The sequence below is a fragment of the Melanostigma gelatinosum genome (assembly GCF_949748355.1).
Source record: "Melanostigma gelatinosum genome assembly, chromosome: 24".
NCBI lineage: Eukaryota > Metazoa > Chordata > Actinopteri > Perciformes > Zoarcidae > Melanostigma > Melanostigma gelatinosum.
In genome coordinates this window covers 8,098,828-8,218,184 of record NC_136657.1, presented here as the reverse complement: position 1 = coordinate 8,218,184, position 119,357 = coordinate 8,098,828, and the positions used below count along the sequence as shown (strand labels likewise).

The 119,357-nt window shown below is 47.0% G+C and overlaps 3 protein-coding genes across 9 annotated transcripts; 2 read left to right on the top strand and 1 right to left on the bottom strand.

Annotated features, from left to right (window-relative positions):
* Positions 1–28,269: 28,269 nt before the first annotated feature.
* On the top strand, positions 28,270–47,809 carry LOC306796983 (sodium channel protein type 2 subunit alpha-like; the record flags this gene model as incomplete). 5 transcript variants are annotated; one of them, XM_079296102.1, is made up of 26 exons in its annotated part: positions 28,270–28,536; positions 29,102–29,221; positions 29,489–29,577; positions 29,909–30,037; positions 30,985–31,076; positions 32,164–32,472; positions 33,092–33,155; positions 33,649–33,790; positions 33,940–34,146; positions 35,014–35,292; positions 35,685–35,975; positions 36,125–36,257; positions 36,374–36,612; positions 36,715–36,888; positions 37,017–37,373; positions 37,511–38,032; positions 41,483–41,624; positions 42,080–42,234; positions 42,398–42,571; positions 43,231–43,353; positions 44,206–44,481; positions 44,662–44,715; positions 44,883–45,020; positions 45,967–46,071; positions 46,156–46,426; positions 46,519–47,809. In XM_079296102.1, the coding sequence occupies 26 exons, from the start codon at positions 28,270–28,272 to the stop codon at positions 47,685–47,687; spliced, it is 6,021 nt and encodes a 2,006-aa protein (XP_079152228.1). In that variant the 3' UTR covers positions 47,688–47,809. The 5 variants fall into 5 exon arrangements, with proteins under 5 accessions (XP_079152228.1, XP_079152227.1, XP_079152225.1 ...); XM_079296101.1 differs by having other exon boundaries at positions 35,685–36,005; XM_079296099.1 differs by having other exon boundaries at positions 35,685–36,026.
* Positions 47,810–53,182: 5,373 nt separating this feature from the next.
* On the bottom strand, positions 53,183–57,397 carry LOC306797483 (uncharacterized protein; the record flags this gene model as incomplete). Its single annotated transcript, XM_079296848.1, has 5 exons — positions 57,258–57,397; positions 55,907–56,077; positions 55,389–55,645; positions 54,909–55,220; positions 53,183–54,169 (listed from the first exon to the last, which is right to left on the bottom strand). The coding sequence occupies exons 2-5, from the start codon at positions 56,052–56,054 to the stop codon at positions 53,183–53,185; spliced, it is 1,704 nt and encodes a 567-aa protein (XP_079152974.1). The 5' UTR covers positions 56,055–56,077; positions 57,258–57,397.
* Positions 57,398–66,651: 9,254 nt separating this feature from the next.
* On the top strand, positions 66,652–101,307 carry xirp2a (xin actin binding repeat containing 2a). 3 transcript variants are annotated; one of them, XM_079296361.1, is made up of 10 exons: positions 66,652–66,882; positions 77,964–78,060; positions 84,567–84,724; positions 87,946–88,083; positions 88,741–88,824; positions 89,791–89,860; positions 90,203–90,306; positions 90,840–99,924; positions 100,946–101,079; positions 101,168–101,307. In XM_079296361.1, exons 1-9 carry the CDS (start codon positions 66,670–66,672, stop codon positions 101,038–101,040), a joined length of 10,044 nt encoding a protein of 3,347 aa, XP_079152487.1. In that variant the 5' UTR covers positions 66,652–66,669; the 3' UTR covers positions 101,041–101,079; positions 101,168–101,307. The 3 variants fall into 3 exon arrangements, with proteins under 3 accessions (XP_079152487.1, XP_079152489.1, XP_079152488.1); XM_079296363.1 differs by lacking the exons at positions 66,652–66,882; positions 77,964–78,060 and adding an exon at positions 81,427–81,605 and having other exon boundaries at positions 84,573–84,724; XM_079296362.1 differs by lacking the exons at positions 66,652–66,882; positions 77,964–78,060 and adding an exon at positions 81,427–81,605.
* Positions 101,308–119,357: the final 18,050 nt, after the last annotated feature.

Sequence of the window (119,357 nt, the reverse complement as noted above, 5' to 3'; positions counted from 1 at the left end):
TATTATTATTTCTGTTTGGGTTGGTGAACACAAAAGGCGTGCATCAAATTCTTGAACGCGAGTCAGACCTTCAGATTGCCTGAACAAATTGGCTTTGCATAGAATATTTGTGCCGTCCACCAGCAACCGCTTGCATCAACCTTAAGATGATAATAGCAGGCATCTGGAAAAGCACGTCTTTAACGTTCCACGATAACTTCTTCATGAAATACAGAATGAGTTCAATATTTGGATGATTATGGTGCTTTGCTTACTTGCAGAGAACGTCCTTGCACACCTACCTTGTTTGGTTTGGACTTTCAGACTTTCTAGTTTGATCCGGACCAAAATTCCAGGTGTGAAACCTTCTGAACAAGCCTCTCTATCTGCGATAGCCGCTTAGCTTGTTGGCAGAACATGTACCCAGCAGCAGAACTGCTTGGACTACATTGCAAAAAGTTCTCTATTTAGTAAATGAAAGTACATCAAAAAATACCGTATCCTCAGTTGTCCCTAATGGAGGGTTATCTTTTCAGGAGCTCTGATAGAAGCTCAGCCTCTTTCCTGGAGGTGATGTCAATCCACTGAGAGGACCACGCAAGGCTTCAATCTGCGGCCGTGCCTCATCTAAAGCCCAACCCATCCACACACCATTGTGTCCATTTTCTAAAAGAGTGAGGGAGTTAGAGCAGCATGGGGGTAGCGAGTGTATGTGTGTGTGTGGAGAGAGTGTGCCTGTCCAGGAGGTTGCCAACTGGCATTAGGGGAATGTGAATCAGCGTAGGGACCACCACGGTGGTATCCAGTGGTGTTGTGGGTGTGCCCCCCACCCCTGTGTTCTCTTTCACAACACCCCCCCCCCCCTACCCAATCCTTGTCCCTTATTTCTGCCTCCAGCTTTAGCACTTCCTAGTTTTGTTCTGCCTGAGCGCAGCCCTGCTCTCTCTCCAATTTAGTGAGTGGCAGGGAAGATGCAGTCTGACACCATACTGATTCAGTGAAGTGTGTGTGTGTGTGTGTGTGTGTGTGTGTGTGTGTGTGTGTGAGCCACTATGTGTGGGTTAATGGTAGAGGGAACAAACTGCAAAGCGCGAGAGAGAGGAATGAAATGAAGATGTAAATAAGGTGTACGCGTGTGAGGGAGAATAGGGCGCATTAGCAGCTGAACAATATCTTGATTTCCCCTCTGTAGTCTTATTAAAATGATCGGCAACTGTTGCCACATAACCTGCGCGTGTCTCTCCTAATTAATAACCCATTCATGCGAGAGAAAAGAAGACAAAAAGGGCCTTTAAAAAAAAAAAGGATCAAATCGTAGCTTTTATCTACTGCGATGCCATGTCTCTAAATCCTATCTTTTCATCGTGAAGACTTGTGTTTGCACAAGGGCTGCTTCCATGTGAAGCCTGTATGAGTAGAAAGCTATAGTGCTCTGTAAGAAGGCCAGCTCCCAGTCTTCAGGGTGCCATCCTGTGGCAACATCAGAAGAAATGTCAAAGATTTTGAAGGCTTGGTTAAATACAACTGGATTTCTTTGCCTTAAACCTTCAATGACATTTTTGGCTGTCGGAAAGGTCAGCGTGCAGCTCCTGTGAAATGCTAGCTCTTTTGGGGTGAACTTCAATACAGGATGATAAATCCCTCTCTCTATTTTTTCCCCTCCATACTTCCAGCCCTGGCCTTCCCACAATAGCCCGTCAACAAGTAAAATATACATGGCTTGATGGATATTTCTGTGATAAATTCCTTCTACCTGAAGCAATTACGATGTTTTTTTTTGATGAACTCCACCACACAACTATACAACTGAGATATTGATGTCTACAAAGTGATTAAAAATAATAGTTAAAGCCAAGTTTTTCAATGAATTGCATTTATCTTCAGAATAATGAATGTTTCTCATCTGTGACGGTCAGGGCAGTGTCTATTCATCAAAGTTGTTCCTTCATTGGTTATGAAACCAGCTTGAGCTGTGCCAAAAAAGATCTACAAATAAGATTCTTTTAAAGTTAATTTACAGGTGAATTCTGAAGGATTTCAGCATTAACATTTCACCCCAATTTCAGTTTGGTATCCTCTTAACAATCATGTTGAAGAATGTGTCACAATTGACTGGAGGCTCGGGGCAGGATCCTTTTTCTATGCACTTTGGATGAAAATCATACCGAGGTATGTGCAAATATGGTCCTTTGATGAAAAATAAAAACTGTTTACGAAACCACATGTCATGGGCTTCCTCAGCAGATTAGTTGCTCAGTTGTCATGGTGGATGGTTGTGGAAAACAACCACCAGGTCAGGCAGTAACCTTTTACTACAATTTAAAAAATTCAGTAATTACAATAAGTAATACCTTTTGCTGGAGGTGAGCAGTGACGAGTATGGTCTCTAGTGACGTTAAAGCTGTCTTATTTTGCTGTGCCATCCCAACTGGCTGACTTAACGTTAGCAAACTGGCTAAACGTTAGCAAACTGGCTAAACGTTAGCAAACTGGTTTAACGGCACAAACCGGTTTTAATTGGAGCGAGCTGGTTGAACGTTAAGCTGATTATACATTAGAAAGCCCGCCCTCCTGTAATTAAAGTTGCCTTTCAACATGTCACAGAATGGAAAGCACAAGTGCAAATAAAGGCCTCTTGAATAAGTCAGGCCCCTTGTTTTGTGCCTACTAGCTTACTGCCATGCTGTGTTGGCTTACTGGGACACTTGAATAGGCTAACAAAGTCAACATTCATGTTCTTTGTAACACCTGTGTTTTTTCCTACAGTGGCTGCTGTCAAAAAGTAACCTATTATGTTGTGTCTTCTGAGCAGACTTGCTAACGATAGCAAGCTAACTTACCAGGTTTGATTAGCAGATTTAGCTAATTGTTGGAGGGCGCACGCAGCTTTACTGTGTCTTAATAGCTGTGTGCTAATCACCAGGACTAAGCTAGCTCGAAATTCATCATTACGTTTACAATAAATTTGTATTTTTCAAGTAACTTGCCCCACACTGCTGTTACATGGCCAGAATTCCATGAGTAATGTGATAACATCTAGAGACCATCTCCATTATAGGAGAGCAAACTTCGCACACTGAGGAAGGCCATGAAATGCGGTTAAAAGCTTCGGACAGTAAGTTTGACATTGTGTTGAGCACATGAACAAGAAAACTAGTCCGTCTGGGGTAAAAAAAAGTCTACCGTATTGGAGTAACACCAGTACAAGAGGAACTCTAACTTATTTACCTTCCACTTCTGCGTGAATAAACACATTATTGGTGAAAGAGCAGCATTGTGGTGCTTTCCGCAAAGATGTAATTCAAATATTGATCATACAGCCAGGCATTGGTTTACAGTCACTTTTCATTAGTTGCAGTTGTTTTCACTGCTGTGACCGCAGTCCCTGAGTCACTTACACTGAAAAAGAACATTACCCCAGTATTGTAAACGACAACCTGCTCTCACAGAAATGACCACAACCTGTTAGCAGCCCATTAAGTGGTGGTGGCACGTAATTTGTTAAAATTACAAGTCAGCAACACAAAAGCAATGCCAATGGATTGTCAATTAGGGTCCTTGGTCGTGGTAGACAAAATGAAATGCGTCCACGTGAATCTCCCAATGGCCAGAGTTAGTACAGCAGTATCAACAGTGAGAAAGACTACTCACAGTGGGGCAGGATGGGAGGCGGACATGTCAAACAAATACAGGACTTTCAACCAAGTATACCAGTGTCCGAGTCGGGAGTTCAGTCCCTAAATGCTATTAAATTACTATGAAATTACGTTATTGACGTAAACCTTACTGATTAGTTTTGTTACCTAAACTTAAGTATACATATTTATTGAAGTTTTTCTAACCCTACCCCGTTATTTGTTGCCTAAACCGAATTTTACGTACCTAATTTAAGTCCAATGATGACGTTTTTCCTAAACCTGAGTGTTTTTGTTGCGTAAACCTAAATATATGAATTTATTTTAAGCCCAACCATGATGTTTTTCCGAAACCCAATGGAGTGGCTTTGTCGCCTAAACCAACTGTACATTTTGTCGCCTATTGACCTAACGTTCGCTTTGTTGCCTGTACCGTTAAATTGATTCCATGGTGCCGTCGAGTAACTTTAACACAATTCGTGCCACCACGTAAAGCTGCCGTGGTCCTTTCACATGTTTCTGTGAGATCGTGTTGGTAAACAGTCAGCACAGGGCAAACCAGAAGCAGGGTATTACATTGAAACATAATGATGTTACAGTGCTTGAGGATGTTGCATTTGTTGTGCAGTAAGAGGTAAATGTGCCACAGATACAAGTAATCAAGCCACAACTTCAGTCATATTTTGTAGCTCAACTGTCCGGCTGTAATTCTACCCCTGGCTTTACCAGAGGATGTTGCACTCCACCATCCACAGTGATGCACAATTACTCCTTCAATATGATGCCACACAAAGACGATTTGGAGAGATGGAGAATCTGATGAAAGGCATTGAACAGGAATTAAATCATGTTTTCCACACCATAGGTTTAGAAAATGGTGCTTGAGACACTGCAGAGCCCAGCGGTGGATTCCAATCTGTGGGCTGAAATTGGAAATGAACAGCGGCGCCGTCTCCATTCTGACAGCCTCGTGTCAATAAAAGTCAGTTTCCCTCCATTGCTTCTCATCGCTGACCACAAAGGGACTTTTGTCAGCTACAGTCAGAGCGCCGGACGGCTAATATTGTGCTAACGTGCAGCAAATGGTGATTGCATTTACGGCCCTCGTACGATTTTAACGATTAATCCGAACACACATGTAGACAGCAAGCGGCACAAAGAGGAAAACAACGTCTTTAAAAACCTCCACCTGTGCCCGTTACTGCCATATTATACAGCAGTGAATTGGTCGTTCTCTGCAGTCAGAGTGAACAGCACCCACCAGCTCCCTGCACGAGGGGAGATCATATAACGTGATTTATGGTTCTGGAGTGAATTATGGAAACACTGACCTTCCCTTTACATCCCATCAAACAGATAACTGGCCAGTAAGTTGCTGTTATGATAGGAGGAGGGAGAAGAACACTGTCATGCCTGTTCACATGTTCTGATGTAGGCGAACGGCAAATAGGTACAAGATTCATATCAGACGCTTCCTTTGATGTATGAATAAAAGTCAAAGATGTGGCTATGGTGAAACTGTTTTACTTTTATCATGAGCAAACATTTGCAGCAACGCCGCCAGCTCCGGCCTTGGTCTTACACAATGCCATTAAAGGTGGTATATCACATTTTTTTTCTTTTCCAACAGAATGTCATGACAATACCATCTCTGCGATTTTATTTTTTATTTTGAAAAAAGAAAAAAGAAACCTTCATGTTCCCCACCTTTGTTTGCACTACCCATTTGCATATCAAAGAAATCCCATCGGGACCTGCTTTGCATATTTACATCTGATTAGTAACTTTAAATGAACATGTCAAAAATGGTCGAGTTTTCTTTTTTGAATGTGCGAGGACTACCTGGCTTGTATAATTAGTGCCAGCACATGTAACATAGCCAGGAAACAAAACAAGCTGATTTCAAACAGCACAAGAGGCACCTTTTATATTGCCTTTCATTAGGCGTACTCAAATATTCCTGTCTCACCTTGGACCTCAAAGCTTGCTAAATGATAACTCCCTTCGAATGATAAAGACAAAAATATGTACTGTATGTTTGTGGTAATATTTCTTTGCAATGACATTAGGTCTTGTAAATCCTATCAGTTCGCTTCTGATGGGAATATTTTTAGATGTACGGAGGAAGAGTTTGAAAAGAGAACGCTCGGGTTCAGGGTCAGTTAGTTCTGTGACAAAAACAATCTGTCTGCTTACCGTCATATAGTTCAAAGTCACAATCGGGTAAAGTGATATTCTGTCCTCCTACCTGACAGCAGAGTATGTCTCAATGCTGACATGTTATTTTCTCTCATTCTAGAGACCAAGAAGTGAGATCTGAAACCAAATTTAAACATTTTATTTTGCCTGTGTTTTGTCACATGCGGGTGGGATAGGGGGGGACAGACTCAAGGGCCCGTGCGTTCTTATTTCCACCAAGTTGACATGTTTGACGCCTTGCATGTGTGTGTGTGTGTGTGTTGCGGCGTGTCGAGAAAATTAAAACCTAACTTTTTCCGTGCTGAAACTTCTGGAAGGATGAGCTCTCCTGCAGGCCACAGCGTGCACACAGGGAGCCTTTTTAAAGAACGAACTAACTACGTGATTATTAATTGGATTCTATTTTGATTCAGTATTCCACGCTGCATATCGTCACGGGTCCTCGGTGGGATTGTGCCTGCGTAGCGGTGTGTTGGGGGGGGCGGCAGTCAGCGCGGCTCGCTACCCCGCACATCGGCATACCAATGAGTGGGGTGAAGAAGGCACGGCTCCTCGCGGAGACACCGTTCCTTCGGCAGACCCCGATCCGCCGAGTCTCCACGGACCTATTTCCAAAAGCTGCTCCTAATGTGGGCCTGTGTCAATCACCCCCACAGACAGCCCCCCCCCCCCTCTCCTGTCCATATGAAATAGTCAGACATTAGGAACCAGGGGAGAGCACCTCTCTGTCTAGGAGTCCTCATGTATTCTCATGCAATTCAAAAGCTATGGGTAGTTAAAGTGAGAGTTTCTGGTCGTTGCGGCCGCTCGCTGGAAGCGCTTCCGTCTCTTTTCGGCTTTCAAAGAGTCCAATTTTTTCCGACATGTGAGCATTTCGGCTGTCTTTTGTCTCCGTTTGTTTGTTTATGAAGAGTCCTACTGTGCCGGGGAAGGAGAGGATTTAACAGAGGAAGCGCCCGTTCTGTCAGCGAGTGGACGGGGGCTCGATATCGGATGTCGCCGTGACATGTTTTACGTGACAACATCATTTGACAGCTCTGACACTCCATAGACAAACACCTTCAAAAGAGTCGACAGTATACCCGCTCCAGAAATATAGGGATGCCTTTCTGCTGCCAAATGTACACCCAGTTGATGGGCTGACGTTTTTTTTTTATGAAACAGAGTTAGGGCTTGGGGTGTGTTTCAAACATCGGGGTTACATTGAGCAGATACGTCTTCAACACACGACTTAATGAGGCTTGACTGACAAGCACAATCTTGGTTGTAGTTGATAAAAAACGTAAAAGGTGTTGGAAAGGAATGGAGACAATTACTTTTCCTGTTTTTCATCCTTATCGAGTGTTACAATTTTGTTGCAAATTTAAAAGTTGATGCAGGCATTTTTTGTCTTGTATCGGGTTAGGGTTAGGGTTAGCTAACTGATGATGAGCTAACATTACAACAATGACAACCTCAGGGTGTGGTTTGATCACAATTTGATTGACGGGGCTACTTAAGCAAACAACCCGACAACCGCCACAACGTTATTGATTCAAAAACATTTTTAAAAATCCTGATTCGTGGGCAGTAACGTGTGACGTCGCCTTTTTCTGAGCCCCGTCCGTTTAAAATCGTTGAGCAGACAAACAAAAAAATGCATCAAACCTTAGCAAAGCTGTTCTAATTTTGGCACAAAACAAAACTGTGTTCATGTGGTATTCCATCACTTATAACAAGAAGTTGATTGAAAAAATTTTTAAATTCGGGACCTTCAAACGAGTTGTACCAATTCATCAAGTGGAGGGTCCATTGAATATTTTAGTGAAGCTATTATTGTGTGAAACTTCCCACACTCCCCACATCAAACCATTTTCGTACAGTCACTAAATATCTAAAAACGTGATTGAAATGTATTGTGTTATGCTATTGTCAGCTCAGGATTCATGGGGCCGCTGGCTAAAACGGGAACGCGTGATGGTTAAATCTACTAAAGTGAAGAGGACCATCCATTCTTTATTCTAATGACTCCTGATTTATTGCAGCCTGGGATCTTATCGGTCCTCAACTAACACATTATCCCACCGGCAGGAGTCGGACTGCGGTGCCACGGAGGCAGCCGCCGCTAAGTTCCCCCCGCGACCGAGGATCCAATCTCCTCTGGGGTCAGAGTACATCGGGCTTTCCGCGGCCCGGTCCAATAGCGCCATGCTTGGCTGAGTGCAGCCCACGCTGGGCCGGAGGTACAGTGGAAAGTCCACGGGACGTGAGGTAGGATGAGTAAACCACAGGGATCTGAGTGGATTTACTCTCCTGCCAGCATCCTTTTTGGTTGGTAGTGGACCTATTGTGCTGCCTCAATACGTTAGAAGCAACACAGACATAAAGAGGGACTCTGGGAGCGACAGCAAATAAAGGCAGGCAGAGGATGGAGCTTCGAGATGGAACGTAACAAGCACACTTTTATTCATTCATTTATTTATTGAAAATGGTCTCTCCATCATTTCATTATAAAATTAAGCCCGGGTAGAAAAACAAGAGCTGAAGGCCATCAGCCTATAAAATGATCACTTAAGATAGTTTTTGGTTCATGTTTACTGAATACAACTTGTCTCTGCAGTTCATTTGAAAACCATTTGATAACCCAATTAATTGTGAAGAAGTCCTCAAATACAGAGAATGTGGGTTTCTTTTAAATAGATGAATTCAAGATAAATATTAAAGGTTATACCTTGAAGGACATCACTCTGCTCACGTCTAAAACTTAATTGGTGTGTTGATGTTAACTGTTCTGACCTGAAATGAAGTGCTTAAACAATGAAATAAAGCATCGCATTAGCGCTAGGAGACAAACCGTATGGAATTTTTGTTGGAATAAAAAAAGACGGGTCACGGGGAAGGTTAGAAAATGTTCTCTTTGAAGAAATCAGTTTGCAAAGTTGTTGCTTTGTGGTGCCAAAACCTTAAATACCCACAGAGTGAGAGGAGCTGTGCAGCAGCAGCAGCAATGAACAATCCAGGCGGTTGTTTGTGCCTGTGTGCTATGATTTACAGAGCAGCGTCTGACTTACTCCACCTGTTATCTTGACCTGTATCGTCTCATTCAGAGTTACGCAATTCCTGTTCAATTGGGTGAGCTAGCTGAGACGCGGTGTCCTTCCTCTGTGACATAAAATAGTAAAGACTCTGCGTGTACTTCATGAACCAGTTAAAGTTGGTATACAACGCACTGCTCTGTTAGTAGGTCTGAAAGTATGATCTCTTGTATTGTAGCCATTAACAAAACATGAAAACATCGCTGGTTTGTAAGTTAAAATAAGGGACTGTACAAAAATGATGAGGGGGTCATTACTGTGTGAAGACTGATGGTATGTGTGCTTTTAAAATTAATGATGGAAGCACTCTGACTTTTAGTCCATCTAAAATTTTCATTAAATTTCATTATTCAGCTGTCTCTGTGGCCCTGAATTAATAAACTCCAGGTATCACACCATGAATTCATATTACATTTGAGACGGATAGAGCCAGGTATGCAGCCCATTTTTTTCTCCTTTACAATATCCTAAAAACATACAATTAAAAGGTGTATTCGAAGCACCTTCTTCCATGCGGAACTTTGGTTATTGCCTTGAAAATAGATTGTGAGGGCGAGTAAAGGCTGCCGCCTTGTAAGAGTGCTTCTTATAAACACACACACACACACACACACACACGTGCAGGTGCTATTTTTACAGATTCTCAAATCAATGGTTCTAACATATATCACTCAATTGGCTGGGAAAACATCTCTATTCCCTGACACTGACAAATGAAGAGCACACGGTAAAGATTTTCCTTCAGCGGCTGAAAACCTGAAATTTCTTGGCGGCTACCAGCAAACACTTATTCTCTTTTTTACCTGACTTTATTGTATATTTTCCCCGAGTACGCAGATGAGGTAGATGGAGGCGAGTAGAAAGAAAAGGTTGAAGCGCCTTAAACTAACACAGCTTAGGCAGGAGTCAGACAAATTAATTCAAGATTTAACGTGTGCCAAATTGTTTCTGGCAGACATCTGGGGCCACTTTGTGAAGGAAAAGACTTGCTGTTTACTGCTTACTGCTTTTATACATAAGACATCCGTATCATTACAAGGTTTTTTCCGACGTTTCCTTTCATTTCGTCGCGCATTGTGCATAAAAAGCTGCCAGAATTCTAAAAGCATTGCACGGACAAAGTCTGTATGTCTTGTCTGCGCAATCACGATTCCCCACACGCAAAAAGCAGATTCTGAATAGCGGATTCCTGCTGTGTGTAGGGTTCATGTTTGTTTACCCTAAGTGAGACGGCACGGAGGTTAAAGCTACCTTTAGGCTCAATAAAGAGCTAAAGCTGGAAGGTGGCGTGAACACCTGTTAATAGCGCGGCCCTGACGGGGGTTTTTTCTTCTACAAACTCATGAAAATGGTATTTGAAAGCGGCAGCGCATCACTCTTCCTCTGAACCTTTCACCTTAAACTCAGAGCAGAGCAGGATGTAAAGTGTGCAGCATCACAATGCAGACGACAAGAAAGAATGTTGTGAAGCATATGCTGCTGAGAGAGAAGGTTCTGTTTCTGTGAGGAGGAGGGATGGAGCACCAGGCTCAGGTTGGGTCTGGGCCGTCACTGCATTGTGAGTCGTGCAGGCACCAGGTTTCGACAAGGAAGAAGAAAGTGTGGAATACAAAAAGAGCTCAGCATCGATATTCTTTTTCATACCGTCTATCGTGAGTCTAACAATGTCACCGGAGTGCAATTATGAATTATTTTAACTTTGCCTAACTTTAGGCACAGCCCATCCCACCCCAATGAATGTTGCTGCAGTTGAAATAGAAAGAGATATTTTCAGAGCTGCCAGGAAGATAATAAGTCAATTGTTCATTGTGTTCTTTTTCAATAAAGAAAAGCCTGAAAATGAACCACTGGATTGTATGTGCCACAATCAGTGTTAAATTGGCTACTTCCTCTAATCTGGGAACTAAAGAAATAAATATCAAAATGTTCTTGATGAGGCCCATGTATGTTACAGAGGAGACAAATGGGACTAATTGTGATATAACCTTAAATTGGGGGCATGGAAGTGTCTGAATAATGGCAGCTAATTTGCCTGGTATTGTGCTTTCTTGATGGGCTTAAATTGAATGAGTCAGGATCCTTTCTGGCGTGATGTGAAAGCTGGGGCACTGGTTCACACCATAGACATCCAAGGTCTAGCTACTCCACATGAAGGGGTGACAGGGGGAGTGGGGAGATTTAAAGTAAGGCAGCCGAGTCAATGGACGGCCGGGGTGCCGATTTGGCACCGTATTCATGTTACCTTGAATTACTGTTTCCTTTTTTTCTGCATTGAGAGCTTTTTCTACGAGCCCGTCTGAAAAATATATCCTTTTTTTTTGTCACCCGCATTAATGGCACAATCAGTCAGAGAGAAAAAAAATTTGCAGTCACGAATTATTCATTGTAATCCTCCATTTGAGGACCCTAATGCCTCTAATTGGGCTTTTATGACTTACAAACTGTATCTTCCTCTGTCTCTCTCTCTCTTTTTCCCTCTGGCGTTTGTTTTCCTCCCTTCCCGCCATGCTGCGGAGTGACATTGAGCCTCTCCCTGTCGGGGTGCTCTCTTGTCTCACTCCAGTGCACATTTTCGCTGTCCCCTCTCCTCCTCCCCTAGACAATGAGCTTTTGACTGAATACATCATCTGAGCTGTTGTTCTGTTTGTTGTTGTTTTAGCATCCAAGACAAGAGATGAATTATTAATGATGACAGACAAAAAAGAAAGGGGAGAATAAAAAAAACAAAAAAAAACTAGTATTTTTAGGACTGCTGCTGCGGCTCCATCAAGAGGCTCGCATACGAGACTGAAATAGCACTTAATGATACCGCTCATGACTTACAGCGCCATTTGGATCAGGTACCAATAAAATACTCACTGGTTCCTACTGGCACTCAATAAAGAAAATGTTTAAAATAATGTTCTCAATACTCAAGGAAACAAAACAGAAGTTTGGGGAAAATGGTCATCTTTTTGTTAAATTGTGTAATTAAAGCCTGTACACCTGGTTCTGATTGTGTAATTACAACCAGTAAACCTTGTTCTTATTACATAATTACAGCCAGCAAAACCTGTTCTTACTGTGTAATTATAATCTGAACACTTTGTTCTCATTGTGTAATTGATAACACATTTTATTGTACAACACACACCTTGTTGTATATCGTTCCACCTACATTTATTGTATCATTACTTTATTAGATTAGTTTTTCCTAACTAGTTTTTCACTAGTCCCCGTTGTTGATTGGCCCCGTATACTTTGGGGAACGTAACCCATTCCACTGTGCCTACATGTGAGTACCTGTAGGAACCGGGAAGTATTTTATTGGTACCCGATTGATCCAATGAATTACACTGTGAATCACAGGCTCTTTTGTCGTGTGTTACCACAGTAAATTACAGTTTAGTTGGACCAAGTAGGGGAGAAATTGGGGTGCAGTGCCGCACCACATCGCTCTTAAAATAAAGCTTCTTCACCAAGTTAAAAAAAATGAATGTATCATAACACAAGTGTAAAAACGTAATCTGCAATAACTAACAATCCTGGTCCCGGGCTTATATCTCAATACCCCCAATCAAGGCGGATGCATTTCTCAGGCCCCGCTTAGCGTCACTGATCTGAAGCAGGGATTACTGTGCCCCCTCTTGGTGATGAATCAGCACTGCACCGTCATCCAAAGCTTCATTACAGCCAAAGTTCTCTCGGCGACATTAAGGCCGCGATCACGAGAGTGATTAGAAGTCAGAGATATATCCGCGAGGGTGGGAGGGATCAGACGGAGAGACCAATGCATTGTTTTGCATTAAAGTGCTCGTTTCTTTCATTGTATAGCGTCAGAGGGCAGAGGGGGGCGTTAGTTTTGATCAAAGCGACGCCCCCCCTCACCCCCCACGTGATAAATTAACCGCGCCGATTGTGTCAGTTTGTTGCCGCGTTGAATCGGGAGACGTCGACCATTCATCACCCCGCCCCACACCCCCTCCTCTCGGGATCCGGCCGATAAGGGATGAATGAAGAGAAATGACACAGAGACGGGGCTCGTCCACTATCTATCAGCAGAGCGACCGGGGGGCTCGTCCCTTCAAAAGCGTCCAAAAAACATCAAACGCCGCCTCTGCTTCTGCGTCGCGTCATGAATCAAACCGACTTGATTTGCGCGTTGTCAACAAAAAACAACGTTTCGCCCTTTAACGCGTACAAGCAGCTGATTTAACAGCTTCAGCTGCAGTAGAGAGCCTTGAAACCAGATTGATTTAAACTCCGTTATGGACGTCCATTTCTTTTTTCCCCCCGCGCTGTTTGTATTTATAGCGCCTCTTTAAGCCCTTCTTCCCTCAACCAGGGGAATGAGGAGAGAAAAGGGGGCCTGCCTGTTTGGAGTTTACAGGATCAAAGAAGAGGTAAATATCATTTCCATAACATTTGAACCAGTTAACCAGCAGCACAATGCAGATAAACACGACTGTAAGCGCCTGACAGCGCCAATGAGGCCGGAACTCTGTGATTTGCCGCTCCGGCAAAGAAGAGGGAGGTGAGCGCGAACATGGAGGTGGTGAGGTGAGGGGGGGGGGGGTCAACTGTGCTCTCCCTGCATCACTTTCCAAGCAGCCCCCTCCCTCCCTTCCCCTCCCTCCCTCGAGCGGTGGTGGTGTTTCAGGCAACCGTTGCCTCACTTTCGGGTTGGAGGGAAGGAGGGGAGGGCCCGATGGATGCCGTCCCCAAGGTGAATGGAAAAGAATAGCTGCACCACACTGCCCGGGGGGGTGAGCTGCACCGCTTTGGGTGATTCATATGTTGCTTCTTTCTCTACACCGAGCACGGAGGTGCACATGTAAACACATATATTAGCCGACCTCGCAGTGCACATGTGCGCCCCCGACGCGCAGCATGCAGACGCGGTGGAGCCGGCCCCGCGGCCTGCTCTCTCGCTGGGTTGTTTCTGTAATAATCACATTCCCGACTTCCACCAGCTCGCGGGCAATCTCCCTGCTCCAGATGCACGTGATGGACGGCTAAACTAGAGATGAGTGAGGAGATGACGGAATACATAAATGATGAAATGCGTATTAGCGCCGTTTGTGTGGGACAGCGATTGTGTTATTGATTGGTTTTTAGTGCAAACTAACAGTAAGCGGGCCAATCACGTTGTTATTCTTGTGCTGTACAACACGCGTGGGATTTTTTTATTTTTCCTCATGGATGACGAGAGGAAGAAGAACTTTTGTGTTCGTCTGAGATAGGCCTTTGCAAAAAACTTCACCCTCTGAACTTCTCTACGAGCCTGTCAGTTTAGAGCTTTTGTTAAAAGCTCTATTTACCCAGAATTCATTAGGAATGAGTCCTACTTTAGATGGTCAGCAGCCAGACAGCCTCGTGCAACAGATGAGTTCCGAGCGGAGCCGCAGATCCCGGTTCCTTTCCTCTTCTGTTGGAATCACGTTGCAGCCACATTGGTGATCTCATGACCTCGACTGTTTGCAGTGAGATGATAAAAAAAACAAAAAAAAACATGCTCACAAAATAATACATTTCAAATGCTTGCATCATTTTATTTTCACATATGCTACTTCATTTAGAAACACCTTGTTGCCCCAAAAACTATTACAATTGATTGTCAACCAAACAACTAACTTACCTTTTTTTATTTTTAAATTTTAGTATTTATGTTTTTTAAGAAATGTGATGAATTGGGTACAAAGCTGTGAAATTATACTTTTTTTTAAATATAACACAAACAATACTGTTTTGTTGTCATTCATGATCTATCTACTTATTCATGTTATTTTTTGTAATCCCTTTATGTTATTGTATATTTCATGTCGAGGTCAGAGGTGTGAGCGGTGGAAAGTGATTATAAAAAACGAGGACACACAAAACACTCTGTTCATAAATACATATATCGACGCACGACGTGCGCTTGAAAGGAACACGATCCGCGTTTTAACGGCGTGTGATGTGGCGTTCAAAGCCGCGGCCTCATCTCCTGAACCAGGAACTGTCCTCCACCAATTTCTCTCTCCTGAGACAACGCGCGTCAAAAACGGGTTTTTCTGTTTTTCCCCACTTCGAAGGAAAGGTTCATCGCTGATCGCATCTTCGCGGCGCGCGGCAGATCGCAGACGCACACGACAGGAGGCGCATTTCATGTTGCGCTGCATTCAGGCGTCCGGCTTTCCTTCTTGTCGGCATGATGGTGAACATCGGCGCTCGGGGTTGCAATCCAACCTTTCACTGCTGAAACAGGAGAATGCCAGCGTTGTCACTTACAGTGGAGATCATTGCTCCAGGCAGGAAAGAGAGCTCCTCTCCGCCCCGTGTTTCTTTCTCCACAGACTTTAACAAAAAACCGGGAGACGTGGCTCTCTCCCTTTGGGGCGGTAATGGCATTCTCCATGACAACGGCAGTGTGACACGGCTGTGCCCTTGAGGGCCGGGGAGGGGGGGGGGGGGTAGCGCCACGGAAACACGACAGGGTCAACGGTCACCTCCCATCATCCAGCAACCCGTCCTCTCCCTCTCTCCTCAGGTGGAGCGAGGAATGTTGAGAGACTTGAAGCCCACTCAGTCCACGCCTGGCAAACGTGGAGCTTTAGCCGCGGGCGGTTCTGGCGAGGTCTCTCCCTCGCACAGCTCCTCGCAGCTCCTCCAAGGCCAGGGCCGGATCGATACGCAGAGCAGTGCGGATTCTTCTTGGCACCATAGCGGCGCAGTGTTGCCCCGGGGTGCGGGTCCGTTGGAGACGCGCAGTGCGCATGCGGGCAGAGCGGACTGAGTTTATTCAGGAAGGCGTCGAGATGCTCGCCGTTAAACTGATGCTCCCAACATCAGTTGCTGTGGTCGGGTATGCAGGAAACGCACGTGGCCCCGTTAAACATTTGATTTTATTCTGGGGGAAATGACAGCCTTCAGAAGACTTAAATATTAGAATAATGTTTCATTTCAACTCATTCATACTCCGCAGTTGTTAGAAAACAATATTTGCTGTTATTTCTCTTAAAACGATGCATAATGTGATGCATCCACCAGAACTCATGATGAACCTCACAGATATATATATATATATATATATTTATATATTTATATTTATTGTTAGAAACAATGCTCTCCTGCCACCTGGTGGCTTACAAAGAAAAATAGTTTTACTGCATACTTCATGTCTTTAAGCATAAACTACACACCCTGAGGGAGAAACCCAACACAGAATAAACCTTTTAGAATGAGAGTACATTGCTTCTGTTGTTTCACACAAACAACAACTTAAAAAAGCTCCAACCTCGGCACGTCTTCAGAGAAAGAGTCAAAAAAGGAAGTAAAGAAGAAAACAGGACCTCGTCCCGTCAACAACCCGTGTCCTGCACGTTTGGCTTATTTAACAACGGAAAATGTTCAACCTGTGAAACTGGACAACAAGGTGTCTTTCACAAAAACAGAAAGAATGAAAAACAATCATAGAAACAGTCAGATTGCTTGTTGTCATAAAACGGACGCAGTCCGTCTCCTTTTTTCTCTCCAAATGATCCGGCCGACCTTTTGTTTAAGTTATCTGGAAGTCACACGGTGTCCTCGCTCCTGTTCCTCGACCTAAACAAAGACGTGCGAGGAAGCCGGGCAGGCACCTGCAAGCAGAGACATCCAGAACATGAGACATGTTCACGTCTTTCCTCTACAGGCAGGACCCACAAAGAGCCCCAAGGCAAACAGACAGACATCAAACGTCCACAAATATACTTTATGCTTTCAGGGTGTCACGCTGAGAAAGCCTAAAACATGTATATTCCGAAAGCGAATATACTTTGGCAGAAGAGTGTGCGTTGGTGTCGGACCCGGCAGGTCGTCAACAACTATTTTCAGATGATCTCGTTCTCTCGGGAGGCGTTGCTTCAGTGTTGGTGGACTCCGGTTTGTTTGCGTCACATCAAAGTACTGAACTCTAGAGTAGGGCTGCACCCTCCTGGACAAAACACACTTTGGGATATTTGATTTTTCTGGGATATATATTATGAAAAAATGCGTCGCAAAAATACATTTTCACCAGAAGTACGAGTACAAAGTACCTGCTTTTGGTTAAAAACAAACCGGTGACGATGCTGAACCGTTAGCGGTACTCTAGAGCTACACGAGTAATAACCAGTGGTCAGTGGTACTCACCGTATTGGTATGTGGACCTGGGTGGTGAGGGAGGTGGACCGCTGGGGGCTTGGGGGCCCAAACCTTTCCCGCCGCTCCGGAGAAGGGACCTCTGCACGCCCAACGCCACCGCCTGTGCAAATCTGGATGGGGCCGCACTCATCTTGTCCAGAGGTTTCGGTGCCGCTGCGGCTGAAGGGCGCTGACGGTCTGCGCTGAATGCACGAGTCTGCCCGTTGGAGGTAGGACTTGGTGGCTGAGAAGATGGCAGAGAGGCAGCCGTCGTATCTTCTCTCTCTTCATCATCAAAGATAGGTGGAGGAGGGAAGCAGTCCTCTCCTTGTACCGCTTCCTCCTCAGCTTCCGTCTCCTCAGCGGATGGACCACAACGGTCCATGTCTGTACTTGCAGACTGTCCGCTGGGACTTTGGCACTCACTGGTAAGTTCTCCGTCACTGCAGTCGGCTGGTGTCACCTCAGATGGGACTTCAGGTTCACCCTCTTCCGTCTGCTTTTCAACGGTGACCTCAGGCACAGGCGAGCCTGGACTCCCCTGGTTGTGTAAGTCATGCAGTGGTGGAGGAGAAGACGGAGTCACCTGAGAAGGTGTTTGAGTCTCCGATTCGTCAGGAGAACGTGGATCCTCCTCAGCCTCGGGTGGATTTCTCTCGGCCTCAAGAGAAGCTTCACTCTCAGGGTCGTCTTCTTCCGATATCTGGTCCGGAGTGGGTTCTGGATCGCGGGACGTCTGTGTCTTCAAGGGATCCACTTTGAACGTGGTCATTACCTTCCTCTGCACGGGATCCTCCCACTCGTGCTCGGTGGGGAGGTTGGACGTCCGGACGGGTTCAAGTTCGGCACAGAAGAGCCCGTTATCTGAACACCTCTGGGTCACAAAGGAGGAGCCGTTGGAGAACTTTGGGAAGGAGGCAGAGTTCCTCAAACGCTTGACCAGGGTTCCTTTGGAAACAGAGGACGTCAGGACTTTGGCGAGAGCAGAGCGGGCGTCCGACAGGTCCATCCCTCGAAACGAAGGCAGGGTCACTTCACGGTGATGAGCGAATGACGGACGCGAGGAGGACCAAGGATGTGATGGATGGGGCGACGATGAAGATGAGGGTAGTGATAGGTTTACGGAGTCTAGAGTCCCGGGAGAAACAGGAGAGGCTTAATTATTCACATTAAGGGGCATAATTAAAGGAAAGTAAACTTTAAGGAATGTCCCTTTAAAGAAAAGACTATTTCAAATGGAAGTTCTGCACAGTAAACAGGAATATGTATCATTTAAATATGAAACAGATGAAGTAACACACGGAATAGAGAGCTGAAAAGGACTAGTGACTTTTTTTAAATTAGTTGTTCCCATTTTTATTGTAAAAATAGAAATACCAACTAGATAATGAATAAAACAGGCAGATGAAATTGTAAAACGTTACATTGTTCCGTAAAATGTCTAAATGAGTCAGAAGAATAAAGAATCATAAATATATGTAAAACATAAATAGGTAGAAGGGAGTTAGCAGAGACAGAAATTTACATGAGACATAAAAACATGATTTGGGGAGAGAACATGTCTCATAATAATAGTAGTATATAAAAATATATAATAGTATTAATAAAAATAATAATAGCTTCTAGATGTACCACAAGAGTGGATTCATTTAACAAATATTAATATTGTTCTAAAGGCACAGCAATTACAAAATGTAACCCATTGAAAGGAAATCGCACAAAGAAAAGAACTAAAACTTAAGACAAAAGATGAAAGTCACAGAATTTCCACAAATAAAAGAAAAGCAGAAAAAGCAGACAAAATAAAAAACAGGACAAATAAATAGCATTGAAGTGCAGCGGGGAACAGCGACAGACATCCGTAAAAAGCCACGAAGATGGAAAGGAGGAAGAAGAGGCCGATGCAGGAGGAGGACGGAGAGGAGGAATAGGGATGGTGGAAGGAAAGGAGACAGCAGCCGCCCTCAATCACCCCGTTCAGGTAACAGAGTCTGTGAGCAGGGAGGAGAGGAAGCTTTAGGGAACAGACCGAAGCCGGCGTGTTCCACCAACGAGGCTCTCCGGGTCACTTTAATTGCCCTGAACGGAGGTTAAATTGTTCCGACTGATAAAAGCGGGCGTTTTCGTGGCGGATTTAACTGCTAAATCGTCCTGTTCGATGGTATTCGCTTTGACATTTTAATCTTGATTTAACTTGACCCCGCGAGGCACCGGCTGAAGCCGTGCGGATTTGGCAGATACAAGAATTCACCCCACTCTAAAGCCATTTGATTTCCACTGGAATGCTGGAAAAGGTCAATTGGGATTACGCCAGCAGCATATTTCAAACCGTCTGCTGTTTCAATGATGCTGCCTTTGCGGTCACCGCTACACAGCAAAATAAACAGCGAGCTCACGAGTGGGATCAAAGCACAGACTATTATGTGATGGCACTGACCTTACGTTTATATTATATTTATGGAAGTGAGAAATAAATCTGGTGATCCATGTATAAATCTGATCCTCTTAATTGTTTCTCTCCTATTTGTGACTTAAGAACAGGTGAAAAAATGTGTTTCGTGAGAATCAAGTGTTTGTAGTTGTAATACTAATTTCGGCCACAAGAGGCCACTGCCCCCAGTTCTAAAATCACTAAAATCATTCATTTTTTCTTCCAGGTGATTTTTTATTTCTCCATGCGCTCTAAACACAAGGGCCATGTATTGTGTGTAAACAAGTTATGTAAATTATGACTCACCTGAAAGAAAACGTGAAAAAATGATCCAGATGTTTTAGAGTGAATTTTTTACCTTTAACCTCCATGTCTGCCTTCAGCTTCTGGTGGGTGTTTGCAGTGGGAGGGGGCGGGGCCCTCCTCTTGGTACTCCTTAAGGTGGATTCTGCAGACCTCTACGGAGAGACAGTGACATTAAATTACATCCTATTTACGTCAGTGTTTCTTCACTGGTTGGAACTACGCGAACGAGAAAAAGACCAAGAAGGAGCAGAAGAAGAAGACTTTCCTGCCCACCACCGGACCCACCTGCGATCCTCCGACATGACAGGTGCCGAGGTTGTTTGGGACGCTCTGGGAGGCGCCCATGGGCGGCTGAGGGGCTCGTCTCTTCTTGGGCATGTCTGCCGGCAGGGTGTTAGAAGAGGAAGCCCCGACTCCCGCCTGTGCGTCGCGGCCAGGAGAAGCTGGGACGCTCCCTGCTCCGCTCTACGAAGGGAGGGAGATGCAAATGTTTGGTCACAAACGCTGACAAGACGAGATTCACTTGTCTCCCACAAGCCGACGACGCACTGTACCGTTTCGCCATTTTTCTTCCTTCTCCTGAATAAGCTGAGGAATCCTGTGTCGTCCTTCTGTTTCTTCTCCTTCTTTGGCAGGTCTATATAACAAAGACAAAGATCAGTGACGGGTGTGTTAGCAGAGAGAGGGTGGGTAACACTGTTTCAGAAAGAAAGAAAAAGAAAATCAGGTGAGATTGTAGGCAGGAAACGGAGGCTGTTTCGCATGAGGCCCACTTTTGATGTGATGTCAATAAATGTTCGAGGACCACCTTCCTAAATATAGTAAATATAAATATATAACTCCACTTTCTAGTACCAGCCCACCGTACCTGCTTCAGGTGTCCTGGGGTCAGCCGTGTCTTTGGCAAACACCTCCCTCAGTCCGAGGTCATTCAGGCTCTGGGTCAGGTCCAGCGGCTCTCCGGACTGAGAGTCCCTCAGTAAGATGGTTGTTGCTTCTTGAAACTCGCACTTGTCGCACACCACTGGCAGCAGCGTCTCAAGGGGCACTCTGGGATTCACTCGCACCACGGCCTTATGGAACTTGTTGTAGTTGATCAACAGACGTACAGACGCCTGCAGAGAGAGGTTCGGTTTTCAACTCTGGAAATGAAAGTCGACTTAAAACACGCCAAGATAAATGTCGATCCGCTGTCTTGGTGCTCTCTACCTCGGGCATGTACGGCCTCCTGATCTTTTCCTCCATCCCTTTGGGCTTCAGCACAATGGTGTCGGCTTCTAGCGAGCCGATGGGAGAGTTGGGTTTGTAGCCGATGTTGTTCTTGTTGGGCGAGAGAACCTCGACGGTGTAGTCGGACGGATTCAGGTGGTAGCTTGCGCAGAGGGTCACCAGTAAGTCCATCACCGGTTTGCTATCAAGAGGAGGAAATGAAAAGAAAACAAGCAGCAATCAATACCTTTTACATTTAATGTGTGGAATTCACATAAAGACAAAGCGTGTTAATGTGGCCCACCTTCCATGCACTGTGGTGTTCTTCTCCAGCCCCCCTGGCAGAACCACAGACAGGGAGTGGTCCCTCTCCAACGGGTTCTCCTGTTCATCCATCTCGAATAAAGACCTCCCCCAGATCTGATGCTGTGGTCCGTGTCAGGTCGACCTCCTGAAAGGTGAGAGAAACATCATACGACTCCTGGAGAGGGGCAGCAGCACCATTACAGTCTGTGGCCCGACTGTTGGTGTCCGTGTGAAATGTCTTACAGCGGCTCTAGAAAGACCTGAAGGCCCGACACACATGTTTAAATTAAAATATAGATTAATCACAGAAGGAACGCAACCATTACTCTCATGAACCTGTTAATCATTTTATTTGATCATTTTATAGATTCATTCCTTGGTTAAGGAAACATCAGAAAGTAGTGCAAAAAATGTTTTAGTTTATTATAAAAGAAGAAAATCTTCTTTGTTTTAAAGCTTTAAAGACAATGCAATGACAACACTTGTGTCAAATATCAACTTCACTAAAAAGCCTCTTACTCAAACGTGACACGTGACGGTCCAAATCCGCCACTAGTTCCACCTGAAAACGTATTTTAAGTGTCGCTGAAACCCGAATCACAGCCGCGACTGTAAACGTTTGCAACTTCGTTTTTTCCTAAAATGTTACGGAGTAACTTCCTCCGCCTCGCGACTCTCTCTCTGTCTTCACCTTTGACCCCTGTGTGGTTCTTCATCAACAGATTGATTAAAGCCGACGCCCTCGGTGTTATTTTAAACTACAGCTGTTCACCGGAGCGTGCCAACGAACACAGCTGTGCGCGTGTCTGCTCATCAAGGCGCGCGTGAACACTGGTTCCCTCCAGCGCGCGGGCGCTCGCACGAGAGGCGGCTGAGTTCCAGCTGCACAAAACTCCACGTAACGTTACATATTACAACGTAGCCGCGTGTTAAGCAGTGTGATCACAATATTTACATTTGTGATATGTGCGACATGTGTCAGGCGTATAGTAAATGCACAGAAGTGGAATAATTCATTGAGAAATGTATTAAGTTAATTGTTTATGTATTTATACTGAAGCATAACCTGTTTTATTTAAATGTATGCACCACATTACGACTAGTATACTAAGCTAAATAAATACATTATTTCTTCCAAAAGTACACGACACAAATACTCGGATCATTGGTTCCAATGGTAGAAGAGACACTAGTGCTATTTTCCTGATGAACTGAGCCTGTTCTCTCGTTTACATACATTAGAATCATTGTATAATAAATCCATAAAAGTCCTCTTCATTGACAAACTATCTTAACACAAACAGGACTCGACCATGCAGCCCCCGTCTGTCCTCCGCCATGTCAGAAGTAATGCTGAGTTCTAAATAAGATGACACTGTTTCTCCAGTAAGAGGGATGAGTGCTTCTTTAAAAGCCTCCATGCTCTGTTCAGAAACACTTCACTGATTACATGTGCACTTACCTGTGTCCACAGAGTCTTCCCATTCTCTATTCGCTGTCTCTTCTGTGTTGTTAAGTGGTTAGAGGAGGCAGGGTTGAGGAACAGAGCGGTTCTGGACCCCCCCACATGTGATCCCTGAGCTACCACACCTACAGGCCCTGCCCATGTCATGTGACATCACTTTGCATGTCTGTGTGTGTGGACTTAAGGTCTTCTGGGAAATGTAGTAAATCACTTATTGAGCGGAAGTATTTGAGGGAGTGATGTGGACCCAAAAATAACTCCTTGAGTGCATTAAACCAGTGGTTCCCAACCTGGGGTTCGGGGCCCTCACAAGTGGTCACAATGTAAACGTAATGAGCTGATTTAACATTTACAGGCCCCCGAATGTATTCAAATGAAACTGCCTGAGACTCCGGACTCCGGACTCATCTGCATACAGTACGTGAGCAGCGGCAGGCAGTGAAGTGGGAGTCTTTAATGAAAAGAAGCACAGAGAACACATGTTCACACCCACTGGAGCGTAATCTCATTGTGAAGTCTATCAGTGGAGATTCTACTGGCTGCAGTAAACAGATCACTGTGTGACTGTCGAGGCTGATCGACTTCTTTTGATGAACAGAGAGCCCCGTTAGTCACACCGTCCAGTCTTATCATGTTGTGAAATTGGAAAGGAGGAGGCCCGGACAACCGCTCGGGGGCCAGAGATGGATTTAGCCGAGGCCTACAGCATGATGTTCCACCCCGGACCAGCTGCGTGTGACGGCGTGACACCGGGCGAGCTGTATGTTTCCTGTCAAAGGAAATCAAAAATGGCAACAATGTGAATTCATTTCCCCGTGTTGCCCTCTGCTCAGCATCAAAACTCTATTCTTGACCAGATCCGTGAGAACTCAGGAAGTTTTTAAGCCGGCAGTGTACAGAATGTGTACCGCTCCTATCTATGTTCGCTCTGGACACAAACTCTATCTGCAGAATGTCGTTTTGCTGTTTTCCAGCTTTACCGTGACACGCGGGGCAAAATTAGGGCGTCAAATGCCGAACGGAAGCCTCATTCTGACGTCCCACTGTTTGAACGAGTCCTCCACATTCGTCACGTTGCCTCTAATGGAACACACGGCAAAGTCACACAGAGCTGCCAAGAATTTCTGAACTTTGGAAATATTGTTCACACTGGTGGAATATAACCAGGAAACGCTATATAATATATATATATATATAAATATGGCAGCTCTCCATGTGTTTCTTAGCCGTGTTTCATTCACAGACGCATCAAACCGGGGAAAAAGCACCGGAGGCCTCTCACAAAGCTCAATATTGACACGGAAAAAGGTGACTCAGATCACTTTGATCAGCTTTTCTCTCCTCCCGTCTGCGTTTGTGCAGCTCTGATGGACAGACGGCTGTTTTGACAGGTTTTAACGAGGAAATCCACCTGAAACTGTAAAAATTGGGGAGAGTAAAACTGGAATTTGGCGGCATATCCTCCGAGTCCCTGTGGAAATGACCCCACTGGCTGTAGGAAAATACAAGACATAAGATAAGATAACCAATGAACTCACTGTGGATGAGCAACACAGGAAGTGTAACGTGTGTTTACAGGAGCTGTGGGTAATGTTCACATGGTGAAGTGAAACTGTGAGAGTGTCATGCTACGCTGAGCTGGCGGGTGTGTCCACCTCTGCTGACCGCCACCCTGTGACGAATGGAGTTCACCCTCTTTTTAAACCCACCTAATTTGAATCATACATAATGCAATAAATTCATAAAACATATAAATAGTTGTCTATATTGCTGGCTGTGTTCCCCATCATGGAGGTCACGCTTTGTCCACCTTTGTGGTTCCTATAAACTACTGTGATTACAATGGTTTCACAACTTTATTCTCCTATGTGGACGTTAGGTTGCCATGTGTGGGTGTAATTCTGCCGACCGGCCAGCAGGTGGCGGGCGTTTACAAGGAGAATGCAGAAGAACTGTCCACTGATGTCTGAACCCTCCCAGTGACGCGCACATGCCAGCTTCGTGTGAGCCAAAATCAGTTTGGTCTTTAAAGTTGACTTTTTATTGTGTTGCCAGTACAACACATGATATAAATTAAATAATACGTTTTGTTTCTACGTAGGCTAAAAAAAACACAAACACAAAAAGTAGTGAAACAACTGCATCTATTTAACCGTAGGCCACTAAATAACAATAGTAATGTTATGGTCAATAAGTTGGATAATAAACTTAAAGAAGTGATGATTTTATGACATCAGCTGCCAAAATATAACAAGTATGAACTATGAATTAATGCAATTCATTATGAAGTATTCAACTGTCCAAAAATAATAATAACACGAAGGGTTTCATGTAATTGATGATTGTCACGTAAGAAGTACCAACAGGTCGCTGTTTCCGTCCCTCGCGCGCGTGCCTTTGATATTTTCGGGACCATCTTGTGACAGCCACAGCTTTAAGGATATTCACTCCCAGCCTGCGACGCCTAACCAACCGGAAGCGCGGATTGATTTCTCCATGGCACGCGAGGACGGCGAAAAAAAAAGAGAAGAAAATCAAAGGCGCGCTTATTAAGTGATACATCAAGGATTTCACAAACAGGGGGACGAGGGTTTGAAATCTGAAAGTGGCAGAGAGGATTATTCTTTCGGATATGGGCTCTACCTTCAGGGTCCCCACCTGCTGGGCACCGTAATGGTGGTGAGTATCCAGATCTTTGGGGAAGGGTCTGTAAGACCCGATGATGTAATATGTCATCTTCATTGACACACACCAACAGTTGGGTGGCGATATGTAGGTTAATAGTTCATATATTGTTGTGGTTTTAATGCGAATTGAGTGCAAAGCGAACGACGTTTAATTAGGGGGTTAAATCGTACGTCTTGTCGAGGTGATCTTTGATGTTTCTCCGCTAATTGCGCGCGTGACAGACTCACACAGCAGCTGTGTGTCAGGTATATTTAAGAGGTTTTTCCTCTATTAAACATCCAAATCACCCCCCAAAAAATGTAGTATTTACTTTACAGAGGCGACAATCTCGCTGGTGGTGTTTTTAATTGGCTAATTATGGACTGCAAATGTCCCTTCATTTTCCAAACGAAAGAAAATGGAACGACAAATAACCTCCACGACGTGACAAACAAAATGGGCTTCAAATGTACGTGCTGGATGAAGGGAACAGCTCCAGGCCCATGTCTCCTATATTCATAACACGCGAAGCACAAAGGGACATCATTCACAAAGGTTTTACATATTCAACCACCGAGCCAGGTGTAGAATATTTCTATTTTTAGAAAAACCAGTTGCTCTCGATAGAGTACAAGCAATGGAGCATCTGGCGAGGACACGCCCAGACTCATTCAGACCCATTCAAGGGTTCACGGTGGGACTTGTTGAAGCCCGATGCATTTCTAGTTATTATTATGTTATTATATATTATTATAACATGGTTGACCCTAGAGGCGCTCACGTTGCTTCAGTAGGCCTGTCTGATTGTGTTAAAGTATATGAAATATGGGAAAGTAGTTCAAAGTGCTCTTGGTGTTTGATAGGTGCAATTTCAACCACAGTCAAGGACCCAAAATGTGGCCCCCGGACCTCAGTTTGGGCAGCGGGGGTTGATGGGTAGCATCGACAGCCTCAACCTCGGTCGCTCGCGCTCACCGGTGTCTGTGGAGTTTGTTTGTTCCGCTCCTGGGTGTCGTGGTGCTGCCGGTGCGGTGTGTGTGTGTGTGTGTGTCTGTCTGTGTGTGTGTGTGTGTGTGTGTGTGTGTGGGGGGGGGGGGGGGGGGGAAGAGGAAGACATGACGGCCGCTTCTTAACTCACTTTTGTGGTAAAAAAAAAACAAGTGTCGTTCTTTTCCGGAGCCACCAGCAACATGGCGACGGTCTCCTCGGCTCGTTCTGAAACCAAGATAATTGAGGTAACGTCCGACACCTGTCGACTCTTTATCCCCGATTTATTCATTTTGAATGAGTATTATAAGCTCCTTGGCTACACACTGTCACGTCGGCCTCTAAATGTAGCCGTTCATTGTTCAGAACACAGCAGCGTTACAAATGTTTGCTACATTTTAGCTCAATGCACCGGCGATGAAAGAAAAGGAAGAAACGAAAATGCATATTAAATACATATCGTGGTTAAACACATTCAGAATGTCTCATGGGAATATCGGGTAGGTTTCCATTCGTCTGCCCCCCCCCCCCCCCCCCCTCTTCATCTTCTTCTCAGCACCATGGAGAGCAGCGCCCTTTTGACACCATGTCAGCAACAATAGTAGCAGTTCGGTTGAAATGTGGCCAACTCCGGTAGATTTAGAGAGCGGAGAGCGACCGTCTATGTAGCCGGAGAGCACTCCGGAGAGACCGTGTTTGTTGTTGTTGCCCTTTGACCACGCTCACCGAGCTCAGAGACACGTGTGTGGATGTTGGGCCTACGGGCTCCATCAGGACTCGCAACCCCCCTCCACCACCACCACCACCACCGCCACCCAGCCGCAGACAAGCTGTCAGGCCACCCATCATAACACTGGGTCCCGGGGCAGTCGTTGAGACACAAGCAGATGTGTTTCCTGAGATGCCCCAATGGGAGAAGCTGCAATTAATTCACAGTTCACGCCTGATGAATTCTTAGAAACACACAAGATTTGCCGGCTACGATGGCTTTCTAATGAGCCTCCACTCCGGTTTGAATGGATTCTATGATTGGCTGAGTTTATGAGCCATGTCACACATTTATTGTCTTTTCTCATCAGGGAATTGTTCAAATCAGATGTTCTATCTTGTGTGTTATGGCTGAAAAATACATGGTTGTTTTGAGGAGGAAAAGGCTTGTGATCGTGTTTACAGTTTGTTTGCTTTTTAAAAATGGAAAGAAAAACAGGTTGCAGGGCGCTCTCTGTTCCTCCATTTCCCTTTGGTGAAGGGAATACTCTCGGAGACGTCACTTTAGGGACTCTGCCAGAGAGGCAGGCTCCAGGTTTCTGGGCCAGGACAGCGGCCCCGCGAGGAACAAGACCCGCCTTGGAGGCTGATAACGGCTCACGTCTCCAGAGATCTTTTGGGGGAAAGATCTTGTTTGTGTGCCTTCCCACTAGTCCCCTCTGGACCGTGATGGGCCTCTGGGCATGAAGGGTGATAGATGGTTTACAGGGGGAAATCAATAAATCCTGTAAACTACATTTGTTTCTATTGTGAAAACAGTTCATTGTTTTCTAATTTGATGGCATCAATTAAATAATTCCGCCATTAAAGGACAGACAGACTCCCATGAAACCACTTTCTCTATGAAGTGAAGTGCGGCAATAAGTCGGTTTAGATAAACAAATTGGGCACAGTACCAACATGTACGTTCCCTTGAGAGTCTTTTGCCTTTGCTTTTTTTCTCCTGCTGTCCATATCTGTGTCCCTGTGAATCAGCCCAGCTAGAGCCCTTTTTCAGGCAGGAATATGTTGCATTACCGGCTACATCCAGCCCCAGTTTGTTACATCCTCGTCTCCTCTCTCGCTGCAGCCCCCTGCCCCAGCCGAGCCCCTCGCTGCCCTCTGAAGGAGCAGGATGACAAGATGGCACAGCTGCTTGTACCGCCCGGACCTGACAGCTTCTGCCCCTTCGGCCCCGAGTCGCTGGCCGCCATCGAGAGGCGCATCGCCGAGGAGGAGGCCCGGAGACCGCGGGCGGAGCGCCGCGTCGACAGCGACGACGAAAATGGGCCGCGGCCCAACAGCGACCTGGAGGCGGGGAAGTCCCTCCCCTTCATCTACGGGGACACCCCTCCCAGCCTGGTGTCCACCCCTCTGGAGGACCTGGACACCTTCTACAGCAATCAGAAGGTCTGTCACTGACTCACTAAAGTAATCATTTCAAGTCCATCTCGCGGATGAGTAACTTTAACATGTTTTTGACTGTTCTGGCTTTGAAGCGTCACCATTATGGCCACTGATTGAGCTTTCAATCAGAGTGTGACTCAAGCAGTGAATGTGGAACATTACAGGTCTGTACTTTTTAGCCCGTAAATCGCCCGATGCTCTTAACAAACTATTTTAAGGAAACTAGGGCAGATGTAGCAATTTTCCCCAGCCTAATTATTCAAGCGAATTGGCAACGTATTTTAACTATTTCAGCAGGCGAGAGTCAAAACACCGGTCCAGCAGTAACGTGCTCAGAGCGGCGGTTCAGAGGCGCTAAACGCGAACCCGAGCTGCTGCGTCAGTGCCAACATGGACTCATCCATCTCCATTATAATAACAGCCAGCGTAGTCCTCTGTGCTCTTATGACTCATCACACATGGCACACGCACTCGGAACTCATGCAGGTTGACGGGAGCTGCTTCTCTCATATGGTGGGCTTTGTGTGATGCAGATTTTAACACGTCTTTTGTTCTGCCTCTCTTTCAGACCTTCATAGTATTGAATCGCGGGAAGACAATCTTCCGTTTCAACGCCACTCCTGCCGTGTACATCCTAAGCCCCTTCAACCCTCTAAGGAGGGTCGCCATTAGAGTTTTAGTCCACTCATATCCTTTCAGAGTATACGGACACAGCTCGATTTGGATTTAAGGGCTGGTCTGACAAAGCGGGGGTTTTAGTGATGAAGAGCATTAAATGTCGTGATTGGTTTAGGTTCTCTATGCAGACACACATCAGGCTTTTTTTACAAGACGTTTTAGATCACGGACGTGTTCTGTAATTATTCTTACTGTAGCCGTAAGTGTTAGCGCTGACTTTAATTCACAGCATGCAGAAGGTTAGTGCTCCATTGTGCTCCTTGACTTTGTCTCCACGATGTTCAGCATATTGATCATGTTCACCATCCTGACCAACTGTGCTTTCATGACCCTCAGTAACCCCCCGGAGTGGGCCAAGAACGTAGAGTAAGTGTGCATTTTCTCTTATTATGCTGTGGTTTTACGATGAAATATGCATTTATTTCCCCTTTCAGTCTGATTCAGAAACAGCTGGAGGGATCCTTAACATATCCTTGATATAATATTCAGACTATGGCGTGAAATTGAGTTCGTAGCGCGTTCCAGCTGCATAGTATGAGGAGACGTGAGCTTAAACATAAGAATAATAATGTGATGACCAAGAAATAATGTGATGACCAAGAAAATGACCAAGAAAATGACCAAGAAAATGGTTGACTCATGAGATTAGAATCCAGTACACGGAGACGTTAACCTGCGTGGTCATTCCTCTCACCAGGTACACATTCACAGGGATTTACACCTTCGAGTCCCTGATAAAGATCCTGGCCAGGGGCTTCTGCGTGGGCAAGTTCACGTTCCTGCGGGACCCGTGGAACTGGCTGGATTTCAGCGTTATCCTCATGGCGTAAGTATCGTGACAAGCGTCGTTAGCGTCAGCTTAACGTGATCCGGCGCAGATTCAGTCTCGCGGAACGAAGAGGGGCCTGCTGATCTGCAGCTCAGTTAGGAAATCACGGAGAGAGATCTCTACTGAACTGTGTCGTGATGGATGTGAGTCCGTATTTGTCCCTCGCCTCGATGACGACATCTGCTTGTCTTGAAACTGCTAAATAAAGCCTTCAGCATTAGGCTGCTCTCTGATTGTATTGTATGATTTTATGCTTCGGTCAAGGTTTTGGGCTATACAGAGGCGTTTATATCATTCATAGCCTGATTTAAACAACATTGTATTATTTCAAAAAACATGTTGCAAATTGCTTTTTTTATGCCTCTTGACAATATTTAGTCATTTATGGAGTGATAAAAAGAGATGTCTTGAATTCCCTCTGTAACAATCTCTGACTACAAACTGAAACAAGAGTTTTGAAGCTGGCTTTATCCAACGCTTCCATATCTGTCCTGGCAATGTCTACAAAACTAGCCCCATATTTAATGAGGCACCATTTGAAACGTCTCAGAGAGCTTCAGGAAGTTGACCTCCTGTGTGTCGCTGTGTTGTAACTGTGCATTTGATCCTGCAGGTATGTAACAGAGTTTGTACACCTAGGCAATGTTTCAGCTCTGCGCACGTTCAGAGTATTGCGAGCTTTGAAAACTATCTCAGTGATACCAGGTAAGGCTGCCCCGCATGCCTCCAGCACTGCTGCCTTTTGTCTTCTGTGCGTGACCGTTTGCCGTCCCCCCCCCCCTTACCCCTCCTCCCTCCCCACGACCCACCTTTTGTCTTTGTCACGCCATGTGTGTGTGTGTGTGTGTGGTGCCTGGTTTGTGTGTGTGCGCGTGTCCCACACCTTTTCCCGAATTGCCCCCCCCCCTCTCCCTGACTCCCCCCCTCCCCCCCTTCCCTTCCAGATATGTCACAGAGTTTGTGGACCTGGGCAATGTCTCAGCGCTGCGAACCTTCAGGGTTCTGCGAGCCTTGAAAACTATATCAGTCATCCCAGGTGAGAGCCATCACGGCCCTGTAGGGTTAATGAAATGCTAACGGCTAACTGGCGTTTCGCTAACATCCAAGCACTCACCTCACCCCCCCCCCCCCTCAGCTCATCTCACTGTAGCTAAGCCTGACGACGCCCGTCGCCGTCCCTCATGCTGCCTTCGTCCCAAGGCCAGTAAAAGCTGGAATCCGGATCCAATCTGCAAAGATTGACAGGATTCTGAGCTTTTAGATACTTCCTTTAAGGCGGAATTCCTTTTGGTTGAAATCTATTCTTGCCTTGGGAGACTTACGAGTAGATTTTGTGCACTATTTGCTTGGTTTCTTTTTCCTATTTTTGCATGAGACATTGCAAAAGCCGATCTTCTGGTGGCAAGCACTCCCGTGCGCGCAGGGTTCCTCCTTACCTCGTTTCTTCCCCGTGCATGTCCTGTTCAGTGTTGTGTGTTCTTGGGGAAATTGTGACATGATGAATGGTGGTTTGGGTATTCTAAACACGAACACTATTCACATCACAAACTAACAAGAAGGGGTCATATGTAAACCTCGTCATTGGCCCTCGGTATGATGTCGACCCTCTCACTCCACAACATACGCTACATATTCTAGCTTCAAACATTTTTGGGCTCTGTTTATGTGGCGGTGCAAAGCGGTGCTAGCACATGTTGCTGTTTGTTTTATGAGGAGCTTTTGAGGTTCCAAAGCAGCAATGTGACTAGTTGAGAGGCTTATGACTCATCACTTCACTCAACCCTCTTGTACACACTCTCAGGGGCATTTTAACCAGATAGCACAAATGTATATCATACTACAACACATTGTTTATTAAGGATCACTCTCACATCGAGCTGCAGAGGGAATGAGAAACGTAACTTTCTCTCGTGGTTGATCCTCGATCAGCAGTGATCCGTGTCAGCCTGGTTCCTGTATGACAGCAAGCACTTCATACAGGAACCGCCACTGCAGATCCCTCTGGCTGCTTGCTGCTGTGAGCTCCTATTAGCAGCTCCTTCTCTACACAAGCCTGTGGTTGTAATTATCACTCTGCCATGTCCCCCTCTCCTCCCGCCCCCCCGCCCTCTCTCCCCGTCCAGGCTTGAAGACCATCGTCGGCGCGCTGATCCAGTCGGTGAAGAAGCTGTCGGACGTCATGATCCTCACCGTCTTCTGCCTCAGCGTCTTCGCCCTCATCGGCCTGCAGCTCTTCATGGGCAACCTGAGGCAGAAGTGCGTGCGCATGCCGTTCGCCGTCAACGCCACCAACAGCAGCGGCAACGGCACCGCCGACGACGCCGGTGCCGACGCCGCGCTCTTCAACGGCAGCCTGCTGGACCTCAGCGGCGCCTTCGCGCAGAACGTCACGGAGAGCCCCTTCAACTGGACGGAGTACATCAACGACGACAGTAAGCCGAGTGAGGCGGGGTTAACCCGGGTCAACTTAGTGTCCGCCCCCCAGACGGCCAGAGTCAGATACGGGCTGCTTCCTGTGCAGACGGGTCCGGGTGGGGGAGGTCAGGCACCGTGATGAGGAGTGACAGCAATGGCTGGTGGGAGAATGCAGCAATAAAAAAAACAAAAAACTCGACTTTCACCCCCTCGCTACCTTCCGTCATTCTCCCATAACCCATCTGTGTGGCACGAGCGGCCTAAAGCGCCGGAGGAGGGTGAGTCACTGACTGCCAGCTGGAGATATAGAGGAGACCGACCAGCTGAATCCAAGAGCGAGAGACGACGGAGATTATTATCGTCGCGTGGACGTTTATTGCGTCAGTGATGTTTGCCTCTAAAACAGGCTGATGTGATTTAGAGACAGTTGAGGAACGACACACAGAAAACCAACATGACGAATATGTTTGGGTGTTAGAACCACCTTCGTCTCCCGGCCGGTGTACATCATCACACCACCCACAGGCTGCACAGTGTCTTTCTGTGTCTGTTTCCTCACGTCCTCTGCTTCACCCCCGTGTCCTGGCTCTGACTGACCCGTCCCTCTGTCCCCCCCCCCCCCCCTCTCTCCTCTAGGAAATTACTATGTCCTCCCGGGCCGTCGGGACGCTCTGCTCTGTGGGAACGGCAGCGGCGCTGGGTAAGACCTCCGCCTGTTTAATTCATACGGCCCATTAGACGCAGCGCAGACGAGCGGGAATCCACACTGCTGGTTAATAACTGTGGGTGCATTTCATTCCATGTGTTTTGGCAAATGTTGAAAGTCCATCCTCTGCGCTTATGTTGCTGAGAGAAGCTTTCTTTCAAACCCCTGATTAAGGAAGGTTCGCGTCCTAAATGCTCCTTTAAGAAGCAGGACGTCCCAGGATTTCATTTGATCAATTATTCACTATTTGTCTCGTCGGTCTGATTCAACAGGAAGTTTCATAAGAGATGTCTGAGTGTGTTACACAATGTTAAATGTTCTTATATGGCATTGTGTCAAGAGGAACCAGCAGTGTTTTCTATGAACATTTAAGAAACGATCTGATCTGTTCCACACAAACATAAATGCAAAGAACACATGAAGAGGAAGTGAATATGAGTCTTCTGATTGTTAAAATACTCCTCAATGCAACGTGCTGTCCTGACAGGCTCTGTCCAGAGGGCTTCTCGTGTATCAAAGCCGGCCGCAATCCAGACTACGACTACACCAGCTTCGACTCGTTCAGCTGGGCGTTCCTCTCCCTGTTCCGACTCATGACCCAGGACTTCTGGGAGAACCTCTACCAGCAGGTCAGAGGAAGTCGTTTCTCATCATGATAGAGACCAGAATTCGTTGTTTGGTTTATTCAGTGTGAGAAAACAATCTCGACAACGGGACGACTGAAAGAAACGGAACACCGTACGGTCCGTTGTTTTTAAAATAAATCTCTGTCCGTCAGACTTTGCGCGCGGCAGGGAAGCCCTACATGATCTTCTTCGTGCTGGTGATCTTCCTGGGCTCCTTCTACCTGGTCAACCTGATCCTGGCCGTGGTGGCCATGGCTTACGACGAGCAGAACCAGGCGACAATCGAGGAGGCTCAGCAGAAGGAGGAGGAGTTCCAGGCCATGCTGGAGCAGCTGAAGAGACAGCAGGAGGAGGCGCAGGTAGGACATTCGTTCTTAGTCTGTGAGGAACCCTAAAAAGGTCCGGGACCACTGGTGCTTCCCCACCTCCTACAAAGGCCTGTCAGCCAGCTTTAAAAGCATCTTATCGGGCTTGTGCACATTCACATGTTGTTGGTTGTGCTGTAGTCGCCGTGAGTCCTCGTGCTGCAGGGATGAGTCCTAGAATCAGGCATTCAGTCAGCATTAGTGCACTTCCGGTTCCCTCGTCGCAAAGTCAATGTTTACTTTCATTATAAAAGGGATGTTCTTCACAAAGGCATTTCATTCATATCGCTTTCACCTTTTTTATTTCCATCTTGCTGAACTTGTGTTTTGCCACAGAGAGCTTTTCTTCTGCAGTAATTCGGCTTTTGTCGAGGGAACAGTTCTGATGCTAATTCAGGGTTGGCCTTCAAAAGCACCAGATTTAACCTGCTAACGTCCCCAAACATAGCCCCCCAACAGCATTTTATGAAGACAACACAACACATGAGAGCAGTGCACACGGTAGTCAATCATATGAGGAAAGATGCACAATCTGTGCCTCATGTTGTTTCCCTCAGCAGCGATTTCAACAATGCTGCTTGGCTGCTAAGAGAAGAATTTCCTACTTGTTTTATAACACTTAAAGGCTGGAACCTGACCCAGCATCCACACAGTGGTTCTCTTCCTCTGTGGTTATTATAAATACAGGAACTCTGTTTTGGTTTTGCATTAAAAACATTCAAGCGTCCATTTTTAGAAGGTGTCTGAGGCTTATTGGGCTCCACATGCTGCTGCTGCGCGCGAGAGCCTTTGAGACAGGCCTTTGAGACAGGCCGGGGCCGGCGCCATGACAACTGTGCTTGCGCTCTGATTGGCTGGCAGGTTGCCGTGGCAGCAGCCACGGAGAGCGGGGAGTACAGCGGGAGAGGGGGCCCCACCTCCGAGTCGTCCTCGGGGACGTCGAAGCTCAGCTCCAAAAGTGCCAAGGAGCGACGCAACAGGCGGAAGAAGAGGAGGCAGAGGGAGGAGGAGGAGGAGAGGGGGGGCCGCGACAAGTTCCACAAGTCTGAGTCTGATGACAGCATCAAGAGGACCAGCTTCCGCTTCTCCATCGATGCCAACAGGCTCTCTTATGAGAAGAGATGCTCCTCGCCCAACCAGGTAAATACTGACCAATAAGAGTGCTTCCTGGTCAATGACACACGGCACCTGATATCAATGAAAAGGTTAAAGGTTGGGCTGCACCAAGAGGATCGATTTGATCTAAGATCAGTTCTAAGCAGAGCAAGGTTTAAAATACGTAAATCCAGGTTTAGAATTCAGCAGTGCTCTGTATTCTCTAACAAAACATCATATTGTTTGCTAGTCAGTTAGCCTAATGTTACCCAGGATGAAGCCCTAATTTCTCCTCCTTTGAGAAAAACTTTTTGGCCAAAGTGTTGCCGTTACGCTGAGCCAGGCTAGCTGTTTCCCCTTGCTTCCAGTCTTCATGCTAAGCTAAGATGGTTGCGGCATCGTAACATCGGAGTGATATCGATAATTTTCTCCATCAGTCTCTGCTCAGCATCCGCGGATCCCTCTTCTCACCCCGGAGGAACAGCCGCGCCAGCCTGTTCAGCTTCCGCGGCCGGGCGCGCGACATGGGCTCCGAGAACGACTTCGCCGACGACGAGCACAGCACCTTCGAGGAGAGCGATAGCCGCCGGGGCTCCCTGTTCCTGCCGCGCCGCCTCGAGCGCCGCTGCAGCGCCGTCAGCCAGATCAGCCTCGGGGCGCCGCGGATCGTGCTGCCCGCCAACGGCAAGATGCACTGCGCCGTGGACTGCAATGGCGTGGTGTCTCTGGTCGGTGGGACTTCTGTAACACCCTCCCCTGTAGGTCTCCTGCTGCCTGAGGTGACGCAACTGATTGATTAATGCTTTATTTTCCCGTTGATCTTCCTTTCTGCTAAATATTGCCAGAACATCTTGGCACAAATATGTGTTTTTTTCAGGGTACAACTACAGATACTGAGTTCAAGAAGCGGCGGCCAGGCTTTCGCAAGCCATCCATGGATTATTTAGATGAACCGGTGGGGCGGCAGAGAGCCATGAGCGTGGCCAGTATCCTGACCAACACCATGGAAGGTCAGGATCTTTCTCGTCTTGTTTTCATGCCATGACCTCCGAGTTCTGCAGCAAAGGGGACGGCATAAATGTATTTTGTCATTGTAATTTAACATGCTCGTCTCTCGTTTTTCCAGAGCTGGAAGAGTCGAGACAGAAATGCCCCCCTTGCTGGTACAGGTTCGCCAACACCTCCCTGATCTGGGACTGCTGCCCCGCGTGGCTGAAAATCAAGGACATCGTCAGCACGGTGGTCATGGACCCGTTTGTGGATCTGGCCATCACAATATGCATCGTTCTCAACACCCTGTTCATGGCCATGGAGCACTACCCCATGACTAAAGAATTCAACAGCGTACTCTCAGTTGGAAACCTGGCAAGTAGCGCGTAGTAGCAAGTAGCGCTTACAAACTCTGGTGGACAAGAGCAGAAAAAAACAAACACGTGGAATTTGAATTTCTCCCTCTTTTGTCTTCAGGTGTTCACCGGCATCTTCACAGCCGAGATGTGCTTCAAGATCATCGCCCTGGATCCCTACTACTACTTCCAGGAGGGCTGGAACATCTTCGACGGCATCATCGTCAGCCTGAGCCTGATGGAGCTCGGCTTGGCCAACGTGGAGGGCCTGTCTGTGCTCCGGTCCTTCAGATTGGTAAGCGTGATGCGTCTCGTCACACAAGCTGCGGCAACGTGATTCATCCGTTTCTTCATCTGTTGAATGGAAATCATCTCGAAAGTCATCACACGGTGGCTTTTAATTTCAATTTTTCATTTTCATAGCTGAGGGTCTTCAAGCTGGCCAAGTCATGGCCCACTCTGAACATGCTGATCAAGATCATCGGGAACTCGGTGGGGGCTTTGGGGAACTTGACCCTGGTGCTGGCCATCATCGTCTTCATCTTCGCCGTGGTCGGCATGCAGCTGTTTGGAAAGAGCTACAAGGAGTGCGTGTGCAAGATTTCCGACGATTGCAAGCTGCCGCGCTGGCACATGCACGACTTCTTCCACTCCTTCCTCATCGTGTTCCGGGTGCTGTGCGGCGAGTGGATCGAGACCATGTGGGACTGCATGGAGGTGGCTGGGCAGTCCATGTGCCTCATAGTCTTCATGATGGTCATGGTCATTGGAAACCTGGTGGTATGGGGTTTTCCCTCTATCTCCTTTCTGTAATCTAACATAATGAGTTCATGGCAATGGTTTGCTTTAAATTAAAGTCGCTCTGTTTGCAAGTAATAAGGTCAAGTGTAATTCACTTTGCATCCACTTCTCCCCAGGTCTTGAACCTGTTCCTGGCTCTCCTCCTGAGCTCATTCAGCGCTGACAACCTGGCAGCGACCGACGACGACAGCGAGATGAACAACCTGCAGATCGCCGTGGGCCGGATCCAGCGGGGCGTCGCGTTCCTCAAATCCACAGTCCGGCAGTTCCTCCAGAGCCTCTGCGGCGGCGGCAACAAGAAGGGCTCCGGTCTGGCAGAGGAGAGCAAACCGCTGGACGAACTGCACAGCAACGGCAAGGGCAACTGCATCTCCAACCACACGTCGGTGGAGATCACCAAAGACCCCGGTGTGGTGTACATGACGGAGGGCAACGGACGGCCAGGAGGGGGGCTGGTGGTCGGGGTTGGCGGGGACACCGCGGGGAAGTACCCGTTGGATGAGTGCGACTACATGTCATTTATTCACAACCCCAGCCTGACGGTCACGGTGCCCATCGCGGTGGGCGAGTCGGACTTCGAGAACCTGAACACGGAAGATTTCAGCAGCGACTCGTCGGACGTGGAGGGCAGCAAAGAGGTAAGATGGACGACTCTGAAGAGACGTCTCTGTCAGCCTGTAGGAAATCTCTTGAGTCACAGCGTTTGTGTCTGATTAGCTCCCGTTATATGCGCAATAGCGAACACCCGATGCGAGCCAGTCGATGTACACATTTGCATAGAGATGACCTTTTTAGAACAGTTTCCAACAGTCGAGCAGTTTGAAAATAACATACCTGCTGACTCATTTGTACATGCATCTTCTGAGTCTTCACTCTGCCTGGCAGCAGAAGAAAGAGCCGTGACGAATCATGACTCAGACTTGCCTTTGACCTATGTAGCAGGTTCATGAGTCTATTTGTGTACAATGTTACACGGTTGAGGGACTACTTTGTTACTCGCTCCACGCTTCAGGCAAAGGCACGAGATGAAATTAATGATGCAGCAAACCACGATGTAAACAAAGCTAAATACGCTTTTGGCACAGACGTGTTGTTTTGTAATTCATCGGCTCTTCTAACGAAGCCAATGGCAGGGTTGCTGTTAAGTGTTGCCAGGCTGACAGTGAGCATTGGGACTGTGCTCCCTGGCGATGTCAACCTGCCACTGTGGGTGTGGTGCCGACTCCCGGAGTTTCAGAACCACCCAGGGGACTATTTGTAGCCACGGCACCACATGTTCCACACACGGACGAGGGCTGTCCTCCACCAAAAACAATCTTAGGCCACTTCATAAAGAATCTCACAGAAGTTGGAATCTGTGCATCCCTAATAGTAAATAATGATTTATGCATTTCAAGTTACACAATGACCATTTGGTGTGTGTTTGAGTATAAAAACAGTTTTGCGTCTCTTAAGGAAGATGCTTGCAGGGAGACTGTTCCCAGTGGGAGCAGACTTTGAGGTTGTATGCTGGCTTTCTGGTGTCTTTGACTTACTTTGTTTAACCCCCGTTTGTTATTGCAGCCGTGTCACAGACGCTCTCAAGGTTTTCATTGAGAGGAGAATTGTAAGACCACTTTATTGTACCACAGCACTAACCATGAGGACTGCCTATGCCATTTACAGACAAACATCTTTTTACTCATACCTTCAATGGATTGCCCATTTTCGTTCTTTGCCTGGTCTGCCCTCCGCCCCCCTCCCCTACCCCACCCTCTTTGTTTCATACCCCCTCCTACCCCATACAGCAACACACGCAATGCTGTAGTCTTTGTCCCACAACCCCCCCCCCCCCCCCCTTCATAATTTAACTCCAAGCATCAGGCTGCAGTTACAAACCATTAGGAATGAGCAACACCACCTTTTTCCCATCGATAGATCAACTCATCTAACATGATCTTTGCTTTTGATTTCATTGCTTGGTTTTGGGACTTGATTGGCGTCCAACACTCCGAGCTTGAGAATGAAGGAAGAAGAGAATGAGGAGGGGAAAAAGAGAGCGAGAGAGAGATGGAAGGAATTTTGCCGTAGTTTGACAAAATTCATTTGTCTGGTTCATAGCCGACGCATACACACATGGAATACTTGTACGTACTTGTTCAAATAACAGTGGAATGATGAAAGATCCTTCACAGAATTCAACGCTGATTTTTGCAGGGTGGCAAAACCGATAACACATGGCAGTGTGAACTGAATCAGACTTGAGATGACTAAATTAAGGTGACTTCTTGTCTTTTCCGCCTCAAATATGAGATTGAAGAAACACCATCCCAAATCACTTTTAACCCAAACCAGGAGCCGGGTTTTTTCCATTCAGTTGTCAAGCGAATTTTAAGCAAACTTTTAAAATATTGCAAAAATTTTAATATTAATCCGCCAGTAAACTGATTAGAGGAAGACAAAGTTGCCTCGGCCATCTGATCATAACTATCCCATCTATGAGATGGAATTTCTTTTAATTGTTCTTTCATGTCTGGAGACAAAGACGATTTAAATATGTATCTGAGAAGAGGCCGACATAGGAAAGCTACATCTTTTGTCGCATTTGAGGAAGTTCTATCTGAATTTTTCCGTTTTCATACAGCTTTTCTGGTGCAACGCTTCAAAATCTGTGACTGGAAACACGGCTAGAGATGGTACATGTGAACAGTTCTGGTGGATTACGGTAGTGTGTGCTTTCCATGCTTGTGTTATCCACTTTCGTTCCACTGCAACTATCTCGTCACCCAACTTGTACAAAGACGGTAAAAGTTTGCCAACAAAATCTGCCAAATAAAAAGCATGTTAGGGTGAGAGTAAAAGCCTCATGCAATCCACGCCCAGAAGAGCTAAAATGGGTGTCTTGCTGAAGGAGAGAAAGAGAAACCGGAGGGGGACACAGCCCCCCCAGAAAGCGATGCACTTGCGAGCAGCATGCTTCCATCATTCCCATGCCGTATTAGCTGGGTCCCACGGCAATCAGAGCTGCTGCACTGTCTAGGATGACATGTTCTTGAGCTTCACACGCCAGACAGATCCGACATGAGGCCACATAACACCATGTTTGCCCAAAGAAAAACAGACAGGAAGCCTCACAACACCAAGAAAGTCTCAGCGTATATGCAGATGATGCTGTAATGTACATATACACAAATATCACTGCATTTTAGGGTTTCAGAGGAGCGTTGCCAGGGTTCAAAATTGAGAGTTGGCAAGGAAGTTGACAACAGCAGCAACACTTGTCCTTCCATGCGTTGCATATTGCTGAGAAGGACAAATATCGTTGACTAGCAGACTCAGTCCTGTATGTTTTCTGGGTGCTAATTCAACAAAACCAATACGCCAGACCACATGCTGTCTGATAAACAGTGCACAGTACTGGTTTTTGCTGGTAAGCTAATGTGGTTATCCGTCTACTTCAACACAAACGGATGAAGCTTGTACACTGCTTTCAAGGAATGGAAATAACGTGTTTTCATGTCACTCGGGAAAATGTTCGGCAGTCCTTCTGTGGGGGGGTTCTGGCTTCGAGGGCGGGGAATTGTGATTTTGCGGAAGCAATTTTGGAAATGGGATAAATTGTAGACAGATTGATTTGGAGTCATTTTTCAGTGGACATGAAAATACTTCAGCACACGTTCTGCTTGGTACTATTTCAGGCTTGGATTGATCATGCACTGGAATACTGCATGCACTCCTCCTCGAACTGAGGTCTCATCAAACGTACCCACAGTGCATTTCCGTGATGCCAACCTCCACATGCCGTGTGTTGCCACATAATCCGATTTGAGCCATCAGGCAAAACTAATATCAAAGCCTGTAGGTACATTTGATCGATGCTGCATGTGATGATGATGACAAAACAATGACTTTTAAGAGCCCAACTCTGTGAGCTATTACGGTGCCTAGTCTCCACACTGAGGTGTGTGTGTGTAGTTGTGGCACTGGAGTACATGTGACTGGAGAATCACAATGATAACCAGCTCAGAAGGTTGGCTCCTAAGACCACTGAACCTCTGCGGCGCTGCGATGTAACTTTGTACCCTCGCCTTCTTCCTCGCCCCGCGCAGAAGCTCGATATAGAGCCCTTCCCCCGTCTGATGAGCTCGTCGGAGGGGAGCACGGTGGATATCCGCCCCCCGGGAGACGGGGTGGATTCGGTGGAGATGGAGCCGGAGGAGTCGCTGGAACCAGAGGCCTGCTTCACGGAGGGTGAGAGGGATGCGAGGGTGATGGGCAGGGAGGACGATGGGTAGTGGGGAAAGTGGGACAGGGAGAGGTGGGAGTGGGAAACGCTTCCACGCCATACTCGCAGCTGAGTGACGGCGAATACAAATGCTCAGCAGGACGGAAAGACCAGTTGTCTGCGGGATTGTCTCTGTTTGTAATGTAACCTGACATTTAGTCTGACACACCTCCAGTGCCGTTCTGAATGTGAAAGTCCCTCCTCAGTCATGAGTCGGGAATACAGAATGGAATGTGATGATTCTCCTGCAGTGGCGTAATGGCACCCAAATGGCAGATTCCATTGCATTAATTTTGCCAAATTTTAGGACATTTTGTTAGTTTTGCACTGGATTTGAATGAGAAAAGATGTTTTTGGGTTTAATCATCAGTCAACATGGACGCCATATTCATTCTCCCCACCTTTCCCTCCACGCCTGCAGGCTGCGTGAGCAGGTTCCAGTGCTGCCAGATCAATGAGGACGAGGAGCATTTCAAGAGCTGGTGGACACTCAGGAAAACCTGCTTCATCATAGTAGAGCACAACTGGTTTGAATCCTTCATCATATTCATGATCCTGCTGAGCAGTGGAGCACTGGTAAGTGTGTGTTTACCGTCCTTTCTTACCTAAAATCAAGAATTTTTGATTAAAAACATGTAGTAGTAGTAGTTGGGTATGACACGTCACTGCAAGAATCTAAGGCCTGGTCACAGCGAGCTCACCCCGCCAGCAGTCTTACTATCTGTTCCTTTGTGTACAGGCGTTCGAGGACGTTTACATCGAGCAGCGGAGGACCATCAAAACCGTGCTGGAGTACGCGGACAAGGTCTTCACTTACATCTTCATCCTGGAGATGCTGTTGAAGTGGGTGGCGTACGGCTTTGTCAAGTATTTCACCAACGCCTGGTGCTGGCTGGACTTCCTCATTGTAGACGTATGTATATCGAGTCCAGATGGAAATGAAGCGTCCATTCTGGCTTTCAAAGACAATTCAGACTTTGAGGAGTCGTTTGACATTTTGGGAAATAGCATATGTGCTTTCTTGGCGAGAGTTAGATGCGAAGCCTTAAAACCGCCATCTTGGTTTTTGGCCCAAAGACTCAATCAGAGTTCTTTTTTGCAACCAGCGGAGCAGCCCCCTGCTGGCCATTAGAAAGAATGCAAGCTTTACTTTTCCGACACTTGCTTTGCAGAACTAGGCTAGCTGTTTCCCCGGTTTCTAGCTTTATGCTAAGCTAAGCTAACAGTGCAGGGGTGTGGTATTTATCCTCTCGTCTTATCTGTGGCAAGAAAGCAAATAAGACTATTTCCTAAAATATACTTTCCTTTAATGCTTATCACAGATATAAATACCATAGAGTGTGCCCAAGTCCTTGTTCATCGTTGTCACAACTCTCTATCTGAAATTCAGTTTTTGGAGATGCTTCTGTAATTCATTTTTAAAGGCTTTAAATTCTTTATTACCCCTTTAATTGTGTGCATTAATGCCGAATCAACCATCTTGTTCAAACACTCAGCCCTTCACCGTGCAGAGGTGAAGGGCTGAGTGTCTCACCTTTCACCCTGCCTGTCTCCGTCATCATCGTCTCTCAGGTGTCCCTGGTCAGCCTCGTAGCCAATGCTATGGGCTACTCCGAGCTAACCGCCATCAAATCGCTGAGGACACTGCGAGCCCTGCGGCCCCTGAGGGCCCTGTCTCGGTTTGAGGGCATGAGGGTAAGGACTCCTTGGAATAACGACGACACGGAACCCACGGAATCCTGAGTGTTTGTGGGCAGGCTGAAAGCCAGCATGTTTATTTAAAGACTTTCAGGTTGTTAACGTGTTGACGCTTGACCAACGTCTTTAGGAAACGCTGTTCACATGCGTCTGCAGAGCGATCTGCGTGTGTTCTGTTTTGGGGTGCTTTTAGAACCTTTTAGAACCTTTTCGAGCCTTTGGTGTGTGTTAAGTGGTCTTAGCGTGTAAGAGGGCCTGAATGTATATCTGCATGCTTATTACAAGACTTCTCTTTTCCTTGCAATTCAACGCTGTGCTTCTTCTCTCCGCATGACTTTCTTCACATTGTGTCACTGGATTACTGTATATCGCTGTTCTCAGCCATTGTTCTCTGACGTTGCTCGTGTGGTGCCTTTGACCTGTAATTCTTTTCTTTGTTGTGTGTCTTTTTTCATTTACAGTCAAACAAAATGTTGTGACTTCATCCCCGCCTCTCTAAGGTTTTTTTCTGTTTTGCTTTTCTACCTATCAAATGTTAACTTTCTCACCTATCCACCTTCTTCTCCGTCACGTTGTTAAATTCTCTTTGTAGCTGGTGTTCAGAGCTTTATGTCTGCAGACAGTACGTATTAAATGCAGCTTTGAATAATGTAGGAGTGCTATTTTTACATCGGCCTTGTGTTCTGCAAGCCGTAGCGTTCGCTTTACAGCTCAATCAAATCAGGTGTCCGCAATTTAAGAACAGTGAAGTGATTAGATGATTGTAATGGCTACTTATCGCTAATAACAGCCCCGTTGTATTTTGGCAAGCAGCGCGTGCTGAGTTTGTCCGTGTGCTCGGACCTCCAGGTTGTGGTGAACGCGCTGCTGGGGGCCATCCCCTCCATCATGAACGTGCTGTTGGTGTGCCTCATCTTCTGGCTCATCTTCAGCATCATGGGCGTCAACCTGTTCGCGGGGAAGTACTACTACTGCGTCAACACCACCACGGACGTCAACTTCCCCATCGACTTTGTCAACAACAAGAGCGAGTGCCTGAACTTGGTCAACGACAGCGCCCGCTGGAAGAATGTCAAGATCAACTTCGACAACGTCGGGGCCGGCTACCTGGCTCTGCTGCAAGTGGTGAGTTCGGTCTCGGTGACGCGTGAAAAAGAAAAAGTCAAAGTACGCATATGTGTTTAGTATTTACGGCTCCTTATCAACACAATCAAATGATGGAACCCCGAGTGCTGTAAATGCCAGCCGAGCAGCAGAGCTCGACTGCTCACCAGCCACACCGACTCTTCTCTCGTCTGCTCTCAGGCAACATTTAAGGGCTGGATGGACATCATGTACGCAGCGGTGGACTCTCGAGATGTAAGTCGTGTACCACACGAGTTCGACTTAAAACAAACCATATTTGTATGCGAATTACGGAGATGGAGCCAGGATGCTATTAGCTTAGCACTATTTATTGTAAAGAGATAAGACGCGTGTTAATCAGTGGGCTTCAGCCGGTAACATGTTGTTCTGTCTTAATGCAGGTGGAGGACCAGCCTGGATACGAAGTGAACTTGTACATGTACCTCTACTTTGTCATCTTCATCATCTTCGGCTCCTTTTTCACCCTCAACCTGTTCATCGGCGTCATCATCGACAACTTCAACCAGCAGAAGAAGAAGATAAGTTGCATGTAGCGACAGTCTGTCAGATAAAGTAAACTCAGATCAATGAGGGCGCATGAGTCACAGAGAAACACACACACACACACACACACACAATGTGCCCTCCATTCAAGCAAGCAATAACAACTGGGATTGGCAACGCCCAAGAGGGGAAGAGGGGGGGGGGGATTGCACTGTGTTTGCATCATGCCGGCGGCTCCGACGTCACGGACCGGCTGAATGTCAGTTGGTGTGTTCAGCAGCCCATGGTGTCACACAGATGGTTGCTCAGCGCTGACACCAGTCCTCCCCTCCAGACACGCAGCACTCAGAGTGTGTGTGTGTGGGGGGGGGGGGGGGCATTGCTTTGGTTGATGGAAGAGTTTATCATGAGAAAATGTCCCTTCATGCTGAAATGCATCAGAATAACACAGGAGGTGACTCTTCTGCTGCCGTTGTTCTCTGGAGATCAGCAGGTTTCTCTTGAGGAGCTCACCTGTTTCCTCTTACCAGCTGATTGTGTGATTGGCCAACTCGACATGTTGCCTTCAGACAATCACAACAAACAGGATTTCACAAAAGAGCCCACACTGCTCCTCAGCAGAGCCTCCGCTCGGTATCTGCCTTCCTCCGCTGCTCACAAGGAGCTCTGCCCTCTCTGTGAATTAGACATGTGGCTCTGTGTAGTAATTAGGGCTGCAACTTGTGTCCCTTTTGTTCGACATTTATTTTTATTTCGTCTTTATTTAGTGCAGTGTCACATGCCCTCATTTATTCAACCTCACCCAGTTTTAGTTGGCCGTTTTAGTCCTCTCTTAGGCCGAGGGAACGACTGTTTTATTATATCTTGTTGTTAAATGAGACTAACTTTAACACCCTCTCTGGTATTTGTTCGGCATACGGCTGCTCTGTTGATCGTGTAAAACGATGTGCTTGTAACCACGTTTTGTTGTGCTCCCTTTACTTTGGAGGTCAGGACATCTTCATGACAGAAGAGCAGAAGAAATACTACAACGCCATGAAGAAGCTGGGATCCAAGAAACCACAAAAACCAATACCTCGGCCAACAGTGAGACGGGTTCTAAATAAAGCCTACAAGTGCAGGTGTGAAGCGACTCCCGTCTCCTGATCCCGTGTCCTCCTCTTCCCCCAGAATGCGTTCCAAGGCTGCGTGTTCGACTGCATCACCAAGCAGGCCTTCGACATCGTGATCATGATCCTCATCTGCCTTAACATGGTGACCATGATGGTGGAGACGGACGACCAGACGCTGGACATGGACAAAATCCTCTACAGGATCAACCTGGTCTTCATCGTGCTCTTCACCGGGGAGTGCGTGCTCAAGATGATCTCTCTGCGTCACTATTACTTCACCATCGGTTGGAATGTATTCGACTTCGTGGTGGTGATCCTGTCCATCGTAGGTAAGGAGATGCTTCAGGTGCCTCGGCCTTCCCAGTGCATTATGGGTAAAATGGTGTGCTGAATTTGATGGTTGTTTTTTTTGCTCTTGCAGGTATGTTTTTGTCCGAAATGATCGAGAAGTACTTTGTGTCCCCGACGCTGTTCCGAGTGATCCGTCTGGCCCGGATAGGCCGCATCCTCCGCCTCATCAAAGGTGCCAAGGGCATCCGGACGCTCCTCTTTGCCTTGATGATGTCGCTCCCCGCTCTGTTCAACATCGGCCTCCTCCTCTTCCTCGTCATGTTCATCTACGCCATCTTCGGCATGTCCAACTTCGCCTACGTGAAGCACGAGGCGGGGATCGACGACATGTTCAACTTCGAGACGTTCGGGAACAGCATGATCTGCCTGTTCCAGATCACCACGTCGGGCGGGTGGGACACCCTGCTGGCGCCCATTCTGAACAAGAGAGACCCCGACTGCGACAGCGGGATGGAGCACCCGGGCAACTCCTACAGGGGCAACTGCGGCAACCCGTCGGTGGCCATCTTCTTCTTCGTCAGCTACATCATCGTCTGCTTCCTCATCGTGGTCAACATGTACATCGCCGTCATCCTGGAGAACTTCAGCGTGGCCACGGAGGAGAGCGCCGAGCCGCTGAGCGAGGACGACTTCGAGATGTTCTACGAGGTGTGGGAGCGCTTCGACCCCGACGCCACGCAGTTCATGGAGTACAGCAAGCTCTCCGACTTTGCGGACGCCCTGGATCCGCCGCTGCGCATACCCATGCCCAACATGCTCCATCTCATCTCCATGGACCTGCCGATGGTGAGCGGCGAGCGCATCCACTGCCTGGACATCCTGTTCGCCTTCACCAAGCGGGTGCTGGGCGAGAGCGGCGAGATGGACGTGCTGCGCGGGCAGATGGAGGAGCGCTTCATGGCCTCCAACCCCTCTAAGGTGTCCTACGAACCCATCACCACCACGCTGCGCCGCAAGCAGGAGGACATCGCGGCCGTGATCATCCAGAGAGCCTTCCGCCGCTACATGATCCTCCTGGCCATGAAGAAGGCCTCCACCCTCTACAAGGAGCGGCTGAAGGAGGGCGTCCGCGACCCCGACAAGGACGTGATGGTCATCGGCAAGTTCTCCGAGAACTCCACCTCGGACAAAACGGACATGACGCCCTCCACGGCCTCGCCGCCGTCCTACAACAGCGTGACGAAGTCGGACAAGGACAAATACGAGAAAGAGAACAAACGGAAAGACAAAAAGAAATAGACTTTTCAAAAAATACGAACAAATGAAATAATAATGCATCAGAGACGCGAGGGCAATTTGTTTACAGCTTTCTAAAGGGGGTGGATAGAGACACACTTGTTCAGAGGTGAGGGGCGCCATGCCAGGTGGGCCTGAAATAGGAGCGTGCTTATGTCACATGTGAATACGTGGGGGTCTCCTCAGACACTGCCAGAGATGGACTGGACCACGGGGAAACCTCTCTGCACAACACGCTTGTGATTTTCTTCTTGGTTGTTGTTACTATCTGACACACTTGAGTGTACTGTTCCGTTGTCTGTAGCTAGTGCTGCTGCTACTACTAGAAATCCAGTGTCTTGAATTTAACAATCGCTGTGTCACAAAAGAACTACTTCTTTTGTGGGGGGGGGGGGGGGGGTCGCTCTCTTTTTTTTTTCTTTTTTCTTTTTTTTCTTTTTTTTGGTGACGAGGTTTCTTTTTTCTTTTTTACGAGAAAGAATGTTTTATACTTTTCTTTGTGTTGTTGTGAGGAGGCGTCCGCTGCTTTCGCTGTTGTAGAATCAGGGCAGACGGAGTCCGCCGAGCTGAGCCGCAACGGACACATTCAGTGCCACCACTGATTGTTGGAATCTGTGTTGTTTCAACGGAGAACTAGAGAAGCTGAATGTATGCAAGGGATGAAACATTTCAAGAAATTGTTTGACATTTTGGGGAATATCCTGCTGTTAAAGAATTTTTTAAAAACCTTTTTTTTTTTCTCGCCTTTTTAAATTCACGAGACATTTTAAGTACGAATTAATTCATTTTTTTACTTTTTAATTTGAGTTATTGGCTTTTTGTCATGCCTGAAAATCCCAGCGGTTTGTGAGGTGCGTTGCCAATTCGTAACTTTACGCTGTATACGTGATGACATCACTTTTGGCTCGCGCACTACTGCGACCGTAAACTCGGCTTCGGCTCGTTAAATGTCTTTTCAAAATAAACCTCTGCGTTCACAGGAAATGCACAGTTGCCGCTGACCCTTGCTGTTAGCTGACGCACGGACACGAAAGCAGAGAAGCCTCTTTTCCCTAAAATGTCCAAATCATTCCTTTAAATGTGTCGCTCATATCTACCCGTCCAATCCGTATCGCAGCGTCTCCAACGCCCCCCCCCCCCATCCTCCCAGAGCTCTTGTAAAGAAAATATAAAGACAATCTTTCTAACTGCCCTCAAGCGACAACACCACGATATATATATATATATATATATCCCATATACGGTATCACAAACGTTTGTACGAGCGAGTGGTTTTAATGTAGTGGTTTGTACATAATCTAGCTGTTTGGGCCCACAGTATGCATCACACTTACATTTGATGTAAGAGCACTTTTTACCCCCCCCCCCCTGCTATGTAACACCTCGTGTGGTCATACATGTAAGTGTGAGGGAGAATGTAAGCGTCTATCTCTTTGTTTGTGTGCAACTGGGGGTCTGCGGGTTGCTTATGCTCCACACATTATAAATAACATTTATATTGTAGATATAAGTGCATTTTTCCAGTCTTCGGATTTAATTCATTTTCCGCACTGTAACACATGACGATGTATGGTCCCCCATATCTGTAGATAGAAACCATGAAGCAATCAGTAGCCATCTCTCGTTGCGCTTGTAGTGTTTTAGTGAACTGCATGCAAGAAGTGACTACTGTCCCGCTCATATGGTCCAATCATTTCAAAAGCCAAAAGAATAAAGGACATATTTTTTGTAAGCGCCTGTCTTATTGTCTCTGGTTCCTCGTCCCGGCCTGCGCTTTGTTCTGTCCATTTTAAAGGTTCTGCTGTGAGTGATCTGGATCCTCCGTGTGGTTCAAGTACTTGTTACAGTTATGTATCAATTTGCAAAATGTCACTTTTTGCTGTTGTTACCAAAGATGTGGCAACAAAATAGAAAAATATTTTCCAAAATAAAAACCTTGTTTTGGGAAGCGTCTTGCATGCGGGATGCGTTCATTGTGAGGTGAGAGCTCATGTTATAATACATGTATGGATGCCGAAACATGCCACAAACACTTTATTTTGTATGTATAAGCAGTTCAATATGTATTTGATTTTACTATAACTAGTTCTTGGCAGAAACGGACATGAATAAAAATGTTTTGTGTGGCGGCCGAGGCTTAGTGGGTAGAGTGGGCCGTCCTCTAACCGCAAAGTTGGCGGTTCGATCCCCGGCTCCAAAGTCAAAGTGTCCTCCAGAGGGACACGAGCCCCTCAGGTTGAGCGTCAACGTTTATTCTTGACCTCGGAAATAGTACTGAATGTTTCCAAAAACTAAATCTTAACTCAAGGTCTCCTTACTAGATTTCTTTCAGATGATAGAATGGAGCTTTCACCAACATCCCCTGTCCTTCATCAGCCGACATATATCTGCCCATCGATAACCACATGACCAAAGCTGCTAACGGAGCGGCCGATCTTCGTTCGATGATGAAGGCCACACGATGCGACTGAAAGCACAGGAAGGAAAAAAAAAAGTAAGTGGCCCTTGAGTTGGATTTGTATTTTGTCAAACCGTGAACCGTCACGCTCAAGTGCAGTTGTGTGTTTTTTGAAAGCCAGCAAACATAAAGTTTTGAGTTTGATCAGAGGAAATATGTCGGCCATTGCTCGAGGAACAAACTATTTGTCCTTTAAAGGAACATTTGTAACAATATATTCGGCATGAGACATCTTTAGTGTCCGCTCAGAGCACATCCTAGTCCTGTTTCGTGTCAGCGCGGCAGACAGACACGCAGCGGGAGGAGGAGACGGCGGCGTCGGGATAGACGGGGAGGGAGAAGGAGGTGAAAAGCCGAGACCACCCCCCCCCCCACCCTGCTTCTCTCCTCCTGTTGCCTGGCAACCAAACATTACAGCTCCCTGCCTGTGATTGATCAGTCTGTCTCTGAGCTTACTTACCCACAATACATTGCCGGCTATAAAACTCCAACTGACCCCCCCCAACGCTTACCTTACCAGTTTGATTGTCTGAGGAGAGGGAGCGGTCAAGCGATGATGTTGTGATTCAAACTGAGCTCCAATGATGATTAACAGCACCGCACACTTGCTGTCGGAGGATCACTGCTGGATGTACATTTGGTCTATTGTGGTCCAGCACCTGCTGCAGTTGTGTGGTTAAGCAACGAGCCATGAAAGTCTTTCTATACATGAATAGGCCGGCCAATGAGGTGAGAACACAACAGCTTCCAAAGACAGCGTTGTTAACTCTGCAGCGCTCTCTAGAGGCGACAAGCTGCAACAAACTGGTGGGGGGGGGGGGGTATACACATGAGAATGGGACAGCAGGGGGACAGAGAACCAGAGGGCCACAGGTGTGACGTCGCTGAAGCCGGACTTGCGTGAGCGGAGGAAAAGACACAATCTAAATCGTGTTGTGTTCGCTGACAGAGGACAGATGTGGCGAGACAAACCCCATGTCACAGCTCGTCCTGAGACAGTAATCAACCGCTTCACTGACGTCAGAGGGGAAAAGATGGTTTAACCCCTTCATGCTGGAGGACGTCAGTGGCAAGCAACACGAGGTCGATCATTAGGCAACAGATGCCATCTGCTGGCAGAGAGATGGAATACTCTGGGTGTGAGGGTTTGTTTTTATGGGTAAAAAAAAGTGCAGATGGCTGTTACAACGTTTTTTTATTTTTATTCACACTCATGGCAATGTACAGTTGCTTTAAAAATAACATGAAATAGTTTTCAGTATTGAGAGACAACGTTACTTTGACACAAGCCTTAACTTATCTGAAAATGTGTTCACGTGACTGTAAAATGATAAACAACATGCACAGACAAACACGTCCTCAGGCGGATTATATGAAGCGGAACTGTCTACAGGAGGTCATGATTTGGCATTATATGTTTATTCCAAGTGGGATACTTTGTTGGCAGATGTCATGTTGGCAGCATTTCTACATGTTGAGATTCGTTTGATTTACATATGAGCAGGTTGAAACTGCAAACTTAGCTGAAGGCTAATCGCTCACAATGGCGACGCTAACGTGTTGATGCTAACGGGCGCTAGCTATTTTAACTTTGCGTTCAACATTTGCTATTTAGCACTGAACACAAAGCTCAGCGTTGGAGGTATAGAGCTCTGCATGGAAGTCAACATCGCAACGGTCTCCTCGACAAGAAGCCAAATGGATTTTTACTTTGGGTTTTGGAATCCTGCAGAAAATAAGATCTGTGGCGAGCACAAGTTTATGTTACTCGCATGTTTTGTTCTTCGCAAATGAACGCCAGTGTTATGATTTGTTATGATATTTCGTATTAAAATCTCTGAAGCTTTTGTTCACCACAGACCAAAGCAAAAACCCATTCTAAAGAGCCATAGACTTCGAGACGGGTACCGGAAAGTGCTAAAATGCTAACTCATGTCATGGTCATGAAATAAAGTATTGGACAAAGTGAAATATTGACCGTATGGCAAGTTAAACTTATGTTACAGATTTTTTGCAACTGTGTAAGCACAATATTGCATTTATTCAGTGTCAAGTCATATCTCTGTCCACCTGATAAATGTCCACGCTCCTTTTAGCAAGTCGCCAACAATTCCTGAGGGAAGTATCGGTCTCTTTAGCTGCTAAATGCTCCACTATGATAACCAGCTAGCTTGCTAACGTCAGTGCTGACTGTCTTCCGGTGGAAGCACGGGGTAGTGTACAGAGGGTTATTCAGAGCTTTAGGCTAACGGCTAACTGTGAGCCGTGAGAGTGACCCGAAAACCAAAACAATGACCCGAAAGACGCTAAAATGGTCCGTGGAGAGATAATTGTTTATGGGTTCTCACGAGTTACTCCTTTCACAAATAGTCATGTGATCCATCAATAAGATGAAAATATTTAATGCTGCTTTACGGGATGGCCAACGTTATTAAAATGTCTTCTGTCTGAACCAAAAGAGACGCCGCTAGGGAGGCTAACATGTGCGCACGAAACGGAACAAGAACAGATTTCTGTGATGCTAGGAACTCGTATAAATGCCAGTGTTTTGCCAGGGACATCGTTTATCATTTTACAGTTTGTGTCGAAACATCTGAGGTAAACTGAACACATGCTATACAGACAGGCATTTAAGAACCATGAGCAGCAACGATGAGACTCCAGCGACGTGAAAAACAGTGAAAGAATACGAGCACCTCGAAATCTTGATTCGTCATAGATGCCAGTCACAACCAGGAAACATGCTGTAATGATCAAAGACTCCGGAAGAGGGCATAAATGATGCTCCATAGAGTTACAAGCACCGTACAGAAACACTGTTTTATTTTATATTTTATTCAACCGACAATCTTAGAAAGGGGACAAATTGAGTTCAAATCAGATGGAGCTCTTTCAGCCTTCGGTTGCAAAGTCTGCATGACTCATTCCCTTTTTATCAAGAATAAATCAAACTGATGGTTGAAGGGCGCAATTCTTGACTCAAGATGTTCCAAACATGAGCCGATCCCGCTCCAAAGCGCTTCAATCAGGTGCTGCCTGATTACGACGTGTCTGTGATTTGATCGCCTTGCTTCTGCAGTCCAGGTTGCTCCTTGACCAGCGCCATCACTTCCTCCGCGGACCCAGCCACAACCTCAGTGTGTGAGTCATGGCGGTCCGGATTGTTCGAGCGCTGCTTTTGGTCACCAGCAGGGGCGGCGCGGGTGTCTACGCGCGAGCAAGGTTGGGGCGCCTGGGACTCAACGGGGCCGGTGAACTGGCAGGGAGCGCTCGGCCGCTCTGTTTGGAGGCGGAGTTTCGGGTTTATTTCAGACTCCAACGCGGTCTCTACTGTGGGGAGTGTGGGGGCCACGGGGTCCATCTGATGATGCTGCATGGAGGGAGTGTTGTGGAAGGGGTTACCGAGGCTCATGTTGGAGTAACTCAGCACGGAGGGAAGTGGAACAGAGTAGGGCGGAGGCCTCGTTCCGTGCGACGAGGAATCCCAATCTTCCTCGTCGTCGTCTTCCTCCTCCCCCTCATCGTCCTCCTCGTCCTCCTCGTCCTCTTCTTCCTCCTCCTCGTCCTCGGGGTCGGTTGTTCCCAAGCTGTGCGTGCTGCAGTCCGACAGCCCGCTGCAAACGCTGCTGTCGTCCTCATAGGCCTCGTCGTCGTCCTCTTCCTCCTCCTCCTCTTCGTCTAGATGTGAAGACGCGTCGCCTGTGTTCCTGTTCTGGAGGTGCATGATGGGAATGTGCGGCGTGCCACTCATCAATGGGAACTGCAGGTTTGGCTGCTGCTGCTGCTGCTGCTGGACCAAGGAGGAGTCGCCATGGTAACCGTTGCCATTGGTTACGAGCTGCTGCTCCGGCTGCTGCTGCTGATGATGATGATGCTGCTGCTGCTCCTCGCGGTTCTTTTCCAGCTCCAGCTTCATAATGGTGTGCAGGAAGTGGGTGCGCACCCGGACCGGGTTGAACTCCAGGCGTCCCGTGTCGTTGCTGCAGCCGTCTTTGGTGCAGCCGCAAGGGAAGGACATGCGGTCCACCTGGGGACAGACAGACAGACAGACAGACGCACCAGTGTAGAGCAGCAGTGACAGAAAAGGTGAATTCTGCTGCCAATCAAAACTGGTCATGCTCGTTGAGGTACTGCAGAGTCCACTGCGGATGCTGTATGCATATAATTACACACCTTAATGCAGTAGAACTTCAGTTAACTCAAATTTAATTGATTTCCATGGTTCCTGTTCAATTATGGGGTTACTTTATTCTCAAGGCTCATCATTATTTGGTTATGCAAATCCTCCCAAACCCTGAAAATATGCATATTCCCTAAAACAAGGCTGCTTCTCTGACTCTGCATGAGCATTATTTTTAAAACATTTTTAAACAATACCAGGTTTTCAGAAGTGAAGTGTTGTGCATAGAAGATGTCAGAGGGGGGGGGGGGCACTACAGGACAAGATAAATGTTAGAGAGCACTAATTACTGTATTCTTAAAAAGCTTTAAAGATTAATTGAATTTTGAATAGACCAGACTTTTTGCGTGAAGAAATGCAGCATAATGAAAAAAAAAGTTAAACGTGCATTGGGCTACTTTTGGTAATTATGTTCCCCAAAAAGAACACGCGTTGTAAATAACCAAGGACTAATTAAACTATTAATAAATAAGGATATATACAGAGAGAGATACAGTATTTATGCTGCTTTCAGTTTGACTTATCTGGAAACTTCTACTGCATAGTTCGACATGAACAGCACTTTAGTATTATAGATGGGCCTCACCACAGTTCCATTTACCTGGCACTTAATGCCGGCCAGGCTGCAAGCACAGGTCTCCGGGTCGCATACCCCCCGGCAGCGGCACCCACACTCCTCCCGGGACACGCGGAGGGCACGCAGCTCGTGCTTCTCCTCCACGTCGAGGCGTCGGACCCCCGAGGCGCGCAGCAGGGACCGGCGCCTCCTGGTAGTCAGGGGCTGGAGGAAGAAGTAATCGTCCACCTCCGTGTTGTCCACATCCAGGTCGTCTTCGGAGATGTCATCCAGCGTCAGGGTATCCGCCTCCACGGATGGCACGGTGCCATTCTTAGTCAGCTGGAGGACAGAAAAAAGTAAGTTTGGACCATACGTGTACGCCCACACATGCATACATACATTTAGACCCTCAGGGTGATTGGAAACATTGAGAATGTATAGAATCGATGCCCTCGCTTCCTGAAAGACACATTGAATAAATGAGGCTTTACGAGTCGTCCCACTGACGTTGAGTTTGATGGCGTTGAGTTTCTCCTCTTTGAGGTGATCCCTCAACATACTCCGGTGGCTCCGTTTCTGCTCCGTGGCGAACTCCCTGAGGGTGAAGCGCTTCACCCCGCTGTGACGCGGTGACATCCCCAAGCTGCTGCCGCCCTGCGTGGGCACGCTGGTGAAACCCTGCCGGCGGTTGAAGTAGTAGACCGTCACGCTCTCGAAGTGCACGTTGCGGCCCCGCAGTCGCTTCGACTGCTGCTGGAGGGTAGCTGAGACAGACGGGTGGAAACATGCATCAGAAAACACAACAACGGGGTCTTTTGCTGTTAAATAGGTGAGCGTCGTCAGCGTAGAGCTTGACTTGAATGTGAAATCTGTATATTTCTTCTTATTCTGCCCAATTTTGAATAATTTCTCCCTCTCTATGTCCCGGTTAAAATGCTGTTTTTCGTGTTTCCGGTGCTTCCCGCTGTCCCAAAACATTACCAGCTGGAGGCGCTGACAGAAGCAGTGCGGGAATGTGATCTTACAGTCCAGCAGCCCCGAGGGGACGGGGTGGTTGAGACTATCGCTGCTGTTGCCGCTGTCGCTGCAGGAAACCTCGTCATCGGAGCCCTGCAGGGTCAGGTAAGGGGGCGGGCCCTCCTCCAGCTTCCTCTTCAGGATCCCACTCATCATGTGGCCCCTCTCACTGGTCGCACCTGCACAGAGGACAAGGGGGATTCATTTACTCCACATTAGCACCTTATTTATTCGGTCCTCTGCCATTTGAATCAAGACATTCCGCTGTCGGCTCATGCGGCCCTTTTCCTCCTGAACAATAAAATAATAAAAGTAAAATCATTTTGTAGAGCATTTTCACATATTTTATACGTGTGGCCACAAAAGTGCACGTGGGACTAATTCAGAAAGAAAAACCAAAAAATAATTCTTATAAATCAAACATGTTTTTGACAGTGTCCCGAAGTACTCCTTTCCTCTGTTGTGTATTGAACTCTCAAAGCACTGACGCCAAGCAATCGGCTGAAAGGAGGTGAAATTACCAGTGAAGTATTTCAATTAGATGTTTTTGTACTGATGTGCGCAAAGTCAAACGTAAGAAAGTTTTCAAAAGAACTACAGGTACTCTGATGAGCTCAGTCAACAGACTTTGCCAAACTTTGTGAGGCTTGAAAAGTAAAGAAGTCAAATGAAGTGTCGCGCTCATTCAGCTTTTCATTCACTGATATTTCGTATCGGTCTCTGTTTGTGGGAAATTGAAAGAGAGGCGACACTTCTGATAAGAGGTGATTTGCACACCTGGTAAGCCCTCTGCACTTTGTTGATATGAAGTTATAATTTGTAAAAACTCTTGGGCTGACTGCTTGGACTGGTAGAGGATTACATCATATGCAGCAGAGCTGAACGCTGGGCCGAGCTTCTCCTCTCTGACGGGCTTTGTCTCCTTCCTCTGACTGCTATACAAGTATGCCATCCTCATCCTCAACACTCGTGTTTTCCTCCTTCTTTTTCATAACTGGTTCCCTTTCGTGTTACTCTCGATCCAAACAGTAGTCAGGACTGAACACAATGTAACATCTCTGTGTTTGATGGCACAGAGGGTGTTGCAGTTTTTTTTACTTGGATCCAGGAGAGTTTCCTGTGTTGCCCATGCCTCTTTACACGCCTTTCCTCGTGCACGCCTCCCACCCCCCCATGCCCCCCATCCCGAACAGCCGACAGGGGAATTCTCATTGACAAATGTAGATCGGCATCACCCGGTAACGTGACGAGGTGTCTGCGCTGCTGCATGCAACAAAAGCAGACCGATAACGAGTCTCTCTCTGTGTGTCTGAAGCTGATCCCGGTCTCTCTCTGTGAGTGTGTCTGACCGCCACTGACCTGTTTCCTCGGCGTGCCTTTTTTGGTTTCCAGGAAGTCCTCGACTCTCTCCTCCGCATCACACAGTGGCTTCACCAGCAGCCAAACATCCCCATGTGTCGCGATGATGCAGTGAGCGCTGCCATGATGCCTGCTTTCTCTCTCTCTCTCCCCTCTCTCTCTCTTCCCAGCAGCCTCTGGCACTATTGTGCAACACTGAACACCTCTGCCTCTGTCACTACCTTATGCGTTCTCCCTGTGCACCCTCATCCTATGCTCACACTGTCAAGTCTGATTCTCTCCCCCCCCCCCTCCCGCACCACCTCGCTCTCTCTCTCTCTCGCTCTCTCTCTTTCTCTCTTTATTTATTTTTTTTCCCCTCACAAAGACTTGTTAGCTCGACGCTGCTGCCGGCTGGAGCGCTGGAGCTTGGCTGAGGTGAAGCAAGCCCTTCAAGATGGGGTGGGGGTGGAAAAGTGTGGATTCTGCTGTGTGAAACACCCTCTTGTCCACAGTAGAATTATTGACATAAATATATAAGCAATATTTCCCACAGTTACAACATAGTCATCTGAGGGGGATATACCGGTAGTTTTTTTCTTTTAGTTTCCATAAAGCTCATTTTAAATTTAAATTGATTGCAGGGATGGAAAGATAAAAAACAAATAGTTTTGTTGCCTAAACCTAAATCAGTCATTTAGTTGTTTCAACTTAAACCAATAGTTTTGTTGCCTAGGTGTCTGTCAGTACATCTACGATACATAATATATGTTATGTTTACTAAAACATTGACATTGAAATCAATTTAATACATTCATTTACAATTTCCCCCACGTGATTCAAATGATTTAAGATGTGCTGAACCTCACCAAACGCCATTAATTCTGCAAGAGTCAAAAGATGAGATGGCACTTTTTGTGCTACTCTGCTAACGTTAGCTTTATTTTCATTCTGAACCAATTACCAACACGTCACTTCATCAGAATGGATATTGTTAGGCATGCATGCAGACAGACGTCAGTTAAAAAACACAATTCACCGCCCGAATGCTCACTGTTTGAATTCTTAGCTCAAAGACGCACGCGTGCAACTGCAAAGTGTCAGTGTACACTGTACACTGTGTTCAACAGAGATTCAGCCGACACGTGTTCTTTCACAGCAGCACTCGCCGGATCAACGGAGTCATTAACCCATCGATCAGTCAATTAACTCGATTTACAAACGGATGAGGTTCCAGTCGTCCTCAGCTCGACTGAACAATGTTTCTTCCGGATTCAATTTGTTTTTGACTCATCACAAAGTCGAATGAACGTCTGTGGGAGTACGGAGGACGTTGGGGTGCATCGGTGTCCCACTGTCGGACATTTTGAGTCCTTTACGGACACTTTTCCGTAAGTCCGCATTCCTGCAGACATTGTCTCAGGGACTTACCCACAATTCATAGCAATGTGGCGTTAAACACGGGGTTTCCAGTGGAAAGATCCAAATTCCAGATCCAAATCAGTCACGAAACAACTGGAACACTTGTTATTTTATACATGGAGCTTTGGAAGATTACTATGAATATAAATTATGCGACCAACCGCCCCGCCCCCACCCACGAGCCCCTAAACATTGTTGCTATAGCAATAGCTAGACCCTGAATGTTCCACCTAACCATTATCGACGAGCTCGGCTGAAAAATATCAGATATTCATGATACGCCTGGTTGTTATGGCCTATTGTGCTCATCAGAGAAGAGTCTGAAACCCGTCTGTCTGCAGGGAGGAGCTTCATTTATCAGTCAAATGATCATTAAAAAGTACCGAAGCTGTCGGGGTGAAAGCCACTCGAGCGTGGAGCAAAGTGCCCTTGACCATGAGGGCAAAATCCACAGCACCACATGAATCAAGTGTTTGGTAAATGTCAACGCAACACACGACTGCAGCGCTTTCAGAAGTCAGCATTGTTGAAAACTGAGAAACTAGGAAGCGAAACGAAAAGTTACTGCACAAAAAGCTCGATGACGAAAACTGAATCATTAGTTTTTTGTGTGTGTTTATCGTTATTGTCAATAACTAACAGCTGACCTTCACTTGCTGTTCGGGAAGGGCTTTTTTTGGGAGGGGGGGGGGTGCTTTGCTCTGAATTGCCTTGTTTTCTCCTGGCAAGGATGGAGTGGCAATGTGCTGGAGAGACAGGCTGATCCTTCCAATCAGCTTCCATGGCAACGGGCCACGAGTGGGAGGGAGAGTGTGTGTGTGTGTGTGGGGGGGGGGGGGGTGATGAGGAGGAGGAGGAGGAGGAGGAGGCAGCTAGAGGGGTTGTGGGGAGGTGGGGGCTGGGATGTGGCAGCTTCTAACGCTGGAGCATGAGGGGGAAAGCTGGAACAGGTCTGCTTTTTCACAGCGCGAGGGAGAACACGGTGGAAATTTGAACAATGGGGCTGAAAGTTAGGCATGAAAACCACCGTCTGTCAGGCGCGTGGTTATGTTTGGACCGCGTCATTATATTTATTATAGGACACATCAAATGTCCTCATTATTTCGAGATGAAAGAACATGTGTAAATAACCCCGCTGATGGCTGTTCTCTGCTATTAACACCCTTTCAAAGGTGCTGATGCAGCTCTTAAGGTTGTTAGAGGACGCTGCATGCATCTGGACATGCGACGGTGGATTGTTAAGACTCCACATCTCCACACACAGAATAAATAATGAACTGACAACAAAAAGTGACAACTTTCTTACAACGTTCCATGATGTATTCCTGCACAGATCCTTAAAACGTCAAAGTACACAGGCCTCATCAGAAAAGTATCGTGTGCTTAAACGACACAATTCAGTCAGTTTGGACTTTTAATATTATTACTGTCGACTGTTCCACAGTCCAAATGTGTCCCACTTTATTTCCTGTGTGTGTGTGTGAGAGACATCGGCTGACAGGAAGTAAACATGGACCCAAGCTGTTGCCTAGTGATGCAGTTCTGTTGAAATGGTCAGACGACAGAACTTGTTGTGGTTGACCAATTATTTGATGATTGACACGTATCGCAGCCTTCATAAGCAAGGGATTGAAAAGAGTCACGCAGGAGAAAGAGGAGACGCTGTGTTGGATCTCATGAATATTGCAAAGTGCATCACAGGAAGAAGCGTCGCATTTTAATATCGTACCAGTTATGACGTCATAATTCATAATGAGTTTTACACACATGCCACAAAGTGTGGTCTGTAGAAGTGCACATACAGGTGGCCATAGGGCCCTGTGGTGTGATGTGTATGTCATACGCCTTGTTTTGTAGCCTAAATGTGTTCTTCAATTGAATAGCTCGATAACATCACCACAAGCTCGCTGTGGTGTCTGAACATATATCCTGCTGGAATAGCACGCGTATTGTTTTGCAAGAGAACTGGAATGAAGTGATTCTGGCAGCAATTACTGTAATTCACCACGGTGTCAACAGCCAGCGGGGCTCTTGGTCGGTGACTCCATCCTTTCACTGGAAGTTTCCGCCTCAGCGTGAGTCACGAGCTCGTCGTTAATTCCCAGCCCCGTTCTGCAGCCTGCTGGGGTGTAATTGTTTCCCCAGGGACCCAGATAAATGGCTCAGCCGTCTAACTGCTCCGTGACCCACAGACCCGTGTGTGTGTGTGTGTGTGTGTGTGTGTGAGAGAGAGACAAAGGGATGGGTCGAGGGAGTTTCTTCACCTCAGGGGAACAAACACATGGTCTGAATGACATCATTTCTGCTGCAGGTATTTCCATTTTGACCAAAAACAGCCATTTGTTTACAGCCGGCATAACACAGTTCAAATGACAGATACAGGACTCAACATGGAAATAAAGATTTCTCAACACGCCGCGCAGTCCTCACAAGAACGATGGCAGCGAGAGGCAAGTTGCTGCCAACGCGTTTCTTCTTGGGAGTCATAAACGTCGCTTTATTTGAAATGAAAATCCATTTCCTCTTCCAAGTACCCAAAGCAGATGACTTGCTTGGCGAGTGTGTTTTCCCACCTGTATCCCTCGCTGAGACCTTGTGCCACTCGTGTTATTCCATTCTGCTGTAATTAACGCGTGAAGGATTCGTTGGCATCACTTGGGGAACACTTTGGATGTAAAAGCAGACAAAGCTTTACAAAGGAGGATGTTTGTAAGCATACATGCAACATTTATTAGCGTGGATGTTTTGGTGTAGTTTATTTCGAGGATTTCGACACGCAGTAGAAAAGCACAGGCGTAAATATCACGTTTAATGATGAATAAATATGATTTAGCTGCTCAGTCTCAGGTCCTGGTACATTCTGGCTCACCATCCTACGGTCATGGATTATTGGGCCGCTTGAAAAGAACAGATCCATGCGGCTGAATGAAAGTGTCCGACTCTAAAGCGCTCATAGCTCCTGATTTCATTTGTAATGTTTTGTTACAACACTAATGAGCTCCAGTGCTGCTGTCCGTCAGAAATGTCTTAATAATTACACAGGAACCTGCTGTTCTATTCACAAACCAGCTCCAATGGAACATCCTGAGAGAATGACGTCACCTTCACTTTATAATTCCACGGTGTGTTTCCGGGGAGTGAACACCAGATGGCAGACTTGGCACAGACAGCAGACTACTGGTATTAATGTCCTAACAGCCACATATAACAGCATTCTGTCTTTAAATATTACCTTTACTGTGCACAATGTATCGGGCAGTAAAACCTTCAATGGAAGAAGAATTTCCATCATTTATTTTCTATTTAGCTTGAGACCAACAAGAGCCAATACAGAGACCCCCAAAGGTGCCAAACCGTTCTTGGGAAACCAAGAAAATCCAAAAAAGCCGATTTATACTGGACTTTGTAGATTGAATGGGTTATTTTCTCCACAAAACCACCGTAAATGAGATTTTTCAAGCGGGTGAACCCGGTGCCAAAGACCCGTGCAAGCCTTTAATTTCTCAACCGAGCATCTCGCTTTCCAACACACAACAGCTCCGTCTTTGACCAGGTTTCTTACCCCCCCCCCCCCCCCCTTTAAACCAGAGGGTATACTGCTGCAGCCAGCTGTGATGAATGTGAAGAAGTTGAGTTGAGTTTTTTTCCGACTCAGACGAGGGAGGAGGAGGTCAGGGGAGCAGATGGCATCCCCGTCGGTCTGCTCTGTTTAAAGAACACCGCAGGCGAAGCCCCAAGTCAAACAAGCCAAGTACCCGACCCGGGATGATCTCACAGCTTCCACTCTCGCCTTCCATCCCGAAGCCATGAAGATTGAATCCTTCTCTGGGCTCCGAATCGCTGCACAGCGCACTGTAACACACTCTCGGGGCTTTTCCTGGAATTAACTGATTTGTTTTGAGAAGTCCCACAAACGTGAGCATTAAAGTGGTTACTTAGTATAAGATGAACTCACACATTGACAATTAAGGGATGAGCTCCAGCTTTTAACACAGAATGAACACAGTATATTTGCATGTCTTTACCACGGCTGCACCTTAAGACACCTGTGCGTGCAATGTAGTCCGTCTCAGGTGACCTGTTGTGTTCCAATGAAGGCGAGGCATAGGAAGTGAACCGCCAGTGACCGGAGTCGTGTAGCTGTCATCTGATCCCGCTGACTGCTCGCTCTCCCAGTGCGTCTAAAGGGAGTATCATGTGTACAGTGGGAAGCGCATAAGGGTAAATTCCCGTGGGAGGTAAGCTCAGTCGCCCCGGAGGTGTACACACAGTGATTTAGTCGAACCATGATTCATGCTGATATTTGATTGTTTTTCAGATATGGCCTAATTGATCCGTTTATTAGCCTGTGACCCCCGTTACATGAGCCATGGTCCTCTTGAACATCATAAACGCTAAACACTGCTTACAAAACTGCCTTTGGTGATGTACTTGGTTGATAGTCCATTTTCTGTGCTGACTTCTTCTGATTCCTCTGGATAACTGGGGTCAGAGTTCAACAACCATACAAATCAAACGGGGAGGGTGGAGATATCAACCGTCGACACACTTCTGTGAGGGCTGCTGAAAGGTTGAAGTCGAGGAGGTGGGCTGGGGACAGATGATTACGCCAATAAAGCAAATTGCAGCTCCTCACAGTAAACCTCGCAAGAATGTCTGTGGGGAGATATTTCATTTAAGATGAGATAATAACGAGACACGTTACTGATCCCTGCTGAAACGTGAGGTCACTGAAGCATCAGGGTGAAGACAAAACAAATAGAGTATAATACCCCAACAAAGGAAATCATTAACCATTCAAATACTCAACAAAGAGACGATGAAATACTTGTTTAACAATGACGGGGTGCTGTCATTCATTCAGTCAAAGTGGGACTGCTGAGCAATGGCTCCTTTTCACCTCAGGGTTAATACAGGTGTTAATTAATAACAATAAATATGGTCTTGTTCCATTTAGGGCCTGCTGTGTGCACACTGGGAAGGCTGCGATGCCCTAAATGGAATGGGACCTCCCTTAATGAGCTCCACCTGCGTTTGCCCTCCTGTGACGCGTCACAATGGCTGCTGTGAGAACACACAGGTGTGTTTCCGTCCTGCTTTACTCCTGCGGTACAATCACAGAGATATTGCTAATACTGCACAGGAGAGTCAGAGAGTCAGCAGCATTGCTCACTGCACAGCGACTGAGCTGGAGTTAGCGACGTTCACATTTCGCTATGGCTAACGTGTTAGCAGTTAGCAGACATGGAGCAACGTTAGCGTTAACTTGGAGTCCTGTGTCTGGTCACCTGAGAAACGTAAGTCGAATACTTAGTTGGAGCTTGCTAAATGCACCGCTTTGTGTACTAGCTAGCTGCTAGCAAGTTTTATGAGCCACCAAATCAATAAAAATGAGCTAAAAGATGCTAAAAGGTCTCCGTAGTGCTGAGAGGACTTGAACCAGTGTATATAAAGACAGTTTAGTGTAGTTTTTATGAAAGTTATGGTTTATTGCTCAAAATGGGCAACTTCTTGAAGAGTGTAACAATGTAATTATACGACTTCCAAAGGACTACTTGTCATGTTTGGCTGAATCTGAGTTTGGCGGAATCTGAGCGTATGAATAATGTGCGGTGGGCTGCTACAGATTTTCTCGCACTTCTTTCTACATCAGGACGTTGAAATGGTGATTTTTATTTTTTATTATATTTTCCAGACTTTTGGGACCTTTGGCTCTGTAAGTAGATGCCACGTTTAACTGTGTTCAGTGGAGTTATTTAGTGGCAGCAGCTTGTGCACTTCTTTCTGACCGCGTAGACAAAATAAAATAAGAGCTTCCATCTTATCTCATCCACGGGATCATACTTCAGTCTGTCCTCTAAATAAACTATCTGGAGTCCTTGGCCAGGAATGCAACATGGGAGCCAACACGGAGCCTGCAAAATGTTTTATTTAATGGGAGCAGACGGTGTTTGTTACCCCGGTGGATCTTCACCAGATAGTCACTCTGAAGCTCCACTCGGGCAGAAAGATTGTCTTGTTGGATGAAAGGAAATCTACTGTGTGTCGGGAGCTATTACATTTGTTCTCACATTGAATTCCACTCAGGCCCGCACTTAAAAACAACACGGCGTGTCTGCTTTGACTATGCTTTTATACGAGTAAGTGCTGTAAAGTGAGCGGCCTCTATGGACACTGGATCCAGCTGAAAGTGACACACTACCTTTGGTCCTCTCTGAATAATGTATCTGCCACTGGTGTAATTGGAGTGACGCTGTGTACTATCGGATGCATGTATGGTGACCGTTCATTCATTAGGATTGGATTATCTGGACTCCTTTCTCTGTATCGATGTTTCCACCATGGCTCTGACTGTTTCAGGCGTGTCGCTCTGCTCGTCTTTGTCTCCACCGATCCTGTAACTAAGCTGTCAATCTCCCATGGCTTCCGCCGGCAGCCCCTCTTATCCCCGCTCCATCTTTTGACCCCTGCCCTCTCTTTTTTCCCCCTCGGCTAATACAACAGGGCGGGGGGAACATCTTCACCGCAGCTAACAAAGCTCTATTTCCTCCAATGTAGTGAGGATCTCTCTTTAAACACGACCGGATGAGAGGAGGTGGCGTGTGAGTCACAGAGGAAGCCGAGTTAACCTGTTAATTACCTTGTTCTTGCCAGGCGAGAGTGCAGGAACACACTCCCTAGGAAGCGTCGGTGTAGCTCGTGCAAAATGAACAATACATCCGCCATCATGGTGCAGGCCGGCGGGGTTGGCGGTTATGGGCCTTCCTTGATTTGTTCAGGAATAATGAGCTTTCCTACGCCCGCCCTATGGGTGTTACAGGGAGGATGGGTGAGGCAAAGAGCTGTTAATCTGTTTCCTGAAAGCCTGCAGATGTTCATTTATGACCAGTTGGTCAAACGGTAAAGCAGATTTCATTGTTGTCAGCTTTTAATCCTGTTGTTTTGTCCATGCTGGCGTTGCTTGCTCACATTTTGGGGATTCCACAGTCCAAGTGTGTGAAAGATAATTGCATTTATTTCCCTTGGGATTGCTCTTTCTTTTCTTTTGAGCTTATTAAAAGGCAATATGTAGAAAGGACTTAAAGTGGTAATCCTCCCCTTCGTCACAAACGGGGCTTACACATTCAATGACTGTGACCAAATACAAAAATGACCATAAAGCACCGTTATTACACCAAATGAGGAATATTTGACATGCAGTGTTGGGCCGAAGTACTTCACTCTAATCTCTGACTCGTCACATATTGCTCCTTTAAAAGTAATTGCATTGCTTAACCAATTAGCAGGAACACTTAATTAGTTCCGTTGCTCGCTCCAAACACCCAACAAGTCGCTTCAGTCGTTTAAGGCAGACTTTATTTCAACCACTTTATATCCCGTTTGGTGGTTTAACGTATAATAATAATAATAATGCATCGTGTTTCATTCGTGAACATGTATTTTGTGCTTTTAATCTGTAACGTTACCAATAATTATAGTGAAAAGTACAATGTTTCTCAGTTGTATGGAGGAGTGTGAAATACAAGCACGCCTTAGAGCTTCAGAGAACAAAGTGTGAAGCTTAACCTCAGAGTATCAGTAAAACGTCTCCCTCTCTCCTCTCTCTGGCAGACGCCTCCTCTCCTTTGCCGTCACTCCTCTCGGCCTGCTCCGACAACTTCTATCTCAATTTGCTTTTTCCGAGCCCACATGTGAGCTTAGGCTGCTGTGTAAGCATGAGTGATTACAGGGCAGGGGAGAGACGAGAGAAGCTTTCCCTGTGAACTTTTCTTTTCTCCTCCTCTTTTCCTCCAGCCACTCGGCGTGCCTGCACAACCCAGAGAGCCTCCAGAGGAGCAGCTCCTGCATCTCCATCTCCATTCCTCACCCTCTCACAACTCCCTCGGTCTCTCCCTCGCTTCCTCGGCCGCCTTGCGAATCACCTCGCACAATAGACTTCCTCTCCGAGCAGCAGCCCGAAGGGGAGAAGGCTGGAGGTGGGGTGAAGGGGATATACTGTGTCCCTACAACAATGGAAATTCAATCAGGAAATGGAGAGGAGGAGGTGACGAGCGCAGTGTCGGCGACCTCGGGCTCGGTTTCCCGTCGTCCCTCCGGGCCGCAGGTAGAGACGCCAGACGATCCGGTGCTCAGAGAGGACCTGCAGGCGAAGAGGATTGAGAGGTTTGACATCCCACTGGATAACCTGAAGAGGATGTTTGAGAAGCCTGCTGCGGCCAACACGGTACGGCAACTTTTATTTTGTTATAAAATACATTTTTTTCCGTGCCTCAGGGAAAAAGTGATCTGTGAAACTGTACACGACATAGATTTCACTGTTGTGAGCTGCACTGTTCTTCTTCATGTAATGACCATATTGGTTGACCCTACTGTGGAAAGACACAACAGGACGTTAGGGTTATCTTTACATCTGCTTCGATACGATTCACTCGCTGGTAATTTGGGTTTTTTCCGTCATTTAGTTGACTCTGCTGAAATAAAACCTGCTTCCAGCATGCGTGTCTGCCAGAGAGGAGGGCGGCCTTCTCTTCTCTCGCTCCTGCTTTGTTTTTCCGTCTCAGCTGGCTTCTCTGAGAGGAAAGTCGAAGTCTGTTGGAAGTGAAGCGGGTCATTATGAGAGAACCTCCCGTTTACCAAATGTCTGACGAGAGTCTAAAGGGCCCAGCTGACCTACTTTGTGCTCCTAATGCGGTCGGACATCAAATCGAACCCCTCGAAATGCTCCAAGGACCACGAGCTCAGTGGTGGTGCAGAGAAACCTCTCGCGTCGTCGTATCCGAAATCTGCAACAGCCAATGCATTGTGGGGAATGTGGTTGTGGCACAGATGTGCACTGCCTGCATCTGTGCAGTGCCTCTGGACTGCTGATATTCGACGACCTATTTTTGGGGGGCTTTATGGTGAAGCAGGATTTTAAAAATAGTCCTGTAATTGGCATGTCGGCTGCTGCCGGAAGCGGCGCGAAGCTTCTCCGTCAGGCCAGAGACTACAGACGCCACATCTGGCTCCGGAGGAGCACTTTACAGATGACTGCGCTTAATGATCCACATCTCTAAAGTCGGACAAAGATGGCATCGTTCAAGGGTTCCTTCTGTGCTGCAGTCCAGCCGTGAAGGCAAACCTTATTCCTGTTTGGTCTGCTGTGGTGGGAGCCATAACAGTCCCGAGAGATAAGACCTCCACTTTGCTTTTATTATGGCTGTTTCACATTCCAGTATCTCGTTGACCGTTAGGAGACTTTTATCAGCCTTTTGACAAACAAAATGTCACTGAGCTTCAGTGTTATCGGTCTCTCTTTCTTTAAAGGAGCAATATGCGACGTTGAGAACATCAATAGAGCAGCAAACGGCTGTTATCTGTGTAAAGATATAGTGGAGTAATGTGGACCTGAGGCCAGAATGAAGTCTCTCTCTGTGTGTGTGTGTGTGTGTGTGTGTGTGTGTGTGTGTGTGTGTGTGTGTGTGTGTGTGTGTGTGTGTGTGTGTGTGTGTGTGTGTGTGTGTGTGTGTGTGTTAGAGCCGATAACGCCGTCTCAACCAACGTTGACATTGGGCTTCACACGGGACCTGAATAGCGGTCTACTGGGTGAAAGTCTTGTTTGTTGACCCGTCGGTACATCCACCCCGACCTCCTCCCGACACCTGACTTAGATGAGAAACATATTTGTGATCATTTTTCGCCGACCAGGCTGCAGCTCCACAGAGTGTTTTATCTCTGAAAACACCACCAGCTTGGCACCAGACATCAGCCAGGCACGGTTAGTGTTACTCGCTAGTTAGTAACTAGTTACGAGCTGAACAAAGTGAGCCAGGTATCTTTAAAATACCATGAGCTCAATCAGTTGTTTCCACCTTGTTTCTGCTGCCCCCATGTGGCCAACAAGTCGCCCTTTATACCCGGCATGAATTACCTTCATATCATCCTTTCAGGAAACTGACACGTGGAACAAATCACTTCTTGTTTACACATAACAGCTGGTCAACTTGCATTTGTTTTCTTCGAGCTTCCAGGGGAGAGAACATCATATATTTATATTCTCTTTTTTTTTTTTTGGATACATATCAAGCTGTCCAGCTGGTCCAAATGGCAGCCGGTCACATGCTGGCATTGGAACACGTGTAGCGTCTTGGCATTGTGTCGTGAGTGCTTGTATGTTCCTATCTAAGAGCCTGTGGTCGATGTTAATGGAGCGCTCGGGCAGCGTTCCCAGACTCCCAGATGAGGACCAGAGCTCTGCAGCCGGCTGGTTATAAAACACGACCTTGCCTCCAACTCGTCTGTAAGGCTGAGCTTAATATTTGATGATGCGCTGTATTTTTCTCCCCGTGCCCCATTTCGTTTATTTAAACGGCGCGATGTCATTGGACAGCACAGCCATAACAATGACTGATGGATTCCCCGGTGGCCGCTCAGCTGTGGCCACAAAAAAGAAAGCGGATCCTCTGCGGGGCAGAGAGGACAGTGCGAGCGCAGATGTGTCCTGATGCAGGTTTATCGCCAGCAAAGAGCGTGGCGTTCTCTTCTTCGATCCTCGAGGGACACTGGCTTGTGTTTACAACATCTGTCTGACCTTCTGGTCATGGCTGTGCACACACAGTGATGCATGCATGAGACAGATGAGGTGCTACAGTGTCGTATCATGCCGGGGGGGGGGGGGGGGGGGGATTCTCAAAAACACGTGCACAAAAATAGGCCACACTTCAAGAATGTTGCACTTTAGAAAGCTTTCCATTATCCTGACGACTCATTATAACGTCAGGGCGTGCATTCTTAGTGATGTAACCTAAATGTTGCTGATGTTTGTGATGGCCGCTGTTGGCCAGTGGGTGGCAGTGGAGCACCTGTGAGACCGACGCTGTTGAAAACAGCCTCTTTTAAACCAAAGGCTTTGAGGAGGAGGATCAACCTGGTGCTCTTCATCAGGTGTTTATCAGAGTGAGACGATGACTAATCACCTGCTGGTAAGTGGAGTTCACTCCCGATGCCTGAAGGTGCCTCAAACCGCCTCTCCTCGTGTGTCTGAGGCAGTCGGATTATCAAGGTTTGCATAATTGGTGGAATATCTAATTCTGACGTGTTTGGTACTTGAAAATGATTTCATACTCTGCGGTAAAGCCAGTCACACCTTGCTAACAGGATGACATGGTTAAGTAGGGAGAGGGGAACTTATGTTGGTGGTGAGGCGTCTGCATAGATTCAGACACGGTGGCACTAGAGGTCTGGAATGTTGCCTTGGTTTATTTTCACAACTCTCATCGTCACTGTCACGAACTCGCTCTGGTGTTTTTCCATGCCTCAGTCTCAATGGACTGAAGAGAAACCGTCTTTGTAACCCTATTTTCTGTCCTTTTTCTCCTTTTTGTCCGGTTAAAAGAAGATGGATTAAGCGGTTTATGTCATTGGTTTTTATAGCTTTTTTTAAAGTCACCTTCCTCCATTTTTGTGAGCAGAGGGTGTGAATTTTGTCACGTTGCCATGTTAAAATAAAATCCCACTTAAATGTGTGATGTTGAAAGATGAGTGACACGACCCTGCGGTTAATTGTGAACCGTTTCCCCCAAAAGACAAACGAACAAATCGGTCAATATTCACCACCGTCCCTAAACGCACTTCATTAAACGTTAAATCAACTAAAAGCCGTAATGTGGCTGCGAGAAATTGATCCAGACTTGATGAGGACACCGGCGTCCTCATCGAGTCCGTTGAGCTCGTAGAAATTCCATTAACTTTTACCAGCCATCGCTCTTCGTCTCACTTTCCCACATTTAAATCTTTTAATGGAGCCGGCAGCGGAGCCGCGCGGGCGTTGCGTCTGTTGTGTGATGACGACTTGTTGCTCGGCGCCGTAACAGTCGTGACGTGGTTACGTTATTTCCCCCAGAGGTATAGTGGAAGCATGTGCATATTCACTCCTCCGTATGCTAATCCTTTCACACAGCCGGGTAATGAATGCATATCTGCGGGCCTTTTTCCGTGCAGATTGTTGCGAGACTCGGATTATCTTTTCTCCAGCGTACTTTGACAGCCACAGCCCCGCGAGAGCATAAGTGCTCGACAATGAGCCAAAGAGCTCAAGGCCTGCTTTGTCAATCATTTCCTACAGCGGCTATGTCAATGCGAAGGCCGTCGCTGCCATTCATCGCTGCCAATGGCGAAAAAGAAAAGAAGAGGAAGCACTCTTCACAAAAACGTTCCCAATGCAAACATGTTTGCTGTGTCTCATAAACGCAATCAACCTCATGTCTGTATGCTGTTGTTCCCCGATGAGGTTACAGTTCAAGGCCTTTCCTCTTTGCAAGTATTTTTGCGAGCAACTCGGCACATTAAACAGTCATTACAATTTTGTCTCGTCGTTAAACTCCAGAAGAAGTCCACATGTGATGCGTTCGTTTTTACGGCTTTATTTTTTATTTCTTTTTTCGCATGGGGAAAAACGATCCAAGTTGAATTTGTGTTTAATATTCATCCGTGATTAACGTTTTATTGGAAACATGATTTTTCATGTGTTGAATGCTTGCCTGTAGACTGAAATATAGGTTATCGTAGCAAATAATTGGAATTCAGTAATTGTAAGTAATAATTGCACACCATCTGTATTTTCCTTGTAATTGGAGCCAAATTATTCACAATTATTCGCACCCATTCAATAATTGTCAGAATAGTTGCCGATGAATTTAATAGGTGACAACTGATCAAGTCATTTCTGCAGCTCTGCTGGGAATCCTAAGAAAATTAGACCCATTCAACAGTTCACCTAAAACCTCAACCTTATGGGTCAGGGGGTTACCGAAGTCGGTAGCTTCGTCCTCGAGTAACCTGCATGCCAGTCGGTGGCCGTCCATCCAGAAGCTATGAGAACGTTCTGTCTCGTGTTACGCATTTAAACCGGTATAGACTTAAATCCCCAGAACATCGAGGCATGCCGTATGTCAGGTTTCATGGTTTCGGTGTATATTTGGAGAGGCTGAAAACGGAGCCGGATCCCGAGCCTCGTCAGAGTCGTCGTGTATTAATAGTGGTAGCCGGGGACGTTGCATCGCTCAGCGAGCGTTAAGAGAGGCCGGGGCCTGATGAAAGAGGCTGAAATGTGATTTACATTCAGTGAGCGTAGGGCCATGTTTTGAAAGAGGGGACTGGCAGAGGGGATGGGAAGGCAAGGAAGATGGAGAGAGGGAGGGAGAGAGAGAGAGAGAGGGAGAGAGCAAATGGAAAGCCAGGTCATATTTCAGCAGGTAAAGCAGGCCAGAGTCTGATTAACTCACTATATTCATGTTTCAGTGATGATGGGCTTCATCAGGCCCCACTTCACCGACACTGATGCTTTTTTTTAACCCTTTTCTGAATTGGCTCTTGTCCCGCAGCTTTCTTTCCCCGGAGAAAGAAATCTGTCTGTCAGATTTCAGCCCCAGTTAAGAGCACTGATGATCGGGGGAGTCGGCCGATGAATACAGAACGAGCGGCTCTGCCACGGACGCGACATATATGACCGCGTTTGAATCTATTTGCCTTATTCTTTGGCCGAACTAGGGCGCTTCCACATCGCGTCATTTTATAATCTTACGTTGGTTTGAGAGCCGAATAGTGATGACTTTGCGTTGCCAGCTTTACTTGCCAAAAACAGTTTTCAAGCTTTAAAAAAAACTTCTTTAATATTTTCTCAGGTGAGAAAGTAAGCGCTTAGATTTCCAGTATGTTACCCGTTTATCTAAATGTACCTGCAAAAAGCAAATCTTCTTTTTTTGTCATTGCTCTTCTTTTCTTTGACTGTTTAGGCCTTGTTGCACAGTAATCAGAACATCTCTGTGAAATACGAGGCTTTGTGATGTAGAACGACCCAAACCTCCTCCTTTTGTGCCATGTTTGGTTTTATTGTTTGTACGAAGATGTAATGTGTTAGTTGGGGCGGTTGTCCTCTTTACAGACGCTTTGTTGCTGCCCAGGCAGCCCAAACAGCAGATTAGTTCCTGCCTCATTTAACTGTATAACCGTTTGCTATAAATGGCCGACTCCTTGTTGTGCTTAAAGTGTCTCTGACTGAAATCTTCCTCACTGAAGATTAGAAATAAACATCCATGTTGTCATTATACATAGGGGGCGACCGTGGCTCACTGGGTTAAGAGGGTCGTCTGGGAACCGGAAGGTCAACGGTTCGATCCCCGACTGGGACGTGTCACGTGTCGAAGTGTACCTGAGCAATACACTGAACCCCCGGCTCCCCGGGCGCTGATCACTGGCAGCCCACTGCTCCCTATGTACAGGGATGGGTCAAATGCAGAGATACATTTCGTGTATGTGTAAAAATATATATGACAATAAAAATGGTTTCTTCTTCTTTCTTCTACTGGCCTGATTCACAATATCAATTGTCCAGAGTGAAGATATTCATTAAAAAATAATATTACAATTTTTTTTTTTACATCGCTCCATGAAACAGCAGTTTAACAAAAGCATGACAAAGAGGAGAAACTGACTAAATGTTGCATCGTGTACCAAAGGAGACGCCATCAGGGGGAAACGCAAGAACAAAGGGAGGCAACATATGTGCCCTTTGCTGATATGCATCCGCTTCGGTATGAAACATCCCCTCTGTAATCTACATGTGATTCACACATCGCTGCAGGCGAAGCCCACTAGTGCTTGCAATATTGATGGGTCTCTGCGTAGTCACAATGAGGACAGCCGATGGAGACAAACAAAATAGTTTTCATACTTCTTCTTTTGCAAGAGGGAACGCTTAAGTTATGGACAAAAACACTGGCGAAAAAGAAAGCAGCTGCCAAAGAATCAAGAGGGAGGGAGGGACCTTCAAATGAACAATCACACAGTTGCATAACGCCAACAAGGAGGAAGCAGGAGAAGGCAACCGATTAGCCCTGAGAGGATGCATCCGACTGAGTTTGGTGACACCCCCCCCCCCCCCCCTGTTTTTTCTCTAGCGCCACCAGAAGGTCACATCGAGTGCAACTTCCACAACCACAGGTAATCCATCACAATAAACATGGAGCTTAAAGAGGCACTTCTAAATTGAATTATTATTATTATGCTCAAATTGAATGTCTCACCATCAATCACTTGACATTCAGCAGAGGAAATTAAGTCTCAGAAATACTCTTTGTTCCCTTAAAGAATTGATTTTCAGATCCATCCTTTGTACTGTAACCGCTGACTTTAACCTTGGCTTCACACGGCAACGTTTAGATTAAAATGTCGGTGTGAGTCCACATTTAACAAGCTAATTACATTGGCAGACATGTCAGAATGACGTGGGTAAATTAATGGAAATAAGACGGAACTGAGTCGATCTTTTCGTGCACATCACTCTTTTCTCACAATAGCGGCCTGTTTCAACCCGACTCTTTCCTCACGTAATGAACAAAAGCCTCTCTCTCTCTGGCACTCATTCATTCACTCATCTGTTCATTTACACAGGCTGAATGATTGAGATTGAGGCGTTGCAGCGTCTACAGCCAGCTGCAACCACCACGGCTGAGTGTTGAGGATGCAGGTCCTCCAAAAGCTGCGACAACCTCGGATTGTATTGACCGAGCATGCTGGGATATTTTTTTCAATTCGCTTTATTGAAACGCCAACATATTTCTTCCATTTCCACCAATGGACCCTTCCAAGTGCTACACACTGTTCCTTTAAGACAGCCAGACCGAACTGGACTCGTTGTGCGATGCAGACCAGCAACAAACACATTTGGTTGCTGCTCGTCCTGCGCAGCAAGTGTGGGAGTTCCAAATGACTGCCGGGACCTTTTTGGCTCAGCACTTTGAACGATTGGAGAAGGTCAGGCGTGTTGACCGGGACGAGTCCAAAGCAACCGGTTGCCTCGATCGGCCCGCTGGTTTGTTTGCTGTTGCAGAGTCTCATGAGTCATGTTTTGAGAGCAGCCACTTGTCTGTTGTGCCAGCGAACCCATGAGGCAGCTTCCCCAGCCAGAAGCACTCGGTCCAAGAGCTTGACAGAGGGAGCGTGCACGTGGCTGCACTGTACATGTAAATACAGCGTCTGTGTCCACATGCTCGGATTCACTCGCGGATGCAACAAGGCATCCTTTGATTCCAAACGCAGGAGCCAAACAGTGAGTCATGTGATGCTTGGCAGGTCACTCTGCGTGCACCAGCTCGTGCTACTCCGGGCGTTAAATGGACTGAGGACATGGGGGGGGGGGGGGGTGAAGCCTTCTGAATGCATTTGAGAGGTTCAGAATACGGGAGAGCAAAGAAGCCCGCCTTACCGCTGTAAGACGATCAGTATTTTGAAGACGCACTCGAGCTGTCTCTGCACACACAGAAGAAAAGAGAAGGTGGAAAGACTCAATATAGAGGACAGGGAGGACAAGGTAGGGAAATAAAAGAGAAGCAATCCCAAAATAAGATCTGTTTTAAGGAGTACATGCCGTTGAGGCGGGTGCTCTCTCCTCCAAAAAGTCACACCTGATATCGAACCGGCTGATTTTATCGATTGGCGCTGCTGCTGCTGCTGCTTCACCGACTCTGGCAAAAAGCACTCGGAGCCATTTCTGAGCTATTTGAGTCCAAAGTAGTTCAGGTGCCAGCAGAGATGGGGAGCAGCTCTTGGTTTTGTGCAAGCTACACATGATCAACAGACGCCTTTAAACACGAACCCTGAGGCGTCCTTAAACTGCACACTGCTGGAAACTCAGTGCAGTCTCACTTAAACAACTTATTCGACACCGACGAGGCCAGGAAGTGGGATATACGGCCAAGTAGCGGTCAATGTCAGCAGTCTTTTTTTGGCTGATATCCAAATGTCACCCAGTACCTCACCAGAGTAGTTGGGGAATACACTAGCTTAATAGCTCGGTTATTTAAAAATGGCAAGTTTGTCATGACTAATCTCTCTGACCAAAAAAAAAGCTACCACGAGCATACTAAGGATGTACTTTAGTTTACTTTAGTTTTATCCTCTGTTCAGCAAATGCTAAATGATCCCTCGCCGATCCATCGAAATGAAAAATGTGATTCTGGAGTAAAGTCCAGGATTGACTCGTAGTTAAACCCACGCGATCCAGGTTAAGAGTATCACATCGTGTAAGAAACGGTTGCATTCTGACATCTCACTTGGGTTGAGGACAAATGTAACATTTGGACTCAGTTCCTGACTAATTGCCTTATCAGGACCGACATTTTTCCAACAGGGCTGACACAGGAGAGGAGAGAGGACATTTGAGGAGAGGAGAGAGGACAGCTCTCCTCAGAGACCCTCAATGCACCGCGGCATGTCATTAAAGCACCACGAGACGCCGCACCGCTTGTTAGAGGACGAAAATGTCAACCGCTGACATGAAACAATCGGCGTAAAAATTGTGAAATCCGCGGGATCGGTCGACGCTCTGGCGATTGTCTCCTCCTAACAGGTGACTGTGTGACGGTGTCACCTCCCCAGGCTAGCAGTGTGCTACTTCCTGTTACCATGGTTTCACTATTCAAGCCTCTCGTAGGCGTCTGTCACGTGTGACATAGTCCCAGATGGCGAGCGTTGGTTTCATTAGCTGAGCTACTTTTTTTTTTTTTTTTTAAGAGGATCCTGTGATTTCAATTTATTTTTTTTGTTCTCGGGGATTATCTATCGCGACAGGCCCGGCAACGTCTACACACATTTCACATTACACTGTCCCTTCTTAACTCTGTCAGTCTGTAGATCCTCAGAGACCCCCCCCCCCCTCTTCCTCTGCCAAACAGAACATATGGCGGGGACTCAAAGCGAGATGGCACTTGTTTTGACGGTTGCATGAGACATTGGGCCGTGACACCCGGATGTTGTATTTCATAAGCTGGATAACTGCCGTCCTCACTGCTGATTGATGGATTCATATCAGGAAATACCTTTTTAGACCTTTACTGTGTTCCTCTATAATCATTTATTCTGTTCTATTAATGCGCAGAGCGCAATCCTTCAAACCGCGTTCCCCTCCCACACACGCTTCCCGTACTCGATGCATAATTTACTGCCGACATTGGCTTTAAGTGAGGCGTAAACAAGCCCATCAGACGACCAAAGAGAGATGAATGTTTCAATCCCTTTAATGGCTTTTCGTTCAGCGGCGTTCACTTCTGGAACCGGCCGTAATGAACTCCAGCCACCGCGGACTCGCACACACATTCCTCTCACACTTGCCCGTGAAAGGTCCACGCCGCTCGTGCACTTAATCATCCCCAAAGTGAGGCCCGAGTGTGGACAATGCTGCGTTTAATACCGGCTGTGGGACGCAGAGTTAGCAGGGCCGTGTGCTTTAGCTCAGCGATTTTGAGCTTCACTCGATGTGAATGCTGCTTCACACAGAGAGATGGAGAGAGAGAGACAGAACGGAGAAGATGATGCTTTCATAGGAATACTGTAGGAAATATGCAAATCACCGTGCATGTCTTCGGGGGATTTGCTAAATGGGATTTTTGAGGACAATGTTTTGTCCTTTGGTGCGTTTCTTAAATTATAGTTGACACCTTCCTCAGAGAGAGGGAGAGCCACACTAGACAGATACAGGCGTGTGTGTGTGTGTGTGTGTGTCAGTCAGTGGTTATGCAGAGTTAATGCGTGTTTGTTCACACTCCGCGTTGACGCCCGGCAAGACGCTGTCGGAAGAACGCTCCTGGGAATACATTTGATTTGCAAATTAAATACGCACCCACACTTTAGCAAATACACACACACACACACACACACACACACACACACACACACACACACACACAGACACAGGTGTGTTTGTGCCCCGCGGGGATGATTTGCAAGTGAACAGGCGTTGTTGCACGGGCTGACAACACGCTTCCTGGGCAACAACAAGCCTGTATGCATCAAGGACGAGCCATTTACCAGCGATGTAGCTTTCATCAATGGCAGCATGTGGAAACACCTTCGGCTGCTGCGAGAGTGGCTCTATTAAAATGTAACCAAGTCCTGTTTGCACTAACTTTCCAGCCAATGCCCGCCGCTCACATTGTGGTCAAGGACGTCTCTCTTTACACTCACGTGTGTGTGTGTGTGTGTGTGTGTGTGTGTGTGTGTGTGTGTGTGTGTGTGTGTGTGTGTGCAGCTCCAGACGACAGCAACAAAGTTTCACTGGAAACAAAGTTTCACTGGAACCCAGAGCTTAAATGTCACCTTTTGACGCCTGGCTGTGTCATTTTTCATACTTTAGGGTGTGTGTGTGTGTGTGAGGGCAATTTGGTCACAGCCCAGCTGGTTTCGATGACCCCCTCTCCATCTCCCTGGTGAGAACAGCGCAGGTGTTTTCTCTGATAGCTCGCTCTCTCTCTCTCTCTCTCTCTCAACCAGGAAGTGACAGCCGTCCACGCCTCCTCCTCCAAAAGAGTGACGTCCGGCACGCACACACACACTGACCCATCTACAGATCAGACCATGGCAGCTCTTTGTGAGTACCTCCTTGTTTTTCATTTGGGAATAAAATAAAGTTCCAGAAGGCTTTGATGCAACAGCCGATGTGTTGTGGCATATGACGGGAGGCCCACGGCTCTCTGATTGCAGAACGGTTGCACTAGTCTGCCACGCAAACAGGCGCATAGTTAATGCCACGCTGTGTCGCATTTGTTCTGTGAGATAAACATTTGGCAGAAATCAGCTTTTTGAAAACTAGATTGTTCATTGTTGGATAAGGCTGCCGCCCTGGCAGTTTTTTTAATGGGAAGCCGTGGGCTCGCGAGATACCGAGCTTCCATTACTGCGATAGCGACGCGGCGGTGGATACCTGCAGCTTGTTTCCCACTGACGCTGATAGCCGTGCACTCACAGATGGAGCTTACAGTGCAAGGTACAGTCCACTTTTAACTCTGTGAGGATCACAAACGCACTACAGGGAGCAAGCGCTTTCATGTCGCCTCTGCAAGTCCCTAAATCTCCGTGCCGTGTCTGAAATTGGAGCTTCTTGACAATCCCGTTGTCCCGACTGAGCGACGACTTTTGTCTCCGCTGACGCTCAATCTGCCGGGGTCAAACGACAGGAGCTGTTCCCCCGCAAAGCCTCTGCATTTGAATAACTGCGCTTTAAACAGATGCAAAGCTCGCCTCTAAATCTCCACGCTTGTTCACTTGTTTCCTCTCGTATTACACGTGAAACTGCGGCTGGCTTTGTGGCACACACACACACACACACACAGTGGTGGGAGGGAAATGTAAATTTTATTCTACCATTCAAAAGTGTGTGTACACATTCATATCAGTCTGTGGCTGATTCGACTTGTCAGCCACACTTGGCCCAAGAGAATTCCTCAAAGTGTGCAATCGCTGCCAGTTGGCGCTGGATTTGCCAAAAAAATACGTTTTTGTGTTTTTAATTAATCTCCTCCCAGATTTGCCTGCCAAACGATGATGTCTTTATAATATTATCCTCAGGAGAAACAAATAGTTTCTTGCTGTCAGTTGCAGGTTTGATCCCCTTAGTGCTAATTTGCGTCCCATAATAGCCACTAAGACGCGATTGATGTCTGGAAATTGACGTTTGACGATATTGTGTATCGATGTGAGGCTGGGAAATGGTTCCTCAGGGTGAACCAATAGAATGTCTTTACACTGAATTCTTATGATGACGCTGTCAATCAGTGGATGAATTAGATTTTCTTGTTGTCCGTCATTTTGACGGACAGGGTCTGCCAGGATCTATTATTAAATGTCTTTTAAATGTAACATTTTTAATGATAAGACATTGAAGTCAGCTGATAATATAGCTACAGTAGAGGAGAGAGAGAGACTTTAAATCTTAGGAATCTATTTGACATTATCTAACGGTTCCTATTTGTGGCCGCAGTTCAGCAAAAGTGACGTCGTCTCACTTTAAAGGAATAGTTTGACGTGTTGTGACTCGTGCGTATTGACAGGGGGGAAGCATTATAGAGGCTACAAACACCCACAATGCAATGCTCTCTCACCCTGCAGGACTAAAACAGGAACTTGTTGGGGATTGGTAGCTCAGTGTTCCCACAGAGATGAAATACCCCTCGACTCATTAGCATTGATTAGCACATCCCTATCCAACCCAGATAGACGCTAAATCTCTTTATTGGCAATTTACTCTGACAAATTAAAGATACAAATGGCGTTCAGCACTTTATTTTCTGGAAGTTGTTTTAGTTTGATACTCGCTTGAATGTGCACTGACTCTGGACTTCAGTTTGGGGATCTTCTAAGGCTCCTTCATTAGGCATTCCACCGGAGTATGTTTATTTTCCACCTCAGGAACAGGAAATCCATGTGCAATTTCAGTGGGATTATCAGCAGAGTGCAGCTTCTCGTCAAGCCCGATACCCACGCTGTTCTCCAGTCTGTGTGCAGGGGGTGGGCTGCCGAGAACACCTCGTGTTTCAAGTGTGAGGTCAGCCGACAGTCATCATCGCGGCACATAATATGGAGAGAATAGACGTAAATGACTCCCGTAGTTGTACGAGCTGGATGCTCACTCTGTATTGGAGGTTAGGAAAAACGAAAGGTGAGCTCACTGGTTTAGAAGAGGACCTTTGCCATTGCTTTAACAGTACGATCTTCCTATTATCTACAAACTGATCACCTGTGCTTTGAAAAAAAGGTTCAGAGACGTCTCGTTGGACGGCGTACAGTGTACAAGACGGAGGTCTTGCAAAATAAAAAATGTGATGGAAAAAAGCTGTAACTTATAATTACAAACTTTTTCAAAGTAATGGTTCACGATCGCAAAATAACGACTTGGTGTCGCAAAATAATGAGGACCTTTCTGCTGGTAAAAATGTTTACTGTCATTTTGCTCATTATTTTGAGATAACTGTCGCTTTTTGAGAAATGTTCTTGTTATTTGCATTATTAAGTCATTATTGCTAGAAGAGTGATCATTATTTTCAGATTCAAAGTCACAAGATACCTGCTTGGACCTAAAAGAGAAGGTTGACACCACTCATGTACGCTAGATATGAAGCCAGAGCTAGCAGCTGGTTAGCTTAGCTTAGCATAAAGCCTGGGAGCAAGGGGAAACAGCTAGCCTGGCTCGCTCCAAAGTTAAAAAAGTATTTGAAACGCAGTAAAGTTGTGGTTTTACAAATGGTTATATGCTGGAACTATTTCTTGGCGGCCGTGACTTCCTGCGCGTAGCGAACAAACAGTGATGTAACTTCCTGTGAACTTGTTGTTTTTCACGTCTCCGTTTGTGTCCTGGTTAAACAAACGACGTTTCATTTTGTGAGCTGTGAAGGTGCCGTTTGATGTGCGTTTTGAACACTGGACGAAGCCAGACTTTGCTTCCAGTCTTTATGCTAAGCTAGGCTAATCACCTCCCGGCCCCACCACTAAGACAGTGAATAGGCACATTTCCTAAAACGTAGAACTGTTCTTTAAAGAGAATCTGACTAATCTTATGTCACGATGTCATAGGATATATATATACAGCACAAGTATAGCCCCCCTCACTTTCCCAGAGTCTGTCTGCAGCCGTGTGATTGCCTGTTGCCTATTAAGCAATGCGTGACATCTATCTCCGCGGTGTCCTGGATCATGAAATGCCATGATATTTACCACGCTAACGAGCAGTGATTTCAAATGCCAAATGTGTCTCTGCGAACATGAAGGATGTACCAAGTGTCTGGCGGCGTGGGACGTCTGTGTCCATAAGACGACTGTGACATAAGGCTAAGGGCATGTTGGGTACCTCGATACTCCGTTCTAAAAAAAGGCCAGCCCACCTCCCCTCTCCTCCCCCCTCCAAGTCACTCCTATTTATTTACAAAGGGGACTTCTAAAATAAAATCAGCTGTCACTGGACGCCTCACTGAGCACTCTGCTGGAGCTGGTCTCCAAGCCTCGCCGTCCGTCTCTGCCTGGGATTTGCTTTCTGTGTCGGGTCAACGCTGGGCGACTTTTAAATTCTCTGCTGATCCAAGGCCTTTATCTGTTGGATTGTATTGGCTGACGTGCAGAGCAGCCTGCGCCCAGTTAAAGAAGGTGAGTTATCTGTGGGGACGATCAGTATTTCAAGGCTGACTCTTGTATCAACACGAGCCCCGCTGTCGGCGCCGCTCCTTCAGGGGGATTTTCCACCGTAGCTCAAGTGGTAGGAGACAAATTGGAAACGGTGGATGACATTTTAGCTGATCATCAATCGGGTTTGACGTGCCCCCGGCCGGCTGCGCAAACATCTCGGGTGAAAGTGTGAAATAAGATGAAGTGGAGGGGCTGTTTTGGTTGGTCGGCGCTGGAGTGATATTGCGGTACGTCTCAAGGATTCGGCTCGGATTTTGCACACTGTCATAAAACATGCATGGGCCCTTCCGGTTTCCTTCCACCCGACATAACCGGCAGCAATCCGACCCTGCATATTCTTAAAGCGTTGCAAATCGGGAGACAAAGTGCTTAGACTAGCACAAGGAAGCACCCGAGGGCGATCCGGCTTCCACGTAAGGAAGTTATTTTGATAGATTTGACAGCTCAATTATTGCGCCTGTTTTGCTTTCCTCGGTGTGAAGAAATCGCCCGCCACGGCTGACATTTCAATTAGTGTAGCTCGATTTGCCTCTCCTCGATGAAAACACTCACCGGCCAAAAGCTCTGGTCAGTAAGTACTGAACGGAAAATTGGGTCGCTTCAGGGTTCCGTTGTGAGGAGAGGGTGACACCTCTGCGATTGGGGGACGGCCTCTGCCTGACACAGATCTGCGGGCCTCCATCCAGCTCTGAGCTCGGAAGCCACGCTGCCTCACCCTTTGCGCGGTTAAGCTCTGAAATGACTGCCTTTGTTCTTTTTCTCTCTTTCCCGCCCCTCACCTCCTCACTTCCAGCCGGCAGCACCGCCACGCGTCTGATGGCTCTGACGCAGGCCAGCAGGGCCGTGACGGGGAGGTGAAACGGGCCCCGCTCGGCTCAATATAGCCGCGCACACACCGGCAGCAGCGTGGCCCTCCCCCGTTGACTTTTCCCGGCCTCTCTGGCTCACATTACCCCCCCCCCCCCCCCCCCCCCAGCCGGGTGCCATCACTTGTGCCGTCGCCGTGATTTGAAACGATAAGAAGCCAATACTCTGAGAGGAAGAAAATAATCGTGAGTGTGGAAGTTATTGTGCCTCTAAGCAGTTCAATATGCTGTCCGTGAAAAGCAGCAATGATTTATTGTATCTGATATCAACACCACACTGTAAACAGCCTTCATTATATTGGGACATCTTAAGCAATGAGAAAGCTCTTATTAATGCTAATTAAACATCCGCTGGTGCCGGTACTAATTAGTGGCAGCGTAGTCGAGTCTCAGGAAACATCTCGTATCTCATTAGAAGTTCTTTCAATTGTGCCTTTACTTTGTTTCCTTCCTCTTCCTTCCTCTCCCTTCACGCACACTTCCACTCCTCAAATCCCCCTGGAACATGACGCTGCAGACAGAGCCCGGTTATAGAAAGGCTCTCCAGTCAGCACCCCTCCTCCCCTCCTCCCCCTGGTTGCCTCACCTCCATGCTATGGGAGCTTTGCATACGGCATTCCCTTCTCTGAAGCCAGAGATATCCAAAGCACTGGTGTCACCGCTCTGGAGCATCAGAAGCCCCACGTCTCCGACAGATCCGGACCGTGACGTAGACCTTTGTCTCTGGTGATAAATGAGGGCATTATCCTTGCGTTTCTGTCACCGAGCCGGTATTGGGCGACACGTCAGCCTCAGCCGTTGGATTTCTGACTCATATTTATAGGATGTTTATTTTCAGATGCTGCCGTCTCGGGCAGCCTATTTGTCCGACGGGTTATCGGTTACACTAACATGCCGGACGTAGCAGAAAGCTAAAAGTGGCGGGATGAGGAGAGCGTGCTCTTGTCAGTCGCTTCTGAACTAAGGTCACACCAGGAAGTGGCACAACGACATTCATCCGTGCTTTGTTCCAAAATGTGTTTCATAGGAGCTCATCTATTGTTAAACGCCATCATAAAGAAGCAGCTCTCTTGACGATGCACAACAATGGAAGCTGCTGTCTGTAACTCGTTCCTCTTTTGTGGCGATGCCACTTCGACAGCAGGTGAAATCAAATCGGATGATTCATCGCGGCTCATAAGCTGCGTCAGGTTTCCTCCTTTTTGGACTCTCTCTCTGCTCCCTCAGGGCAGAAGTGAACTACAACTCCCAATGGGAGTAGAGGATGAGGAAACACTTCAGAGCCAACAGCTCCTACTGTTACACAACTTTATTGGTCGTTGGCGCAGAGAGTGGTGGACTTCTTCATTTAGACTACAAGGCTACCAGGAGAGGGCTATATCAAGCCAGAGTCGTCATATAAGTGGACTTAGAGAAGCGTTAGGACAGACTGAACAGTGTGTGCTACACCACTAAGCACTGGATCTGCTACTAATCTCTCTCCTAGCACAGCAACGAGAGGAAGAAGCAGCTGCTGTCAAACTTTTGAAGGAGAACTCGCGCTGAACCTCCACTCTGGCGCTCGCGTACATGAGATATATGCTATAATGTAGTGGGAAAGCACAACATGGAGGCCTTTCAAGATGGCAAAAGGTTACAGCGAGAGCACATAATGAGAGAGAATCATTTCTATTTTGGGTCTGTCTCATCCCACGGCGTTGCTGCCCGTAGAGAGAGAGAGATAACATACCAAGAGCAAAAGGTCCGGTGTGGGCGTATGCTGCACCTTAATGGAGCCTTCTATGTTGCCTAATGATGTAGCACAGAGAAGTCAAATGTAAAATGACTGGTCTTCTCTAATTGGCTATCTGCAGGGACGTGTCGCGCAAAATGAAGTATCGTACAGTAGTGCTTTGTGGTTGATGTGTATTCCGCTTCGGTATTTGTGTTTTGCCTCCGGCCACATTTGGTTAAAACATCCGCAGTAAAAGCCACCTACATTGAGTGCGTCCGTGTGTTTATTTCCTTTTCATGAAGTCGGTGTGGTATTTGTGTGAGGTTCATTTCTTTGTGTTAGCTGCAGGCAGCGAAGGTAGATCCACGCCAGGACGTCCGGAGGACAGGGCCCCGAGCGCCGAGGACCAGGAGGGCGAGCCGGTGTCGGTGAAAGAGCGGCTGGCCATGTATCAGGCCGCCGTGTCCAAGAAGGAAACCGGAGGTTCCTCCTCTGCCGCGGTAAGACGCTGCTTCCACGTGGGCGTAAGGAGAGACGGCAGGCAGTCACAGACACTGATGTTTATGACCGTTTGATTCTCCCCAAAGTAGGAATGTGCTGTCACTGAACGCTGTCTCGCTTGTAAGGTACTTAGTTGAAAGACAGACCAGGGGGCCGTAGGACATCTGGTGGGATGGAAGCATTATTTGTCAAAGTGTCATAAGGCTCAGTACTGGATGGGAGAACCAGTCCTCTAGAGTGCGGATGGGAGCCGGGGGAGTCATGTGACAGTCATTTCATACATTCATAGCATACCATTCATCGCTCAACGTAAAGTTACACAATTTCAGACAATTTCTCCGAATACATGCCATTTAAAAGTAGAATTACTGATGGCGTCCGTAAACCGACATAAAAACAGTGAAGTTTAGGCTCCTGGTCGTTCCCTCAACGCTCCAGGTTCAAATGCACACTTAAGCTGATGTTGAACGTATTTAATGTAAAAAGTGAAATATGAATTACTATTTAGAGCGTTCATTGTGTTGTACAAACTGGTTATTTCTGTCATAATGGGAAACTGTCATTGCTCAGGCCTAACGGGTGTGTATGCAGTGGCAACATACAGGCAAGGAGAGCCACACACACACACACACACACACACACCTTGTGTCGTTTTAACTGCATCTGTAGAGAGGAAAACCATCCAGCGCGCCTTCACACTTAAATTAAACACAATAACCCGTGTGCATATCCCTGAGTCATTGGTCATAACCAAGAACAAAAAGGCCCCCGCAGCTTTGCAGTGCATTCATGCACTTCATGAACCCAATGATTTAACTGTGTGAGCGCTTAGTCAGCCAAGGCCACTGCAGTGTGTCGGTAGCCCTCCTGCTCTCTGCTGCGCTCCACAGCTACAGGGCACAACAGCTCGTTGCTTATTTACTGATGGAGCACGTGGAGGTTTTGTGCAGATATAATGGAATACAAGCTGCTGAGCATGTGTAATGTGGGAGGGGCAAATGTTTACAAGTCTGTTCAGAGGGTACTGTCCGAACACCAAACCAAAAGCTCGACACTGCAGAACCCCGTGTCCTCTGTCCTTTGTCCTTTTTATTTGATATATAAATGGATCCCCCGGTTTAACGATCATCTCGGCTTCGGAGCCAAATGCAGTGATCCAAACCTCGCTTCCAATCCTTGAATCTGTTGGTCCGTTAGGTGATAAATAATCAATGTCCAGCATGTCAGTCACGAGGCCACACTGCTGTTAACAGAGGACGACCTGCCACCTTCTGGGGTCTTTGCGCATGACGAGACACAGCAGCTGCATTCTCTGTTTTACAGTCGTCTCCAAACGACTGCAATGGATTTAAAGCCAAATTGAAAAACTTAAGATAAAGTATTTAAGCATTAAAAACAACAATTGAGACTAATGATAGTAATAACTGAAAGTTGTCCCCTACATTGCGGCGTGATTAGATTTCATGAGTGAGTGCATTAACTGTCAGCTGGTCGGTAGAGTAACAAGCCACTCCAGGCTACGTTTCACCGCCATTTCAGAACAGATGAGCGCTGCTGTTAACACACGAGTGCTTTTCTAGCGTCACTCACATCAAGAGGCCTGTTACGTTTTACGACTCATAATTATGCTTAAAATAACAACCAGCAGACAAATTCAATAAAGCCTTTATCTTTTGTAGTTTTAATACCAAGAGCTAAGAATATTAAACATTGACGGTGTGGCAACCGCCCCAACCTTCCTGACAGCTGAGTGTGTGTGTGTGTGTGTGGGGGGGGGTCTTGTTTTTCCCCTGTACCTTTGCAGCTGTTGTCTGCATGTCCACACACGTGTGGCAGGTTGTTTAAAGATAGCAGGACCCCTGATGGACACACCGCTCAGTCTGTCCAGTCCGTCATCCAGCAGCTATGTCTCCTCACCCCGTTGTCGCTCCCCAACTCGTCAAACACTGACGCCTGGTCAGTGCAACCTCGGCGTCTGACACAAGGCAGCATTCAGTGTCTGTATGACGCGCCGGGCTTCATACTAACTCTGATGCAAACCTATCCCCGTCACGAGACGGTCCGAGCAGCTGGCCGAGTATATAGAGCTTGATGGGAGGAGGTCTGGGTTGAGTAACATGCGTACTTAACTAACGGCAGTTACATAACAAACATACTGCTTTCACACAAACCGCAACCTTTTCTTAAAACGAAGCAAGTAGCTTTGTTGAGTAAGTAAACCTAAAAATGAAACTGTACGTTTTTTATGAACACTGAAGTTTATTTTGAAAAGACACGATCCGTGTTTCCTGTGTACGTCACAGTGTGAAAGCTACCGGGCTGCTGACCCGGGGTCGATGTTTGGCTGGTTGGGAGTGAGAATGTGTTCTCCTAATATCTGCGCTGGAACATACAGTACTCATCTGCTCCGGTGAACCCTGCTGACCCCGTCTAAAGAGCACCCGCTCTGAGGACACGGCCATTTCAATGAGATGTTGATTTTATGTTACGTCAACGCAGCTATTGTACCCAGAGGTAGTCAAATATTGATAACATGGTGCCCTGCCATTAAATGTTGCTGACCTGAACTCCTCTGCAATAACTTGCAAAGTGCACTGTACCTCTTATTTGCATTAAAAAGGAAGGGTCACACACACACACACACACATATAGCAGAGAGCTTCACGTATACATTGCTCTTCCCCAGAGGCTGCATGCAGACTCCTTCATATAAATGTTTTATTAAGAAAGTAATTGACAATTCCAAAAGGAGATTATTGCATCAAATAGTCAGTGTGCAGTCTTGGCCGGATGTGGTAGTGTGAGGACCGCATCTGCAAAGAGGTGTCTGCCATCTTTGCTGCTTTTCAAATTTCTGCCAGAAATGAGTTATTTCTTTCCTGTGTCTCAGTATTATCACAGGTACATTACAATACATTACAAACCTCCCAGAGGAGCGTTAAAGGAATCATCTTATTCCCCCGTTCATTTTTTACAATCGCAGCATTCATGTCACGTTTAAAAGAGCACCAACGCTTCTCAAAGCATTAGCATAAGGCCTTTGCATTCACTTTCATATCAGCATAAGCGAATGTATAGCATATTCACAATCAATGAGAGCAGAGAACAGTTCACCTCGGGTCAATTTCAATCTCCTGATATCTCACGTAATGAAGGTTTACAGTGCGTTTAATCCAGAACGCGTTGGTGTGTTTCACGCCGTCTGTTCTCTTCTTGACAGGTGATGAGTGAGTCAGAGGCCTGTTCGCTGCCCGGAGGCCTGGCCAGTGTGAAGAAACAGTTCGAGAGCCAGGAGTTCGCCTCTTCGTCCTCTCAGTCCAGCGTCGCCCAGTTCCACTTCGAGCAGAGATCTGTCCAGGTGAGAATGGATGGCGACTGCTGAACAGGCTTTTCTGAAGCTACCGGGTCCAATTCCACCAATCACTGCCGGAAACTAGCTCAGCTTCAGCCAACACCGACACCCTCCTGCTCGAGACCCGGGCCGGATTGCTGAACCAGAACCGGGACTGAGTGGGGCAGTAAAATGAGAGGTTTTCTAAAGGGGCTCTGGTGCTCTTTGGGGCTGCCAAATCACAACAAGACGATACTTTCTTTAAGGAAACCTTCTGCAATGAGCATGAATGTGATGATAACATCAGGTATTGAACATGAAACCTCTCCATGGATCATTATTAGAGATGAGCAATAACAATAGATGAAAGTGGCCTTTATTGTCCCTATTTATAGTCCACGCAACATGGAAGAGACAGCAGTTCTTGTTCGCCGGCTCTGTGTAAAGTGAGAAACCTATAAATGCCACTGGGTGATTTACATTCTGGTGTGGCGCTTTATTGGAAAACGAACCCGGCCGCTGTGGCCGCCAGGCGTTTCTCGTAGGTCAGATCGAAGAGGGGCGCCTTGAACTTTGCTCAAAATATGTGCCGCTGCCATCGAGCGCGTGAGGGAAATGCTTGAACTCCCTAATAGGAAACCATTCGTTGGCGTTTCAAATTTCCTCCATCTCTCTGTTTGACAGGAGACGTCAAGCTCCTCAGAGGTGACGGTGAGAAGCAGTGGCAGAGAGCTCGTCCCCACCGCTAACCTCCACAATCAACGAGAGGTACTGGGCGTGGGCACAACATGGGTATCGGAATGTCTGCGAGGGGCTCCGTTCAACCTGCAGAGAAATGGCTTCTGGAGAGACAGTCTACTTACAGACTGGGTTGCACCAACAAGGTTGACCTTAATCTAGGATTAGCTCCAAACAGAGTAAAGCAAAACTAGGATTAAAATGAGTAAATGAAAAAGAACTTGTTGAATTAATGACGCAAAATGCAGAATAATAAAAGTTATAAAACCGACAACGGCACAGGACGAAAAACACCTTTTTCACATTAAAGATAAAAGACGGTTCAGCTCCACAGCCGTGTCCTTGCTGAACCGGTATCTTGGGAGAAATTCAGCAGCAGCGTCATAAAACTCTATTGGGTTGAGTCCGTCCATTGACTTTATTTTTCTCAATCCATTTTAAAAAAGGCAGCAAAAAGTGTTTAAAGGTTTCAATTGAATTGTTCATCTTTTCTTTCTGTAAGTTAAAATCATTGTCGGTGCAACCCAGCCTTAAAGTTGGTCAAATTAAATCTAGACTAAATATTCAATTTTCTACAGAATATTTTTCACTCCAGCAAAGCTACAGGTGATGCCTGATACCATCCAGCACATGTATTTTAGTTGCCCCTCATTTTCTCATGCCTTTAACACACAGAACACTTTGTTTTTCCAATATACAGTGACTGTTATTATACGTACATGTTATTGTTCAGGTTGCTGTCGTCATTTTTCTTGAGAAGTAAAAAAAAAGCATGATTCAAAAAGAGGTACTGTTAAACTCACCATTTGTCACCAGCTGTGTGGTGGCATCTCGCCCCTGACAGGCTGCTAATAAACCCAGTTCTTTGATTATTTCCGAACTTTCTGTCCTTCCCGCTGTAGAAAATTAGCCTCACGCTAAGCCTTTAACGCCTCGCTGATTGAAAACAGTTGGGGTCTGCAGTTGCCAGTTTACAAATGATTTCTCTTTTCACAGGTGATCCATGATGAAAGAGTTCACCAGAACAACGTGGCTGCCAGTTACGGGAACCATTACAATGAAACAGGTTATTCCGCTCATGGCTTTCGAATTGTAATTTGCACATTTTTATCACAGCGCTGCTTGTGTCTTGTGTATTAATGATTGTTCCCACTACGGCTGAATAAGGGATGAGCTATGAAAATGGGTTGGAGATTTCTATTCAGTGCATAGCAGCAAATCTAATCAGGGCAGATTCAGGAAGGTAAAATATTGGATAGTGGAAATAGGGCAATCACAGCTGCATGGTTTCAGAAAATGAAAACTACTCAGGTTTTTAATGAAATGATTTATTTCTCTTTCCAATCCCCCCGAGCTCCCTCACTGCGAATGACTTAATGAGGCAGCCTTCTTCTTGTGTCTAATTCAGTTATGCTCATTGGAGGAGAGGACCTACCAAAGGTTTCCACTCAGTCTTTGAAGCAGCAGTATGAAAAAACCATTGAGGAAGCCGCACCAGCCAAGGAAATTAAGGTAATGATGCCGTCTATTTATCGAAATAGAAGATAGTTTGGCTTTTTCATGATGTATGAGGACGAGGCCACATCATGAAATAATCAAAAGGAAATTGGCCATGCTATGAGTTGATGGAGAATAAATTGGATTGGATAAAAGACCTAATGCTATTACACATCCAAGGTTTTTTTTCCCAGTGTAAAAAGAGAAAACTGAAACAAGAACGCACAATACCGTCTGCAGTTAAAGTGATGCTCAAGCCAGTAATTAGGAATATCCATAACTGAGTATGTCTGGGTTTGACGGACTGAAGATGTCTGTATTTGTATATTTACAGCCAAATAAGGTTTATTTGGTGCTTCTAGATACATTTGACTCAGCTGCACAAGTGATAGAAATATCATTTATAATACTTAATTTCCCAAATCACTCTGTATTTCAAAGCTATCCTTTTTCTGTGCTTTCTATGACGTAAAACATTTCAATTTCCTATCTTCAACACAACCCTCACTTTCCCTCTCTCCTTAACCAAAACCACTTACTCAACATAGGTTGATGTGGATTTCAACCAGTTTCAATGGGCACCAGTGAATCAGTCCTCCAAAGCTTCAGCCATGACGAGCTATGACACCTCTTCCACCTTAAAGACTGCCACTCGCACTGCCTCATCAGTAGCGTCTGCCTCGTCAATGGCTTATGGGCTGACGGATCATTTCCCTCCTCCGCCCTCGAACCTGTTGCAGGAAACCCCCGACTATGTCTCTTCCCAGCCTCAGGAGCCAGCCTCCCAACACAAGCACGCTGTTACTAAGGAGCAGTACTTTAAACACAAGAGTACAGCCGAACTGAAGCGCCTCTACAAGCACATCAATCCAGAAGTCCGCAAGAACATCCAGGAGGACTTCTTGAGTGAGCTCACCGAAGCAGAAATGAAGGACTTGGAAAGCGAGGAAATGGTGGGAGACGTCCAGCAGGCATGCTATATGTTTGAAAATGACGGCACCGGCTCAAGCCAGTGTTCGAGCCCTGACAGAGAGTACCTGGAATGGGATGAGATCCTCAAAGGCGAAGTGCAGTCCATGCGCTGGATGTTCGAAAACAAGCCGCTCGATACGATCAAAGACGACAACCCGGATGAAGACGAGGTGGGGAATATCGGCCAGCAGGAAATCATTGCCGGCAAAGATGTCAGACACACAGCTTGGATGTTTGAGACTCGGCCCATTGATGCTCTGGGGACAGAGGCTACCCATTCTACTGAGGAGTCACAGAAATCGACTGATCTCGCGAGAGGGGATGTCCGCACTGCCACGTGGCTTTTTGAGACGCAGCCACTCGATTATCTGAATAAGATCTACCAAGAAGACGAGCAGGAGACGGACTTTGTCGTCACCAAAAGCATCACCGGCGGAGATGTGAAAACCGCCAGATATCTCTTTGAGACCCAGCATCTGGATTCCCTGGGTAAAACGGAAACAATTGAGGAGAGCAACTTCCTGAACCTGAAGTCTGAGCTGGAGGAGATCAAAGGGGCCGTGAAGACAACCACTCGCATGTTTGAGACTCAGCCCATGTGTGTCATCAGGGGGGATTCGGGAGAGATGCTGGAGATCACCACCATCCGCAGGGAGGAGACTGAGAAAGGAGACGTCAAGACATCACGCTGGATGTTTGAAACCCAGCCTCTGGATATCATTAACAAAGACCCTGCGATGGTGAAGCTGATCTGTGGCATATCCATGGAGGACAACATCCAAGTAGGTGTGAACAAAGGTAGGTGGCTTTTTGAGACCAAGACCCTTGACACCATTAAGGATGAAGAATGGGAGAGTTCCAGGAAGCAAAAGGAAGACATACTTGGTGCCGATGTGAGGAAGCACTGTCTGGTTTTCGAGACTCAGGCTATGGATACTCTGAAAGACAACGCCAATGCTAGACCTTTACCTTCAGAGGAGATTGTAGGAGGAGACGTTCGATCAGCCAAACATCTGTTTGAAACGGTACCTATGGAAAATCTGAAAGAACTGCTCGAAGTGGGAAAACTTAAGAAAATGGTTGCATCTGAAGAAGAAAAGGGTGACGTGAGGCATCAAAAGTGGGTCTTTGAGAGCCAGCCACTGGAAAATATAAGGGAGGAGAAGAAGGAGATTACAAGAACGGTGAACGTCGAAGCTCTGGACAAAATAGATGTGACAAATTATAAAGAGAGGTTTGAAAGTATGGATTTAAGTAAGTGTGAAGGAACACAGAAAATTCAAGTTGAAGGTATCACAAGTGGATCCGTCCGATCCAACAGAGTTCTTTTTGAATCCACCCCTATGTATGCTATGCAAGACAGCTCTGGCCATTACCACGAGGTGAGGACCGTGAGGCGTGACGAGATTGTGAAGGGAGACGTGCGCAGCTGCAGATGGATGTTTGAAACACGTCCGATTGATGAGTTTGATGAAAGTATCAATAAGTTTCAGATCATAAAAGGTATATCCAAGCAGGAGGTCGAGTCAGGGGATGTAAAAACGGCCAAGTGGTTGTTTGAAACTCAAGCGCTTGATGCCATTAAATCTTTCAGTCATGTTGAGGATGAAGAACATACATCGAAGGAAAGTATTGAAATCGAGAAAGGGGACGTTAAGACTTGCAGGTGGCTATTTGAGACTCAGCCGATGGATGCTCTGTATGAAAAGGTGGAAAAGAGCGAGGCTGACGTCGAGGAAGTTCAAAAAGGTGACGTCAAGACGTGCACTTGGCTCTTTGAGACCCAGACACTTGACAACATACGTGATCATACGGAGTCTGAGACCATTCTGAAAACCTGCACTGTAAAGCAAGACGACGTCCAAGGAAAAGACGTGCGGCTCGCCCGCTTCCTTTTTGAAACCGAGAACCTGGAAAATATCACAGGGGAGGACGTCGGTTCTTTCAGAAGGGTGACAGAAATTAACATCCAGTCAGGCGACGTTTCCAGGATGAAGTACATCTTTGAGAATCGCTCCTCTGACATTATGAGCTCCACCTCTGAGGAAACGATGCAGAGGCTGAAGACACAGCAGACCGAGGACATCCAGAAGGGAGACGTGGTGAACTGTACCTGGATGTTTGAGCATCATCCAATCGATGCCATCCGTGACGATTCAGCGGAGGCGAAGGAAAGTCGCACTGTGACTGACGTTCAGGGCGGTGACGTTGATCAGGGCCGCTTCATTTTCGAGACCTACTCTCTGGATAAAATTAAAGAGGAGTCCACTGAGACTGATATTTCTAACATCACGAGTATCTTTAGAGATAAAGTAGAGAAGGGGGACGTGAAAAATTACACCATGATGTTTGAAACTCAGCCGCTGTACGCAATCTGTGACAAAGAGGGACACTATCATGAAGTGACTACAGTTACCAAGGAAGAAATCATTAGAGGAGATGTGGTGGGAGCTCGATGGCAGTTCGAGACAAAGCCTCTGGATTCAATTAGAGAGTCCGAGGAGGTCTATGTTATTAAAGCTGTGACTGAGGAAGGCATCAACAAAGGAGACGTTAGCACTGCGAGGTGGAGGTTTGAAACACAACCTCTGGATGAAATTACAGAGGAAATAAAAGTCAGGTCCAAAACAATTGCTGATATCCAAGGCGGTGATGTGAAGACAAATAAGCAGCGATTTGAGACTGATGAGATGTCTCAAAGGTACATCAGAACCGTTAGTGTGAGCGAAATCCAGAAAGGCGACGTCAGATCTGCCACATGGATGTTTGAAACGCGCACAATTGACGAGATTCGCGGTGAAGGCGCAGAGTATGATGGCATGGAGAGAGTGACAAAAGAGGAAGTCATGAAAGGAGATGTCAAGCAGTCTGTGTGGCTCTTTGAAAAGCAGCCCCTTGACAGTATCAAAGAGACAGACGGCACAGAGCTTGTTGCCACAAAGGAGGAAATCCCACAGGCCGATGTGAAGACGACAACATGGCTATTTGAAACCACTCCGTTCCATGAATTCAACGAGAGCAGCATGAAAAAGACAGAAGTAATGGGTAAAAGCATCAAAGACACACTTGAGGAGCTGTACTGTCAGAAAATGGTGGAATCACAAGGGGTTCTTTTTGAGGCAGATGAGATTGGCGATGTCCGCATGGCTAAGTACAAACTCATGAACCAGGAGGCTCCGGAAATCCAAAGAGAAGAGATTATCAGAGGGGATCTGAGCAACATAATGATGAACCTCCTGAACCGCAGGGAGATCACTGAAAGGGGGATAACTGTTGACAGTGAGGAGCGGGGCAACATCAACACCACAGTGAAGCAGCTATTCAACCAGGAAAGGGGAATCAATGTGGAGAAAGAGCAAATTGTCCGCGGTGACATTCAAGAGGCCGTAAACAATCTGCTCAAGAATGAGGGCTCCTCCAAGCGTGGCATTCTGATTCAAGAGGATGAGAAAGGAGACGTGAGGTTGACTATCTACGCCCTCTTGAATAAAGGGGAGAGGGCTAGCATGGAAAAGGAGGATATCATTCAAGGCAACGTGAGCAGAACGCTTCATCGTCTTCTCTCCAACTCGGGAGGAGAAGACTCTAAGAAGATACGGGTCGGAGAAACGGAAAGGGGCAACGTCAGCTTTTACTCCACATGCATTGAGTCGGGAGCCTTGGATTATCTGAAGCAGCTTCAGTACGAACCCGGTGAAGCTCAGGAAGAAGTGAGAAAGGAGAATATCATAGGCGGTGACATTCAGGAGACAAAGATCTTGCTGCGGAAGAATCAGCAGCAGATTGGTCGCACGGTGGCAGAAGACGATATAGTTCCTGGTGATGTACACAGCAATGTTAAAGTGTTTATGACGGAGCCTGCTGTTACCTACAGGAACCTAGAGAAAAAGGATATTGTCAAAGGTGACCTCAACGCAGCCATGGATTCACTGACTCAAGCCATCAATCAGAAAGTTTTAATAGAGAAAGAGGAGGTGGTGAAGGGAGACATACCAACTACTTTGAGGTCTCTGGAGGAGGCCCAGCATCAAGCCAAAGACTTGGAAAAGCCTGAAATTGTCAGGGGAGATATCAGAGGTGCTCTAGAGTCACTGGAGAAATCTGCAACCACCAATACGGAAGCTACAGTTGAAGATCTCGTGCCAGGTGATATCAAAGGGACCCTGAAGTCCCTGGAAGAGGCTAAGCAAGCTGTGAAAGAGGTCGCGAAAGAGGAGATTCTCAAAGGGGATATCTACACCGCCATGCAAAGTTTACACGAGGCAACGAGTGAGAAAAAGACTTACCAGCATCAAGTGAGCGAACAAGGGGATGTTAAAGGCACTATCCAGCTCTTGCGAGAGCCAACGACTTCTCCCAGACTGCAGCGCAGGGGGAGCATCGAAGGAGACGTGAGAACATCTATAAAATGTCTCTATGAAGGACAGGAGGCAACACAGCTGGAAAAGGAGGAAGTCTTGAAAGGGGACGTTCAAGGGGCGATAAAGAATCTAATGCAAAGAAAACAATATTCGCATCCCAAACGCATGCATCCCCCCAAGAAAGCGAAAGTGCCCGTGAAGAATCCCTTAACTGTAAAGCAAGCGGAGCATGAATGTTTACGTGACGTCAAGAGTGAGAGTGTAGCAGTCAATCCTGCCCCCGCTGTGATAAAGCTCTCTCAGAGCGGTGAGTCACAGAAGCACACACAGAGGCACAACGAAAGCAAAGCAGTGAAAACACAGGTAATAACCCAAGAGGCCCACTCTGTTACTGTATCCAAAACAGATAATGCCACTGGGGCCTCTCAACAGAAGAGCATGAAAGAACAGAAGCAGCAAGTGCTGCCCCCACAGAAAATACAAGCTCCTAAGCCCATTATGATAAAGACTAAACAAATGACGAATAATGATCAAACGGAGACCAAAGCGTCTGATGTGAATGTGATCAAAGAGGTGCAGAACATATCGCAGACGAGTATTTCAAACAAGCAAGTCTGCGAAACAAAGTCAATCACACAGGTGCAGACTACAGTGACGGAGAAAACTGTCGTTCGTAAGCAAAATGTATCGGAGCAAATGTCTCAAAAGCAAACCGAGTGTAAGGCGCTCGCACAGAAGCACAGCATGAAAAATGTGAAGAGTGATCACCGAAACCTTGACATGAGAGGGAAAGGTGTGATCAAAAAGGCGAAGCCGGAGATTCACTTCCCGCCTCCTCCCTCTTCACCACCTCCACCCTCCGAGTCGGAGCTCTCCCTCCCTCCCCCGCCCCCGCCGGTGCTGGAGGGCCCAGCATGCCCCCCTCCTATCATGAGGCAGGACAGCGACCTCCCACCACCTCCGCCTCCCATGGAATGCAAGTCTGAGCCTGAATTTTTCCCTCCTCCTCCGCCTCCACCCGGCCAAGATTTTCTCCCACCGCCTCCCTCACAGCAAGAGCTTTACGCAATGTCTCCCCCTGCAAAGCTGGCCAAACCGATCGGCAAGCCTTTATTCAAAGTGCCCAAGCAACCAGAAACACAGAAGCAGCCCGCACAAATTAAACCCAAATGGCAGAAAAAGCAGCCAACTCCTCCACCACCACCACCACCACCACCTCAGCTCCCTCCCGATCAAGCAGAGGCCGTGTCAACGGAGCGTAAAGAAGGAGCTAAAGTTCAGGAAGTGAAAAAGGAAACTACCCAGCAATTTGAAACGAGCAAGCGGATTCAGTCCGAATTAACAGTGTCGACAACAAAAATACCAAGCATCCCAGCTGTGAAACCAATGCAAAAAGAGAGCCCACAGCCACCTAAAAAAAGCTTTGTCCCGCCGATTAAACTGCCTCCACCTCCTGAACCCACTCCAGCCGCAAAGCCTAAAACTTATGCTCGCAAATTTAAAACCCCTCTCATGCTTGCAGAGGAAAAGTACCGCCAACAAATGGAGGCGGAAGAAATGGCGAGGAGTAATGTCACCACTCCCACTTCACCAATTAAGATCCCCTCCTCTGCTGCAAGTCCTGAGCTTCACGCAGCAATGAGCACAGAGACAGACGAGGCCACGGAAGCGTCGAAAGCAAAGAGCGAAGCAGCCAAGACTGTTTCCAAAGAAGGAATATCGCCTGCCAAGAAAACCCCTTCCCAGATCCCTTTGAGCAAACCCTTGATCTCAGTTTTACATAAGAAATCAGCATCTGGATCTTCAATTGTTTCCGTGGATAAAAAACATGTTGCCAGCCAGCTCTCCGAAAAAATGTCTTCAACTGATGTCGTTAACAAGACTCAAACCGCACACAAGCAGCAGACTGTGTCTGTTTCGCAGGCCTCGCATATTGAAAAGCAGTCATGCTCGAATGTGTTCACTTCTTCAGTCACGGAGCAGCAGCAGTTTGTTAAGAAATCCAGCACCAGGTCTGTCGCTGCCACACACAGTGCTGTCCAGGAAAATGTAAATCTCCAAAGCCAGACTGCGGTCACATTGAAAGCTGAAGATGTGAAGAATAGTAATGCGCCTCCGACACAGGAGGGGAAAGTGAGTCCCTCTCAAGCCACTAAAATTCCAAAGGTAACTCCGAGTTTCAAGGTGAAAACCTTTAAGATGCCGAAAGAGGAGAAAAGCGAAATGCATTTACAGCAAGAGAAAAGTAATGTTTCACAGAAAAGTGAAACAAAAGTGAATCAGAAGAGCAACCAGCTGACGTCCGCAAGAACCGAGATGAAAACCGAAATGAAAGTAAATGAGAAGAAAAGTCACGTGACCCCACCTGTGAAGGAAGTTGAGGTGGAGGTTCACGTTAAAAAGGGAGAGCAGGTGCAAACGAATGAGACTGACTTAAAGCTGTCGCCATCGGTTTCTGGTTTAATGCCCAAGCTGGCAAAGATAACAGCTGCAGCAACTCATCAAGGACAAGGCCATGTATCTGTCTCCCACAGTCAGCAGAGCGTGAAGACGGAGCGCATTCAACACGAGGAGGTGGTGGTGACCGAGCGTGTGGTACAGCAACGCTTTCAGAGACGAGAGGCCGTTCACGTGCAACAACAAACAAAGGTACAGGCAGCGGAAGCGAATAAAGTGCAGATAAAGGCAGTGAAGTCAAAAGGTGAGCCCGAGGGCGTGTCTGTGCAAGGGACGGGGAAAATAGCCCATGAAGACGAGGCTCATTCAGAAGAAATCACAGATTTGGAGAAATGTAATGTGATGCAGAAGCTGCTCGCTCAAATGAAAGAGCTCGAAGGCACACCAAGCAAAATAGACTCCAACGCTGTCAGGATGATTATAAGCCATCTCCCTGACTGGGCGATGGGCTCGGATGAGAAAAAGAATTTCAGTGAAGTTGCTAAACAGCAAAGTAAGAAAAAGCTGAAAGAGATGGTGGTCTATGTGAGAAATATTTGCCATGCAAAGTTCACATTTTTGGAGGAGAGCTCAAAGGCCGTGGAAAAGCAGGGCCACGAAAAAGAAGCGCCGCCAAAACCAGACAAGAGCGCTCTCGGTGCTGCGACTGCAAAGATATCGAAGATCAGTATCGCCTCGTCCAAAAGTGGGAAGAAGCTGGTGGAAGAGAAAAAGTCACTCCAAGAGAGGGTGTGCTCACCATTAGCGAGCATCCGCACTCCGTCTCCGACTTTTATAAGCATCGAGTCAAGGAGGATAGACTCGCCGCTCAGAGTCACCCCTTCTCCACCCCCCTACAAGTCAGTCGGTACACCTCCGCCGCCTCCGCGCAAGTCATACACGCCCACATCCACCTTCAGCAGGGCCACGCCGTCCCCCACCCTGAGCCGCTCCGAGAAGCTGATGAAACTGAGGGACACCACCGCCAAGCTTTCTCGCGGCATGACCCCGCCGCCTCCCATGCCGGTGCCGGAGTGTATTGCAGCAGAAAGAGAGCAATCATCCCCATTTAGCGACAGGGGGACTCCGATAGAGAGACACGAGGAAGGGTTGGTGGACATGGGGGAAATGGTGGACTCCATGATGACTGTGAGGGATAAAAAGTCTTTCTTCGAGGAGGCGCAGAAGGCGGAGGTGAGCAGGATGTACATGCGGAGGGATCCCATCGACATCCCTGAACGTCTGGGGCCTGACGCGGAGGAAGTGACGATAGACCTTCTGAAAGAGGATCTCCCAAAAGTTGATCTCTCTAAGCTGGTGAACAGATTTGAATCTCCACAACCAAAAGTCTATGCAAGAAAAGAGCCGATAGTCATCACGGAGAGGCTGGGGAGTGATACCGAGGATGCGGAGGAGACACCGAGGACTGACGAAATCCCCTCGTTCAACGTAAAAGCCATAAAGGATGTGTTTGAGACTGGAGAGCATAGTTCTCAGGCAGCCCGGGAGCTCAGAGAACAAATAGAAAGAAGAGAACCCGAATCGGCCCGCACCGAGGTGGCGGGTCACTCGGAGACGACGGTGGTCACTGAGCAATTCTGCAGCATCGACGACTCGACGAGCGAGATGCGCTCCGGGAGCTCCCTGACCCGCGGCAACCCGCCGTCCTACGCCGACGTGGTGAGAGGCGCGGTGCCAACGGTCGACGTGCCCCTCGAGGCCTCCACCGAGGAACTGCTGAGGAACTTCCAGCAGTCGTGGGCCGAGAGCCAAGGGGTCTTCCAGAACCTTGGTTTCAGTGTCACGGAGCAGAGGACCTCGCAGATCGTAACCAGCTCGCACCAGCAGGCAACCGTCGTGACGGGTAAACCGAGCATGAGGATACTAAACGGGCGTGGCGGTGTGTTTTAACGTGCTTTGCGTGTGAGAAGTGTGAGGCATCAACTGCACCGCGTGGAAAGAAAAGGAGCATTAACATCGGTTTGACTCTTATTTACATGGTGTGATTTTCCTTTGATGTGTTTTTCCTTTGTTTGAACTATTCGCACCAAAGCTTGGAGCTGCATCCTGTTTAGGTGCCGTCAGTGTTTAATATTCACAGGTTGCACTTTGTCCTCTTTATTCACGCTTCTGATGCGTGAAGCTGGCAACATATTGAACTCGTATTTCTCATGCCTGTGTGTGCGATGCAGAGAAGTGCTTGAAATGTCTCGAGCAAGAAGAAAACGATCCGTTTCCTTTTTATTCTTCAGTTGGAGATTCAGCTTTTATTCCAAAGTAACATTTAGAAATATAGAATTCATTAAATTCCAAAGCTTTTGGAGTAATTATGAAAATCACTCGCACTCCTTCAAAGACTAACACAATTCTAAACAATCACAGCAGCACGGAGGAGAAACTCAGTCAGTTTTATTTTGTTGGCTGTCACCCCTTATAACGCAGTTCAATTAAAGTTTGTTCTGGTCAAAGTTTTAAGCTTCCTGGAAAGAGCTCAGTAGTTTGAGAGTAGTTCATGTACAACTGTCTTCTCCATAAGAAGGTTATTGAGCGGAAGGTCTTATTTAATGTGCTAGCAGTTGTAGAATACACTCATGCAAAATAAAGGCCTTTACACAATGGGGGCATTTTTTCAGAATAAAAGCTGTTGATATATAATGATCAAAGGCCGGTATTTCACATTTTTCTCCAATTGTTTAGTATTTATTCATACACACACTGCTTAATTTGGAGGCCACAAGCCAAAAAAAAGAGGAAAACACTGTTCAAGGCAATTCATTGGAATTAATTAACTACCAACTCCTTGGTTCTTTCCAGCACATTTTCCTCGGAAATAAAAAGGAAGTGACCAGCCTGTAAATGAAAGTTGTTGCCTGATTTCTTTGCAGAAAATTCGAGTTCCAGAGTCCGAGCTGTGCCGGGTGTGTCAGAAGAGGGTGTACCCGATGGAGTCGCTGTTCGCAGACAAACAAAACTTCCATAGAAGCTGCTTCCGCTGTGAGCACTGCAGCGGCAAACTAAGGTGACGCCATTTCACAGAGCGGACGCATTCTTCTCCCGTCATGCCTTTGCACTACTTTAACCCCTCGTTGTCTTCCTTTCCTCGACAGCCTTGGAAACTATGCCTCTCTCCATGGACGAATGTACTGCAAGCCACACTACACGCAACTGTTCAAATCCAAAGGAAACTATGACGAGGGATTTGGACAGAAACCACACAAAGAACTATGGAACAATAAGAACCAGGAAAATATAGCCGAAAAGACCAAAGTCAAATCCCCATCACCTGAGAAGAAAGTCATGGATTCCAGAATTCCCACTGCTCAGAGCACATCAGTTACCCGGGAAGATGACGTGAGAAAGCCAGAAGATGAAAGCAAAAAGCTCACCACGAAGATTTCTGTGGTGTGGCCTCCTCAATCAGATTCTCCAAAGAAATCCTACACTATGGAGGAGGAGTTGAAGTTGGTGAAGCCCTCATGGCCCCCTAAGGAGGGCTCGGCTCAGGAAGAGGAACGCCTAAATCAGCCTGTGAAGCCTTCATTAAAGGAGACCGATCACCCCGCAGCCAAAGTACAAAATGGACCCGAGCAAGTGAAAAAGCCCAAAGAGACTCCAGCTCAGTCGGAGGCTCCGGCCTCCCCGGCAGCAGTCCCTCAGGACCCGGCGGGTGTTGCTCGCACTCGAGGAACTAAAGAGTCAAACGGTGGCTCCCAGGCCGTGGCACAAGTGGCTTCTGAAGTGCGGCCTGGAGTGGAAGACGAGGAACAAAGCCCGGGGAGTGGCGGCGCCGGGGGCGGAGCTGTGGAGAGTGGAGAGGACGGCGCAGGAAGGGTGGAGGAAGTGATAGCGAATGGACATGAGAGGCAGAGAGAGAGTGAGAAGGAAAGCCAGGAGGAGAGAGATAAAGGAAATACTGACGACACGAACAATGGGGAAGCGGTAAAGGTCACCTTAATGGATGAGGAGGCGGCGGGACGGGCTCTGAATGCAAACTCCAACAATAACAATAATTACGGCCAGATGCTTCTGGATCATGACATCCTGTTTCAAGGGCTGAGCGAGGTCGAGGAAAAGGGAAACCAGACGGATTTCTTCCAATCCGATCACTGCGAGGAATCAAAATGGATGCCAATCGAAGTGCTGCGGTTGGCACAGAGGGACGACGCTTTTGTGCCAGCGGGTGCCAAATGTGCCGACGCCACGAGCCGCCATTCAGACGCAGGCTCCTCCGCGGAGACGGCCGAGGGAGCGTTCGATTTCAGCGGCTCGGGCCTGCTATCAGATTTCACATCCGGCGTCTTCGGGGAGTCGCCCCCGGCGTCGGCGCTGGATGACCTTTTGGATTTCGGGACGGAGGCGAGGGAGGGTGGAACGGGAGACGTGAGGCGGAAGGACGAGAGCAGTGACGGCGTCGCCCCGAACGATGACGAGGAGGCCCTGACAGTGGAGGAGCAGATCAAGAGGAATAGATACTACGGCGACAGCGACGACTCTTGAACTCCTCGGCCCATTTCAGCTACTAATCACACAGCGTTGACCACATTTCACATCTCATGTCCATGGAGAGATGAACTGCTCCGATTGAATCCAGTGTTTTTGTACTGCGTTTTAAGACTGCTCTTTTACTTTATCTAGCTTTGTTTGATGGAATGCACCTGGTGTGCAGAGAGTGTTACTTAGTATGCATATCTATATTTTTGCCGACTGATCTAAACAAAAGGCTATTTTCAAATAAGTGCATTAATTACAAACTGTTTTTCTCTTAACGAATGTCCGCCAGCTTTCTTTTTGTGCCTGAATAAAGAGGTTTTTCCCTTATTTTTTGTTATTCCTGTCATGTCTCCCGGTTGAAATAAAACTTCACAAACGCGACAACGTATGAGTTTTTAATCAGTGAGTGCACAGACCATAATAGTGCTGAGCTGAGCCTCCTTTTGTGAGGCCGGCCATTTTGATGTATGACCTACCGAGGAAACACTGTCCAGCTAAGATCTCTCCGGCGAAAGGCGTATTGATTTTCAGTGATAGAGCCGGCCTGCTGTAGGAGTTACAGATTTTTCAATTCGGTGGCTTTTGTCACCTCTTGACAGATCCCCCCCCCCCCCCCCCCTTTTCATGGTTATAGCGTGAACACGCGGGGTAATTGGCTGCAATGAGAATATACGGCACTGTTAATTACACGGCAAAAAAACCTACTTTAGTGTCGGGACAGTGATGGCTCGGTCATGACGCTGCGTTGTGCTGACAGCTCCTTTAAGTTGGGGAAGCACTGTTGCTGCCTCAATAACTCTGCATCCTCTCCTGAAATGCAGTTTGGCATCTTGTTTTAATTAGGCTATTTCTTTTTTTTTTCTACCCCGGAACGTTTTCATTGAATATCCAAAGTAGATGCTGTTTTGTACGTTTTTTTTAAAATAGTTTTATCCTCCTGCCAAACAATTACAAACACACCGTACATGTGTACATAAAAACAAATGCTGCATTTAAAGTAATACCCGGTCACCTGTCCTAAACTTTTAACCGATTATTGTGATTATAATAATTATTTTTGCAGAATCCAACAAAGTTGCATCATAGAGTTCACTCTTCAGCGCTAGTTAGGTGTGATGCATCAAATGCGTGGTGTGAAGTCATTCCATCATAACAGAGTATGAACCTTCCCTTTAATTGTGTTCAATCAAAATGAGGCCGTCCTTTATGGAACCTGTCAATCATCTGCAGCTCCCTCGAAAACCTCCCCCGTGCAGCGAAACCGGGACGTGGGGTTATTATTGTCGCCCGGATGCCATCAGATCGCCCAGGCGTGACGAGCCGGTCGCTCCGTTGCTTGAAAGTCAATCTCCGTTAATAAACAAAGCAGCATCACTCTCCGCGCGCCCGATTGGGTGTCATCCCTCTGAACAGACGCCCGCTGATTGGACGGCTCCTCTCCTCCGGTCGGCCGCAGCAGCCTCCCCCCCCCTTCCCCCCACGAGCGTGCAGCGCGAGACACCGAGCAGAGGAGGAATCCGCGCGCGGCATGTGGAGCGGACTGCTGTGTTTCAGGCTGGAAAGGACAAGTTCTAACGACGGAGAACGACACCGGTAGGTGCTCAGGACACGCTGGAAAAAAATGTCGCGTTTTGTTCGGTGCGTGGCGAGCAGGACGCTTTCTAGGCACTAATTAATTGCTCGCTTTCGGGCGCCCTCGCGCCTCCGGAAGGATGCCGTGTGTGGAAGTGACATTGAGTTAATGGGCTCCGTCATGTGCCAGTGTGTTTATGAACGCGTCGCTATGTTGACCCTCTCTGTCTGTGGCAGTTCATTTGTCGTCTCTTCTACTTTAGCAAAAGAGAGGCTGTGTTTAAAATAAATTAAATTAAATAACTCTCCGGTGGAAACAGTGGTTTTAAACTTGCTTCTGACGGTTTCAGCGCGTCTTCAGCGGCTTGGTCGCCTTTTATGTGTGAAGTGGGACCGCCCGAGCCCGGAATCATTCACACGCTTAATTTTGTCGTTTGTAAATGCATGCATCCATCCCGTCGGAGTTATCCGGTGAACGTGACACCCGGAATTGATCTTTTAAAAAACGCTCCGCGCTAATTAAACCGGCGCCGTCGTCACTCGTGGCTCCGAATACGACGTCTTTCTGGGGCTGAGATGAATGTGGAAGAAGCCCTCAGGCAGGACCAGATTCTCTTAATGACATTTTTTTATTAGAATTCCATTTACGGTGCAGCCCCCCCCTCCCCCCCCCTCGCCGCATGAGATAAACTATATGTGACAGTGATGAATGACGTTTGTTAAAAGAGCAATGAAGGAGTGTGTTGCAAAACCGGCTTATGAACTCGTTCACGGTTTCAATTTTAGCGTCCGTCACTCGAAAGCTTTTTGCATTCCCGCTAAACCATCCCGCTGCTTAAGTGACAGAATGGCAGTGAGACAACGCTAAATATACGTGGAGGGAAATGCGCTATCTGCTGCGAGCCAAACTCTTAAGCCAATATGTACATACAGCGTGTCGGTGATCACTAAGACTCTACTTTGTGCTGTGCTCAGAGTGTCTGCTGTTTTTCTTACACGTGTTTTAACGAGCCGCAGAAACTTTTGTTCATGGCGGCTGTGGATTTCACCGGCCGTAAAGGCGGCAGATACATTTACCCAGCGAGGTGGAGAAACGGCGGGAAAATAATCTGTTTGCTGTCCGTTTGGTCTGGTGGAGGAGCGGTCCGCCGAAACCACAGAAGAAGAAGAACTCTCTGCACAGGGAGCAGACACCGACGACGTTTGTTAAATACTGTTCCTACATTACTGAGTTCCTCTGTTGAATGTTTCAGTCTGTAGAACTCTTCAACGTTAGCTCCAGTGCAGATCTGTTAATGGCAGCATTAGCGGTCATCAGTCAGTCGGATATCGAAACATTGTCAGACGTGAGTCACCAAAGAAATCCATGATTCTCTTTGAGTCCGTGTTCCTGATCGTGCTCGGTGCGAGTTATTGGAAATTAATTCACTTCCTGCACACAATGTCTCTCTCTCACTGGGCAGCGTGACCCTTTACATCCTGGTCCCTGAACGCCTCTCGAGGGCGGGGCGAACACATAGAGCGTCATTGTTCCGTAGGCCCTCTTTCTGAAAAATGAATGACCAAATTAATCGCAACATGGGGAAGCAAACCAGCGGAGGGGGGAGCCCCGCCCCTGGCCGCCTGCTTTCATACGTAACCCCTCATAACTTACAATGCATTAGATTTGATGTCTGCCTGGCTGCTCTGTAATTACTGATCGGAGGAGGCTGCAGCTTAAAGGCTGTCGTCTTGAGTTTTCTGGCTGCAGGACTCGTGATGGGAGTCCAACAAGACCACTCTGTGATCACGGGGATTTTTTACCCAGCAGTCCCTCCAACAACATGGCACCACACCATAAATAGTCTATTATATCTGGCTGTATTTACTGGATGAGACACACTGTTACAGTAATGGTAAGAACACTAAATGACATGTTGTCCATCCATTTTCCTGCTTTTGTTTACAAAAATTACAAATGATGAGGAGTAATAAGCTGTTATTATCCAAAAAGGCTCAGCTGGCAGATGTTCTCTCTTGCTTCATGCTGAAGACAATAAGCCAGCACAGCGTGAAAGGACACGAAATGACTCGGTCCTCGTGGCCGGTGCCTTCTAGGTTGATGACTCGATGCATTTCGTTGCCTCCGTGCACGGCTCCGAGGGTGACGGCGGTTCAGTTTTATGGATGTAGTCCTAGCCGGTGGGAGGGAGGGAGGGAGGTTATCTCCCACTCTACCAGCTGTGGTTGCATGTTGGCTCCCTGTGTGACTCCACAGGCTGTTTGGCCTCCCGAGAGCGCTCGCTTTACAACACTTTACGCCCCTGTTTTGTGTGACTACACGCTTCCCTCGCGCCTTATCTCCTCCACCGCATGGGGAACCTTGTCACCTTGTTTTTGAGGTTGTGAGTTGGAAACCCTCGTGGCTCATGAAACACATTAAAAAGCATCTGCATGAAAAATCCTGCATCACGCATTGTGCCTTTCCATTTTGGATGCTAGTGTAAGAAAAACTGTTTCGTCCCCAGCCTCACTCCAATCCACTTTGCTGAAGACGAGCTACATCAATGCAGCTCGGCCCCTCTACTTTTATTTTCGTAGGCGGTCTGGATAACCTTTTCGGGCTGCTTTCGGCATAATTTCAGGTGCTGATATTAATATCTCGCTGTACGCACGGGTGCTTTCAATCAGCGTCTTCCCTCAACGAGCGCACATCCCTCGGTGGACCCGACTAACCCAGTTGAGCCGAAGCCTTATTATAGAGCACGCACCATTAAGTGTGCACAAACACCATAGACAAACCAATGCCGCAATTATTTCATGTACGTTTGATTCGCGCTTAGGCGTCTCCGTCCTTCGAGGCCCGTATGTAGATTTGACATTTGCTTCTCAAAAATTCCTTCAACCAAATTGATTTTGAGAGCAGGCATATTTAATGTGGAGCCATCTCCATCTCATCCCAGTTGGTCTTGTTAAAGCGCCTCCACTCTCCGCTGTAAGACGAGGAATAAAGAATCTCCCTGCACGAGACTGACGGGCCCGGATGATAGAGTTTGGGAGCTGACCTTCCGGAGCGAACAGATGGTTCCCGCTGAACAGTCGAGGGGTTGATCTCGATCTCTCCTGCCTCCGCTCTTTGTTAGACGAAGCAGGGTACCGTACGCACACAGCGGGACGCTGCGGTGAGCGTTAAGAGGCACCGATTTTCATTTTCTAGGGCGATTCCGATTTTTTTTCCGCACAGCACGGCTCTAGACAAACGTTTTTTCACCACCGTCCCTGAACCATCCACAAAAATCGAACTCGAAATGTTGTTTTTTTACTTTCTGTCGTGGTTGTTTTCATGAAAACACAATTCAAATGAGACTGACTGACCGCCGGCATTCAATCGGCGGCGGATCGATCGGTGCGTCTCTACTTTATATTTGCACATCTTTGTGCCACTCGGAGCACAAATCGGTAGTTCACTTCGGTGGAACAGCTCAGAAGTTTACGTTTGGTCAATACCCAGCTTTGGCTGCTTCAAGGGATTCACTGCCACTGCTCACAGCGAGCTCTCAATATTGATGATTAGAAAAGGATGAATGACTCCCGGAGAAGTTTGAAGGGCTCAGGAAGCGAGCCAAGAAGTTTGTGTTTGCTGTTACATTACTTTCAGTAGGGCTGCGATTGCATTCATTTATCTGCCGAATATTTTAGTTTGGTTGGACCCATCAGTCTCTTTACTTTTCTGTCGCTTCAGTACATCCCTACGCCCCTCCTTTGCTGTGCTGCTGAGTCGCCAGGTCTTTGTTTACGTCACCAGTTGATTTTTGACAGGGAGGGAGTGTTTCTGTAACGTTTGTACGTTTTCCGTCTCATTCATTCCTCTTCTTGCCAGGGAGCAGCTGTGAGGAAGCCTTCAAAGTAACACTAACTTATAATAAACGATGATAATAATATCAGCAACAGTTCTCATATTGATTTGGGTCCATGGTTTAAGTTCACTCTGATAGTAATGAAATCTATTTGGGTTTTGGACTTCTGGTTGGATTTCACGCACCGATCACCTTGGGCTCTGAAAAAAACATTTCTCACCATCTGACATTTTTATAGATCTGAGGATCAATTAAAAAAATAACCGGCAGCGGTGGATGGCGAATCAACACCAAGTATATCTGTGTTACTATTACGTCGACAGCCCTTGTGGCCGACACTCTGATGGAGTGAAGAACTGCTGGCAGTATATTAGAGTGTGTGCACTCTGGTTCTCCCTCCTCATTGCACCAGGCATCGTGTGTTTGTTGTTTGCCTGTGCTCTCGCAGTGGCACAGGGGTAACGAAAAAACAACAAACTCTTCTTCCCCTCGAGCCCCCAAGAAGACACGGGGATAGAGGCAAAACACACTTGGTGTAATCTTTTCCTGAAGCGTGTTCATTCTCAGGACATTTCGGAGGAACTTTCTTTTTTGTTATATTTGCACTCGTCTTTCCTGGAAAGGCCCGTGAACATGCGTCTTATTTGATTTGAATACAGTGTGTTGCGCCCCATTAGAATGATATGAAAATGATAAACGACTCGTCTGAAGCTGCGCCTCTAAAGATCCTTTTATCTGCTCAGATTACTTCAGGAATGTCTGTCTTATCTAGTTGCCTTCACACAGAGAGGGAGGGAGAGAACAGGGCCGGGCTAATGTGTGCTCTGGTAAGATGCACAATGCAGCCCCTCTAATACGTGAACCCCATGCATCTTTAATGACGCGGCTCATTACATTCTCTGGATGATTCTTTTCATATTTAATCAGCTCCCGGCGCTGTGGGTTTTACTTACACGAGAGTGGCCATTAATATTCAGTGTGTCCGCATTACAGTCATGCATTTACTTTGCGCCGCGCCTTTTTATTTTATGGACTTAGTGTTTTTTGTACAAATAATGTATTTGCTCCTTAGCATTCGGTGACATAGTGTTGTAGTCTTCGTTGTCTGTGTCCAGACGGTGATTCATCTCCAGATAACACCGATGGAATCATATCTAAGGTTCCCAGGAAAAAGTTGATAAATAGTGGAAGCCGGAATGGTAATGAGGATCATAATTGGACCTGAAGGCAACAAAACTAAAGCTACTGCAGTAATGCGGAGCAGAAGCTGTCGGCTGGAAAGACAATATTTTCTGCTATTTGCTTTATGGAAAAAAAAAAGCACATATTTTCCTCACGCGGATGGTAATTAGACGTCTACAGGCTCGGCGGACAGTCTTGTCCTGATCACAGGATTGTTGGCGCGTCACCCCCTCCTCCACCGCGAGGGACAATTCTCCTCTCCACGCCGGCATATGAACAGCCCGGGTGTAATGAACCAGAGGAGGGCGGTCCACGCTTAGACGTGGGACAGAAGGGGACAAGTCGTTCCGCTCAACACCGATGTTGACAAGCTCCATCATCGAAGTGTCAATGAATAACATATTGGCTGTTGGATTGGATACATTTCCCTTTATTCTGAACAGACAGAAGTGTTGAGCATTTTGCCCACTGGCAACTTTGGTGAACTATTTTCATCATAAAAATAAAGAACACTTCGGTATCGCACCGTACCAACGCTGAACGAACACTTCTCCCAGCTGGCAGCAGGTCACAAATGGCTTTAAAACTGAAAAGCATCTCTTATGCTGTGAAATTGAAAATACCAAAATAAATAGACCTAGAGATCTAGACTCAGCACAAGCCACAGTTGACTAACAGAGTAACAAATGCAAAACAAACTTTTCGCACAAAAGTCTGTTGTGTACCACCTTTTGTTTCATCGGGTGAAACAGTGAGACTGTGTATTCGTCTTTGACGATGGCGGCGACCTCGAGTTATTGCTCCCTTTCATCGCCGCGTCCGTGGAAGTCGGGCCCCGGCCATTTCCTGTGCACTCATCCCCATTAAGAGATGAGCTCGGGCCGTAGGAAGCGGGCGCTGTAGATGGCTGGACCAGATCCCCCCCCCCCACGCTTCCCGCCCGTCGCTTTATCAAGCGCTGTGATCTACTGCGGGAGAAATCCAGCGCGGTCTTCAAATAAAAGCAATAACTCTTGCGGCCGCCGAGAAGGAAATCAGGAGGCAGGCGTGTCCTACCAAGACAGACAGCCCACCTTCCCCCTACTCAGCCGTGCATATGGACCCCCCCCCCCCTCATGTTGCTGTCGTCTCACTCAAGTTTATCATCAGCTGCTCCCCGTAGATGTCTTATTGCCTTTTTCCACCCTCATCTGTCCGCCCGGTCGAGAAGGCCTCCCAGGAAGAGATTAGCAATCCAATAACTTGTGGAGCATCCACCTCAGCAGCAGGTGCTCCCCGGAGGGAATGCTGATGAGAGCAGCCAGGACTCTATAATAACAGGCCAGGCGGTATTTGCTAACAGCCAGCAGCCCGGGAGCCTCGGCCTGCAGCTGATCCGAGCTTGTTGTCGAGTCATCGCAGGTTTCGTTGGCATTCTGTGAATGTCTTCTCTTTTCACGCCAGTCAGAGGAATTCCGCTTCACCGCTCTGCCGAGTTTTTCCCAATTAAAGCCGCAAGTATTTCGAGCACGTTGAGGAAACATTTCCAGTGTCTGGATTCATACAGGTGTTGACCGACATGCTGGGAAATGGATTGGGATTCTGCCGTGTGCATGCACATTATGTTACCAATGGAAGTGCTTGATAATTACTGATTCACACCGAGCACTTCCATTATAACGATAATTAATTAGGGAGAATTAGACAAATTACATGTTTGACCCACGACAGCCGGCCTGCAGTAGAATGAAATCTGCATCTCATCTAAAATCCTCTGAAGGCTTACTTTATGTGATCTCAGCCAGGCTCCTCAAGGATGTCTTCTCAAATGTTGGCCTCAGTCTCTCCATTGTTGGAAAAAAAACATTTTGGACCTTTCATTTAAGACTTATTTTTCTAAAATGCTGGCAATGGTTTAATAAAAAACTATTTCATTTTCAGTCTCCTGGATCTGAGCCTGGCTTGTGACACAAACAAAACAACCGTCTCATGATTACTTGTAGTTGGCTGAACAATTTCGAAAAATGATTTCCTTTTATTTTGACTGATATTGCAATTGCGAAACTATTTGTGATATTGGAGGGAATGACGATTTGTATGATGTGTAGGCCAGGACATCTCTGCAGCACTACAATATTTCATTAAAAATGGTATTTTGACACCTTTTACCTCAAATTCCCAGGAGCCCATATTGCTATTTATTACCACGGTCCGCCGTTTAGTGATGGCCGCTCTCGGTGGCTTTATTTCTGACCAGAACATTCCGCTGTTACGCAGATGATACCCCGCTGTACATCAGTCTAAACCCATTTACACCAGGAACCTCTACCTCCCACTTCACTGTCTTTGTAATTGCTATTCACAGTTTCTAACTGAGGGGTTTTTACAATTTGGGACCCCGCTGGATGTGTTAAATTGTACTTTCCTGCTGCATAACAAATTCCATGCAAAAGCCATTTTATGTTCCGTTTTGTCCTCTCCATTTTATTGACTACTGTTTTATTATTTGCACTTTTACATTCTTTATTTCACTTGGTATTTTTCGTTCACTGTGGCTTGTTTATCCTTTCTTACCTCACTCTCTGGCTCAGTGGTTCACTGTCACCTGTGGTTTTTATGGCGCTGTACAACACTTTTTACCGCGGCGTTTTGTTGCTCATAACGGCCCACGGGCATCCGGTGGGAAACACCTGTGGAACTGTCCTCACTCTGGTTTAAAAAATGACCCGTCTTTTAAAGCTTGGTAAGAAGCCAGGTGTTGAATATGAACTGAACCGTGACTCTTAAACGCACAGTGTTAGCCGTTATTTTACAGAGCGTGCCATCAATGAAGAAGCTTCCTGCACATTTTTAAAAAATCTTTATCTAGCATGTGAGGCAACTAAACAAGATGCAGTATGCCAGTGACAGGATGCATGTACAGTTATTATTTATCCATGCAAAAACATTTTTATGAGCAAGAGTCATAAAATAGTGTTCCTATCTGCAGCTTTTTCTTATTTTAATATACCTGCTGCTGATATCAAGCCTCCAACAAAAAGAGTGCACAAACACAAACTCAGCACAAAACAAACTTGTGTGTGTTTTCTTTTTACGGGGAGCACAAAGCGGACTTAAACACCTCATAGCGTAACTGCAAGTCATCTCCCTCGTCCGTAAATCCCCCTCTGGCTTTGTGCTGCAGGCTGTGCAGTGAATTCACGCGCTCTGCTCGTGTTATCTGTAGTTTGTGTTTTTCTTCTTCAATTTCACGGGGACTTGTGTTCGTTGATAAAGAGTCGGTCTGAGTCAGTTCCTCGAGGCCAACTCGACGTGATGGGCCACTCTGGTGTTGTTGTAATGTGTGAATCAGCAGGAGGGCCGGTTTAGAAACCTAGCGATACCAGTAACAATACTAGTACTTTAAAGCGCTACGGACCCCAATAGAGTACTTCAATTGATACATTTATTGCTTCTTTTTCAATGAGAATGGAAGCGTTCAGTTGCTTAAAGCTTTAACAGGATTTTAAAGCCTGTATATAGTGTCTGAACATAGAACTGAATAGATTGGTCTCATTGTCACTGAGACCTGATCCAGCCGTCTGAGTCGCATCGGAGCATCCCTGTGATACCGAGCTCTCCTCGGTCTGTCATCGGTAGAAGAGAGGAGACATGAGGCTGCTTTTCATCCACTGATTGCAGGGGTCAAAGGGGATTGTTTTTAGGACGGAAATATAGAAATGACGCTCCTTTTCAAAATGAGATTGGCAGTGCATTGAAGTAGCGGCTCTCGCCTCGTCGTCACCCGCCGTTAGATTCACAGAAAGTGTCAGCCTGAGAGTTGGCGTTCTCCTCGGTGCTGCAAGAACCATTCAAGGTATCTATTCTTGACAACCGTTTGCGGTCTTACATTTCTGAGAGAAAAAGAGACGGAGAGAGAGAGAGAAATAAAAAAAAACGATGAAAGGGCCATCTGTGCTATGCTGTTGGATGTTTGCCATCTTCGGCGAGGGAAAGGGCACGGACCGGTGAACGGGAGGCACAGGTGCAATAAAGGATCTTCGCTAATTGAGTGAAGTACGGGAGCCCGGGAGGGACAGCCCAGGTGCGCAGACAAGCAGGGGTCAGCCGAGGTGCACAACAAGCGGAGAGAATCCTCCCCTCCGCTGTTCTCCTGTAATTGCGGCGAGCTTAATCTGTCCCCCCGGCTTCCTGTCGGTGAGAAAAGAATACGTCTGGCACCTCGACAGAGATTGCTACGTGGGCTCGGCATTCAACAAATGAAAACCGAATTACCAGGCTGGGAGATTAATGGAGGAAAATGAAAAGGGACGGTGTTACAGGTGTCAGGGGAGCAGAGACCGATGCCAGCCTTCAGACTTTGGCACCCAGAGGTGCCTCGCGTTCCAGCAACAGTGATGGGCCCGTGTCACAGTGAAATAGGCGGGAGAAAAGTAGCCTGAAATTAAATGTGACGGGCATCTCCTCCTCCTCCATCCGCAGCTTTTGAACGCACGTCTTCTCAACAAGGAGAATCCATCCTAGAAGAGTTCCGTCATTAGAATATAAATATCTGCCGAAGCTCCAAAAACGAGAACCGGTGTGTTTCCACAGCTGCTCAGCTGCGATTTCAATTTATTTTCATTTCTACATCTAAACGAGCTCTATTTTGCCTTAAAATGACAATTCACATGTTGCGTCTACAACCTTTCGTCCTCACGGCGCCGGGGAGGTTTGCGCTCCTATCCTGCCGGCTGTTGCTAAGCAACCAACACCTTTCGCGTTGCGATGACCATGATGAAGTTGGCGGTACGCCTCGCCGACGAAAGTCGAAACAAAGAGAAGTGATTTTCCTGCACTGTGAATCCGTCACAGGGGCTTTGTTGCACTATTCGCCTTGTTGTGAGTTTTGCGGCCCTTCTTTTTAAAGGGCTGTGATTGGTTGTTGGTCACGTGACGAACATGACGAGGAACATCTCGGCACCCTGAATTATCTTCCAACTGGGCCTTCATTTTGATCTCAAGACACATCTGTAGTTTGACTGCAACTTGCAAATCAAAACTACTTTATTAGAATTAAAGATGAACAATAAAGTAGTCATCTGTTTATTGGATGTTATTACCTTTCCCACTAAGCTGTCATTATTAGTGAGTGGTCTCTCTGCTCTTGGCCTTACAGTTCACATGCGTGCTAGTGTATCGAATTTAAATGCCACAGGTACATTTGACTCCGTCAACACACATCGTGGAGTGCAACCACAACAGTCTGACGTCTACAAAAAGCCCCAAAGCATTGTCAAGAAGAGTTGAGATCACAGGGAAGCTGCCTTGAATAAAAGCATACACGATCAGGGGATGGGGCAGGTTAAAAAGACATAAAGAGGATACGCAAAGGTTGAAAGTTAAAGTTTATAATCATTTTATAACAAGTGTGTACTACGTAGAGTCATTTTACAAATGTAAAGCTGATTGTAATGATAATCTGTGTATCAGAGTTGAAATGTGAAGAGTGTGTGTGTGTGTACGAGGAGAACGTAGATTTAAGGGAAGTGAGAAGGAGGGGGCCGAGGAGTGAGGTCATAACAGACGTTTTGAATGCTCAAAACGACAATAACAAGAGATGCTTGCAAGCTGGGATTTCATCACGAGAGCAAGAGATTTTTCCTCTCCCCACTGCTTGACTTTAACAACTGAACAACGGATGGACACGGCAGCCCTAAAGACTTTGTACTGAGCCTGAAGGATCGCTGAACGGACTCCGTTGGGCGAGCAGGAGGAGCCGGAGGGTCTGGCCAGACCTTCGCTCCGAACAACTCCAAAATAACTTTTTCATCGCACCTTTGAAATCCAGCTCCAACCGAGCCAACTCGTCATCGAAACATGAGTATAACCAAGGAATTAAAAGTAACGAATCAAGTGTAGTAACATTTTATGTCTTGATATCTAACAGCATGTTTACAACTACCGCTGCAGATATTGCCTTTATTAAAGGACTTAATTAGACGCTCTTTCCTGTGTATTACAACACATCGCTGAGCTGCATTCTTCCAGTCTACAAGGTCTACATCGCTAACTTGTCGTCAGCCGCCCCCAGCTTGTCATTCCTCGCGTCGAGACTCCCCCGAAAGCGAACCGACGGACGCTTTGCAGAGGCTTCTTTTTTCCCGGCAGCGCGGCGTCCCCCTCCACGTGCTTCTGGGTTACGGATTGGGCCTTTAATAATCAATGACGGCGCGGCTGTCGGTACAGATTAGCGGGATAATCTCCCGTCTGCTCCGTAATACCCTTTACACTGCAACTCTCTCGGCAGCGATGAAAAGCCCCAGCTTAACGCGGCTGCAGCTAATGTTTGTCACCGCATTGTACTCCGTAGAGCAGCATCGTCAAGTTCACCCCCCCCCCCCCCGCTGTGTCAGAACTGCTTTAAGGATTTCATTGAAGGTTATTTTTGAAGTGACATTTTCGGAGGGAGCTTGACATTTCGATCAAACTGATAACAAAGGTTTATCTGACAGTTCCCACAAATAAGGCTGGCGTCGGCAACAAGTGTGACTGACAGCACTGACATCAATCGGACCCGGACTACGTCTTCAGAGCGCACACTGAGAGACATCGCACTTCATATTCAGGCTCTTTCTTTTTCTTTCTTTGAGGGGAAAGCTCTGTGTGAGAGGGATTGTGGCTGGATCGGCAGCCAGGATTTGCAGGCTGAGGTTCACAGAAAGAATCTTTTGGGTCGGGGGGGGGGGGGGGCGGGGGGGTTGATGAAGCCAGTTTGAAAACAGTGTGAGCCAGTTGTTTCCTCCTCGGTAGAATCAAAGGCAGCTTCTGTGGATTCAGAGATAAAGCCACACTGCAAGTCAACATTGTCTCAAAAACACAGCTGATCTCATTTCCCTTGTGCTGACGTATTTGCCAACCAGTCCATCTTACTGTCCACATCTTCCTTGTGTTTGCCTGGTTGTCTAGCTCGGTGGTCCCAGACTCTTTGACGACGTCCCCCCCCCCAACACCCTCGGATGACTCCAGTGCCCCTCCATCGTCAACAACGCCGCCTGTCAGGTTTGTGTTCATTTGAATTCATCTAACTGGATATTATGAAACACTATTCTCTATATTAGCTTTACAAACAGGTGGCACAGCAGCGATGCTGTATTGGGAATAGGCTTCAGAGCTGGCATACTTTGCTTGTGACCAGCTTGTAAAACGGTCCGTGTTATTTGCGAGAAGATCGTAGCGTGCATACAAAGCGTGGCTGCCTCTGTCGTTAGGCGTCAGCCAGGTTAGATGTAATAAGCTGCCATCGAACCAGTTCTTTCGCTGCACGCACGCTGCGTAATGGGATTCCATTAGCTCCGCGGGCCACTGGCGACCTGTGTCTGGTCCAATCATAAGAAGGTACCCACTCCCCACTCCGCACAATTAGAGTTCAAGATCTCTCGCACACGCCTGGGCCGAAAATAGCACAATCATGCTGCGCACGTCTGGAATGAAATCCATTTTTGAGCAATTTAATGAAATCAAAGTGTCTCATCCTCGCAACTCTCATCCCAATTAGAAACGAGACACTGTGAACACAAGGGTGGGAAATTATTTTAAAAAAGAACAGTTGGGTGGAAGTGGAAATTACAGGAGGCCCCTCTTCGATCGCTCCCTCCTTCTCGAAAAGTGAATGTCGATGGAACTTTGTTGGGGAAAGGTTCACGCGGCCATTAGAATTCAGCCAGCGGCGCGTCTTAATTTATTCCCAAAGCGCTGTCGCTCATTTATGGATCCTTATGGATCCGTTCCATATTTTGGACCGGCGGCGAGATTTCAATCGCAGAACGTCAATTAAAATAACGGCGAGTCGAACGCGAGACACTTTGCTCGCCGTCTTTCTCTTTGACTCGCGGGTCAGCGACCAGCAGAGCGTCAGCCTGTCGCTCCCCACCTGAAGCTAAATCGATATCATTTGAAGAAAACATGCTACGACGTCATTCGAGCCCAGTAAATCCCCCGTGTCCCGCCTTTAAAAAAAATCTGGCCTCGACAACATCACCGGGTCTTCATTTTCTCCAAGTGCGAAACAACAACACTTGTCAGCCTGATGCTCGTCTCAGCAGAGGAAAAGGCAAAGACGTTCTGTCCTCGTGGCGTCTCTCCCACTGATTAATGGCTGGAGGTGGAGGACCCGTGCTGTGGCTTTGATGAGGCAATTTGTAACCTTCTGCAAGAAAACAATGGCAGTTCGTTTTATTGCGATGCGTCTCCGGGGACGCATCAGCACGGCTGCTGCATCATACAGTGAGGTGGTGAGCCCAATAATAAATCCAAAGATGCCGATGTGCCAGGGGGAGGGGCGGCGTTCCAGCTCTCTCTCTAATGGCCCGTGTGCCGTTTGTGGCTTCATTAGGATGCAGAGTTTGAAACCAGCGTCTTGTTGTACCCAGTTATGACTGCGGAGCCAGGGGCCATTACCGCGGCTGCTTTCGATACGACTCTGTGGCAGTTGATCATTTAGCCGTTGTGTTCAAAACATCACAGTTTGCCAGATGAATAAAACGGCAGCAAAGCCAGAGAGCTGCATCTTTAGACTGATAATTATTTCTTCCGTCTTAGTGCGCTTATTTTTATTTTATATTCTTCGTGCATTAATTGGTGCCGTAGCTTGTTATAAGAAATCGACATATAAATGAAAGAACGTTCCTGGCGGGCGCGCCCTAGACCCCCTATCGCTTCTTGCCTCTGGTGTTTGTTATTGCAGAACGTGGACACAATTAAAACAATGTTTTCTTTCACCATCACCCATCAAACGGTAAAGACAAACTGCTTGTTGACCGTCAATTAGTTGTCAATAAACCACAATTATGTGGATTCCAGCACCCTTTACGCTTCGTGAGCTCTGAGGACGAGCTGTTGAGAGACTCCAGCTCATCAGAACACTGTGTATCTGTCAAACATATTCTATACACTGCTGATGCAGACGGCCAGCTTCTGGCCAACTGGGTCCTCGGAAGCCGTGGAGACTAATTAGCATATTGGGAAATAGTGACCATCTTTGTCCGGTAAATTGGCTGCTGCTTTGAAGCTGTACTCTCTCCACTTGTTGTCTAAAGCAGGTTATGCTTGAGGGCGGGGCTACCTTGTGATTGACAAGGTCGCTACCAGAGCTGTAGAGGCGCCTCTACATCCAAATACGGTCACTTCCTGTTCACTAGGTGGTCCAGCTATTCTCATTTTAGTGACCGGCGACCCCGGTGAACATGCCAGGGAGGTATGAAAAAGTCGACACCGCCCAAGCCTAATCTGCTTTGTTCCTGTCCACATTAATTCAAGTGTTTTAATTGGCCACCCGTCTGCGTCCATCCAGCTCCGCTTTACAGTTACTGTCATTACTGTCATCATTGTTTAGTTGCTTAATGAGAGCAATGGGAGACTTGGCGTACCTCTCTGATCTGGACCCGTTTTTCTCAGCTGCTGCTTCGCTGAGGCGGTATCGTGGATCAGCTGCTGTGGAATATCAACCAGCACATATCAGTGCCCGCATCTGCAGTGTGGTGAATATTGATCATGTAAATGCTGTTAACGAGGAGTAATATTTCATTCCGGAGTCTTTCTCACCTGCAGGTGTTTTCATCAAATCTTGTCGTTTTTTTTTTATTCGATATTTGCTCGAGATCGCCACAAGTGAAATGCTAATTTCCATGTTAATATCCTTGCAATATATTTGTCGCTGGGAGTTGTGATAAGTCACTGAGGTGTCTACACTCTGCCCACAGCTGCTGTTGTGTTATGCAGAGTTTGCGCGAGTGTGTTCGGGTTAGGGTTTATTTATTTAGCGTGTCCTGTGTGCACATTGCACCAACTCCTTGCACGTCCTCGGGTCCCCAGCATTGCACCTACCAAGTGTGAGATATATGCTAACGTACTCTGCTCATGTTTGCTCCAGAGGGCTTTGCATAGAAACGTAAGAAGAAACCTATACCTCCTTCCAAATCGCCAACAAGTATGACTACACAGCGTTTAACCATGACTAGCTCCAAATCCACTAAAGTCTATGGACCCCGGTCAGAGCTGGCTGATGCTACGCTATGATTGGCCGGTCTGCGTTTTCGGGGCGGGACATAGCAAAGGGTCATTTGAGAGAGGAGAGTAGTGCTGATTGCGTGATGATCCGGTGCATTGCATTATCTGCTGTGCGTTCCCTCTGAGACGCTTCTCTCTCTGAGTCATTTGGTTTGTATTCATGGAAAGGACTGCAGGGGGCCGCATAGTA

Excerpts from the sequence above, each read along its gene's own strand:
- xirp2a (XM_079296361.1), top strand. The coding sequence starts at position 66,670 with ATGGAAATTCAATCAGGAAATGGAGAGGAGGAGGTGACGAGCGCAGTG. Across the intron at positions 88,084-88,740 it reads TCGAGCAGAGATCTGTCCAG|GAGACGTCAAGCTCCTCAGA; the intron begins GTGAGAATGGAT and ends TCTGTTTGACAG. Across the intron at positions 88,825-89,790 it reads ACCTCCACAATCAACGAGAG|GTGATCCATGATGAAAGAGT; the intron begins GTACTGGGCGTG and ends CTCTTTTCACAG.